We start from the raw sequence: 143,093 nt of genomic DNA, 5'->3' as shown, positions 1-143,093 counted from the left end.
AATATCAATTACATGGAAAGCTTTGTGTAGGCAATGTTCATAATGGCTGTAAATGGCAGAGGAGGAAAGAACCCTTGACTAATTAATGCATCCCTAACCAGCTTTCAATTATAACACAAATCATGCACTAACACACATCTAGGTCAGGATTCTCAGCCTTTGTTCAACAGAGACTTTCATTACTGGAAATTTGTCTTTTTCAAACTTTGACATTTATGTACAAATAGCAACAATGTACCAAAACATTAAGGACTGTATTAATACTACACGTGTATTTGTGTTACATTAAATGAGTCAGATTGTTGAGATTGCAGTGCTGCTTTAAACGTCGTCAGGTTACTCTTTGTTCCGTCCTGCTGCTTTTTCACTTCTGACAGATATCAATCAATCCAACAGATGAGGTCAGCTGTTTTAATTTGCTCATGCTGCGTCCTGGGAAATGAATATTCAGCACTTTGATGATAGAGCTTTGCTATTTATGCACACTGAAGACATTAATTTGCTGGCACCATTACTTTTTCCTCACTTGCTTTACTACAACACGCAGGGCCTAACAGGCAATTACGCACAGAATTTCTTTAAAAAGCACAACCGTTAGTGTCTGGCTGTGCCTTACAAGCCATTTTCCTTATTTATCCGGGCTAAGTTGCTTTTTTTTTTCAGCACTGATTTGCTCTAAAAAGAAGTGCTAGTGCACATTGAGAAGATAGGATTGCTTTTGACAAAGGAAAATAAAACCTATGTTAACTGGTCTGCTCAATCAGACGGATGTATGACAAGGGTGACACATGCATGGGGTCTCAAAGACCAGCCAACTGCCAGAAATAAAAATAAAAAGATGTCTGAAAATATGAACATTAGCTAAATAAGAGAAAAATATAGTTACATTTATCTAAGTACTGTCCTTTGTATTACTTTATTACACAGTATATTGTACAGTGCTGTGAAAAGTATTCAACCCCCTCCTTCAGATCAAAAATCCAACATAAAACAAAGACACCCAGAATAAACACAAAATACAAGTTTTACATGATAACTGTGACTGTAATGTATGTAAAAGTTAAACTGTTTGGAAAATCAGGGTCCTGTTACATCTTGAATTAACCAAACACAGAGCTCCACGAAAGGGAACAGTGGCAGTGTAATGCTGTGGGGATGCTTTGCTGCTTCAGGACCAGAGTGACTTGCCATAATTAAGGGACAAATGACTACTGCTCTTTACCAGAGATACAAATAACATAATAATAATGAAATAGCCAGACCTACGTCCAAAATTCCTCTTCAAATAAATGCTTTTACTTTGAAAGTAAAAGTAAAAACACATTATAAATGTGGACATTTTACTAAAGTAGAATATTTTTGTTATGTTTTATTTTACCAGGTCAAATAAAACATGCATTCAAGTTTAGTTACCATTAAGTTAACATTGCAAGTTAATGCATGCAGCCAAGCTTTGGGAGACAGCAACCTTTACTGTTCCTTAGTATTTACACAATTATACCATTCATTGAAAATCAGTAGAATTGAGAATAAGAATGGTAATTTGCTATAGTTCATGGATACAGTATATGAGCAAAAGATGGCAACATAAGTTGTTTTCCAGTAGGGGGCAATATTAACCAGGGAGGCAGGAGACACACTGTAGAAGAAGGGTTAACTGTAAATTAAGGGGATTTTTCACTACAAACCAAAACAGCAGAATTCAATTATATGGCACATGATATCAATTCAGCTCTGCTCTGAGGACATAAGTCGCCTTGTTTCCAGCATGCAAAAATAATATACTGTATGAAATGCAATAAAGTGTCCCTAAATGTTGAGGTTCCACCTTAAATGCACAACTAACACTAGTTCTGCTGAGTGAAAAGTGCTTAAAATGATCAGATCCTCTTTGTGAAATGCACAAAATAAACAAACACCTGCCTCACAGACAAGAAACACTTTGATACCGGATCAACTGATTGATGCTGCACACAGACCAGCTTCATTACACATACACACAAGTGTGTGTTCTTGAAACACACATGCACACACTGTAAGTGTAACACTACAAGCTGCATAATTTCACAGCGCTTCCTGAGGCAAAGAGGAATGGGACTACCACATGAGCAGAGGATTATTATCACTGCATAATGTTTTTTCACCTTCGTCTAGTTGAAGTGAAGGTGTCACGCAATTATTCTGAATTGTTACCAAAAGCAGAACAACAGATTTGATGCAGATGAAAGAGACAATGTGATTATTACTGTGTATCCATCTGATAATATCTGTACCTATATGTATATATACTTACTTTACTATATATATATATATGACTAGTTACATTTCAGGGATTAGTTACATTTCCTTTTAACATTTTTTTTAGTTAGCAGTATTTTACCTTAAAATAATTATATCCTATCTCATCTAAAATGTGATGCAGTGTTATAGAAGAAAATTTCCAGCACAATATTCACCAGTTAAAATTAGATGCAGGGTTAAAATGTTCCTTTCATGTTAATTCATTCATAACAATAATAAACAATAGTCCAATAACATAATATACTGTGCAATAATATTATGTCAGAATCTGAAAAGTCCTTTAAATGATGCTGATGATACTTAGAAATACTCTAAGTGAAAGTATTTATATATTGTGATACTAAGCCGCTCCATTTTAAAAAGCTATTTGAAACATTTAAATACAACAAATCAAATTGTAAAAAACAAAACAATAATAAATTGAAAGTAATATTATAATATGTTTAAAAAGAGTCAGTGAGTATATGGTGACATGTAGTAATGTGTCACAAATGAATTCATAGTATTGGTTCTTCTTCTTCTTCTTTGTTCTTTGCCTGTGATGCACCTGTGTCTCAGCCAGGCCACGACGTGTCCATCAGAGTCAAGCTGTGGAGGGAGATTGAGCTGCTATGTGTTTGTGGTACCGTGTGTGAGTGTGTGTGAGTGAAGGGTTAGGTCGGCAGCTGGCTGCGGCTTTTTTTTTTTTTTTTTCTCAGTGCACCCGCCTTGGGGAGCCCCCACTCCAGCTGTGATTGATGCGCTCCTGTTGCTGACCGTGCAGAGGCCAGAGCACAGGGACCCACTGAGGCTGATGTTTATTTGTGGTCAGAAACCGCCTCGGTCAGGGGGCCCTGGTCGTCAAACATCTTAATCCTCACAAACACTGCTCTGGGTCTGATTTTCTGCTCTGGAAGGATGCATCAGGTTCTCTTTCTGCTTTTGACTGCGTCCTAGTTCACTAAGCTAAATCTCTGCTGATTGTAGTGCTAGTTGTTTTTTTTATTATTTAAAATGTGAAACCTATAAAGTAACAACGCTCTAAACATCAGCATCATGTTCACAAGTTTTATATTTTGGAAAAAGGCTATACCCTGTGTATAATATTCTCTTCACTAGGGAAGAAAATCGTTTTGAGAAGCCTTAAGTGTTTTGCTCTGACACAGCCAAATATAGTAGTTGACAGTGGAGTCTAAACACTCAGGACTTATGTTTCTGTGGGAGAGTGGGAGAGTGCCAAATACACTCATGTCTCTTTGATCACAGCAGACGCTGGGTTCTGGGCACTGGATGAAGAATGCTTTTTGTATGTGACGTTCTGGAGCACTTCAAGGAAATGATCGGTCAAAGTGCAATCAACAGGCGAAGCCCGAGCTTCATACCTAACTCCCTGCGGGGCTGTGAAGGTAAAACCACAGAGGTCTAAACTCACTTGGGCGGGGGGGCAGGGTAGAGAGGGCAAGTGCGGTGGTTTGTTTTAGTTTGAGCACTGAGATGACAATTACTAGTGTGTTTGTTCAAAGCTGGAACTTCAAATGTTTAATTATTCACTTGATTGCATTGGCTCATAATGCTAATATATTAAATTGTTATTTCAGATGATGAGAAAACACACTTTATAGTGATGAACGCTGTGCTGCGCAGCTTGTTGGTCTTTGTGCTAATCATTAAAAATAACTACTGTATGTTTCACGTGGCAAAGAATATTACAGTACACATCAAACATAGATCAATCAAACAAAACCACAGGACAGCGCATGTTGCTGCTTTGCTTCTCTGTTTGTCAGTGAAGGGAAATTACTAAGTACATTTACTTAGTGTTTTGCCAAACTAATTAAAACATTGAGGTACCTGTACTATATTCAGTTATTTCTATTTTATTCTAATTACAGATTCATGTTATAACAATATTTATAATATTATTCACAATTCTTCTCTAGTACTTTTTAATGATAACACTTAACACTCCATTACATTTATTTCTGTTTACAGTACATCATAGAAGATCACAGTGTCTGTAATCATATTTTGTAAAGTACCTCCAATAATAACTAATAACGTCAAATAAATGTAGTGGGGTAAGACGTGCAAGAAAATACAGTATTTGTGCACTTACAGGAAGAAAAGTACTTAAGTAGATATAATTATTACTATTATATCACTCAGGAAAGCTAGTAGTTATGTTCCAGATTTCAAGAATTCATTTATTATATGCAATTTGATGATTTTACAAAATGAAATGCACTATCAGAGAAGTTTTTTTTATTGCGGTATTGCTACCAAGTGCAACTTTCAGCACTGCTGTCCAGCCTGCTAAGCGTATCTGTGTCCTGATGGCAGATCTGCACAGATGTTTTGCTTTTATAGCACCTGCCTTTCCTCTTTCATTCCGCATTACAACACAGGTTAACGGTTGACCTTAAAAATTAACAACCCTGAAAGATATTACTGTACAGTGTATAGTGTGGCTAAAGGCTCAGTGTACAATTTCATGTCATTGTTACTGTCAGACACTATTTTCCACCCAGACTCACATCTAAAGAGAAAGGTGTGTTATTGATTTTGCTCTTGCAGAGTTTGTGTTACTGCAGTACAACACAGATACAAAATGTAATGTGCATATTGTGCAGCTGAAGATGAATGGGTGTGAATTTTGCCTTGATTCCCTTAAACTGTTATCTACATTGACTAAATTCTTTAGAAGTAAGAGGTCAGTGTGATGGCTAAATAAATGCAAAGTGACTGCAGCAGTGTTTTATTGATTAAGATCACACAGGGATGCGCCATGCTGCGCGGTGACAACAGATGCTATACATCCTTCCAGGTTCAAATTAAAGTTTCCTCCATTTGGCATGCCAGAGTGTGACAGTGATGCTCTCACTGCACTGTCCAAAACATTCAATGGATTACCAGGAATAATAAAACCAACACCCAGCACTTTAAACTAGACGTGCCTATCTGATGCAAGGGGGGAGATTGATCTCCCATAATGCTTTGTCTTGATGAGACAATGAAAAATGGCCCCAGCCAGCGACATGTCAATATCAGGGCTGGAGATGCACCGACGGTCCTAGGTTCTTATTTAATCCGGTTTTCTTTAAGATGATAGCTCTTGTTACATTTTCACTGCCTGTCTGTCAGCTTGACATGGCAATATTCCCCCTCTCCTCACTTTCCTGCTTGGTTTCATTTATTTTGAAACGCCATTTCACACACGGCTGACTTTAACAAGGCATTATACAGCACTGAGGGAAGGTCTGGGAGATAGAATTGTGACAGATACAACATTTTTTATGGTGAAAATACACAATATTGTAAACAACAGAGTGTATAAATGTGGCAGAGGTAAAAGAAGAAAGCTGCTCATGTATGTATAGATGCCATTCAGTCTCCTCTTCCCCGCGGGAAAAAAATGTCCGCTGTCAAGACTCCATTCATTTAGGGTTTATAAGCAGCAGCAGCAGCCGCAGCAGCTTCATTTATTAAAAAGCAAACATACAAACTGCAAATTTTATAGTATTGATTATGTGTCAGTTAGTTACAAGATTTTATGGGAAAAAACATAAATGATGTCACCCAGGCAAATAGGCAAATATGCAATTTCACCAGCAAATATTCGAACACATGCAGTGTTTTTTTCCTGCCACACTCCACCACATTATCCTGACCACACATACTGACATACTGAGCATGTGTGTATATTAAAAATCACATATTGTTTGGTGTGTGTATGAATACACAATCCAGCATTTACGTTTTAATTTAAAAACCTGCTGACCCTGCTGTCTTACAATTAAAAAAAAATCTTTAAAATATTGTAGTAGGTCATGACAGTATGTCCAAAACATTCCCAGGAAAACCTCCCTCCAGCCTCATAACAGTTTAGCAGCCTGTGTTTTCCTGTGTGGTCTGTGTGTAACCACTATGGCATTTTACTGTGAGAGTGCAGTGACAGTAGGGGTATAGTAGCTCGCTGCACCCTCCACGATGCAGCTGTGGGTGAAACATGCCGTGGCTGACATATCAGTGATGTTTATTAAGAGACGAGTCTATCAGGTCTCATAAGCCAGTTCTCGCAGGCGGCAGATCTTTTGTTTCTTCCGGAGGGTGTCATCAATCTTGCGTGGCTGCGCTCTCCTGAGCGCTTGATGGGAGATCACGGATTCCTCCCTCCCATTGCAATGGGTTCAGTGGTGGAGGCAGGTAGACGGCACACAAACACACACACACACACACACACACACACACACACACACACACACACACACACCACACACACACACACACACACACACAAACACACTCACACACACACACACACACTCACTGAAGCCTACATGCTCAGTAGAGCAACTCCATTGTGGGTTTGAAAACACATAGGGAGGCTCCTTCATAGACATGAAACTGTAATTCCCTCTGTGTTACTAAGAAATATGCTTGCCAATAAAAATATTCACAGCAAATATTTTTTCTTTGACACACCCCGAGGACTTTAGCTCAATATCTGCTCTGATATCTAAAAGCACTTAGTATGTTTTTCATTTTCAGTGCTGTAACCTGAAGAAGTAATATTCTTATACTGAAGTTTTTTTTTTTACTAAATATGGTATTTGAGTTCTTATGCTGCCTTCTAGCTGCATGATTTAACAGTAGGTAACCATCTTACATTTATCTTAAGCCATCTTAAATCTTTACATTACATTATTCTAAACTCAGTCTTGACCTTTGAAACTACTAAAGTCTGTGGTCACTTACAAATTTTTTAAAAAGAACAGACTTTACAATAACTGATTGATCAGAAATACAGATTTGCAGATGTTTTAAATGAATACCATAACCAGAAACAGCTGTTTTTTTATGTAATATCTACATAGTTGTAGAGACTAGCATCATCAGCATACATCATCATCATCATCATCATAGGTCTCTGTCCTAATGGCACATTATGTTTTCTAAAGCAGGTTCATTCATTTAAAAGGCTAATCTTACCTAAATCTATCCTAAGTATACCTTACCCTCACAAAACCCCTTTGCATGCATGTTAGCACGTTGAAAACAAACATTTTTGTGGACAACAAGGAAATGACAGAAAGCTCCAGAAGAAATAAATACTACAAATAAATAGACAGCAATTAGCAATTGTAAATTCAGAAAAACACTGAGTAATTATGAAAAAAAAGAATAGACTTAAAATGTTAAGCTGTTGCAAACTATCCACAACAATTTACCATTTCACAGCCACTAGCACTGCAAGAGCAGTTTGAATGTCTGATTTCAGTTTGATATGTTCAGCTTAAATTTTAAGAGCAAAAACCAAAGGAGGAGGAAATGTTATTTACTGGCTTAGGTTCTGATGCAGATTTATACTCCACAGTGCTCCTGGTCCAAAACTGGATCAATCCTGGCTGTGTTAGCTACAGAAGGGCGTCAGAACCTGCCAGGATCTGCCAACAAGTGCACGTCACATGGCGTCTCACATCGTTCAGGTAAATCAGGACTTGGACCCTTATGTACCTACATGTAAGTCTAGTTATAAAATGTTAGATTTGTAATGGTTCTTGAATGCAATTATGAATAATATCATCTTTTTTGACAGCTCTCAGACAAATCAGAACAGTTTGAAACCTGAAGCAGAGGACTCTAATAAATGTCACATATAATTAAGTGAACACTGCAACGAATAAATTAACCTACAGAGCATTAACACAAAGTTGGTTTCTCAAAGAAGTAGAATTCTTAAGGACTAGTAGAATATCTGTATCCAGCCTGTAGAGGTAAAACCTATGGCAATGTTTTTATGATGAGTCTCATGCCTGTAATATGAAAATGACATACTAGGAATGTGAAGACTTGGATAAACTGCTCTGTGCGCCAGCTCAAACCAAATGAAAGTAGATAGCGGCGGCATCGACTCGGAGCCTCCTCCACTGTCATAACTTGCATGTAAATCTCTGTGGCTAGGATCGTAGACCTTCATTAAGTGCGCTTTAGTAGATTTATGAAGTGATCTGTGCAGAAGTCGTTTGTAGACGCTGTTCGCTTTAGACCTGGACATGATGAATATACTCCACTTGGCTCTGGGTGGACTGCTGAATCTGAAATTGGTGCTGTCCAGAGGAGGCTGCATGTCTCCAATCCCGAGCTGGATGGAGCACTCCTGTTTATTCCCTGACTCTACTCTAGCGTGTTGACCTTTAACAAAATATGCCACTTCTTTTGCAAAGGGCATTCATTCCTCCAAGTATTTTTTTTTTCTGCCATTATGATTCTTTTACTGTCTCTGCTGCTACAACATGGGTACCTTTGTCAGGAATATCATCAGTGTAACACCACACAGCTCTCAGCGCTTTGGTTCTCATTACAAATGATATTCAGACCACATAGAAAGGTTAGCGTGTTCGGCCCTGATTCATCAGCGCTCTCCCAGTGGTAATGAATTGAAGGGATCATTTCATACTAATTGCTTTTTCAGGATAATAATCCGGGCAATAAACTGCACAGAGGCATTGGTTGTCTACAGGGAAATACGCCCAAATGAAATAAACACCCGTTCACTTTTGATTCAAATCAGTCCGGCCTCACAACAGAAAACATGCCGGCGCCTGGACAGAGAGAAGGCCAGGAAGTTTGAATCAATATTTCCTATAAGAGAAGCTGATGCTTTAAACCAACAATGACCCGCTCTGAATGAGGTCCAAAGCATTGTGTGTTCAGGTGTGTGCAGTAATTGAATTCTCTATTGAAAAGGCTGCTTTGATTAAACTGAAGAATAAAAGGGAAACGCAATCAAAGAGACGGTTACTTGGGACAAAGAGTTACTTTCAAAGTTTGTCATGAAAGTTCTGTTGATTAATGTGGGGCTCAGCTCTCAGCTATGGCGGGGGACATACTAGGAAGATATTTTGCGAGCATGGCTGCTTTAGACTTTTCCTATATGACGTAAGTTCAGCTATTCTTGTTTAGTGTTTTTATTTTTTTCTCAAAGTTTGTTACAAAGTCTTCCTAAAGTACACTTTGCACAACAAGCGTTCTTATTCGTGTGTTTATAGCTGCCAGGTGGTGTATTGTGTCAATAGACAGATAAAAATCAGTGCGGAAATGACTCTCCCAGTGCTGACCCTTCCACCACCCCGGCTCTATCTGTCAAGCTGTCCTCCCTCTGACTTTTCACCCTCTGATCCCCATCTCCTGCTTTGGAGTAAGAGAAAACAGACCAGCACTCTGAGAGCACACTGCAAGAATGCTGCAGAAAAGCTTTGAAACGCAGGCTCACTTTGACAAACACATACTTAATATAAAGTATGCTCCGCCGAAAGGAAGTATGAACACATCTCAGGATTTGTTCTTCTTTTAAAGTCTCAACATAAATTTGAATCCTCCTTACTCTTTTTTCAAGCAACTGTAACATTTCTACATTTCCCAAGTGAGGACAAATTAATATCTGTTGGCCCAGCATCTAAGCAGCAGCCCAGGAATATCTGAACTAGTGCACTGGGAAAGTCTCAACATTATAGTGTATACAAAGCCTTGGAATTGCACATGGGATTAAATAATGACTAAGACACTTGCCGCCCAGTTGGCAATGCTGCTCCTTGCCCCTCTAGATGACTCCCAGCTCTTTAAGTGTGTTAGTCATGTGAAATTACAATAGATAAATATGTTACAAAAGCTTTTGTAGCATAATTGTGCAGAGGCCCTCCACTTTATATCAAGACACCTGACACCCAAGTGCTCCCACCACCCTCACCAGCACCTAACCCTAACCCAGCATATAGAGAGGATATATTGTCTATTTCTCTTCACAACAAAATGCATTTTAATTTCAGTTTGACTTCAAATTAGCTGCAGTCTTGATATCGTACTCTGAGGAACAGACAGTTTACTCAAGGTTGTTTCAGGGGACATAAAGTGTAGGTAGACTCTGATTTGATCTCTGTGGTATATTTTTGTCCTCAGCTCCTCGGGTATCTCTGTATCACTTGCAGATAAAATTTGCTGTGATAAAATGCTGGTGCAGGAAAAAGTAAGAATTGGTTGCAGTGCTGATTGCTTTCCTCTGCCTGCGTGTCAGATAGTGATCAGTAAGAAACTCTTGAATGTGCTTCACCTGCCCGCTGCTGTCCGTCCGTCCGTCCATCTGCGGCTTCTCATTCTGTTGACCTGGCAGAGAGGAGAGCAGAGGAGCAGGACTGAATGGATATCTTGAAGGCTGAGGGAGACTTCTCTTTTTAAACTCCCCATCTGATAGGACAGGCACAAAGGAACCAATCACAGTTGTGCTGAAGTTGGTATATTGGAAGCACACACATTACAGGGTTACCAGGCCAAAGAAAGTGAAGGTGAGAAACAGAGAAATTAGACAGACCGCTTTGTAACCCTTTCTGGTGATTTCACTTCTGCAGTCGCTGCAAAACTCAGCTTCTGCACTTGATGAGGCGATGACAGCCTGGAATTTACAAATGCATTGAATTCCCTAAAATCCCTGTAGTTGTTAGAGGATTTTACTGAAATATGAGCAAATTCAGGGGATCATTACATAGTTGATGGTTCACAATAAACTACAATGCCCAATTCATCATGTTGAAAAGTAGATGGAATAAACACAGGCATTCTCCTCACATATAAAGTACTTAATAATCAAGCTCCAGCTTATCTTAAAGACCTCTTAGTTCCATATTTTCCAAGCAGAACACTTCTCAGAAAGCATGTCTACTTGTGATTTCTAGTTTCCAAATGTACAGTAGGATGGGAGGCAGAGCCTTTAGCTATCAAGCCCCTCTCCTGTGGAACCAGCTCCCAGTTCAGGTTCAGGAGGCAGACACCGTCTCTACATTTAAAACTAGACTTAAAACTTTCCTTTTTTATAAAGCGTATAGTTAGAGATGGATCAGGTGACTCCATCTCTTAGTTATGCTGATATAGCTTAGTCTGCTGGGGGAACTCTACTGATACACTGAGCTCCTCTCCTCTCTCCTTTCTCCTCTCTCCATTCAAATGCCACCATTACATGTCATTAACTTTGTGTTTTCTTTCCCCTGTAGTTGTGTTTCCCCCTCTCTGTCTCCCGCTGTCTGTACTCCTCTGAGAGTACAGAGGTCTTTTCTCTCTATTCTTTCCACTCACCCCAACCTGTCGAGGCAGATGGCCGCCCACTCTGAGCCTGGTTCTGCTGGAGGTTTCTTCCTCTAAAGGGAGTTTTTCCTCTCCACTGTTGCCTAGTGCTGCTCAAGTGGGTTAGGTTTTTTATATAATTCTGCATACGGCAGCATTTTCCTAAACATAAAGATTACATTTGCTGTGATTTGGTGCTATAAAAATCAAAATGAATTTAATTGAATTAAAATGTATTTAGTTTTAAGAAAACAATCATAACATTTTATGTATTTTTATCACCGAGTTGAATATGAGGTTGATAACATAAATGTACTAGTCCAGATTTGTTGGACAAATTTTTAAAGGTGAAAAAGAAGATCCATTAAATCCATTATACGGTTATTAGTTGGTTGCCTTTTTTATTTGGGATCTACCTCTGCAAAAAAAAAAACAACAATTTATTGTTTCTTTCAAAATAGTAGTTTATAAATTAATAGTAGAAAAGTATCATGAAATGGAAAATTGCAGAAATAATGTGCCACTTAGTAGTTGTAATGGACACAGGTTAATATTACTTTTGTTGTTGTGATTGTACTGTGATTACTACAGATTAAATGCCATTCACCTCCTCTGTACTGGGAGTCACAGGAGCACCAGTAGAGGTGATAGTGTTAAAAACAAATCTGTACTGCACATTATCATAGTGTCAGTGTGTGTGTGTGTTTTTTATACTGCTATAACAATTTCCGGATAATAATTCAAATGTGATAAAAATGCATCATTTGCCTTTCACTGTCACGACTGAATACTTCTACAGACAGTCGGCCGGCATTAACTCCCCGCCACATTTGCGCTGCCTCCGAGGAAATATTAGGCCAAAGCATCTCAGGCGTGATGTGCCTATTAGATTATTCCAGAGACCAAACAACAGAGCGGGGAGAGGAGGCAGCGAAGAGGGTGGCAGACTGGGAGCAAAGCCTCGCTGAGCGCTGGCAATCAGGTGGTATTAGACTCTACCAGCTAGAAGCATCAGATAGGCAGACGCAGCTCGGTGTGGGGCGTACATGTGTACATACTCTCAGCCATCATTCCAGACACAATAATGGAAAAGCAGCTACCTTATCAAGCTCAACTGTCATGGTGCAGGCCGAGCTGCGGAGATTAAGTGTGGGATATGTGTGACGGTGCGATGCTTGTGGTCGGGAAATGAGTTGGGAGGAAGTGTGTGTGAATCTAAGCAGGGGATTGAGGGGTTGGTAGCAACTTCCTGAGGTTTAGTTGCAGAAGAGTCCCAACTGTATTATGTCTGCTTTGTTACGGAGACAGTACAGCGTGGTTTTGTTCTCTTTATCCTAGTGGAAGATCCTTAGAGTGTTTCTTGATTGACGCTGGAGATCCACCCACTTTGGGTTGCTAATGAGAAAAGCCCAGAGGACACAGAAATTCAGCAGACATTACTCCCTGACCTTTGTGAGGTTTGCTGGGGACGCCACAGCAAGGCGTTCATGCAGCCACGGCGTCGCACACGCGTCAGGCCCCCGGGGGCTCCGCTCGGGGACGGAGAGTAACACTAGGGAGCCTCGTTATGTGTGCAACATCAAAACGAATCAGGCTCCGTCCGCCACCCCTCATCTCAAGCCCCCACTGCGGGCTGCAGGGTGAGCGTGTGGAGGTAATGAGACCGTGGTGCTCCTCGGCCCCCACCGCCACCTCCACTACGAGACACTAACAACTACTGGTGCCCCGGGGATGTCCGTGAGACAGGCAGTGAGAAAAAGAAAGAGTGAAATGGGGGGAAAAAGAGTGTGAGAGAGAAAGAGAGAGACCAGGCAGTCCACCTAACCAGCTGAAGTGGAAGTTATCCTCATGAAGTGTGTGACTCATGCACTGCCAGGGGTTTTCAGAGGTCTTGAAGGAGCTGTGCCAAGTTGTGCGAAAGTTTCTCTCGTTGCCAACAGGCACTAAGAGTCAACCCCACAGACACACAGTCACCCAGAAAGCACGTTTGAATCTTTGTTAATAATTAATTCATGTGCCCATACAGTGTAATGACTGACTTGATTATATTTGTCTTCTGCTAAATGTTAAATGTTGCACAGAGGTGTACACATCTTCTCCAGTGTCACCAGTCTGGTTAAATGGATTAAGAGCAATGACAATCTCATGGATGTCATAAAACGTAATTGGACAAAGAAAAGACAGAGGGTTTTATTCATTGGAGCAAAGACGCGAAGTGACCATCAGCTCACACAACTCTGGCAATAAAAACCCAAACAAACAAAAGACATCAAAGGTAAAGCTGTTTCCAAGAAAACCTTGGATAACCTGCAGATCAGCCAAAATGCAGCAGCTTGGATGCCGACCGAAATCAGAAAGAGAACACTATATTACCCCATTACAAAGTATCTCCAAAGTTTGCTTGCTAGTTTTAGAATGTGGGCAATGTAAAGATACAGTATGTTCATGGGAGTATGAAGGATCGTTTGGAATGTTTATTCTAAAAGCTTCATCATCTCATTTAAGGACTATTACCTCTGGACTAACATGTTTAATTATCTTGCTTCCATTGATATCTGCACACAGCCCAATGGCCACTCCACGTCTGGGGTTACGTAATTAATATACTTAATGTTAGGAAAAGATTAGGGCTATTATAACAAATTATAACCTCAGTAGACACACGCCCATCAGAAATCATCTGCTGCTGGTGTGGAGAGCTATGTCTTAGTGCCAGCCAAAGGTGACGTGAGACACTGCAGCACCACAGTACTAAGTCACATCTATTCTTTGGAGTCCTGGTTGTGGACCAGGGCCTTAAGCGATACACTGCTTCATGGATTGACAATTACCTTTCGCACTGAATATAATTTGAGTTGAGTTGCAGCATCATCCAATATGAATATCACTCCTTGGGATACTTGCTTGGTTTGATTTGTGGGGTTACTGGGTATGTTTTGGGTTAGACAGATTAAGGTTAGGAAAAATCTACATTTAAACAACTACACATCTATGCCCACCCTGTTCGACCTACAGTAACTGTATTGACTCTGAATGTTTATATGGCGGACATAAATAGTTAATTGTATTTAGTTAGTTTAATATTTGTTCTAGTGTTTTCTTTCACCCAGAATTCAGTTGTTTTAAGAGGGTAGTGTCCTAATATCAATGTAAACACTACAATGTCAATAAAACTCCTTATGTCCTTATGAATTGAGACTTACCAAACCATTCATGGATGTAATTCTAAGGGATACTGATGTGACTTTGCCTATTCTACAACCACAGCTCAACTGCTGGTAACTATTCCATCAATGTGCAAATAACACAGGCAGTCAAAATGTCTACTTTCCCAGCGATGTGAGTCACTGGGAACTATGGGAATATTTGCAAGCACAGCCCTCCCACATCAAGTGAATGCCGCACTGGTATTCACATGATTAGGAGGTTGTTTTTAAGCTCAGTTAAAAAAACATATTTTCTGACTGCACATAGTTTTGAGATATCATCCGAACTACTTATTGTATGTCCACCCAAAGAAAAATGGAGAGAATCTAATCTTGTGTTTGGTTGAACATTTCAGCAGAGCTACTTTCTACACATGAAATGTACTTCTTATGAAAGTTGTATTCAGCATTCTTCACAGCCAGTACTTGATCTCTTTTTCATTATTGTTATTGAGAGAAAAAAGCCAATTGCACCCTTAGTGATTAAGTCTTGGCATCCTGTACAGTACAGGTACAGTTGGAGCTTTTGTTCAAGTCATAATTAGTAGGCTAGTGCGTGTGAGGCAGATATAGCACTTTGTCACTTTGCTCGTTGGCGAGGGATGGCTCACATAAGCGCATTATTCCTGTGCGGAGCAAACTCAAAAAGTTAGAGTGGTTCTTGTCAGTCGAAGTAGCTCTAGTCCACACCTCCAATCTAATTATGTTAATTTATGCTAACACATGACATGAAAGACATGAAAGATCAGAATTTTTTGTGGTATCGCTTAAGGCACTTTATATTTGTTAATACTTTTGACTTAGATGAAGATCAGATCACATTTTATGATAAATGAATGCAGAAAACCATGAAATTCCAAAAAGTTCACATACTTTTTCTTGCTCATCTGACAGGTTGTTACACATTTATACACCATTTAGGCAGCACTATTATTGTATTGACTTATATTGTACAGTAACTCATACCCTACAGATGCACTCGTCTCGTAGAAAACGTGACACTGTAAAAGAGAATAACTTATGGAATTTTTTAAGTCACTGTTACAACATTAAAGAATGCACTATGTTGACTACAAGAGCATATAAATGCCCAGCTGGAAATAATTTGGTTTGAAATATAGTACACAAGAAGGAAACAAAACACTGGAATTGTTTAGTGGGGAGACTGAACAAAACTACATTTCTGCCTGAGAGAAGGTATATTACAGTATCATGTTCAGTTAATGTCTATTTTGTTGTTTTGACTAATAACCCATACAAAAAATAAAAAAAAAAAATGATGCTGAGAAACTTTCAGTAGCAGTGATAAGTGCATGAAATGAGGCGGTGCTGTGTGACCTGTACTTGGCTTCTGAGGAACACATGTTGAGCTGTGGAACAATAACCTGCGTTCTTTAGAAGTTTATTCCAGCCCCATTGTTCAGTTTGCATTATAGCAGTTTCACCGCTTCCTCTGAATGAGGTGCTCTTCCTGCAATTAGCAGCGGGCGGCACTGACAGCTTTGAAGTGCTGTTTTACAATGGGACTCAAAGACCCTGTTTACACTTGGCTTTAAAACGTGTTTTGAGCGAATAAATAAATAGAAGTGTTAATGACCACCACCAAGACCAGTGATTGTGATCAAATCACTCAAACCACATGCAGAGGGGGTCTGGGACGCATTTGTTGACATATCTGCTTTGGTATGAACATTAATGCATCCTGATACTTTCAAAACAAGGACGTCACAGGAAAATATGCCGCACACCGTGGCTGTTTAGGTAAGTGCGCACCACACCCCACCCCATGGTCCGACAGCAGCCTAGGTGCTGCCAGCCCTCAGGCATGTCGACAGTCCAACTGCATGTTGTATGTTTGCGGAAGAGATGCAGCAGTAATGTGGTCTGCTGGACACGTTGGTGACACATGTATATGGACAGGTGTGAATGCTGATGTGTCCTGGCTGTCCACTCGTGATCTGATCTCCCAAAACACATTGTGAAGTGTAAACAGGCTCACCACAGTTAAAGATCTTACCTTTAACGTGCTTGTCTGTTCTACTTTTAAAGCAGAGTAGGGCTAACTTCTGCTGTTTTGTGTCCGGCCGCTCATTTTAAACCTGGTAGATTTAGGCTGTACTCTAATTTTTCAAAATTAAACTGGTGAACAGGAGGAAGTGTCTCCGGCAGCATGTGGCACAGCAGCTCAAGCTGTTAGCAGCTGAACAGGCGCAGCTGAGGAGCAGTCTCCCTGGGTCTCAGGGGGCTCCTGCAGTAGTCTGTCTGTCCTTACCTATTTCACTTCTTCACTGCTCTCTTTGGGGACTTCTCCTGTTAGTGCAGTGTTTTCTGTAAGAGACGCGTCTGCCTTTCCATCTGTGCCCAGTTTGAGAGTGAGCTAAACTGCAGTCAATGTCACACAAGAAGTTGCTGAATTATTAAGAGTTCCAGATTTGCTGTGCACTGCACATCTTTGATCCATCTGTTGGAGGAGCATTCATATATGGCAAAGTGTACCTGCTGCAGTTGCTGGCAATCTGTCGCGGATCAAAATTTGATGGTTCATACATTTGTTGTCACCATGAAGAAGTTCAGCTCTTGTGGTATTGCATGTTATCCTGCTAGCTCTACTCCCTTTTAGAGTGCTCCCTCATGGCGCTGTAGGTAAAACCCTCTTTAACTCTGAATATTTTAAGGTAAGTGAACTGAAAGACCATTATGCCACCTTGGCCAGCACTTATTAACAATTTGTTTCGTGAAACAAGGAGAAAGAGATAATAAGGCAGACAGAAAGAGACTGAAGTGTAAAAATAGCAGCCCACTAACACCTTCCTAATCATCTGGCCCATTTCCTCAAGGTGATATGGTGTAAAGGTTAGTGCCGTGTGTCCTCGCTGAGAACAAGGGGACATTGTATCACCTCTGGTTTAATCATTACAGCTTTAATTTTTTTTTTTTCTAAATCAAAGGAACCGCCTTTGTAGTGAAAGAGCTGAGGGCTTCATCTCATTTGCCGTAATGTCTTTTGACCTGTCTTTATTAAATGCCTCATTGTTGCCTTTTTAGTAGCACACAGTACAGTACAGTATGGTATCGTATAGTATCTAGCTGTATAATATGTAGCTGTATAGTATATAGCTGAAAACGTATTGTATCATATTTATTCTGATGCTGTACAATATGTTATTTTTGTTCAGTAAGAGCCTGGTCGCATGCCATGTCATTAAAAACTCTACTTAAAACTAAAAGAAATTAAAAAATAAATTATTAAAACAGTTAACCCAATATAACTATAAAACAACAAGCACTTATGAGACTTATTGATCTTGTAAAACGATTTGTTATAATTGTATTGAACTGATTAGATGAACTTCCTCTCTGTGGACGTTATAAACCAAATGTCATGTTTTCTTTCTTTGACCTGAAAAAATTAGGACTGAAAAAGTACTTATGTGCGGTAAAAATGAAGAACAGCATACAACACACACGTATGCATTTTAGCTATATTATTATCTGTAGCATTGTGAAATAAACAAAAAGCCCAATTAATGTTTTCACGTTGTTCACTGCAATATGTAGAAGTTCTGTGAAAACGTATTTACAGTAACTCCCTTCACCATCTACTCTTTCTCTAGTGACAACAACTAAATGATTTAAGCTTTTCATGCATGCCTTTCACAATCCCAAGAAGATCATATTCTTGTGGTGGTGTGATGTGAATAGTAACTAAAAGCACAAAACAGGATGTAACGTTTGACAAACTTTCTCATTACTTTCATTAAAGTTTTTTGTTTTTTTTTGTCTAAACCCAACCACACACACACAGAGCTCGGAAAACGTGCTTCGGTCTGTGGCCTCAGAGTTCTGCACTTTTTGTGTTCATTGGCTGTGGTGCAGACGTCTGGGCAGCAATTCTGGTTTCCATTAAAACGTAACTAGCTAAACAAATTAGTAGCACATACATGGAAATTCTATCAGACAGGGTTGTGATGATCTACAGCAGGGGTAGGCAATTACGTTTAACCTCGGGCCAGTTTTTTTTTTTTTAATTCAGCATTTCTCAGTGGGGGGGCAACACAGTTTTATTGATGCAGCTATGTGTTATATAACCACATGGCTGCAGTTTGATTATATATTTGACTGATTTAAGAATTTACACATGTTTAATGCTGATTTACTCTTGGTTTAAAGAGACCAACAGAGACATCATGTTGATTCTATGTTCACATGTCACAGATTAAATCCTTTATAAGTAATATTCATTTTAAAACCCTCCCCTTTCATGGGACTGGGACTCTAATTCCACCTCCGCTTGAAAATGATTATATTTGCTATTAAGGTGTAAAAAAATAAGTCATTGCTGTTGTAACTTCACTAATGTCTTTAGTATGTAGTGGGTTGTACCTCCCAGTACTGAGGCTCTTACTGTGCCCTGTGACAGACTTTGTACTTGACATTTTCATGATTCATGCCTGGTGTGATGGCTGGCCTGGAGGCTCGCAGAACCTTTACTGAGACAGAACCAGGCTGCACGGCCACAGAGCGTTACCAAACCACAGTGTATTGTGTGCATGCACACATACGACTACAACTGTGGTAAAAACAACAAACAAATCTGGCTTATCAGAGTTTGAGAGCTAATTATGTATGATGTGTTTCGACCCATTGTGTAAACCATATTATTTACTTTACAGCAAAGCTTTATTCTGGCATGTATCCACTGTTACAGTTGGGGCTCAGCACACACACACACATATACATACACACACACACCCTTCATAGTGAAGTTTTTCATTTTTCTTTGCAGAACTTGTGTTCAGAGTGGTACTCACTACTTTTCACAAACCCACACAGCGTATGCTCTCGTTTCATGTTTTAGAGAAATCATGCAGTCAGCTCTGCATGCATATGTTTCAGTGCTTTGGGGAAATGATAGTGGCTATGAATAACAAATAGATGTGAGTCAGTGCAGCTGAAAAGCCTTGGCTTTGTTGCCGTTATTAAAGCCATGGTAGCTGGAGAACTGGATCCAAAGTACGCTGTTGATCTTTGTGCGAACAGATATCAAAGCCTGGACAGCAAACGAGTGGTAAGTACTGGGGGACAGAGAGGATCCCTGGAGCAAACTGAGGGTGAAGATGAAGGGATATAGAAGAGATGAAAGAGGAAGAGGAGAGAGGGGCAGAGAGACCACAGAAGAAGAGAGAGGGAGAGAGAGAGAGCCTGTGTGCCTTTGTGTATGTCTGTATACAAGTGTCTGCTAGAGGAAGGACTTCAAAGAGCCAGCAGAGCAAAGGCTGTTTCTCTTTTTCACTTTTTTCTTTCTTTTTTTTTTTCACCAAAGCTCCACTCGCATTGGATTCCCCCTCCTCCCCTTTCTGATTATTCATCTGTCTCTCCTCAAAGGCAGCCAGGCCTATTGGATTCTGTAGGGCACTACTGACATGAATATTTCTGCTGCATCAGAGACATTTGCTGTTGGTGCCTCACAGTGCTTCAACCGTAATTGACCGCATGATCCCTGAAGCTTCCCACAAAGTTTATTGACTGCAATATTGGCTGCATTATAGACCACATTGCTGCTGCTGCCTGGTGTATCTAGTAAAAGTTGGCCCTCTGTGCCAAACAAGCTTGGCGGCATTGTATTTTTCAAATGTGCACAGTGTTTGCCAAACATAAATGTAAAACAAGGTATCATTTGCAAAGAAACACCTTATTAGTGAACCTCCAAATTCTGCATAAGCATTAACATTTGAACCAGAGCACGCCATTTACATCAGTGACCTTTAAAATGTCAAATGACCCCAGCATCAATGGCCTCGTTGTCTCCATAAAATAAAGGGCAGGAACAATGTTTAAAGCAGACACCTGATTTTTATATTTTATAAGTGGTATCATCATTTAACTGAAGTGAAAATGTGAGTTAGCCATACTTCAGTGGTATGAAACAGTTGGCTGTTATCGGCTTAATGCAAAATCCCAAATTGCAAGCCAGTGTCATTAGAGACATGGGGAGACACAAATATCACAGCACAGACAATTTAGATATTTAAACTTTTTTACAGTTCAGAATGATGAGTTTGCCAGTAGATATTAGCATTAGCTGCCAGATCATTTATTTCAGCTTGATACAACCAAGAGAACACTGAGCAACAATGGTGTGCAAGGAAATGCAACAACACAGCAGCCACTACAGTTTACCTAATCATATCCGTGTGTAACTACGTAGAAATTTTTACTAAATGCATTATATATTCAGTACAATAATACAACATGCAATATAAAGAGGATAATTATATTACCGTACATTTGATTTTAATAAATGCAAAAAAATATTTGAGGTGTTCCTGTAATTTACTTACTACTGTGTTTTACATTGGTCGGGTTCAAACAGTTATCCTTAATTAAAAGTGAACCAAAAAAACAAACAAACAAACAATTACAACAGGTAACATCAGCCTAAATAACAGAAGCAAATGTGTTTTAGAGGCTTGCTGCTCTGCTGTAGGTGTTGATGTGTCTTTTTCTGAGTGTGTTAGTCTTCAGATATGTGACTGACTTACTCTCCCGAGTCATAATGCTGATCATGTAGCCCTTTGAAGAAGAAGACGCTTCCCCGGAGGTACAGATGGCTATGCACCCTCTCAGATTGTGTTAGGGTAGATGATGGGCGGGGGGTTTTTTGTTGTCGGCGTCATTGTAGTACGCACTGTGGAGAAGAGGGGGCTTACTTTTTGTGGAATTTGAGGAAATCAAAGCTTTGTTTGTGCTTAGTGGCGTAGGTGAGTGGGTACAACGGGTGCTGTCTGCTGTCATATAAGGAGAGGCTGTCAGGGCTCTGACAGAGCTCATGGTTGTCTAATTTTGACTGGTTCCCCTTCAGAGCGCAATCAAGAAGTATTTGTGTCTCCACATCTCAAAGCTCAAAGCTCACATTTTCTACGTCTCCATACTCCAGAGTCAAAAGGGTCCGCAAACCAGAAACATCTCCCCGTAAGTGGGTCTTTAAAGGGTGTCGTAACAAATTAACTTGCCAAAATTGCTGAATGTATATGTGTGGGCGTTCAAAGAATATTCATCTGGCACACTGGGTGAGTTTTTAATTACATTTTTTATTTTTTTGGAATTCTAAAGAAAGAGTTTCCATTTGATGCAATTGTGAAGTATTTTCAAATAATTTCATGGCAAGGGCTTTGACAACAATGTTCCTTTGGATATTTTACGGTCACCTCAACCAAAAACAATAGTCACGCTTTCTTCTTCCGACACCTTGGCATCCTGAGATGCAAAGTTATAGAGCAGAGTAGATGATGGTATATGGGAGACCCTTGTGTGTATCTCAATATGCTCTTGTTTCCAAGAGTTTGACAAATAGTTTCTCTCCGATATATTTTTAGAGTACTCAAAGGACTAAACTGACTCTTGAGGTCAAGATATTGGCCCTATGAATTTACTTTAAGATACTGGATGTCAGGGTGAAAAACTCCTTGAAAAGGTCATTACATGGTACAGGCTCAGATTGCTATTATATTGCAAATCCATGAAGATGGTGCATCAACAAAGGGGACGGGCCATATAGCATAAGTGCACAGTTGTTAACATTTAAAAGGGGGTGAAATAGTTACGAGCATATAAAATTTGATTGCCCCCTTTAGAGAACTTAGCAGCAAGTGTAAAGTTTGCACTCTGTGGGATCAATGGCTCCTTTTTTCTATTGTACACTATATCTTAATATCTGTCTGTTACCTCTCTCTGGTGGGTTGTAGATCTCAGTTCATGTTGAAGTAATAGCTCCCACTCAGAAATACTGTCTTTGGATGGCGAATGCTTTAGTTCCACAGTATATTTATTATGGTGAGGATGCTGTAAAACACATATTCTGGGAGCAGGGAAAAACCTCTTCCCAGTTTCTAATATCAGCCTTGCTCAAAACTTTAATAACAGTGTGTGAAATACCCATAATTCCCTCTCATTGTCTGTGAGTGATATCTATTGTTTTTAACGGCATGTACATGCCCCCAGTTGTGTGTACATCATTGCAGAATTGACAAATGATGCACCAGGGCTTTTGCAGTGTATTCAACCATGCTGTGCCCTATTCCACACTGTGTGTACATGTCCCCTCTACCACGTGGGGCCTGTAAAGTTTTTATTTGGAAAGGTAGGATTGTAATTAGGAGTGAACACAAAGGCAGTTTGCGATGGGTTAATGGGTTGACGTGAGAGAGCTAATCACCACTTGGCTGTTAACCACACGCCAGCACCACTGGGCTCATTCCAGGGGTTAACTAAACTGAGCTGTGACACATGGCTGGGCTTTATGGGGTCCAGGCTGGGAGAAGAGGCCCGCGGATGACGCTAAAGAGCCCATAATAATGACAGCAATTACCCCAATCGGCTTAAACAAATGGGAGCTCACCGAAACCTCATCACACTCTGATCAGATTGGCTCTAATGAGATAAAGATGCCAATTAATCCTGTGTTAATTGCCGTGGTGCATTCTTGGAAAACACTGAAATATGCACATGCAAATGCAAGACAAGACCTGCTGTGCCGTCCAGGATCCAAACTGCAAAATGTTGAGAGCGTATTTCCATAATGATTATGATGATGATGGTCGTGTGGATAATGATGATGACGGGCGATGATGCAGATGAGCGTTCATATCTCGGCTGTATTTACTGTAGATTTTGAATGACGACCTCTTTTGACTGATCACTGGCTCTTCCTCTTAGAGCGTCACAACACAGAGACGCGCACAAAGTCAGACTGACATTTGCATTAAGGTAATGTTTAGTGACTGATGCCATCCTCTAATGATTTAGAACGCCGAGGCAGGTGACCTCTCTCAATACTGTGTCTGAACCCCAAAGTGCTGAGATGACACTGTACAGTCGGTGACCTCATTATCGCTATTACTGCAGTCAGGAAATTTATAACATACATGTCTGTGATGACAAATTCTATAAATTCACTGCATTAACTCCTGCTCACGAGTGCTTTGCTGTAACATTTTCCTCAGGGCTGATGCCACCGCGATCCATTTCCTTTCATGTTCTCTAATTGCCGCCCTCATAGTTTCGCTCTTTTTCTTGCCTGTGTTGACGTGCCCTAATAGTCAGTCCATCCAAAGTGGCTGCGTTGTCGCTTCTGCCATTATACAGGCCATTTTCATTTCATCTGCAGAGGTCCTGGCTCCTCACCACAGTGACAGCATCCCCCTAAATCATCCTCATGTGTAATTGCTTCCTACTTACACAAATGGGTATGGCCTTCTCTATTTGCCTAAGAGCATTTACTCAGGCTTCTCAGGAATTCATGCTTCGGGGTTCAGACCTCTTTGACTAGTCCTTTATGCCAAACTCATTGTCAGTTGCTTCATTACTATCCTTCATTACAATGTCAACCTAAATGTGTTGGTTTGCATATTGTTGGTGTTAAGGGAAAATCTGAAATAGGATTACACAGCCCTCTATGGATTAAGATAGTTCTAAAGTACTATGTTTATGAAATCAAAACCTATCCAAATTATAATATTTAAAAGAAAAATAATGGTTTATAACAACTCTGGGTTTTATTTTAGTAGCTGCGCCCATTATTTATAGCATTTCAAATAACACTGAGCCCAACAGAGTAATTGCTGAGATCTCAAAATGCATCCATAAAAATACATCCAACATGGCAGAACAAATTAGCCATAATGACGCTAATAATGCCTTAGCGCACAGGAAAATCACGAGGTACGCGAAAGTCGTGCTCAGCTACAGTAAGTAAATCTGTCAAGACTGAGGCAGGAAGTGGCTGTAAGCATTGGTTAATGTTTACATTGAGCAGTTGTATGTTGTAATTTTACCACTCTCTGCACTCCACATACGTTTGACAAACCTGGAAATCTCATTTCAACCTGTATGGCTGTCTAACTGCTGCTGTCTATTGGCCTGATGGCCCCATTTTCAGCAAAGTTCTTGTTTTTAATGACTACAACATCATCATAACTGATAGAATTGATGGTGATACAATAAAAAATTACTGTGCTGCAGTTTTCTTTTACATTTTCAGGGCTTCGTGCCAATGGTAACAGAACGTTCAAATACTTTTGTATCAACCTCTGGGAGCTTTGAGAGACTGCTCTGGAGTAAAAGAGAAAGTGTGTGCTTTTCACCACAGCCAAAGAACCCATCTTTCAATAAAGATGACATTCAACATGGTAATACTAAAGCCATTGAAAAACTGTTACACAATGATTTCTGATATGTCTGCTATGGTTAATACCTGGTGGCAGTTTGGTTAGATTAGAGGGATTAGAATGATATTTATGTATACAGTCTGTGAGTATTGCTGTTTTAGCATCTAATAAACAAGCCCCACCCCAGCGCCCTGCCTTGTTTAAATGTTAGATCTGTTTTAACAAAGCAAAAAGGTGTGGTGGTGGCACACCTGAAGAATAGTTAGGACTTCAAAAGACGGGACTCTTCACACTTAAAGGCTGTTTCCACCAAAAGTCACAGACTTCTAGTGTTTGATAGTCTGGAAGGAGCACGAGACTGATGGGCGAGTAGGTCTGAAAGAAAAAATGGAAAGTGTTGCACGTTCTGCCAAAACAAGCACACGCAGCAACTGACAGCATCTTTTTTTTAAAAGTGCAATTTGAGCCTAAAAAATCTAAGACATTTATAGAAATCTTAACGAGAACGTCTGGAGACTGGGCAGTAATCAGTGGTGGAACCTCTAAGTAGCACACACTTAATAATTGTCCCTGCTCAATGTCAGTACCACCCGACCCAGACTGAACAGACTCGGTCCAACTAGGTCCAACCAGTCGCCACAACCAAATCACATAAACACCTGAACAGTCGTTAAATGCGTCCGGCTGTCATTTTTAATTTGCAGGACAGTCACACAGCTAACTACAGAATGCAAATTCACTGAATGCTGTGAAAATGCCATCCACAAGTAGTGTCAAAAGTTGAATTTGATTTCATGAAAATCCTAAGGATTACAACTTTAAACGAACTGACACTTCCTGTCAAGATAACATTTCGAATATTTTCATCTGACAGCAGTGATATTTGTCTTGTTTTTATATTTATTCATTAGATACACAAAGGAAGGGACAAAAATGGTCCTAACACACACACACACACACACACACACACACACACACACACACACACACACACACACACACACACACACACACACACACACACACACACACACACACACACACAAAGTATTCACTCCCCAACACAGCAGCTGGCAAATTGCAGCTACCCTATTACAATGATAATAGCTATGTCCACTGTGATGTCCCACTTTTTAATTTTGATTTGGGAAGGTGAGTGAAGCCATTACATTGCAGTCCTCGCTTGGTTTTATGAACAGTCCAGTGCCCTAGAGACTCCTCTACCCACAGACACACACAAACAAACACACAGACAATAGCTAAAGCACACACACATTACACACACACACTCAGAGCCAGTCAGTCCCCTCCCCCCAAGTGATTTGCCCTGCCATTAGGTTTGCGAGTTCCAACGGGTTGTTGAGCGAATGGGGTGTCCCAGACCCACTCAGCGTCAGAAACACATCACTTAACCCTGACGCTCTCGCTCGCCTCTCCTCACCGTGAAAAGCCAAAAGCCTTTTCCAGTTAGGCCCTGCCTGTCTTGCCTTTATCGATTTTGTGACAATGGGAAAGTCCAGCATCAAATCAAGTAGCAAATCACTGAGAGAAAGTTTCAATTAGGTTTTTTTTTTTCTTTCTTTTCCTGAAATTAAAGGCTACAGCAGATTCTCCTCTGTCCTCCTCGGCTTCATCCTGTCACAGGTAATAGGCTGATGGCAGAGGCTACACAAGAAGAAGAAGAAGAAGCCCATGAGGCCAAAAACATGCCTGGATTGCTCTGATGTTCAAGAATTTTAACCAGCAATCAGGGTGAAGCAGGCGGCAACATTAATTTACACACAGGGTCCCAAATTAATAAAAAATTAAAAAAAATACTCCTCTCTTCTTGGATCAATATATTCAAATAAATTTGCTAAATTTTTGCTCTGTCCTCTCTGAATTTGTTAATATACTGACACATATATGATACAAAAAGACGATTTCAGGCTCTGTTTACACATGATCACAATTAAAGACCACCTCCTTAATCCTAAACTAAAAACAATAGGAATTTGTGGCATTACTGACGAAAGAAGAAGCCAAGTAAATGTAACCAGTTCAGATATGATGTGGATAAACCCATTTTGTGCACACAGTTGCATTTGATTATTTGTCATCCTCACATGTAGCTGCACATAATGAGGAGTGTGGGCTCAGAAGTGATTGGATTAGTTGAGGTTCCACATCTTTTGACTTCTGTGTACTTCTAATGGAGATGGAACTGGCTCTAAAGTGATTACTGTCTTATTTAATCATTTCAGGAAAAAAAATTGTTTTAATCAACTGTGTGAGTGTGCAGCCAGATGTTTGGAGTTTCTATAATTGAGTTATTTCAGTCAGACAAACAGAGACGTGTTTGGTCTAATTAGACTCCGTTGTCAGGGAAATCAAAAATTCTTCAAGTGGGAGCTGAACGCTTTTAATACGCTATTGAGTGATGTGTCATTTTTAGAATTAATTTCTGATGCAATAAAAACTTGTCTGATCTTTCGATGTTCCTGTTCATCAAGAGCTGTCAGTTATTTCTGTCATAATTCTCTCAGAACAAACTGTTTAGAAAGTACGTTGTTTGTCTCGGTTTGATCTTCCTAGAGCAATCAAGCGGTCACAGATATTTATAGCACTCCTCCTGAATCTTGGATGGAATTAATATTTGTGCAAATGAACGGGCTCTCTTCTGTCAGGGTATGAGGGGACGGAGATGATTGTTGCCGTGATGTTAAAGCGTATCTGAGCACATAGCGTTCCTGCAATTTATCTGTTTATACATAAAGAGTTTTGAAAGGAAAGCATCAGTATTTGGATCAGAGTAATGGGCCGATTTTCTTCCTGGCAGCTCTTAGCCTGTGTGACTTCATTACCCCCGTCAGGCCCGCCAAGCACATTGGCTAATTACTCAGTCACTCGAGCATTGGCAGGTAGTTGCACACATATTGATCAAAGTGCTTAAGGCTGGACTCTCAAGCAGTCATTAATCAGGCATTATTTTTGCTGAGAAAAAAAAAAGCTCAAGCTGTTCCATGTTTGATGCGAAGTGGATGATGTGGTCTTTACAAAACGATATATTTTTCCACTGGATTATTACCCATACAAGATGACATCTGGGACTGTGAAATATTACACAGTGACGCAGACGCATGACCAGTAAAGGAGTAGCTGTGATCACAGTTTCAGTCAAAGCAAGTCAAAAAGTCAATGATTTGTGGATATCTGATAACCAGGTCCAAAATTTTCAATCACATTTATAGAAACACTGCTCAGTCAAACTACTGCCTCTTATATTACCATGGAGATGATGTGTATTTTAGCCATGGCTTCTGTAATTGAAAACAGGTCAAATCGTATCATGATTCCTTCATTTATGTTGTTTGACAAAGAAGACGTAGCACACTGGGTCTGGCAGACAGATGCATTTTGGGTTGAAAATTTTTATTTAAAAAAAAGGAATGAAAAAGGGCACTCGGTTGACAGAGAGGTTATATTGTGACAACCCTACAAACCTAATTAAATCTCCTCCCCCCACACAAATAACTGCTGAGGCTTTTGTTATGACATGATGATGATTATGTGTAAAGAGTTTCCTGAACACTTCTCTGACACTGAACATCATAAGATTCATAATGATGGGATTTACTGCAAGGCTTTTGTATGGGATTGTACTGGATGTAGGTAGGCCTACGTAATATTAAATAGTAATAATAAACTTGTATTAATCAATTTATCAACAATTTTTCTCATAGAATACTACCATTTTATTATCTCAGCTGCATGGTACATATAGTATACAGTTATATTTTGTTCAGCCAAATAGTTTTGTTAAAACATATTATGTACAAAATAATTTACTTCCATTATGTTTTATTAGCATCATTGTAGCCTGAGATGCATATTGTGTGCAGAACTTTCCTGCCTTCCTTTGCCCAGTGGCTGTTGGCTTGACCATTTTAAACTTTTCTTTTTACTGGCCAGTCTAAGACATGACTTTTTCTTTGCAACTCTACCTAAAACTTTTAACTTTTGCTGTTCAGACCGATCTTTTAAGGGCACCATCTAATGAAGCCGGTTTGGAACCTGAGGCATCTGTTTCTCAAACTAGACACACTGTATGCATTTGTCCTCTTGCTCAGTTGTATACAAAGCCTATGACGCCTCCCACTCCTCTTTCTGTTCTGCTTAGAGCCAGTTTGCACTGCTCTGTGAAGGGAGAAGTACATACTGTAGTGTTGCATAACATATTCAGGTACTTGGCAGATTTTCACATGGGATAGTCTTAATTTCCCAGTACAAGCATAGACTAATGAGTTTCAGAATAAAGTTCAGCGTTTCTGGTCATTTTTAGTGTGTAAATAAACCCACTATTGCTGATGCTCCAGATACTGAACTGGTCTAAAGAGGTCTTGTTTTATTGCTTCTTTTAATCAACCCAGCAGTTTCTAGCTGTGCTAAAGAGTTTCCTAATAATCAGTTAGCCTTTTAAATTAATAAACCTGCATTGGCAAAGTCTATATACCATTGGAACATAAGACTAATGTTTACTGATGATGCACCTCTTTACACCTATGTAATTATTGGATAAAAAACATAAAACATCATTTATCATTTATAACATTAACCGTGTCTACACTGTATTTCTGATTAATTTGATGTTATGAAATCAGGTTTTCTTTCATAAACACTTCAACGTGATATTTCTTATGAATTCCACATTCATTCCCACATATATTCCCACTTCACATAGTTTAGTTTGTAGTCACTGTCTTGTTTAGTCTACAGTATGTGCATCCATTCTGATAAGCAGAATGAGGAGTGTGAGTGTGTAACTTTAGTTAGTGTCTGGAGTGTCTGGAGGATGAAAGTATGTACTCTGTAGCCCTGAGGATTTATTTGAGGTCATTTATGTAGCTTGGTGAGCTGCCAGGAAACCTGGATTGAAACGTTCGTCAGCAGCGTGATTAACGGATAATGACAGACCTGGGTGTCGATATGTTCTGTGCTCAGATTTGTAGTGTGAGCATTATCACAGACTCAGGACCAGTATATCATCCAAAGGGAGTCAGCAGAGAAGTGTGGTGGGAGAGCAGCATGGAGGCCAGAACTGTTCTCCAAAAGGAAAAAAATGAAGAGAGAACATTCCAGGCTCCCCTGGTGACATGTGGAACGTATTTCTCATTTTTGTGCACATAGAGTAAATACCTTGCTTTTCTGTCTGTGCTCTTGACCTGAACCTGTGACCTCCCCTTGGTCTCTGATGATACTCCAATGGTCTCCCGCTCAAGGCTGCCGGGCAGGCTGCTTGGCCGAATCCAGGCCTTGTAATTCACAGGCTTCTAGATCGCCTGCCACAGTGTATTGATTTTTGTTTCTCCAATCTCCAGGAGAGAAGCAAAGAAAAGATTAAAAACACTGTCAGTTTGAAGTTGAATAAGAATCCTGCGCAGGGGAGATACCTTGGAGAGCGTGGGGTCACAGCTGAGGTGCGAATAACTCTTTATAGGTTTAACCCTTCCATGGCCTGTAATCCAATTATCAGTGCACTGAATCAGAGAAGACCATAATTATTATGGTGATTTCTACATTTTATTGTATTAATGTAATGTTTTAATCTTAAGCCATGCTGTGAGTCGTATTTTAATTCTAATCTAATCTAACTGTAATCTAATACTTTCAGGTGTGGGATTAGTTTCTAGGATTCTCATGACAGCAGCAGTAGGGGATGAGAGCCATGTGAATTTGGCATGTGTTTACAGTATATGAACATGAAGGGAACAATATGTCTGAAAAGTATTTAATCTACTTTCTAGGCCGTTGGTATCAATTGTAGTACTTCCAGAATATTCCATACGTTGATCTGCAAATCAGCAACTCTTATGATGCTGTGTGGGCTCCTATACAGTAGCGCTGCTGTCCACTGATTTCTATGTGGAAAAATGTGAAATATGTGTTTCTAAACAAAACCGAGTTGCTGAATCAGAATCACGTTTACAACAGCTTCAATACTTAAGTAAAAATGTGATTTTGAGTCATTTTTTAGTGACGATAATATATGAATATTTTGCAATTTCAAAACTGAAGTACTCATTTTAACATGAACAACAGCTCATAGTTGAGGTTATTTGAGGTGACCAAACCCACAGAAAAATAATATGTATGTTTCCCAGTTGTGCTAACAGGGAACAGGGAACAGACATATGTCATTTCATGGAAGGAAGAGGGAGATCTGGGCACAGCACAGTTCCAGTGGTGAAGAAATGTACGCATGGCATCAGTACTCCATGACATCACAGTTGGCTGTGGTTTGAAATACAGTGAAGACAATACAATATGAAAGTTAGGCTAGCACTAGCATGAGACATGAAATCAATCCACTCTGCTCCACCCGGCCCTCCCTATCCCTGCTCTGCTATGCTCTGCTCCACCACACTCTGCTCGACTCTTCACGTAGTCATCATTATGAAATGACAATAAATGAAACTGCTCCAAAACTCACTAATTAAGCAGAAGTCTAATGTAGCTTGACTCGTTAGTCAACTTTCAGCATCACATTGTCCTGGTTACACTCTCTAACTCACTTTGAGATAATTAACGTTATTAAATAAGTGTTCTTCTTTATTACTCCCACGTGTTTTACATTCTTGGTTCTGTGTGTGTGTGTGTGTGTGTGTGTGTTCCTGTGAGTACATGTGTAGTTGGCATTTTGATCATGGCAGTCAGGCCCTATTCATCTCTGCAGTGTTGAAAAGGCTCCTTATTGGCCCTGACCTTACATGAAATATTGTCTTATCAGCTGAGCATGAGTTGCCACGAGGCATTAGGGATGGCACATTTCTCCGGCTCCCCTCCCTAACAATCCCCATCCACTGGAAAGAGATCACAAATACAGTGCTGTCACTCCCTGTCCACTCTGTTTACTTGATTTCTATCTATCTGTGGTCAAAGCAAGGATGTCAAATCAAGTCAAGCTCCAGGCTCTTTTTAATATTACTATAGTTTTTACTTTATTGGAATTTCTGTGGAGGGTGGCCTCCTTTCCAGTCTGTACAGATATAAAATAAATGTCACAAGTAATTAAATTTACCATAAACACACCCTGAGTTTTACAGGAACCACATTAACTTTACTAGGGGCATTGCAAATACAGGTGATAACTGTAATAAAAGACGACAGAAGACATAAAACAAATTACAGGGTGACAATCTCCTCAGATGCTGTCACCCAAGGTTCAAGTGGCAGACATGTGTTCTATTATTTATTGAGTTAGTTGATGACATGTCATCTTTGATGATGTGATGTTCACAGGGAACGCCGGTGTCTAAGAAGTTTAACTGACACGCATCGCCGAAGCCTTGCCAAAAACATGCACTGTTCTTTAAATATTGAAGGCCCACATGATGGAGAACATGGACTCCTTTGTGCTGCCTGTCATTATTCTACACATGTCGGTTGGTGTAAATTAATTGGCTGGATAGCACTGTTTTTGTGTGTGTGCGTGCTGATTAAAGGGAATGGGATGCAGCTTTTTCATGCACCGATTTCTAGAAATCACAAGTGTAACCACCAGAAACACACACACACTGAACTAATCGCTCTTTCTCTTATGTGCACGCTCTTCTTTATTACAGCAGTTCTATGGGATTCTGTTTGTTGTAAAGCTTAAAATCTAACTTTGGCATAATTTGCACAATATGATGCCCATTTTATTTCTAAATTATGATCATTTAACATTTCATATCAGCAAATTCTATCTACACACCATGCAGCATGCTATCATTTTATAAAAATGTTCAGGGAGTGTTCCAAAAAAGACAGCTGACACGAGACACAGCAGAAAAATATAAATAAATAAAAATTCCACAATTTACAGAGCACAATATTGTATTTTATGTTATTCATAGGAATTTGCCTTCAGGCACCTTCACGAGCTTAAAGTCTCGCACAATATGCCGAGGCCTCCTCAAAGGGCATATTAGTGTTTGCTGTTGCATATTAATTTAGCATCCAGAATGAGTGACTGGAAACAGCCCACCATGCTCCTTTATGCCTTCTCCTCACACCCTGGAGGGGTAATATTGCAGTATTACGACTCCTGTGTGTTATATTTATACATCCCCTTCTCTCTACTCCTTTTTAACTCAAGCAATTATGTCTTTCACCCCATCAATCTGTCACTCAGCGTCTGCTGGTACCCACCACACAGTTTAGCCGGGAGACTCCTCTGTTCATTCATTGCTGCACAACCGACTTTTTTTTTTTTCAATGCTATGAAAGATTCTGAGGCCGAGCATGGCACACATGATCAGCTGTGGTTTGTCAGACTGAAGGAAGGACTGTTACAAGTACGTCATTACAATTCAATCACATGTAGTACACATTTGAAATGACCCCCCAACCCCACCCAAACAAGGAGGAACGTGAAGGAGCATGTTTGGTTTCTTAGGCAAAAGCTACATTCAGCATTTACATCCTGCTCAACAGTGTCATTGAAAAGTAGCTCCTTCTTTTTTTTTTGCCATGTTGATGTGTCTCCATATGGCTGTACAGGTGTGAGGGGAGAACATGTGAGGAATCTATCACTACTGTACCGCAGCGCCGCTAGTTATTTTTGTTTGTCCCATCCTCTTTGGTGGAACAGTGGGAGGGGGAGGTGTGTGGGGGGGGCTAAGAGAGCGTGTTGAGCGGAAAATGTGCGAGAGGAGGATCAATGGAAAGACGCACGAGCCCGTGTGCATAAAAGAAGAGAACCTGCAAATAAAAGCACACACACACACACACATGCAAACAGCACAAATACACAGCGTAAACCCAGGTGGATTTGGTGCAAGCTGTTTTCACTGGCAGCAACACCCCCCCCCCAACACACACACACACACACACACACCCTCTACCCCTCCATCCCATCCCAGCTCTGTTCAGCAAAGCTGTCACAGCGGCAGCACTCATAATGAAGGGTAAAATATTTTATTCAGATTTATTAATTTGAAAATGAAGCATGCCTGTCGACAGAGGGACAGTTCTTCTCAATCTGTCAACGCGGAGCCACTCGGCGCTGACACCGGGATTCATTTGTCTTGTCGGCTCTGACAGTCGGATTCTCCCAGTGCTCTACGGAGAGGGATCGCCCAGGGATTTTTTTGAGCTGGATAAAACACATTCCGACAAGGAACAGCCTCTTTATTAATGCTAATTAGGCCAGAAAAATTCCAGCAACAGCTACTTGGCTCCAGAGTCCTGGCTCCATTCTGTGTTTTTTTTAAAGGGGGGGTGCGTTGAGGAGGGGGGGGGGGGTGTAGGGGTGGTTAATAAAAGCAGCCTCAGAGTGTTTGTGAGAATAGGGCCTGCAGGAGGACCTGTCACACCGCAGCTGTGACACTCTCCACACACACAGGGGACACAGAGCACATTTGGAGCCTTTCCTACACTTTTAGGTGTCCCTTCCTGGTCCAACACTTCATGTCACAATAATGAACACCTCCTATATTGATGCTCGACTTTGCAACAACACGCCTGATTAAAATCCTCCAACACGGTTGGAAATACATCTCAGTACATTTCAAATTAATTCGTAGCCTTTGTTAAAGGAGTCTGTATCGGCCACACACACTCAGCCCTCTGCTTTGCTTTCTTCTTTGCGTTGGGATGTATGGATTGTTTTTGTGTGTGTCTCTTTAGACCAGAGGCCAGGACGTCCACGGACTGTGGCTGACTTGTGCTTCAGTGCAGGCGAGTTGTTGTTTTATTTCGCCGAGAGTCCTTTGACATTTATCTCTCTTCACCTGCTCCGTGATGGTGATTCCAAGTGACAGGGTCTCCTCTCTCTCTTCCTCCTCTGTCTTTCTGTCTGTCCTTTCTCTCCCCCTCCCTACTCACTGTTTCCATCACTCCTCTCGCCATCCGCCCACCCACCCATCCTCCCCCTCGTAAGCTCGTCTTCCTGCCTCCCCCAGACCTCGCTGCAGCTTTGGGTATATGTGCATCCGCACCCTGGCCACTGTCTGCACTGCACAAAGTAAATTAAACTTGGTGTGCTGGGGGACCCTTAAAAGGGAAAAGCTGTCAGTCAGAGATGTTTGACGGGAGACAGCACAAGATGGGACGGCGAGGGTGAAAAGATGGGACGGCCTTTTCCGATCCTTCAATTATTTAAATGGACGGGATCGAGGAGGTGTGCACGCTGCCACTGTAGCTCTACTGTACCATTCAGATTAGTTAATTGGTTATCCCCGGGAACAAGGTAGGGGTTGTATTTCACTCCAGAAGGCAGCAGACATCACTTATTCCAAGTCCTCCCACTGTCAGTGCACAGGAACGGAGAATGGCTTCTCTCAGGCCTCCTGCAGGGTGCCTTTACTCTGGCGGGAAGATAGATGCAGTCCATGCGTAATCACCGAGCACTGTTGCCATTTCGAGGAGGCTCCCATGAGGCACACGCTACTGCAAAGAAAAAAAATTGGAGTAAAATATCAGCTTTGATGTGGCTGCTTCAATTTGTTTTCATCCTGCGGATTGGCCAGCTCTTTTGGGAAAAGTCACCTTAATTGCTAAGACTTGAATACTTGACCTCGCCATCGGTTCATTAACCTGGCAATAAAACAGGCCCTCATTCTGCCAGAACTGCACCCGATCTGCCTATTGGAAAACTATCTCCCTCCCTCTCCCCCCGGAGTAAACACCTCTTCAAGCCACCCACTTTATCAATTGCCTTCATAATTTTAAAAGCCTTTTTTATGTTGTTGTTTTTCTCTCATATAGCAAATGGAGCCATAATTTAATATTTTAATGCATGTTAATGTGTTGTTTAACCTTCTAGCAACAATCAGGCGTCTCTAAAAGGTTAACCTTGAACGTGAGCCAGTGCAGACAGCAGCACAATAACGCGTCAATCTTTGAAAAACATCTCTGTCTAATGGATTAGTGGTTGATTGCACAGCCCCATCTCGAGGTAGATGCCGTATATATTGGATAGGCATTAAAACGAGCATTTCTCAATTTTCTCGCTGCCGGCCCTCAGGGTCAATGGATCGCTGGGGCAACAAAATGCTGAGTCAACTCTCGGCTCTTAATTTATCTTGGGGTTTGATTATAGCTTCATTTAAATCTCCAGCAGCAGCAGCCCAGCAGCACACAAAATAAGCACGGTGGATGGAAAAGAAAGAGGGGGTTTCCTCACATTTCAGTGAGAGATTAGTTTTACACCGCCCTGATGGAATAAGGTGTTTGAAAACATGGCAAACCCTCACTGACACGAGAGGCAAACAAAATTGTAAGAAAAATGACAGGCACGGCAAAAAAAAAAAAAAAAAATAGACATGTCTTGAAATGAATGAGAGAAAGGGCATGCGGCCAGTGGTGTGTGAAGGGTAACTAGACTGTCAGTAACCTTTATGTGATGGGTTGACATTGTAACTATCATATTAAGGATTGGTCAGGTGGAAAAGCACTGATCAAGCACAGCTTAATGTCCTGCTTTAAGAAGAGGAGCTCTCTTAATGTAAGTCATTTCAGTTACTTTGTATGACCTGAGATAGTTCATTTTAAACGTGTGAGTCATCGCACTGGGTTTTTAATTGCACTTTTTTGAAACACTTGAAGGTCTTTGTATGCTTCAAACAAAGCGCCACGAAGCGTGTGAAACCTCCTCTCCTTAAGTTCCATAACTTTCTGAAATCCAACCTCCAAAAACCACTTTTTCATTCTTCTACGTCCTCCTCTTGTCCTGTGTAGACTCACGTGCATCACCACAGATTTCAACATTACAAAAAGAGCCCGTCTAAAATCTGTGTTTGCATATTTGCTGCATTGACCTGGTCAAACTAACAAAAGACACAAAGTTAATAGGCTATGACTAAAAACAGTTTACTTCTCTGGTGTTGTTAGTTTGCAAATTCGGATTTGATCATAGCTAAAAGCATCCCTCCTTATAATTACATTACATGACCCTATTGTTATTAACTGGGTCTGAAAAGCTGCAAAACTATTATTGGATCTTATTGTAAAACCCAAGACTTTCCCACAAGAGACTGTGTTATGTATTTGAACCACAAGCGTTCCATATAATGTCAACCATGTGTCAATGATGGTGCTGTAACATTCAAAAAAGTTATTTGAACCCAAACCCAAATAATTTCACTTACGTTTACTGTGTTGTTTTTTGTGCCAAACTAATTAATCAATGCAACGTAACCAAACCATCATGGTTGCACAATGGTAACCAGGTATATTTCACTCGACACCTGCCAGCTGCCACTAGGATGCTATTTCATCCTATTACAAGAGGCCATTTATGGGTGTTCAAGTTGGACTTGGAGTTTGTTGAACTTTACAGGGGGTTATCAGCTTGTGTTGTTTCTTTGTGACTGTAGAGTCATTGTCAGAATGTCACATTTTTCCTTTAACAAGTAGCCTACAGTTCATCAACAGGAGGCACAGCCTGGACTATGACTCCAGAAATGATGCTTTTGTAAGGAAAGATAAGAAGATTGAAACTCAAACCAGGTGTTTTCCTGAATGTAGGAAACAACTCAACGCATCAATAATATCTAAATGAATCACACTGCTGTGACACAGAGAAAGGATTCACTGCCCAGCTTTGACAAGAACATATTTTTCTCTAATTTAATATCATTTTATTACAAGTTACATAACACCGTTATATAACAAGATAACTGTTTATCTGTCTACGTGCTGCTTGTGTCCCAAGTTTCTTTTCTTTATCCACCTCCCATCTGTCTTTATCCCAGTTCTGTAACTGGAGGCTCCAGCCCTGAAATGGTGCATGTGAGATGCCTGTGATACACTACTGTGACAGTGGTTGAGCAATGAGTCTGTCTTGTTCTAGGGCCCCCGCTGAAGCACAGTTCCCCTTTTGTTCTGTGATGTATTGATCCATTCAGACTTCCTCCCGAATGTACTCCACTGGCGCTCACTCTGCTAAAACCAGCTTGTGCCATGGATCTTCGTCCAATGCTCGCTCACACTCGACAACTAGAAACAGAGCCTTCACAAAAGACCCAAAGACTCCTAGTTGTACCCAGCTGGAATTGTTGGCGCCCATGTACCGCCTGTTGTACCTTCTGCCTCTGCTACTATGATATCATCTTCTTCCTTTCAAGTACACAAAGGATCAATTAATGGTTCAACCCAGTGAATAAATGTCTGTATAGGCAGATCAACTGAAGGACTCACACACATATTATTCTAATATAGTGCAAGAAAGTGTTAGGCATTTCAACATCATCACATTCAATGAATATTGTAATATTATTGTAATATTGTTACTATATCTAGTTCACTTATATCCATGGTGACTCAGTGGAAGTGTCACACAGAGCCCAACAATATTTAATTTATTTAAAAAAATACAGATAATGCTGCAGTTAAACAGTCACCGACTTGCTGTAGTGGAATATCTTCTCTCCACCATTCGTTTCTGCACATACATTCTGTGTTATATGTCTGAACACAGAGCGGACATGGAGCTCCCATGCATTAGCTTCTCAGTCCAAACGTATTAGAATCAAAGAGAGGTTTATGTGCATGAATCTTTTCCATTAGCGCTGCCTCCACACAGGCCAAAAGCCGTGCAGGATGAAAGGGAAGGATTTATCTGCACAACCTCATCACATGGTGTGACCCGGGGCCTGGCGTAGAGAGGTCTCTCTCTCTCAGGTGCCATGGAAACCAGCCCACCTCTGGCTGCTTATCCTGTCGTCCTCCAGTCGTCCTCTGTGTCTTTTCTCGTGTGGATATGCGGCCAGCGCTCTGTGGAGGCTTTTCTCAGGCCTGTTGAACACCTGAATTAAACAGACTGTTCAAAAACTGTGAGAAGACTCTTCTCTTGAGTTTCTCACCTGTTCTTCAACGCGCAGCAGAGCTGAAATCTTAAGTAGAGTTCAGACTGTAAGTGTTTGAACAGACTGGAGTAGAGTAGAATATGACCTGGCACACCCTTTACGACTGCAGAGCAGTCAAGAACGCTCTCCAGGATGTGGATGGCTTGTGTGTGTGCCTGCCAATGTACTGGCTTACGGGCATTCGCTGATGATTTCACTGCTGACGGAAGCAACAGGATGACATATATCTTTCTAAATCAAATAAAACTTAGTGGCCAATGGACAAAAGTTGAAAATGACCCTTTTGGCTCATGCTGAAAAACTAAACATGACTCATTGTGCAAAATGAGTGAATAAATTAAAATTGAAAACATATTGATTTACATTCTTATGTATTAGTGTGAAATCGTTTTAAATATAGTTTTCAATGTTCATGTTTCATATTTATTGTCACTCATCTGTAAAACATTTTCATGAACTGCATGAAGAGAAAGGTTTGACTAAAGTTTCACCTGACTGTAGCTGTGAACATGTATTTAATACTCACGCACGGCTTCAGAGAGCTGGGTTTGGCACAGGATGCTACAGTAAATGAGCCCTGCGCGTACTTACAGTGTGAATAGAGTTTATTTCCAGTCAGGTGTTGTCCTCTATACAGTATGACTCCCCCGGAGGATACAGTGCAGAGGTGTGAAGGCCAGAGCTGCTGTTGCATCCCACGCCTCGGTGTTATATTTGCCACCGATGTGGCTTTGTTACTTTTAATAACTGTGACAGTATCACATAAGCCCACTAGCGCGGATGCAGCTCTGGCATGGGAAATCCATGCATTCAGCCCCACGCTCTATAATATAACGCTTACATTTCTGCTGCTAATTATGCATTTTACAGGATGTCTATTAGCATTTCTTTTTTTATATCACTAGTGAGACTTGAAAATACACCAACCTCACTGAATGGATGAAGATTGCTGCCAGCTCTGTGATTTGTTTGCCTCAAAGTATCAGCATACAGTATATTTAGATTTCTAAATGCCCTGCTAACGTAACTTAGCAGATGTTGGGTAGTCATATGGATGTTGGTGTAACAGAGACCCCCTCAGGTATTCTCATTATTCTACTACTGAGCAGATGGCAGGGAAACTTACCACACTTACCATTATCCATCATACATATTCTGCTCCCAATTTACATCGCCGGTGCTTTGCAGGAGTTCCTACAGGGAGAGTACGTAGCTCCAGGATTCCACGGCAGCTCCACCTGAGGCTCAGAAAGACAGTTTGAGATGTCACTGCCGCTACACCTCAAACTCAAATATGCTAATAGTGGTACAAACGAATTCCAAGGGGTGCATCCCAGTTGTGTATTTTAAATTGTGATGAAGAAAAATGTGCAGCTTAATAACCCATCAGGAAGCGTTTCTACTATGAAGTGACCATAATACCATGTTAAGACAGTAGTCGTGTTTCTATCTGATGAGAACCACATCATACCATTCACATCTGTGCGTCAGGATTTATCAACTTGTTAAAATATATAATACCTTTAGATTTATTTCCCCAAACCCAGTGGAGTTTATATGAGCGCACCTGTGTTTTGTTCGACTCAGTTCAAGCCTCCGAGGATGCACATTGATGATGTCATACACACTCACGACACTGGTTTCACGTGGGTCTACAGGTGGTGGTAACACGAAGCCAGGGTAGGTGAAGACAGCTAATGATTCAGAATGAGCATACATTTGGCTTTAAGACCACGAGACCATGAGAATATGCAGTAAAAATGAATGTAAACAAAAAAAATAGCTTATTATTATTATTATTACTGTTCAGATGGACATAGAGGGGTTAGTGACATTTCACAAACTAATTCCATGTAGTAAAACAGTGTTACGTATACATCGAGGAGCACAATTTGCACAGCACTGCTCATCCTTCAGCTCCACACTGGAGCCTTTATTTCATTTCTTTATTTTCTTTTCTTTTCTTTTATTCAGCCCATCCTCCTCTTCCTCTCTTCCCTCTGAATGGCTCTCTGAAGTGGATGGGAGCAGCAGCAGCAGCAGCAGTGAGGCAGCAGCAGTGAGGCAGCACTGGGCCTGAAGGGCACTTTTCAGCCTGGCCAGACACACTCGGGCCTTGCTGCTTGGCTGCGCAACATGGGTCACCGCCTTACATTAGGAGGACCCTGCCAAAGCCAGCCAAGCGGAGCCCTGCGACATACCTGAAAATGAATGAGCGGAGTCAATGTAGCACTGCCCACTGATACAAACAAGCATGTGGGATTGTAATACCCTATTTACAACACTGTGTCACATCCAAATGAAATATTAATATCCCGGAGGAGTTCTTCATGACGGCTCTCATCAGTGGATGGATATTTCCTGATATAAATTCTTAACCTTATCAAACTAATTAGCAGGCTGGCAGGTCGTTGTGATTGGTGTACCTTATATCTTGGCACAACGTGGAAATGCTCTCCAGTGGAGCCAGAAGGAGCTCTAGCAGAGGTCAGGGGGGGGGAAACTAAAGCAGACCTCTTGTGTCAGCCACTATTATTTATTTGGAGTTCAGGCTCTATCCATCACTGTTGCCACCCTGCGCCGTCTCCCTGCTTGTAAGGACTGCACATCTCCCAGCTTCTCCTCTGCATCCCACCTTTACAGTCCAATGATCGACGTTTCATGAGAGGCACCTCAAGGTGGGGCTAAATGGTCTTATATTCCCAATGATGCCGCGTAGGCGGAGTCTGACTCTTCGCTGTGCTGCCGCCTGCCCAGCCTGTACTGTACATGACAAAAGCGAGAGGATGGAGTGAGTGAAATAAATCCACACTACTTGTTTCTCACAGACACTTTTCTGTGCTTTAATTTTGGCACAAAGAGGGGGTTTTTGGATCACTGCGCCACAGTACAACAAAACGTGTCCTAGTTCATAGTAGAAACCGGCAGTGGCTTTTTTACGCACAGCCTACTCCAGTGAAGGCAGCAGCAGCAGTTCAGATCAGATTTCACATTCAGCTCCGACCAGCTGAGAGAGAGACACAGCCACAGAGCGGGAGGGCTCGTTTCTCCGCTTTACCCACCGATACCACTTCTCTGCCCGGCGAGCTCCAGAAAAAGCCTGCGAGGAAAAAGAAAAACGGGTGCGCAACGCAAAAATTAAAGCAACTGGGATTTTTCCCCCCTGCGTCCTTTTTTTTTTTTTTTTTCTTCCTTGTATGTATTTTTGCAGGATTTCAGCAGCAGCGAGAGCGCCACTGAGAATTAGATAGAGGGAATAAGAGATGGACGAGCAGCCGAGGTTGATGCACTCTCACACGGGGGTAGGCATGGCAGGGCACCCCGGCCTGCCGCAGCATATGCAGGAAGGCACCGGAGGAACGGACGGCGACGGGAGGAAACAGGACATTGGAGACATTTTACAGCAAATTATGACCATCACGGATCAAAGTCTGGACGAAGCCCAAGCCAGGTAAATATGAGCTGCAAGTGAGACAGTTCTTCCCGAGGAGGAGGAGGCGGCGGCAAACTGGACCAAACACCCCCCCTCAGAAAAAAAAAGAAAGGAATAAAAAATATTTCAAATTTAAAAAAAAATCGCTATGTAGCTGGAATTACAAATAATTAGTTGGTTCTGCGATGCGCACAGGCTGCTAAAGTGGAAACGGATGGAAAACAACGGTGGCACGTTTTGATATCACTAGTTTCACATTCAAATAACTCGACAGCCGCTGCTTTAAGGACAGAAAGTGGATGAATATGGTGTTTATGAGTGTGCGCAGCCACAGTGTCGCCCGCTGAGGGCATTCTTACATCGCTTTATATATTAACACAGTCAGGGCGCATTTACTGCTTAACCCAAATGTTATATTATATATATATATATATATATATATATATATATATATATATATATATATATATATATATATATATATATATATATATATATATATATATAATTATCTTTTTTAAGCGCCTTAATTAATAAAAAAGAACATGCAACTTTATTAGAGTATTCCGTGTAATCTGTAATCTATACCATCAGTGAATAGAATTTTGTTTGAAATTTATCATACTTTAAATTTGATATGTAAATTACAGACTGAATAGTGGATAAAGTTACATAAAATCAGTAAGTAATTGAATGTGTGTGTTCATGGTGAAGCTGGAGCATGTGTCCATACACAGGTGTCATTTTCCTGGTTGTATTAGTGCTCATCTGTTCATCCCGGTGTTCCTCTAAAGTCCAACAAAAGGCCTCATTCAGAGGAAGTTTTCGATGTGTTTGTGTGCTGTGCTCAAGTCTCCTCTCTCTCTCTCTCTCTGTCTGTCTGTTTCAGGAAACACGCTCTGAACTGTCACAGAATGAAACCAGCCCTTTTCAACGTCTTGTGTGAAATCAAAGAAAAAACAGGTGAGTTCACTGAGAAACACTCCACGTCTCCGTGTCCAGGTGAAAAGAGTCCAGCGCTGCGCGGACTAGTTTTCACTAATGGAACATGTAGCTAAAAAAGAAAGAAAGAAAGAAAGTCCACAGAAGCACAGCAGCGGCTCTGTGTGGCCTCTGCTATCATGTAAGGCCAATTTGCCATTCACTCTGGAGAAACCTGGTGCTGGATATTCAGGCGCCACACGGCCACATTACGCACGGAGGTGTCGGGCGGTGCGTCTGCTGCTGTGGCTGTAGACTCAGCTCTCGGCGGGGGGCTGAGGACAGTCACCTCGAGCAGTCACTCATCAACCACCGTGTGGAAATACGAACGAGCCCTTTTCTTTGATGCTATTGTGGAATAATGGGGGGCGTTGAGCAAAGAATTGTCACAAGCTCGCTGAGTCCCGACGTGTTCCCCTTGTGAGTTAACTGTCAAGTGTGGCGAACGCGTCTCTGTCTCCTCTGTGTTGTGTGTCTCTCCATTAACGCTGTGAGAGCGCGTGGCAGCAGAATAATTGCTAGGAGAGAAATAATGTAACATAGGAGGCGTGAGTCATGTTTCCAAGTCATTTTCCTTGTGACATTTTTGAAATTGGCACAGACGGAATTCAGTGCACTTCAGGCTGATAGCGTTGCATCCCGCCTTTTATTCCTCCCCCCTCCACGACGAGCTGCAGGACCCCCTCACAACTTAGTGCGAGGTTGACACACGCGGGGCTGCTGATGCAGCCCACTAATGCCACTCATTAGTGCGTGAGGAGATGAGGAGAGGACTGTGCGTTCATTGTCTCCAAAGTTGCACTTGCTCACACACACTTGACCTTTGTGGTGATGGTGACTGGCCTTGTTTACATTGTTAGTGTGTGTGTGTGTGTGTGTGTACTGTCATGGATGTTTTCTTTGAAGTTCACCTCTCTGTCTACCCCCCACGCCCGGCAGTTTATCTTGAATCGGCCACTGCCTCAGGAGAGAGCTGGGAGGGGGCTTTTGAAGCCTGCTGCCTCACTCTCTCTTTTTCTGTTTGTTTGTTTTATTTTGTTGTTGTTGCCTTAGTAAAAAATTTTTCTTTTTCTTTTTCTTTTTTTTTTTTTTTGGAGAGGGAGTGACACAGTTATGCATAGTGCTTTACTCCCTGGTGCTTGTCAGAGTTCATCCAGAGTTCGGCTCTGCTGAGAGTACAAAGTAACTTGGACCTCTTCCTGCCTGTTCACCCATTCTCCTCTCTCTCAGCTTGGCAGCCTGTAAATGCAAGGTGCAGCTCGTGGAGCTTTACACTAGAGATCTGCTGCTTTGTCTTGTTTTTGCACACTTGCGCACACAGTTTATCCAGTCAGCTTTGTTGCAAGTTTTACAAGGAAACTTTTTCACATTCAGTGTAATTCAACACGGTTTGTGGAATTCAAGGGAAAGTGCGAGGACGAATACGGAGAGCGAACCACGCAGACGTCTTGATATTTACATTCTGATTAACTCTATGTATATATTAATGTTCTTTGTTTGGTGCCATAGCTAACAATTCATCATGATCACTAGCAGTTAAGAGTAATTACGCGTCAAACATTATTTCACCTTCATTCATCAGTCTCGGCGTTTCAGCAGCGCTGTCAGATTTAGTGTAAATAAAACACAGAGCGTTAAAACCATTCATTTCCACATGGGGAGCGTGTCCAGGGAAACCTGATTTTACTCCCATGTGAGAACGAGAACGTCATGACTCGAGCGTGAACTCTGAGAGCAACACTTTGCTCGTGCCTCAGCAGAAGATGGCAGAACATCAATTTTAACTGAGTGAGATTGGGAGGGAAACACTGCAGCTTGTTGCTCCTGCTGCTGACACACACGCTGCTTGACTAGGACTGCTTTTTCACGACATTGTCACTTTTCCCACAATTGTGCGTTTTCTTAGTTTGTAGAAATTAAATTACAGCTGTGACGGTTGGTGCGAAGCAAAGCGGCTGTGTTGACACTGTATTGATGAAGGGCCGGCTCTCTCTGGACTTAGATTACATTAGAATGAAATGACGTACAGCCACTACATTTACATTGTTACAGCTCTTTTTTTATCACAGCTTTACTTCTGTGCTATCGCCATCATTTCACTTTATCAGACGTGAAACCTGCCTCTTCCTTTGGTTGCCAGCAGCCAAACTCTCCCAGTTCCACCTTTAAATATTTCACAGTGTGTAGATGGGCCGAGTCCAGGAGCTTTAATGACTCCTCAAAGCTGTTGTCGTGCCGCTGTAACTTTCACCTCGCGCCGTGCGAGCGCAGAGACAGTGTGTATCCACAGAGCTGCTGTTTGCTTGTGTATATTTTCCACTGCTGGCTGTCAGGCCGGCTGACAGCACCTGCAGGACACAATGCCAGTGTTGATGTAGGGCCTGAACTTGTGACCTACTCTGTGTATTTTTACTGGGATGAAGTGAGGGATGGCCAACAGAAATATTCTGCAGCATAAACAAGCACAATAGAGCAGCAACACCCGGGAGGAAAGGAGAAGGAAGGAACACTTGATTTAAACCTTTTTTTTTTTTTTTTTGACAGCTTTGTCTTTAGCCGGTTTCATTCCAGGCATTTGTGGGTTGTCTTTTTATTTCAAAGGAATGCGGTTTTTCACACACTGTGTGTGTGTGTGTGTGTGTGTGTGTGTGCATTAATACATTCCGAAGTCGAGACAAATCATGAAATTTATGAAACATATTAGCTGTGTTAACGTGTGTGTGTGTGTGTGTGTGTGTGTGTGTCCAAAATGTGGAGCAAAGGTAACAGCAGCAGCTTCTCACTCTGTTAGTGTTGGTCCTGGCAACGCCGGTGTCCCGAGCTTCTCACAGACACTTATACAAAAATATACCCAAACAATATGACTCCTCTGCTATTGGGGCGGTGATGATGCATGGACCGTTTGATAAGTGTACTGGAATATTAACCGGCTCCACAGGTAAAGAGAGAGTCACAATAACACGAAGCAGATATGAAGTTTTTCTGTGGGTCTTTCTGTTTTCTCTGGCTCTTCACCGTCACCACGAGTGTTTTCGATGATTGATGAAAGGCCTCTTTAGATAAGCAAATGCTTGACAAACTGATTTGGAAAATGAGGTGCCTTGACCTCTGTAAACACTTCACTAACATCATAAATCTGGAGCAGTGTCAAACAGAACCACTACTCGACTGAGCTGCTCGCTAAATGTGCTGCTCTTGATGTTTCTTTTTTTTTTCTTCCCCCACTCGACCTCAACAAAAGCGCAGCTTTCTTGTGGCCCGTGTTTGTATAGTGTAAGGTTTCAAGCCTAGGGGATCCTCTATTTATAAAAATGACGGGCAGAGTGATGTAATGTTTTTTTTTTGTTTTTGTTTTTTTTTTTTTCTTAAGGGTGAAAATAGGGTGTTTTACAGAGGGCAGCCGAGCTGTTTGACAGGATGAAATGAACCAGAGGTCTGATTATGGAAGGTGCATGGAAGCCTACACTACACTGACTTGTCAGCCCATTCAGATGCTTGGCATCTGCCTGTTTGCATTACAGGAGCTGATCTCAGCTCAGCGCTGCACGTCACCGTCGACACACCGCCGTTCAAACATCACACAGTGCGGTGTGGCGCTGAAAACATTTAGCCAGTAAGACGCTAAGGCCGCTGATGGATGACCTGGAAACTGTTTCCAGAAGTGACGTATCGTTTTTAAGTCGTTTATGAAGCACAGATGCCAAAGATTCTCTGGTTTCAGACGAAAGTTTCTCCTGGAGCTGCAGCTGAAAATCTTTTTTTAATATGTGTGACTATTTTCTCATTTACTAAGTTTACTCATGTTATTCCACCAACAACTCAAAATCCACTAATAATACTAGTGAATAATTTCTCAGTAATTTGCTTAAAATACAACTTCAACAATTAGATTTTTGAAAATATCTGCTCCTTCATTTTGTGTCAACAGACTAGTGAGTAATTGAACAAAAATAATCAAATGATTGAGATGTGGAAAACATTATAAACAGCTCCAACAGACAAAACACCGTTAAACCAGAGGTGGCATCTGGAAATTGCCAAACCAGAACTGAAAAAAAGTTGAGTTTACTAAAGAAAATGACATTTGAGAAGCTGCAACATGGGAACTTTTGCCATTTTGGAAAGTGACTTATTAGCTCGTGAGTCCTGACATAATCTTCAGCTGCAGTGATGCAGAACAAAGGGAGAAAATCACAAATCCATTCTGAAAGCGTATGTGTGGTAACATTTGAAAGTGTGAACCAAGGGGTGGTAACCTCGACTAGATTACACAGGGATGTAGATGTCTGCTGTGATAGCGAGCGGCGTGTCACTGTGGTGGTGGTGGTGGTGGGGGGGGGGTTGCTGTGCCTTCCCTTCCCTCGCACACGTCTCTCTCTCAGCGGACACGGAGACGACTCTTGATACGTGCGCAGCTTTTGTCTCCCTCTCATCCTTCCCTCCTCGATGCTGATACAGCAGCATTCAGGGTTGGAGGTGGGGGTGGGTGGGGTGGGGGGAGAGTGAAATGCCAGAGCTCGCCGCCACAGCTGTTTCCCCAATCTCTCTCTCTCTCTCTCTCTCTCTCCCTTTCTCGCTGCTTAATAACCCACTGAGAGAGAGGGGAAGAGCTCTAGTCTGCTCCCGAGGATGTAGACAACTGAGGAAAAATGTGTTTTGATTAAGCAGTAGAAGGCGCGATGCCGGTGTGGTGAATTCACTGTAATGTGCTACATTTGATGCAGAATCCTAATCACAGAATCATCAGCGAGTGACAGCATTGCAAATGGTGTCTTAATACCATTACAGTAAAGAACAATGTGGTTACATTATACATTATGCAAATTGTCAGTCGCCTAATTGATATATGTTAATCATATTAAGGAGCTTAATTATAAGAATCTTACTGTGCTCGTAATTAACACTGACATCACGTGTACAAGGAAAGTGATCAATTTTTTTTCTCTCTTGTCTTTGGCACAATACTCTGCAGCGAGCGCCACCATATTGTTTTTATATTTTTAACTGATACGTTTTCCCGAATTTCCCCAACTGATGAATGTTTTTTTCGACTCCGCCGAAGGCCACTGGAATGCAGTTTGTCGAAAAATCACATTTAGCTGGAAGCAGCCCTGCCAGCGTGGAGATTACAGAGCGGAGACAAAATCCGAGCAGACCCGGTAAAACAAGCATCAGTCTTTTACCTGAACGTCCACTGGCGCCCCCCCCCCCCAACGCCGAGAAACGATAGCTTAAACATCACTGTTCCGCCATTTACCCCCTCTTTGCAGTCTCAGTCCCTGCAGACCTGCCCTGCCTTTCTTTCTTTTCTTTTCCTTAAAAACAGGCCCTCCTTAATATGTTATGAATTTAATCAAGTCTGCAAATTTGTTACGCACGTTAAATTGAACATGCAATGGCACGTTTGAATGTGGTTGCCATACCAACCCAACCAGGAGTTCATTTTCCATAATGTAGTGTTTGGAATCTCATTTCCTCCACTCTCCCCTGCTGCTACTTGCAGACGCCACCTCCAGGCTTCCACTGTATGTTCACTGTGAAAGCGGCTCGGCTGCCACAGCTTTCAAACACTGGAGGGAGGGGAGAAAAGGAAAGAGAGAGGGAGAGAGGCTTTCTCCACGTAGTGGAAATGACACAAATTAATATACACTACTTAAACCAGACCAAGATTAATGGTTCCCTTTCGCTGCAGCTTAGTCCCACTGTCAGTTGCCGGGTGCTCGTTGGACAAAATCAACACTAATCAACATTTATTCCACTTTTGCCCTGGGCTCTCATGAGTCTGGCAGGACTGCACACACCACCCCCCCCTCCACCTCCTTTCCCTTCCAGCAATCCAACCCTCCCTTCGTCCGTCTCGCTACGCTTTTCACCTCTCATCCAGCTCCTCCATACATCACCCTCCTCACGCCGCTCGGCTCCTCAGAGGAGAGTGCGCCCCCTCCTATCAGACCACATTAGAGTCATGATAGATTTTCTCTTTTCATTTGCATCTGATATTTAACACAGCAAAGCAGTTGCTCTGTCACTTTACTGTACGTGTGTGTGTGTGTGTGTGTGTGTGTGTGTGTGTGAACAGGTTTTTCTTGTGGTTTTGAAGCGCTTATTCCAGTCAGTAATCGTATCTGCACTCAGTCCCTGCATTATGAGAAACAGGATATGCATTCACTGTTCAGTCCTGAGTGAGTGAGTGTGTATCAGGTAGTGGATTTACACAACACTTCATTTTCTGGAAAGTCACTTTTAGATTTCTCCTCCGTGGGAACCTGATCTTCAAGGTCCTGCTGTAAGTAATCACACGAACGTCTTCCGACCAGCTACAGGTTTGATGTTTGCATCCTAACCCAAATCAGGTCTCTGGGTTACAAACTCTCTTTTGATTTCAGTGACGTCCACAGACACTGCTGTCTCCCCCCTCAGCTTCACCAACATCACAAAGCAACACAGAGCATCCTGCAAAGGCTCCTAATTGGCCGGGCTGGCAGTTGCACTGCTGCCACCCATCCTTTTGTCGTTCCACAGATATTTAGAAACAGCAGTATAAACTGTCTATATACAGTGATGTTCATGTTTATTATTTGTTTTAAGATTATGTGCTGATATTCTGTGTGTGTGTATGAATGTAAGAGACCTCTGCTTTTTATTTCTACATACCTTCAGGCTTTCATTCATCCAGCTATTGTCTCACCCTCTTACTCCTATGTAGGGAGCTGGATGTGCTGGATCTGTTCCCAGCATGCATTGAGCGAAAGCCAGGGAAACACCCTGGACTGGCAAAGAGTCCATCACAGCGGTTCAGATTTTATTAATGTCCAGTAATCTTAGGTGGAATCCTTCCTACAGCAGTCTCTGATATAAAGTGTGCGTATTGCTTTAGTCCCTTCTGAAGATGAAATTGTGCAAGCAGCTGATGCCCCTTTTCCGACAGCGCTTTGCCAAGATAGTGAGTGCTGTGTTGTCCATCTTGCAGGATTGCATGGCCAGGGGCATTGTCATGGAACCAACTGGCCTCATTGAAGTGACACAGAGTGCTTTGTCAGCTTTGTGTCTCAGGTGCCAACCTGCGCTTCCCAAAATAAACTGTCATGCAATGTGGCTAGACAGAAAAAATGTAGAAGGAACATGATGGGGGCCCTGCCTTGCCCCCCCCCCCCCCCGAAAGGAAACAAATGTTCCATAGCAGAAATGCATTGTGGTTTTGGATACCTTCCCAGCCGCGACACTAGCAACATGGTGGGGAACTTAAAGCGTGCAGTGCGATCATCTGCAGCATCAGCAGGGGTCACAGCAGGTGGGATCACAGACGCAAAACTTGGAGTTTCTGTGCATTGACGATTCCTTTTATTTATTTTTTAAGTGATTTTATTTCACTGTGGGCCTCTTAGATGTTGACAGCTCTTTGTTTTTTGCAGACATCCTCCTCCAGAAATAGCTTATGCTTACTGTAGTTAGCTCCTCTTCCTGTTTTATAAATGGTCTGTCATTTTCTCTCTGCGGTGCAACATAACACCAGAAGAGCAAGCGGAGGATGTGCTCTTGGTTGAAGTCACTTTCAGGCCGATGTCAAGGAGGCTGGAGAGAGTGAACGTGTGTAAAGTCGTGTGCAGAGATTCCGCTGGCCGTATCTGCCTTGTTGGATTTGGCCCTAAGCGTGCGATTCCTGTTAGATCTCAGCGTGGCCTGTGAGCTCTATAGCTGCCGTGACATTTTTATGACTAGTGGACTGAAGTAAAGGTGGGAGTCATGAAGGCTTGAAATGGAATTTCAGAGCTCACCTCTATAATGAGGAACCAGTAGCTAAATCATGCAGACAAAGGGAAGAGTTCTGTAGCCTGACAGGAGGAGTGGTATAATGATGTTTCACTAAACATTGAACTGCAGAGTTGGGGTTGTTATTTGAAAGTGTTTAAGTCACGATAGTTGAAGAGGCGGTAAAATGGGCCCAGTCATGTTTTCCTCGGGCGTTACTGCTCCATCCAGATGGAAAATACACAATGCACTTAAAACTAATCTTAATTAATATGAGAACCGTCCTAAATGTCCAGATGTTATTACACTATGGATGTGATGGGTCTTGAATATCTGATATGGGATTACTACCCACTAGCATTCATTGTTAACCAGAATTTACCCCCTAACTAAACTACTGTACATGCAACAAGCTGATTTTAAACTGTGCCAACAACTGGTGAAGGCCATTTAAACTTGTAATTCCAAGTCACAGACTGGACATTTGACATTTCTTAATATTTCCTGCTAGATGAAACATTGGTAGAATGGCTTCAGTTGTATTAGTGGTAATTATGGGTAAGTGAGCGTAAAATCCAATATCAAGACTAATACAATTAATTCTTCTAATTATGTAGGATCTATTCATAGATTCTATATAATTAGATCCAAATATTTTGAATCTGCTTTCACTTAGTGACTTTCAGCGCTTCAAATATGTAACAACAAAAGCCAACCAATTTAGGCTATTTATCTGGTATGAGGAACGAGGTTAGCACAACACGGCTGGAAGAATACGTCAACATTCACAAGTCTGAATAGCGGCTGTTGTTATTTTGCTTATATTGTGTGAAGCATACCTCACAATATGTTGATACAGCTTTTATTTTCTAAAAATGAAATTCAATAAGTTCTGGCATTTATCAGGCAAAATTAACTCAAGGAAAAGAAAAACACTTGACTGGTTTCCAGTTTTCTAGTGTGAGGACATTCGACTGTTCACACCCTTCAGTGTAGTTCTGATGAACAGATCCTTGTAATATAATGGTTGTGCCATCATTCTAATGTACCATAGCTGTATTATGTTGTTTGATGTTTGTCTGTAATTGTAATATCCTTTGTTGTTAATGTACTGTATTTGTCTGACAATTGCAGCAGATACAAAAAGAATTTCCGAAAGGATAATAAACCAAACTAAGTAAAATTATCGTTAGTCGACGCTCTAAAAGCCTGTCACCGAGATCCCTGCTGATAAATTCACATTGCTTCTGCCTCTGCTGTAAAGAGATTGTGTTGATAAGTTAATATTCCGACAACAGAGATGAGATAAAGAGGCTTTAGGAGTTTGGAGGATAGCGTAACCTTGATAAAACGCTCATCTCAGTGACATTGATTTTTACCATCCATCTTCATCTGATATGAAGTATGCAAATGGTGGCATCGGCTGGGAGTGGAGTACAGTGCTGTTAAATGGGCCATTTCAAATGTTCTTTGTACCATGCTGACTTCCAAAAAAATTCACTGACAGCTAGCTCGGCACACGCTGAAGTCTCTTTTGGAGACGCTTTTCCACCTTTATCTTTATATCTTCCTTTATTTCTTCTACTTCTATCCATCCTCTCTTCCCCCTTTTTTGCTTCCCATCTCCAGCTTTCCCCTTCCCCTCTCCTCGCATGTCATACAAATTAGGTATATACTGACAGTGTCAGAATGACTACTCATGAAATATTAACAGCTTGTGGAGATTTTTACATCGCTACATTTCTCTTCATTTTTAACTATGTCAGCACAGGCTGTGGGACATTTATTTGTGTGAGTTCAGGAAGGCTATTACCCTACCAGCTTTTTTCATGTGCTAGATGATATCCATCAGCCCTCTTTCTACATGCATGTCGTCTATATCGCCTCAAATCTTTTCCTTGCAAATTGAAGCAATCTGGTATTTCACTATGTGTATTACTACCTACCACATCCTGGGTGCTTGGTGTCAAGACACTAGATCCTGGCTGCAACAAGGTGTTTATTACCTTATGAAGCTGGTAATTATCCCTTTCAGAGCGACGCCAAACAATGTAAACGTTAACCAAACTGTCCGTGATAAACAAGACGTCCAAGTAGAAGTTGGCTACAATCAGTATTTGTCTACACAAAGGAGAATCTGTGAGCTGTGTTTGTCTTTTAAGACGTTATGATTTTGCTTTTATTTATTTTTTTATCTGTTCGTTTCACGGCTGGACTCCAAGCGCGTTCAGCTCGGTGGGCGGGGATGGCCTCTCTCTTTCTGCCTTTTTGTTAGCCGGCCCCCGTAAAGATGGAGCTGTCAATCACGCCCAGGCTTCCCGAGTCCTGAGAGGCAGCATCAGTTCTCAGTGAGGGAGAGGAACAATGACTTTTGTTGTCACACATGGGCATTTCTATGAAGCATTCTGCGGACTGTGTATTACCCTTTAATTAAATTCATTCTTTCTGGATGAGCGAAGGGAGACAAAGGGAGGATAGTACAAATAACTGATTTGGGTTAAATGCTTTTTAAAGGATCACTTTAGTTTATTACAACTTGGATATTATTCTCACATTTCTACACATCATTTCCATCAGCTGCAGCTTTCTGCTTGATCTGAGACATTACCACCAGACAGGTGTAATAAAGGAGCAGTCAGATGTAGACAGTCTATCAATTTAGACAGATTATCAAAACCAGATTAACTGGAGATCAAATGGACCTAAAATACTACTACTACTACTAATAATAATAATAGTACTGCATTGCACATGAAATCTGTGCAGGAACACAACAGCTATAACGTTTTGTTTAATTTCATGTAACATATAAGTACTATTTATGCCGAAACTACAACATACGTTTTATGTCGTGGTTTCGGCCTCGGTTTTAGAACCATTACACCTCAAACACTCTACAAAACCTGCATTTACATATAAATGCGTTTTACCGTTTACTCTATCAGGAGTAAATATTCTCCAAGGTCAGTTGAGAAAATGTTAAAAGACAGAAATGTCTCATTTCTGGATGATCTAAAGCACCTGGCAAATGTAGGTACTTCATCTCATTGCTGTAGAGCTAATATAAAAATTCAATATTGCCATAAAACAGCGCTGCTCATTTACTTTCAACATTGCCCCAAGTGATCTAATATACTGGCTCCAAACTTGGGGGTCAAGTCACAAGATAAATCAGCTGAAATCGACCACCGGTATAAATAGTGCGTAGCCGAGTCAGTGACGGTTGATAAAGACAATTGTGCACAACAAGGTAAATCACTTACACTTACAGAGATCCTTCAGTGATTGCTTTGTTGATGTAAAAAATAAATGGAGGAAAATTAGTTAATGAGCTGTGTCCTCCTCTCTTATCATATGTGGCTGGGGCTTCCTCTCCTCCTGACTAATGATGATGTGTGGCACAGGTAGCTGTCAGCGAAGCATGATTAATTAAAAGGAAAACTAGGCCAATTTGTCATATTGTTCTAACTGTGGTCAGAGAGCAAGCCGAGTTGCACTGCTGATGCCTGCACACCCTCCACTGTACCTACACATGCAGCTATTTGTGAGAAGTCTCATCAGCTCGGGGGAGTCTCTCTGCTCAGACTGTCTCGACACAGACCCGATAACAATTAGGAGGCTTTGGGATAGGGCTCAGAAATATGAGCATGCCTAGCGAGGTTGACATAATGAACAGATTCAGCACAGAGGAGAGCACTCTTGTGTCTGCCGAGTTTGAAGTCTTGGAGAAGCGTGGAGCCTTTTGCCACTAACATACAGTTAAAGCTACATTTGATTTTTTGTGTTTGTGTTTTGGAGGCCCATCCATGCAACAGTCATTAGTATTGTGGAGAGGCCAATGACTCACAGTGCTGCTTTCAGTCCATGCTGACTGAGGCATCTCAGCTGCCAGCTGTGGTTCTCACTGAAGGCCCAGTGAGGAGAGAACAAGTCTTGTTTGTGTTGGACTGCAGGGTTGCTCCCAGCGTGCAGCCTGGCCCTTGTCAGCGGCCCTGTCATATCTGTCTTGGGCCTGTCCCGACAGCCAGCCCAGACTCCCACGTCACAAAGGCGGGCTCGTCCTAGGAGAGACAGGTGTCAGCAACCCGCTGCCCCCACCCCCTCTCTCGTGCCAGGCAGATGCCGGCTGCAACTGAGCCACATATTTGAAGCTGAGCAACTTGGAAAGAAGGGTCATCTCTGCCACCCATTCACAGTTGCCATATCACAAGAGACTCGAGCTCCATCACTGTGTGACAGAGATATGGAGCATCCACCAGAGGAGACTGTCCCAGTCCAAGAGCATTACAGACGAGGGCTGCGTCCTAACTGAGTGACACACTGACTGACAGCTTTATTGTGTCCTTTGATGAACGGGGATGAAATGCTCTTGTGAGGAGGCCTTGCAAACACACACCACACTCAGACATGCTCAGGCACAATTACTTGTTCCTTTGTATGCAATGTTGTTTCTTTGTATAGAGTCTGCATCTTTTAGCTGACAGCACTGTTTTTCTAATTGTGCAAAAGCAGCCATGTAGGAATCTGACTCGTTAAATTCTGGCTGCAAAGCTTTGGCCCCAAGGACACAGGCATCAGGAATTTGAGGATGTTCTTTCCGCTCTGCTTTTTTTTTTTCTGAGTAATTCTTCTGAAAATTGGTATTCCAGACATATGCAGCATAATGGAAGTACAGTTGCTTCAGCTGTTGGCTTTTTTCATTTGACTGGGGATACGGCTGAAACATGTACAACCATGACCGTACAAGCCATGCTGTTTGTTCACAAGCACAAAACCAAGGCTTTAAAACTAGAACTAAAATAGTGCTAATGTGAACACCCAATTTTATAGAGTGATAGCATAACAAGGAACCGTTAATCTCATTTACAAAGACATTGCATTTCATTTAAGTTAATGCTCTGCTCTCTGTGTGTGTGTCCGCTACATGACATCAATTTCATTGCTTTTCAAGTCCGTCTGAGCAGGAGTTTGCCTTCGTTTGGGTGCAGTATAGTAAGCGACCAGAAAGTACAAATTAACCTTTATAGATTTATATATGGAACATAGTAGTGGAACAAAACTTCTACACTACATCACACCTTTATGCAAAGAAACCACATGAAGCAGTGAAAGCTAAATGCAGTCTTGTTCCTCCTCTGCAGTACTGTACACAGTGGCTTGAATCCCTAGTTTTTCTCTCCTGTGTTATTTTTGTAGCCATCTGAATTGATCCACGCTGAAGCCAGACAAAGATTGCTGTATATTTAATGTCTTTCAGCAGCCACATTAAGAGTGCAGTTTGTATAGAGGGGCATTAATAATTTAATTGCAGTCGTGTATCTGAATGCTGCAGGAGCGCCAAGTGATGGATATTTTTAATGATATGAAGAGTGAAGCCCAGAAAGATCAATGCCAGCACACACACAGACAGCCACACACACACAAATAGTGTCTGTCAGCGTGAATCTAAAGGCGTGGTGAGGAGGATTGTGCTCCCACACTAATATTGTTTTGGTCCATAAGCCGTCTGGTCTGATCTTATGGGCTGAAGGTCTTCGGTCCAAATGACTCTGTCCCCTTTGCTGGTGCTGTCAGAACTGACAGTCCTCATGTTTATTTCATTTTGCGTCTGGGCTGTCTCGTTTCCCTATCCTCCAATGTCATTAACGCTGCGAGCCAGGACCCTGCAGTGGCGCGCCTAATGAATTCCTCTGCGGCTCCTCGCTCCCCACCTAGTTACCCCAGCTCAAGGTGTCAAATTAAAACAGCCTGGGAAAAAAAACAGAGAGGAACTGCTCTTATATGGAAGCTGTGTACATACTATATGTATGTCCCCTGTTGTTATTTGTTACGTTTAGGACAATTTGCAGTTTGTTTTCAAACAGTTGGGCTCGAGAGAGTGCTGATTTCCTGAACGCTGAGAACAAATGAACAAAATGAACTTTGAGTCTAACAATTAAAACATTTGTCAACAACAAACACCTCTCTGCTGTACAAATGAGTTTGATCGTGTAGCACAGGAGCCGTCTCTGATGTCGACGAGCTGCCTTTAACCTTCCTTTTGGTTTATGACCACTGCTGATTATCCTGCATTATTTGATGGCGAATTTTGAACACTCGGGATCTCCGGGATAAATTGGGGAATGAAATCAACAGCGGTGAGGATGCCTGGGTGACTGCTAATTGTGCTTATTTAGTTGTCATCGTGATGAGCGTAACGAGGCCAGACGTGTTATTGAGCTGTGAGGCTGCAGTGGGAAAGCACATTTCTTGGGTTGATCTTTACGAGGGGCGTTCGTGTTTGTGGGAAATGATCAGTGAGAGATTTTGGTGTTAAATCATGTATAGCAAGATGGATAGTCAGTGGGGATTTATTCTGCTCTGTGTTTTTATACAAGGTGTGTATTAAGGTTAAGCAAAGCCAGCATCGTGTTACACAGTGTGTGTTCATTTCCCAATGAAGACTCTTCAGAAGTGACCACAGTGCTGCTGCCACAGCATCAGAGGAGCAGGCCTCCCTGTGTGGTTCTCTCTCTCTCTCTCTCTCTCTCTCTCTTTCTCTGACAGCACCGGAAGATGGAAAATGGTGTCAATCAATTCATCAGAGCAACACGGGTGGCTGTGCAGAGAGGAGAGCTGGGGGCGTGGTAATGGCGGCATGCAGGAGAGGCGCAGCACATGATTATGGCTCCCTGCTGCAACTATTTCCCCTCACCATTGTAGCTGATGCTGCAGCGTCTTAATGGACTGACTGACTGACTGTACGCCCGTCAGCCCCCAGCTACAAAGGATTCCTGCAGAGGGTCCTTAGTGGACCACAATGACACTCAGTTGCGTTGTGGGAGCACCTCTAGAGTCTCCTTCCCTACATCCCTGTGTTCTCAACAGTCACTGCTGATGTTTTTGGACCACCACGGCACTTCAAGTCCACGGCTGGTTAAGCTAAAAGAATGTGCGGTGTTAATTAAAGATGTGTAAATATGCTTGGATGGGCCGCATCTTCACATTAGGAGAGATTTGCGGAATCTGTGCTGTAATATATTTTAATTAAGGATTAATTTAAAAATAATGGGGATTTTATTTTGCCTGGCAGACTGGTTCATGACATGATTCTGGCGTCTGCTGTGAGCTCATCAGTGGAATATTGAGCACCTCGCCTGCTTCTCGGGAGCACAGGGAGACTCTCAAGGTCTCCTGAAAACAAAAGCTTTGCCCTCTCCTCTTTGGAAAAAAAAAACAGGCATTTACTGAGGGAGGGAGTGGCCAGTGTGTTGGCTTAATTAAATTTTTTTTTACACCCCCTCTTCCTCACCCTCACCCATCCTCTTCTCTCTTTTTCGGCTGGCAGAGCAGCAGAGTGGCTCTGAGACACGGAACACTAGTTGTGCTGGCAATTATGTTAATGGGATGCTATTAGGCCATGATTCCGTATGAGCGATCGGGGAGAAGACGAACCCCGGCGGCAGAAAATGATAACGGAGCGTGCGCCTCGTTGATACCGCTCCAGCAGGATCATTTGCATAATGAACCCTCCCAACTAACGAGGGGTGTGGCCTCGACACTGAGCTACTTAGAAAGCTCAGGAGTCGCAGCATGAGGCAAGCCGACAGTGAAAGCACAATGTGACAACAAGATTCATGGACTTCACTAGTCGTTGCGAAAGCCATTTTGGCACCAGTGTAACTGTAGCATGCAAATTTCTCTGTCGGTTCCTTTGCAAACTCAGTTTACAGACTCTGCCCCGTGTTTCCTTCTGCACACAGACATGACAATGCAATTTCTTTGTAGTGCACTCTTATCTTGAAAAATGAATGAGGAAATCTCCATATTGTTGGCTCTTGGGTGTAATTTAGTCATGAAGTTTGTATGTTTGCTGCTCGTGTGTAGGCCTACTGTTGGCACACACCATACAGTGGAATCCAAAATGTCTTTAGCTGCTATAAATAGCCGCAAATCCCATATTCATTATGCTGTCGTTGTCAGTTTATTCTTTTTTTATTTGAAAACTTACCACTTTTGTGTTCACAGTCAACATTTTGCATTGAGTGACCAGCGCAAACACATGCACATGTGCGCACATATACACATACAGTGTAGTAATTTTTGGGGGCAGCAAAGCCCTGTTGATTCCCTCAGCAGCTAAAATAAAACAAGCTCCACTACATTTGCTAAACATACTGCATCTGTGGTAATCTTTGTTTTTTTATGATTATTCCTCCAGCTGAGGTTATACACTGATGCTATTGAACCCGAACCTGACAATTTATTATTAATCTGTTTGCACAGAGCAGCATCTTCATTTATGCATCGCTCCCTTCTCTGTGTCTTGATGTATTATTTGTGTTGTCCACACAGCGTGTGTACTTTCTTACGGCCCAACCTGTCTTCTTTAGACACGGCCCCAGGATTTGATCAGAATGATCTCGAGGCCCAAGGGAAGACATTAAACACCCAGAATGCCCCACGGGCTGCTCTCCCCTCCTCGCTTTCTCAACCTTTCATTCTCCCTTAATGAGAACTCCTCCTAATTATTTCAGTGGCTGGAGCGTGGGGACGCAGCCGGAGTTAGATCCCCTGCGCTCGGACGTGACTGCTATGCTGATGAAGGCAGGGGGATCAATAATTTAGGCCCTAGCCTTAATGGCGGGGTGAGGAGAAAGCGATACATCTGAGTCAGAGATTACATTTTAAAGGCACAGCTCGAGCTCCAGCCAGGCTGCCGGAGTTAAGTAGAAACCCGCTGAATATGTTTGCTGTAAACAGTTGACACATTTATGTTTACTGGAATCCTTATCTCTCTTCCTCTCAAACTAAGTCTGTGTCTAAGTGGTTGTTTACCTAGCTTTTTTGTATATCCTGCATTCAATTATTGCAGTCTGCAGAGTCGCTCCGAAAATGTCTCGCTTGCCAAGTGATTTGCATTTGAAGTACATGGGGATATAATTGATTTAGAGGCATGAATATTGATAGTATCTTATCAGCTCGGTGTGCATCCCTCAAACCACTCTGTGGAGAATAATGGTCCTCTGAGCATTTTTCTGGTCATCTTGCTTTAGTGGATGCACACATAATCTTTAAGTGTACAGAGCCTCGGCTCCACAAAGCCCCCTTCCGTCTCCCTCTGGGGAGGCATCCATGCATCTTTTAAGGACTCTTCACATCAAGAAGGCCTGTGCAGAGTACCCTGCAGTCTCTCGCTCAATTATTAAAGCCGGGATTTTGATGCTCTGTTTTAACTTAGCCTTGGAAGAGGAGAGAAGAGAGCCACATGCAGAGCATAGCAGCCTAGCCAAGCTTCACGTCCCTCCACTGCAGGAAGATGGTGACAATTTTCTATGGCAGTTTATTAGAAGATTCTTTTATATAATGGAAACTTGGAAGGGGTTTTGAAACATTCATATGGATTTCATATTGCAGACATTCTCCCTTCAAACAGAATGATTCACTGTGGGTTGCATTACAGTTTTCCAGCGCTGCATACACTGTCACTGTGTGATAAAAAAGGGATAAAAAGGGCTGCATCCAATTATAACAGGGGACACATTTGCTCACAATGTTCGCTTTGATTGATGTGTGAGGGCTGCGGTCGGAGCTCTAACGAAGTCCAAATGGCTCGAATTGAAACGTTAGTTATTGACTCAGCCTGACAAACAATAACATCAGCAACAGACATCAGTGTCCTCTGCGCTGGTTGCCATAGAAGTGGGAGAAATGAGAAATGAATCAACTAAACACAGGACGGGATCTTACATTATTCTTATCATCACTTGTAAAGTAAGATTTAGATATTGCGTACAGGCTCAGGATGCAGATTCCCACTTGGCCTTGATTGGATGTCACTGTTTATTTTTTCCTTTAAGGGCCAAGGAAGTCACGCAGACTCCACCAGTTGTTTGGCTCTCTATATAAACTTCATCTGTTGTCTCTGTGAATTGCAGCTGCCTTTAACTCTGATTAAATATTGATATACATGTAAACACTCGCGCCATATTGGGCACTTTATTCAGAGTCACAGTCCCCCTTACACAGTCGTGGAATGAGCTGCTGCTCGCCTGAGAAATAGGCCCATTGTTTCTGAGCTCATTGTTGATTTATGGTGACAAAATAAAGTGTTCTGACACCGAGCTGAAATTAAGGCCCAACCGATTTCCAACCAAGGTGTCAGTGAATTTGAATAAATCCTTCTGCGGGTGCGTGCTAACGTGCACGTCCTCGGTTTGCGGCATGTGAAGCTGCTGTGAACAGCGGCTGCTGTTGCCGTAATTTAATATCGTCTTCCACAAGCATAAATATTCTCTGGGTAGGAAAAGACAGAGGATTAGTACGGTCTAATTGATAATTGACAAGATTTATTCAGCATCCACCGTCAATCAACACAACACTGTCTAGTAATTTGCTACATGAAAGCCAGTCATGTCTTTGATTGTTTGATTTGCACACGTGCAGGCCAGCGTGCTGCCCGTGCTTCTGAACTGAACTTACATTAAAGATCTAGATTATCTCTAGTATACAAAATAAAAAAATATATATATATTTTTTTTTTAAATATTTATATCAATTAAAGATCATTTATTTTCTTTAACACCATTGCACATCAAAATAGCTTCCAATGTAAAACGGGAAGGGCAGAACATGTTGACTTTTTTTTATTTTGAAGCTTCTGTCAAGGCAAAACAAAACCTCCTGCTCAGATGCTCCACATTAAAAGTCCAGTTGCTTCTACTTTGCTTTTTTTTTTCACAGTTAAACTACTGTGAATGACTTTCAGACACTTCACATTAAAATACTCCCAACAGCTCAAGAAACTTTCCCTGGTAACGTTTAATGTGAAACATCTGTAGGAAGGGTTTCTTTGATGGTAGTGGAAGGGTTACAAAACATTAGTGAATGAAGAGTTTAAGGAATACAGGCTATTTTGCTGGCACATAATTTTGAATTTACTATGTGAGCCTTAAACTTTGGTATTTTTACCTTATATATATGTAATTGTATTTTTACCTAATATATATTAGGTAAAAATACATCTATATTAGCAAATTACCTTTATTTGTTCTTGCTATCTATGATGACTTGGTCAGTATTTGGATCCCTACATTCATTTGAGAATAAATAAATGTCTGTACTCAGACATCAGACAAAAGAAACCAGGGACACCATCTTCTTGGATTGCATCCGCAAATTAGCTTGAGGCACAGTGGATCTCACTACCACCTGCGTCTTTCATCCTACACTGCAAGAGTTGCCACATACTGCGATAATACTACTGCGAGGGAAGACATTTTCTTTCCTTCTCTCTTTCTGTTTTTCTCTCTTTGTCTTCTCCCTGAATAATAGATCTCCTGCCAGTAGAGATTCTTTGTTTTCCTGATATCTCAGGGTCAACTCAATGACTATGTGAAACAGAAACATTATAGACTCATACTGTGAGACTATACATGTGCTTGTGTGCCTACAGTATACCATGATCCGTGTCTGAAATGCCATGCTCTTGGGAGAGGGAAGCTATCCACATATAAGAAATGAATGAGGTAATGTGCTGGGAGGTAATGGGTTTATGCAACATACTGGAACAGAGAAGCTCATTAGGAGACTGGAGCCATAACCCCAGTGCTCCTTGCCTTTAGTCCCTTTTGTCATAGCAGACTGGTGGAAGCCAGAGAATTTAATGCTGGAGGGTTGGAATCCATTTTGAAGGTGGAATTCAATACTAGGAGTCTTTGCACAGAGGCACAGGTGAGTTACTTAATGTATGAAATGGCCTGTCTCCAAGCAGCAGATCAGCCATGTTGCTTCCACTGGCACAGGAAGCACAATCAATATGAAAGCACTCAGTATTAATACTATATAAGTGACCTATATGTCATGTTAAATGTGTAGAAAAGTCAAAGTCATAGTGGTTCAAATCTAAATCCTAAAAACAAATGCTCATGAGAGCTCAATACAGTTTTGGAAGCGCCAACAGCTATACAACACAGCCTGAAATATTGTATTTTATTTTTTATTTTATTTTTTATTTTTCAGTTCGTATTTTGATGTTATTACTATTTGAACTACGTGGCTTTCGAAGCATAGGCAGAGCATTGAAATCACGCTTGTGTTAGCCGGTCATTTACGCTTTATAATCACTCGCTTATTCAAGGCTGTGCTGCTATCAGCTGGTAAGTGACATCCGGCATTATTTGTGCATGTGTACAGTGCAGCCATTATAACTTGCATCTTCTCACTGTTATTGTTTTTTGCTCTACCGGCTGTTCAGAAATCAGATAGCAAACAACTGATTAGCAGATAAAGCCTTTATTTTTCAGTCTAATCAGCAATCATATATTTCAGCCTATGTATTTTTGGAATTGTTGAATTCTAATATTTCATGTTTCTTAAAGAGGAAGTCATTGTTGATGACTTGTTGATGGTTACTTTAATGAACAGTGCCTTCTGCAGTGTTTATCCATTCATGAACGTTAAATTATTTCAAGTTTCTTCATTTATTTTTCAAGGTTTCATATAAAAACCTACTTACACAATTGCTTTCTGGGTTGTGTGAGTAGCCGTAGCTGTAAACTTTGCATCCCGTTTAGGATTTTGTGAGGCAAAGAGTTCACCCACGACTCAAATGTCCTCAGGGTTTTGATGGGGATTGTGTTGTACAGCGAGTGTAGTGTTTTGTTGGTAGCTGCTCACAACACGGACAGAATATCTGACGGAGGGCTTTGTGCCATCTACAGCGTTATCACACATCACTGGACAGCACTTCAGCTGACCGGAGTGCACTGCACACTCCACTCAGTGATGGTGTCGGCATTATAGCTCAGTGAATAACATGCTTCGATCATGTCTGGTTTGTATGATTGAGACGTTTGTGTGTGCGTGTGCGTGGTGTGCGTGCTGTCCCTCTCTTTCTCTCTGCTGTAGTAGGATTTGTTTGTCAGGCAGGCAAGCAGGCAAGCATCACCAGATTTCTGGCCGGCGTGGAGGCAGAGTTTCCGGTCTATTTCCAGCGCTGCGTGTTCATTCTAGGTGACTGGGGGGACTGTGTGTCATTAAAGGCCCGTCCTCTGCCTCTACCCATGTGTGAAATGCTGCGCCTTGGAGATGCTGGTCTGCTTTTGTTTGTTTGACCAGTTAGTCGGCAACTTGGAAATCCTGGCCAGAGGGTCAGTGGTGCTTGGGAGGTCAAGACCACACAGCGAGAGACAGGATTTGAATCAATCATTATAGATCATGGTGGATTTCTGCTTGTTTGCAGTGTAGAAACATGCCAAACTAAGGACATATTTATACAATATAATGTGGTTAATTCCGAGTGCACAGGCTTATTGACTATATTGTATATCACACACTGTTCTCATTTACTGTCAGGAAAGACAAATTAGCCCACTGGGACATATCACCATAACTATAAAGTTGGTCAATTATCCCCTTGTTGACAGTTTCCAAAGCATTGTGTAGTTGATTCAAAGATATTAAACTTTATTGGATAAAAAGATAAGGGACACAGCATGTATGGTTTTTCGAGCTCTGGTTTATATTACCTATATTATAGGTCCTTCATGACATTTAAAACTTTATTGGACAGGACTTAGAAATCTGGGGGCAGTATATAAAATGAGGAATTTATTAGACTTTGTGCCCTTTTGTGTAGGTTGTGTTTGAAATATTGTATGCAGAGACAGATGAGCTCAGCCTGTGTGGTTTTAATGCTGCAGTCAGTCGGTAATGATGTGCAGTAAAAGAGCAGGTAACAGATGCTGAAATAAAAGGAACATGAAATATCAATATTTAGCATAACAGATGTGATATGGCATTTTATAATGCCAATAATCCCCAACTGACCCTGTAAGTTGGCAACATCTGAGTGATTAGTACATTTAACAGTGCAGAACTGGCTCAATGGTGTTTATTCTTTCAGTTAATCAGATGCACAGGATTTTATTTTTATTTTTAGGGTCATTTTCTAATAATACACTGAGCTGAGATGTACATTTCCTACACAGAAAGTATTATGCTCTAGATGTGGCTCGGGAAAGGCTATAAAAGCTGGAGTTTTTTTTTTTTTTTTTTTTTTTCATGCAGGTGCGCATCCTCAGCCACAAGAGCAGAATTTAAAAGGAGCAGGGGAGGTAGGCTCTGCGGGGAAACCAAAGTAGGAAGTCAATAAGGCCTGAATCTTTTATGAAGGCAGAGGTATTCAGATCACAGCTCTGCCGACAGAAAGAGCAGCCTGCTGCTTATGTGAGAAGACAGAGAGAAGTAGAGGGTCTAAATCTCTCCCAGTTTTACCTCAGTCCTCGTTAACGAAGGAGCTGCTGCTCCTGTCTCACAGTGGAAGAGGTGAACGTGCAGTGTTTTTTTTTTTCTTTTACACTGATGTCAAAACTGTGCAACAATGTTAGAACACAAGACCTTGTGCCATAATAATAATAATCAGCAAGTGCATTTTATTGGTTGTATTTTGGTTAGATGGATGTCATGAACATGCTGGATTGTGGAATGCTACTTTATCTCCATTAATCACAGTAACTTTATGATCTGTAACATCAGAAACGTTCACAGTCCAAAACCACAACAATACTTAGAAGACAATCAAGACTAAGACAAAGAAATGTAGCAAGTCATCACAGCTGATGTGCTGGAACAAGAGAAGGTTTGGCATTTATCTGGTAATATGATTTGACAGATAATCTATCATCAAAATACTGATTCTGTCGAACAACTGACTGATCAACCGACTAAAGGTTGCAGATCCAGACAGCCTGGTATTAATAAAAGTAATTGCTGAGATCTGGGATCAGTTGTCTTTAAGTACTACACCTAAGCCACTTCACTGTGTGGTAATACTGCCACAGCAGAATGACAGCAATATCTGGAAAAAAATAAGAAACAAAATAAAATGATATTTGATAGTTATTTAGAACACACATTTAAAGGAAATGACAACACATCAAAATAATGAAAATGATGCAGTGTTTGCAGAATTTGAATAAATCAAAGAAAACTCTATACTAAGAAATCTATTCACTTCACTAATAAAATCACTATTTGATGGAACAGCCCCAATTTGCAATCACTGCTTTTATGCGTTTTAGCATGCGCTCATGCCCTCTAGCAGCTTTTCACACTTCACATCTGCAAAACATCAAACAGGATTCAGGTGATCACCAAATCAGAATAAAGCAGAATTCGATGTGCTGGTGTAGGATTTTAACACACACTGGCATGAAATGAATTCAGCGGTGTCCTATTTTTTTTTCAGGGCTGTATGTAACGAACTGCATACTGACATAATTGACATAATTATTACCTAACTCTCCAGTTCCCCTCAACAGTATATGTGGTTTAGTGTCCTTTAGCTCATTGCTATTGTTTAACTTCTAGTTGAAACATTCCTCCAGATAGGTGACATCACCTGGAGAGGTTTGTCAATTCAAATGATCTCATCTGAGTTCAGGAGGAGTTGGTTGATCAAGGTTACAACCTCCACAGTATGAGCAACCGGATGACATCATCTGAACTCCCCCAGATGATGTCATAGGGAGGAGTTTTTCAACTAGCAACAGAGAGATATTTTAATAAAGAGTAGGGAGGGGGACGTTTAAGAGCATCCATATGTATGTACTCCCCAAAATACAACCACAGGAAGCATGGTTTTCAATCTGGTGAAACTGCCCTTTAAAGTGAATCAGCAAAACAATATTCAGCCAAAGGATGAGGTATTCCTTGGCTGAAGCTGTAGAACTGAAATATAAATATATAAAAACTGTTCATATTTGCGGCAGTCTTTTCAACACACACTTCCGGTAGAGCTGAAACACAGCTCACTCATCTCGGTCTGCTGTCCTCACTTCACTCAGAGTTTTACTGAATGTGTTTGAGTGTGTGTTTGGTGCAGAAAGACAGAGCGTCTGAGCGCCTCTTGTTTACCAAGACCACATCTGGGAAAGTTTAAGTTTGTTATTGATCAGCGAGACAAGAACGCATCAGAGAAGCGATGTTTTGCGAGACAGCCGCTGAAAAATAGCCTGTGTTGTGCTGAGAACTCAAAATAGCCCACCACCGCCTAATCAAATTAATGCGTGCTTACTGTTGCCAAGATTTAATTTAGCATGCCGACGAAATGCATAAAGACACAGAGTGACATCGGATGAAAAGGGAAAATATTAATTTGAGTGGGAAACAAATATCCAGCGGAGCTTTAATAGATTCTTGGAAATGTAACATTGATGGTGCTGTCCTGCTCGTTCATGATATGAGCTGTGCGCACAGGAAGGAGCAGGTGCAGCATTGCAGAAAGGTCGAGGTTGGTCTTTGTGGATGTTGGCCAGCTACACCGGGGCTGGGAGATGTCCACAATAACAAACCTTTTTTATGTCCTTTTTCTCTCCCACTGATGCTCCGCTGACTCTCATTGCAATTAAAACCAAGTGTCCATCAGAGGCTATCTCTGCTCTGTGTGGCCCATATGTTTGGGTGCTGATAGAGCATGGATTACTCTGTTTGGGACACAGATAACAGGCTGTTTATAACCTTGGCAGAGTCTGGGGCCTAATCTGGCAGGAGCATATTTCCCCTTGCTCCCCGATAAAGGCCTGTTAGCAGCTTTATCACACGGACAGATAGAAGTCGAGCCAGAGCGAGACGAGCACAGCACTGAGCCCATTCTGGCACCACACACACGGTTCTGACGCTTTATTTTTAGAAAGCCTTGTCACCCCCACCCCCACCACCCCCGCCGCCTCTGCCGCCACCACCAAACACACAAACACCAGTCCCACTACTTGTCAGAAAGAGCAATTAATTTCTACATCTGCCTTCTCGGGCTACACAAGGACCAACAAACAAATTAAAAGGACAATGTCCCCATTCATCATTGTAGCGTTTGGAGTTACGTGATGCCTGTGCATGAGAAAGAAACAAGAGAAGGGAGATGGGGGCCCTGTTTGGTTGTAGTTTGTTACTGTATATACAACGTGGAACCTAAAGGTAATTAGCCTGAGCTGGAAAACACAAGCAGCCAGGGTTTATGAGAGCTGTTCTGTGTGAATGGGCACCTCGGTTTATTCTCAGAAATAATATTCCAGACTAAATAAAAGGGAGGTTGTAAAGCCGTTTCCCTGCTTATACCTCTGAGTTGCTCTGGGATGCACACAAGCCTGCTCGGCTATTTTCTGTATCCCCATCTTGATGGCTCTGCGTAGGCACAATTAGAGAGAGTGCTCCTTTCACAGCCAGAGAAAATTGTCGTCCTCGGTAAATTGCTTTTGCCGCAGCTTAAAGAAGATCTCTTGTTACCCTCTCATTCAGTCTTTCTCACGGCCCCGCTCTCTCCCCCTCTTTCAGGAAAATTGCTTTCTCGCAATCAACAGATTGCTTGCTGCACTTAGGGGTAAATACAGGTAGACTAGAGCATTAGCATAACATTATTCAGACAAGTGTCAACCTCTAGGCAGTTAGCGCTGCATCTAAGCTCAGTGTGAGGTGAAATGAAGTGCTACAGAGTTGGAGGAGCTGCTGCCGCCGCTGCCGTCGTGAGAGATTTTCAGAGAGAGGAGCTGGAATTGGCCAAAAGTGCAAGAGTAAGAAAAGATGATGTACTTCATCATTTCAGCACTTAAAATAAAAAAGTCATCTTAAGGAAATTCTTAAAGAAAGTCATCGTAAAGAAATTCAAGCATGGAAATGTGACAGCAGATCTCGCTTCAAGGTGACTTAACATATTCAGTTTACTCCCTCTCAGGCTGGCGGAGGGAGTGAGATTCTGGACTCTCTGGAGGTTGTGCAGCATGTAGGTCAGGCCGGCCTCATCATCCAGCTGCACACCGTGCAGGATCAGCTAGATGGGAAACGGCTTTATTGGTGCGGCGGTGATATATGGTCCAGTGGTATGAGACTGAAAACAGAGCTTGATGTTGGATCAGTCCTGCTCCAGAAACATTTTAATGCTTTTTCACTCGCGCCAGTTAGCTCAAATTAACCTCACAAGCATGAGTCTAATTAAGTTTCCTCATTGAAGCTTAGCACCGCTCCTCTCCTCTGCGGATGATTTGATACCCTCTGTCCTTGGGGACGGGCTGTGAAGAGCAGCAGGCGCGATCTTTCACCCTCTCCATCCTCTTCTATTACACCTCCCTTTTCCCTGCTCTTCCTTGATTGACAACAGGGGTTCCTTTTGACCTACATTTGCATCTGCTCCCTGACCCAAATAGGACCAACATAATGAGCTGCTTGGCCATTTTTTTATTGAACCGTGAGCAGGAACTTGTGTGGTTTTCATCATGACCATGGGGGGGTAGGTGGGTGGAGGGGTGTTTAGCTGTGCTGCAGTAGCTGTGTCCCTAGGGCTTTGTGTCTGGAGCTGCGGGGCTGCACAAAGACACTGTCCCATCCAGACGCCTGCCTGCACGGCCACCCGGGTCATTCTAGGTCATCTGATTACTCTTCATGGTGACTACTAATCAGGGACTTGTGCTAATGTGCCGTATCACCGAGACGCAGACACAGTGTCATCAGTCAGATTTCAATCTTATTTGTCAGGCGCTGTGTCATCAGTTTCCCTGAAGTGTCTTTCCAAATATGGCAATAAAGCCAAAATCCATTCAGAGTCCAAGCCGTGCAGAGCGTCAGGCCGTAATATAATCTGACTGTACAATGAGCCTGTTATTGTTTCCTCCCAAACACCAGGAACAGTCAGCACTGGCAGCAGCTTGTACACAAATAGAGAGAGTGAGAGTGATCCCCTGGGATCCCACAGTGCGATTCCACGAGCGAGCGTGAAAGCCGTTTGGTGCTCCCAAGACATGTAGCTCGCGTTAGTGCGGCAGCCATCACAGCAGAACCTGTCTGGTAAACACCATCATCACGCTGGAAATATGAGCAGCTACTTGATAAAGATGCTTTGTCAAAAAGTAGAAGAAAAGAACAAATCGCCTTTTTCTGTTCTTTTACGACGCTGTCAGATCGCATCTGCGAGCTCTAAAAAGGCTTCACACAGTCGGACATGTTGTAACATTCTTACTGAATACATAACAGACATGGCATGTACACATCATACACAGACATGGGGAGGAGACTGAATTTCGCTGCAGCAGAAATATAAATTTAGACATGCAGGAACAACTCTGGAACTTGTTTCCTGCTTTCATTTCCTGTCTCTTCAGTGTGGGATTTCCTATTATCAGCTAGTTTAATATACCGTGTGAATAATGTTGTTTTCCTGCAGCTTTTCGCAGCTTTCATTATAACTGTTTCCCATACTGCTGATTTTGATGAACATCCTTGTTCCTTGTTACGCTTGTGTGAGATAAAATCGTCCCTTTTTTAGGAAGAAAGGAATGAGACATATTCACCTAGAAATTGCCTCTCTTTTCATTCATTTCACTCCAGCTTTGGTCCTGCTCATTTCAGATAATATTACTCCCATCTGTGCTGAACAATCAGAAAGGAAACCCTTTCTAGTGGCTGCATTAGATGGCCTTTCATTTTCCTTGGGCCTGCAATCATAATGACATAATGTTGTGCATGAGCCTCTGCAAGCCTCTTCTCTCTGCCTCTCGCTGTGGATTCACACTCGAGCAGCTCCACTGTTCCTGATATGTAAAGTACCAAATCCTATTATTTCTCCGGCTAAATAACAGCGGTCCCAAAGGCGTTGTGTGATGTTTTAATGAGAGCCCTGATTCCCGATGCTTAACGCTGTCTTCTCCTCTGCATTTCCTTAAACTGCCAAGTAAGAGCACCATTAATAATTCAGCTCATTAAAGTGTGTAATTAATCTGGAGCTGTGTAACAGGGAGAGACTGTGGCGCAGGGAGAAAACTCTCCAGGGGGGCACAAGAGAAACATTGGGCTAAGAGACACCGTACACCCGCTGTGATGGAACCAGTTCCCCGGCACACAACCAGTCCTCCTGCATCATTTATCTGGCAGGAAAAAGCCACAAAGAGGCGGCGCCGCTGCTGCTGCTGCTACGCTCCGAGACATCTTCAGGCAACTCAGCCAATCAACAATGAAGTGCGGGTACACACAGGGCGCAGGGGCACTGTGCGTGTGTGTGTGTCTTGTGTGTGTGTCTGTGAATGTAAGGAATCTGCTGTACTTATACATGAAAAAAAAAGTGGTCATAAATCACCAATGTATTTGTGAGGCTCGTCTGCAGTAGTCAAAGTGCTTACTTTGTATAGTGAAGTTATCATACATTGATACATCATATCAGATCATACAGCCATGTATTATTATTATTATTATTGCTACTTTTATTATTATTATTATTATTATTATTATTATTATCGATACTAGCGCTCATTATTTACCAAGCAACTTAAATAATTACCTTAATCTGTTACAGTGTTATCTTGTTAGATTATGTTAACATGTTCATCACTTGTATTCCTGAGGATCTCACCAGCACATGCCTGTCAGACTATCAGCCCCAAGCACATATGCAGCAGGGGAAATTATCAAGCTTAACAAAACTCCATCCACTTAAAAAGAAATCCAAATCAGCAGCATGGGATTACTTTGGCTGTCCCAAAAACGGACTGGGGTTTCAGACGTGTTTTCCTGGTAGACAGATATCGAGTTCGCAAAAAAATGCAGGACGAAATAGGAGTTAATGCGTCAGACTGGAGAACGTCACCCTTATCGCTAACAAAAAAATAATAATCATCAAGTGCGCTGTTGAAATAATATTCCACAACTGACGTAGGTGTGTGTGTGTGTGTGTGTGTGTGAAACAGAACAGAGAATGAGTCTGGCTGCGCTGTTGCGAATAATTGGTTTGATATTCAGTTTTGATATTTGTTCTGAGCCCTATTTTTAGCATTTTTATAAGCCAAAAAATCTAATTGAGAAAATAATCCTATTAATACTTTAACAAAACACTTTGACTTAATGCTGTAAGACGCAGCTTTTGAGAATCAAGCTAGTTGTATCATGAGACTTGAATCTCTTGAATCTAAGATGTTATCATACTGTAGACATCTCATAGTGCAGCCCTAGTTCAGGGTTGTCTTTGTTCCTGTAACAGTTTGAGTTTGAGTTTGAGTGTTTGTATCGTACACAGTCTACTTGCTGTTTTAGTACACAACAAGTGCACAAACACATTCAGATGTATGAATGTTACTTGATTTTAAGCAGCTATGAGCGGATATTTGCCTGCCAGAGGGGCTCTGTCTAAAATGACTTAACAACACACAGCCCAATCATAGCAGTTGTAATGATCCCTGTGCTGTTTGCTTTCCGATGGTTCAGGTAGCAAACAGTGGCATTCACACACTCAGCATGCCTGCTGCCACTCACAAGCCCTCAGCTGCTCCAGATGTGGCTTAATTTACTGCGACTTGGCTAATCATGGTGATTAAGGATTAATTACTGTTAATCACTTTTACATAAACTGGTTGGCAGTAGGAGAGCTGCTGCTGCTGCTCTGTGAAAAATGCCACACTAGTGTGTGTAGTCAGAGAGATGGAATTGGCCAGAGCTGGAAGGCACCAGGCTTTTCAATCGGGCATTTCTGTTGGTTTATATCGAAGCTTTTTTACTCATGAGCATGAGTCAAAGGAAGCTATCCTCTGATGATTCTCTGCATCACTTAATACTCTTCATGTAGTACAAGGCCAATCACTGTACTGAATGTACGTGTAGGTAGGTTAAATTCAGAATTCCTAAAAGGGAGTTATTCTGAACACATTTTCTGGCTAACAGGAAAAACACTGTCAATATTGAACACAGCAGTCGTCTCCTGGTCAGTCGAGGCTAAACAGACACTGCTGTGCCGTGTGACTGTCCTGCTACAGGAGATAAGAATGTGAAGGAGCATAACCACTGTGAGTTCTATTAACACAGGCTGACAAGGGAATCACAGGGACATCAGGGGGTCCGGGATGAGGCTGACAACAAAGCCGCTGCACTGTTCTTGTACCCCCACCCCACCACCCCACACCCCCCTGCACAAGCTGAGGGTGGCAGTGTGGTCACCTTCCCTCCTTGGCCTGGTTTCACACTGTGACATGCTCGTCTGCTCTCCTGAAGGAATGGCTTTAATAAGGTAGAGCAGATCAAGGCGACTGTTGATGACATGGCAGGCCCAGTCAACATGCCGCCCAAGGCCATGGATGGCCTCAGTCTGGTACACGCTCCCTCTCTCATGTGGGACACACAGGACACTGTAAGCTGATGCTCTTTAACTGCTACCCATCCTTTATGTGGGATGGGTTGGTGGAACGAAACAAAACCCAACTTTAATAACATAGGTAGGGCAGGTTTTTACCTCATAGTTCTGCATTTAATCACATGCCATTTTAGACATAATTTCTGATATTTGCTATTTTTAGAATTGTACATATGGTAAAAAGGCTAACACATGAAGCATGTATAAAGTCAGCTGTTGGCAGTCCATGACTGGGTTGGTGGGTCAGTGCTCTGTTCCTTCTGACAACATGTCAGTGACTTAAATGCAGTAGTCTGCCCATAACATAACAAAGTATAGTGAGTACATTGTTTTTAGACTAGAGTCTAATTACCTTCATTGGTTGGTTACTGTGTGTATGTTCAGGATTTCATAACAAAGGCTTTACTGATTCTTTCTCTTCTGAAGCTGTGGTTACAAAGCGCAGGGGCCACATAGAGGATGAGATGCCAGCAAAGCACTTTAATGTGAAGGCTGTCAGTTCCACTCCCCTTGGTTTTCACCTTCTGAAGAGCACGAGGCCTTATCGGTTTAATTGACTCTTTATCTTTTTGTTAATTTCCCCTTTAGTGCCAGTGCTCCCATCCCACCTTTTGATATGTCACTTTACATTGGCTTGTGCATGACTTACAGGAAGTGTCTCTGTAGATTGTCATATTTAAAAAAAAAAAAAAAGGCAGGTTTCTTTTTAACAACACTGTTAAGGAGCTCGGTTGCTTTTTAATTATCTTCATTGTCCAGTGACCGCTTTGAAATGTTCTGTTAACCTTTTTCCACTTATGAGTTACGTGACTCATGTCTACACTTGAATGTAAATGCAGCAACTAACTAATTTTATTCTTTACACACCCCAGGTCTCTGTTTGTGCATATCTAAAAGGTGAGGTATCATTTTATATTGCTGGGCTGACGTCAAAGATTACAATCCTTACAAAGACGAACAGAGGGGACTTAAGGAGAGCAGGATTTAACAGTTTGATGCCTGTCGTCTCCCTCCTGGTGTATGTTGGTTCTCTTTCCATTCCAGTACACTTGCGACTGTATAATGAATTATGCCGATGTTGAATTAGCATGTAGCTGTCGCTTCAGCTCTGGTGCCTGCCTCATGACGAGACCACCGTAGCACAGGCTGCCGTCGAGAGAAGGGGCTTCTACCATGATTTATTAACTGCTGAAGCCACAATGAAGTGTGCCCACTGAAGCACCAATGCAAACAAATAGGGCCAGCGCTGTCACTGTAGATTTAAGCAGACAAGGCGACCACAGCCTGACCAGAAAGGGTTAATTATGCAAAAGCATTTGGCTCTCACCAGACACACTGTTTTTTAAGGATGGACTGATTATTCGAGGCAACATTGCATCACAACTCTCCTTTATTAAAGGCCTGATTAAATGTTGAATGTCTTTGTTTAATACTTCAGATACATTTCTGTAAATTCTTTTGGCATTTTATTTTAAGCCTTTATGATTTAAATATGCTTTACAATGTCTTCCATACACAGGAGGTCACAGAAAAGTTAGGTAGGCTTACTTCTCAGTGTGAATTAGTTAGGATATGCACTTGACCTAAGTCAGTAAGACAATTGCAACATAGTATGGTAAATATAAAATGTTAATAGCTGAAGTGGCTTATACCTAATGAATACTAATATTTTTATATAGACATTTCCAGTCAGTTTGTCAGGATCCTTTTTTTTTTTTTTTTTTTTTTTTTTGCACTTTGCATTTTAAAGAGAATAACAGACTAGGTCACTTTACACTGTGAGGTTTGAATTGCATAATTAAAATTTCAGCAGTAATTTCATTTTTGAATAAAAAATGTTAGCACGTCTGGTTTTTAGCCACAGTGGTTGTTGCCAACAACTTCCTTATGCTTAAGTAGCGCTTAAGGTTTCATATCTGATTGTTCAGCACTGATGGGAGTAATATTATCTGAAATGAGCAGGACCAATGAGCTAACACTGGATGATGTTCAATTACCAAACAGAAAACTGATACGAAAACATCATGAGTTGTCACTTTAAAGTCTGGTGCCCTTCACCTTTCTAATCAAAGTGGTTTTACAAATGTCAAGCCTGGCGGTGGTTGATCTGTCTGGACATGCTGTCAGCTGACCTGCATCGCGTGTCACATTTGGCCGACTCTCCCTGCGCTGCTATACCCGTGACTTAACACTGCAGATCACATTTCAGCATCTGGGTGCAGAACGGAGGGCCTCCTAAGGTGTCCACCAGTTTGAACCAAGGCACCCAATCTCTGTCAGAGGCCTTTATATTTGACTGTCCATCTCTCTAACTATGACAGAACAGCCCAACATCATTAATTAAACATCAGGTTCTCCCCCAGTCACCCGATCGCAATGACAGGCTGCCATGCCAACAGTCCCTGTCGACATGCCTTCGAAATCTAGAAGGGGATTACACATGGTAATGGTTTTTGACAGCCTGCCATTTGCCTCTGTTAATCTGATAGGATAACATAGCTGGACTGCAGAGCATGGTGAGCTGTGACTCTTTGAGTGTGATATTGTTGCACTATGAAAGAACAGTCATTTTGAAGATGCAAGCAGTGTCATGGAAGAATTCTTAATCCCCTGACAAGCTTTTGATACAATCCCAAATATTGTCACAGATTCAAAGATGTATTTTTACATCTTTGACTTTTCTTGCATTTGCTCAGTTTTAATATTTGTCACATGCATAAACTCCTGTCATGTATAGTGAGGTGAAATGACAGTCTATACTAGACCTGTGTCCATCCCCAGTTTGTAACATTTCTCCCAAGTAGCTGGTTCTGATGCAAGCCCCAGGCTGTCAACCTACTTTTGTTTAGCCACAGCTCCTTCCCGTTTAGAGAGAAAGAGAGAGTTTATTCTCCAATCGTTGTTCAATTATGACTCACCCCCAAAGTCAAGAGCCGCTCTGAAATGATGAATCTCTATTCCTAGTAGTTCAATTAATATTTTAATATACACACCCATCTTCATATGAGGCTACAAGCCAATCTTCTCAAATGACTAATGTATGGGGAACACAGAATGTTACATGTACTTGCTGAAAACAAGCAATGCAGGGGGAGAAGAAGGGGGTTTAGGCAAGCTGCTCTCCTCCAAATAGGGATGTAAATCATCTCCGAGCATGATATTCTGAGCTTATCCTCAAAGAGCAAACGCTTTTTCCCTTAGCTGTGTGGAAATGAAATAAATATTCCCAGATAAACGACCAGACAGCTAAACATCCACCTCTCCAAAAGCCAATTGCCCCCGGCTTTTATTAAATATCGATTTGATTTGTAAAAGGCCAGATGTTGCAGGGTTAAATAAATGTCATGTTCTCCCATTCCAGTTTACTTTTCTTGTCTTCTCAGTCGGTGACATTTTGTCTCGCTGTGTGTACACCGAGCAGTAAAACCAGCGACCGTGCACCCCCGATTCTGACCCAATCCATCCTTGCAGATCCTTGCAAAACACATGTAAGGTTGCCTTACAGTCCCCAGTTATCAGTGAATTCATCAGCAACCAGAATCAATGTAAGAATTATGAGTTTTTATTCATATTGACTCACAAAATAAAGCAGAACAGCAAAGCCTGGTGCTTTCCTCCTTGTGAGAATTGCCTGTCAACAACAGGAAGAAGGAATAAGGCATCGTCTGACAACAAGCCATCTTTGAAACGCCTCCAAGAGGGAAATGGCATCCATTAGAGACATACAGAAAATGTGTGTTCACTGAGGGGGAGGGGGAATGGGGGTCTGAATTGCTCGCATACGCAGATAATTGTTTATCCTGGGGAGAACCTTGAGTGTTTTTCTGTGGGTGGCTAAGTAAGTTCACCAGCACTATTGGACAGGGAGTGCCCAGCAGACCCAAGGCTCAAAAAACATTAGGATGAATCAATTAGTCTGCCATTAGCCAATAAAGTGGCCCTCACTGAGTCGTGTAATTATGACCCACAGCAAAGCTGATTTTATAGAGGCACATTATCTCTTTCTTTTCTTTATTAATTTTATTTGTTTGAGATAATCCCTCCATGGTTTTAATTAGGTGCTTTAGGTTCGTGCTGGAATAAATAAATCATTTGCTTCGGTCATATGAAAACACTGCAGGTCTGCGGTTTCTGATGCGAGGGAACTATACCCATCACAAGACAAGACATCATCATGTCTGTCATCATTACAAGGATCACGCTGATTAGTCACCTAAATTAAAAATGAGCATCCTTCCTTCGCAGAATCCATGTTAACCCCACTCGGCGTGAGTTCCCGTCAGATTGTAGGATAAGAGGCACCAGGAAAAGCTGGTATTTATAGGGAGCAGCTACTTAGCTTGTTCCCAGCTCAGAGGACACTGTGTAAGTGTGACAACGTGCTGTCAATGAGGGATGACAGTACACAGCCAACATGGCGTAATGCATTGTTCCTTCCTGGGTCCCTCCTGACAGATGCTCTCCAAGACAGCTGGATCAGCAGCAAGAATGGAGCTGGAATCTGAGCTTGCGTACGAGGAGAGAGTGTGATATGTGGCTGATTAGTGAGGCTGTACACGTGTCAACAAGTAAGGCCTGGGGATCATGTCATGAGTTGTGTTAATTGTCAGTTTAAGACATGACCACCTATTTATTTTAAGCATAATTCTCCACATAGAACGCCATGCTCTGCCGAATGTAGTCGTTGGCTTTCGATTTGTCCATGACCTTTCTTTTTTCACCTAAAAAAATATCAGCCTACTAGTGTTTTTTCTCCTTCCCCTCTAAAAGATCTCCTAAGAAATGACCTTCTCTGCAACAGCCACCCTTATAAGACTGATGTTGGGGGTGCTTCAAGCCAAGTAAAATAAACACTTTGTGAATGTTAAGCTGGAACTTGGCAGACGTGAACCAAATCGTTTTTGTGGACATGGGGAATTTTTATGTTCCATTTTCATTTGACAGTCGAGATGTTTTATGAGTTCGGGAAGAAATCCGGGCCTTGTTTTTTTTTTTGTTTTGTTTTTTTTTTTTTTTTTTGTTTTCGGTAGAAATATCTGAGAAGAGCTTCCTCCTTTATATTTGTGTGCTGGTGCTTGTTGAATTTGAATTGTGACTTTTTTCCTCCTGCTCTAGTATTTAAGGAGCTGTCCAGAACAATAGGCCAAATTTAGACATCAACATTTGAAGAGACATTTTCTGAATTTCCTGAGCCTCGTAACTCATTTTCAGTCCACACTAGAATACCTAATGTAGCTTCTTATATTGCACTTAAGTCAAAATTGTCAGTTTTCTTTCTCCGTCTTTAAGCATGTTCCGCTACGAGTTGATTTCCTGCTGAAAATTACTTCCAGAAAGTGCTGCTCATTTCCCTCCATGGGATATTGTGGTGTGCTCTCATTTTAACACCCACTTTAGTCTGGTGTTTATGAGGTGGTAACTATAAAAAAAACTGCCTCCCTGCACTGGTGAGAGTTCAGGAGCCAGCAGAGCAGCGGGGGCCTCTGCTGATGTATGTTAACAAAAACGGACAGCCAGGTTTAGAGGTTCTGATGGAGCAGGTTTGATTGGGACAGCGCAGGGGTAAGAGGAGATTTTCCTGTCCAAGCCTGGCCATACATTACAGGAGTGATGAAGGAGTCTGGGTAATAAGACAGGATGTTTGTACAGTCCTGCCATCCCAAGAGACCTTTCTCCACCCTCCTCCTTCTCCTCCTCCAACACTCCTCCCTTACTCAATCTACCTCCCGCTGAGCCTGTGGCCTGAACCCCTGACCCCGTCCACTTGCCAACAGTTGCCATATTTGCATTTCCAGTCCACTTATAGGCAGGGGGTGACTGAGTGATCCCCCTCCTCTTCCTATGTTAGTACAGCAGGCCTCATTCTCATCCCAGTGACCCCCTGCCCAGGCCCATAGACCCAGACAGCAGTCTGGGGTCAATGCACCAAGCACTCCTATTGTCTCTGAATTAATGAAGTGCTCCCTGCCTGTCCCTTCTCATTTAGTGACAATGAGACAAATGACAAGTGGTAACGTTTTAAATGGCTATCGACACATGCGGGGCGTAGAGTCACAGAGTCATAGCTCCTGTTAGCGCCATGGTCGAAGCCCTGCAACGATAATGCCGGCTGTCGTCGATGCACTTTCAATGTCCACACTGGGATCAATTTAGATCCTAGAAGCACCACACGCCACACAGGAGAAGGTGTTTTATATTGAAATGGATGGTTTTCAGATGGAGGAGGACGAGTCAGAGGCTGAGAGTGTTTTCAACTGAGAAAATGGAAGGTGGGACATGAATCTCCTATAGAAATGCAAGTGAGACCTCTAGTGGAAATGACAGGTATCGTCCATCCAGATAACTGTTGTTGATCCTACTTCATGATTACCATTTGTAGTCTCTTACAATCCTTGCAAACAGATCAATTGGAATTTTATGGAAGTGAAATTTTATGAGATAGTAATCTGGTCTTTTTCATCAGGTCACATTGTTCAATGTCAACATTAGTCACACATAATTTATAACAACCCAAAAAGAGGAACAGTTACAACTCCAGCCCACATTGACTAGTATAAATAATAAAAATAGTTGTGTTAACATGTGCTATCAATTACAAAACAGCTCTGTGTGGTAGAAAAGAAAAATCACAACTTTTAAAGTTGTGATTTTTCTGTCAATCTTCTAATTGATTAATTGACAAACTGTTTTAGTTTTAGGCATTCAGTTAATATGGGAGGATGGAAGACTGGTTCCCAGTTTACAGGAATTAACTGTTTGGCTGTTGGGGAATGGGGAAGCATTCAGACTGAAGAATTTTGTATTGATCACTGAGCCCAGTGCTACTAATAGGTAGTTAAAGATAGATTTGGAAAAAAGGTAAAACATATTAAATAATAAGGCTGGGTTCTTTATTGACTGCACTCATCTCGTCCTTTCTTACATGTCACTCTTTGCTACAATATACTGCATCACTCACACTGAGCTTTTGGATGTTTCGGTGCAGCTCATCCGTGCAGTCAGCCTCTGCAGCTGACAGCTCGTTACAGTGCATCACACCAGGTGTAGGTGTGACCTTTCTGACTGCTTATGACTGACCTCTGACCTTCTCCTGTCGTTGTAGTGCTAAGTATTCGCGGTGCCCAGGAGGAGGAGCCCCCAGATCCCCAGCTCATGCGGCTGGACAACATGCTGCTGGCAGAGGGGGTAGCCGGTCCGGAGAAAGGTGGGGGATCGGCGGCAGCGGCTGCAGCGGCAGCCTCAGGAGGAGCCGGAGCGGACAATTCTGCCGAGCACTCTGACTACAGAGCCAAGCTGTCCCAGATCAGACAGATCTACCACACAGAGCTGGAGAAGTATGAACAGGTGAGGGCAGCGGAGCTGAGAGGATATAGAGTATGAGAACCAGACTTTTTTTTAGAGCATTTTTATTGACCCATCTGCAGATCAGTCAGTCAATTCATCTGGATAGTTCAAAGTGCTTTACAGATTAATCAAAATGTAATAAACATCAAGTGATTGAAAACCTATGAACTAGAATATTTTTTCTGATGAATGATATTTAGTTTAACTCCAGTATGTGAGCATTTGTCACTTAGGTTCCTTGAAGATCTGAAACAGCTATACTTTTGAACTTTTTTTCAATAAAATTCAGGCTTTGCAATTAAAGCATTCAGAAAAAAAAAGGTGGTTTCACTTCCCTGGGGGATAAAGTCCACTTCACCATAAACCTAAGAATAGAAACACAGGATAGACCCCCTTAATCAAGAATGACTGGTCACTCTAACCAACCCAGTAATGGAAGCAGTCACAGAATTTGTCCAGAAATTACATCTGGCCCCACACTGCACGGGCAGGAAGAGGTTTTACCGTGTGATGAAACCATCACCACCTGCAGACAAACTGATGTCCAAGGTTGTCATAAACCTTACAGACAAAAAAAAAAAAACACACCAACAGTTATAAAAAGAAGATGTTGGACTGCTTAAAACACTTGAAAATGGATAACACCATTGACAGGGTGACAAAATCCATTGTTTTCATCCTGGAGAGCCTTCCCCTGCCTTTAAGAACATCCCAGGAAAGATAAGAAAGGGGCCTTTCTCAGACCCATCATCAGGTGCACTAACTCGGTAACTTATTTCATTGCCAAATACCTGGCCGCTATCTCAGCACCATTAGTTTGACACAGAAATCACCACATTCAGAGGAATATACTTCCAGAGTCAGGGAGGTGAAATTGGATACTGATAAAACTATGGTATGCTTTGATATATCACATCTTTCTTTACCATCACCCACAACATCAGAAGCAGCCTTAGCCCAGACCAGATATACTTGTATATATGATTATACTTTTGGCAATATATACATAGAAGAAGCACAGTAAAAAGCACTCAACTATTTTCTGGGGACGGCAAGGACCCACTGGTTCAGATGTATGGACATTGGTGAAGATCAAGATAGAGCAATTGTAGTCCACAAACCATATAAATCTATGTTCAAATAAGACAACTGACTTGCCTTCCTGGGTTGTGCAGTCATCACAGGGGCTAATTGGATCAGCCAAAAAGGACACACATTACGCCACACTTCAGATCACTGCGCTGGCTTCCTGTAGCTGCCCGCATCAGCTTTAAAGCTCTGACCCTTGCCTACAAAGTGGTCAACTCTACAGCACCTGCTTACCAGAACACCCTCATCCAGGTCTACAATCCCTTATGTCCACTGCGCTCTGCCAGCTAACTTCAAAAAGATCCAGATAGATACGGTTAAACTGTTTAGCTCAGTGGTTCCACAATGGTAGAATGAGCTACCAACCTCTGCACACTCAGCAGCCTCACTACCAATTTTTACCAATTGCATCTAAGAACAGGATTTTTGCTCAACACCACATACCTGTCCACCAGGCAGAGACTTATCAATACTAAACCATTACACTATACTCCACTAGTTTTTTTATACAGAATTTGATGCTGCTAATAACATAAATGTACAAATTTAGTCCTTTTGTTCTTCACTCATTCTGGATCAATCCTAAATTTGGGGGCAGCACTTAACTCAAAATGTTTCCTCATTATAAATCACTATGAGTATGAATTCACTTAGGGTTGTGTTTTCGCCCCAGAATAGTCCATCGTATGCAGTATGCTTTGTGTCTCTCTGTGTATTCCAAGTATAGTCTTGAAAGTCTGTTCGAGGGAAGGATGATTTCCTCTCATTGCCTTGATAACCGTTGCATTCATGACAATAGCATCCCTTTCAGATGAATTTGGAGTAGGACAGATGAACACGCAGATAGACAGACACAGACAAAGCCTGACACGACTAAACCCAGAGAGAGATCGACGGGAGGAGAAGAAATAAAGAAGAGGAGACAGTAAGAGACACGGAGTCGGAGTGTAATATCGTAGCAGATTCACGCCTGGTGTCACACAGGAGGGATGAATGAAACGTCGTGGCATGTTCGTCTCTCAGGGTGGCTATGCTGTGAAAGTGTGTGCCTGAGAAGGGAACAGCTGTCATTGGTTCTTCTCAACACACTGCCATCACCACTTCTGTTAAATATGAAATATTTCAGCACTTATATTCCCCCTTGGCTCCGTGAGAACGTTTGCCCCAGAACTAAATTGAGCAAAGAGCTGGATTTTTGTTGTTTTAAGCTTCTTTCATCTGTGAATTTTAAATACTGCGCTTACCCTGTGAGTGTATGTGTTGCTGTAATGGTGCATTTGATATGCCCACATTGACAAGTTAAGGTCCTATTCAGTGGTTTAATTGAGCTTTTGGATTTATTGCTGTGTTTGCATCCTCCTCACAGGCATGTAACGAGTTCACCACTCACGTGATGAACCTGTTGCGGGAGCAGTCACGCACGCGGCCCATTTCGCCCAAAGAGATCGAGCGCATGGTGAGCATCATCCACCGCAAGTTCAGCTCCATCCAGATGCAGCTTAAACAGAGCACCTGCGAGGCCGTCATGATCCTGCGCTCCCGCTTCCTCGATGCCAGGTGTGTGTCCCTGTGTTTGTTCAGACCGTGCACGCTGTACCACACTTTGTGCAATAAATAACCCTCCAATTTAACAACGCTGCAAATAACCTCATCATGTGCTTTCCTCTCAGCCTGATATCCATATGAATGGCTGATGTAGGAGGCCTATCATGCTATAAACATGCCGCAACACATGCTGTTTTGCTTCTTAACACACACACACACACACACACTGCGTTGGTTTGTATCTATGGATGACATTTGGACCAGCATACCCAGCTACACTGGCCAAAAAGAGTTCCCTCTGTGCTCCATAACGGTAGCTGCTTCCCTTTTTTAATGTAATCGCTTGTTTCTTTTGATGCGTGCTTCGGATTTGCATACATTTCTCCAAGGATAAATCTCACTCAAAGTCTGAGTTGGAGGCATAACATTTAAATGAGGCATGCACTCCCTTACAAAGCTCCCTATCTATTCTCTTGCAAATGATTGTGGTGGTGCAGCAGAGAGGAGAAGGAAAAGGGAGAGGAAGAGGAAAGCTTTTACTGGTTGAGAGGCACTGGCACACTCAGCCCCGCTGATTAATCTACTGGCTTCTGGAGCCCATGCTGTGTGCATTTACATATTTTCAAGCAAAGCGTTTGGAGTGAGATTTTGGCACAAATCTCCTCACCGGTGGATAAATGCAAAGAGATTTTAGAGGGTTCCCCTCCAGCTTATGTAAAGCCCTCTTTAAATGTGCTACATGCAAACATGACCCAGTAGTGCAGGAGATAGAGGGTCAGCCAGCTCATTTAGGTGTTCTGCTTAGGGGGAGGTGCGGGGGTTCATTTGCACATACAACCTTGAAAAATGTGTTTGTGTTTTATGTTTGTTTCGGTGTTGCCACATGCTCTTCTCTAAGAACTTTTCTGCATCTTTTAGCTTGTTTCCAAACCTACTACTGTGTTTAACCCTGTGTGGTTCAGGTTATTCTTGGTTTTCACTACTTTTTAATTGGCATTTATAATTCAACTAAAAAATTGTTTGTCATGTCAGTGTTTGGTATAATGTTTTAAGCACAATCTCTCCTGTGTGATTTTACAGTTATTTCTTCACTGACATGCTGTATTAAACATTGATCATAAAAAGCACACAAGAAACATAAAATCCAAAAAGAAAAAGTATTCAGTATATTATTCAAAACCACAAACATGACAACAAACATTTTTTTACCATCTCTTCCGACAACAACAAAGCAGAGCTATACGGAGAAATGCATTACCAATGAAATATAGGTACTATTTATCGCTATTTATTAGTTCTGTGGAACATTTATCACAACTCCAGTTTTAGTCGGCTTATCAACACCATTTTTTACATATAGAAAGTTTGAAGTCCAAACTTTCAACACAAATTGAAGTCAAGGTGATACTTGCTGTTGTCTTGCTGCTACGTTGTCTTAAATTGGTTGCGTAACTTGGATGCGCCGGCACGTCTGTCGACCGCAGGTGTTGCCGTCAACTTCATGGGCAGTTGTTTTAAAATCAATTCTGATAAATTAACTGAACACACAATATCAAATAGTCATTTAATCAATTTAAAATGTCCCACTGGTTTTGGGACAAGGGAAACGAGTGTGAACTTTACTTTAGTTTTAGGACTATGGCTCTCTTTGCAAACCACTATCCACTCTGCTGTTAAGATTATCTGGGCTCTAATCCATTCATAACTCTATTTGCAGACGGAAAAGACGAAACTTCAACAAGCAGGCCACAGAGATCCTGAATGAGTATTTCTACTCACATCTCAGTAACCCTTACCCCAGTGAGGAGGCTAAAGAAGAGCTGGCAAAGAAGTGTGCCATCACAGTGGCCCAGGTACACCACAGATCAGTAATAACCTGCACCCTACACCACCTGTAGGAAAATAACAGCGAACATTTTTTAATCTGAAGCAGCTGTGAGTGTCTTGGCAAGTAACCTAATTAGTCTTCTGACTGTCATGAGTACAGACAGCTCCTCTAATCTTGCAGTAGTACCTTTCATTGAGACAACAAAAGACTCACAGTATAAATATACCATGTCATAAGTTTTTAGTCTTGTGAATCAATCCAGACAATGCTATTTTTGACCAGTGTCTTTGTGTTTCTATTGAAGTAAGGCAAGCTAAAGACAGCACTGCTGTCATAGTTGTTATTTAATCATATGAGTGATTCTTCCAACAATAAACAGAGTACACAAAATCCAGAGCCGTAAAACGACATACAGCGCTGATTGTGACACAAGAATGGACATAGTAAATATCAATGTGATGAGTTGTTTTAGTAACTACTTATTTTTATTTGATAACATCACAAAATGTGTTTTGTATTACTGTTCAACCTATTATAGAATCAAAAAGTGAAACTTTTGAACTTTGAGCTAAAGTTAAACTATTCCTTGATTAATAAAGAATTATCAATAGGTTGTTTTCAGCTGTGAAAATTATTGTTTTAGCTGTATGTGGAAGCAATTAGCAAAGCAATCAGCCTCTGAAGATGAGCACTGCAGTCATTTGAGGCATGTGCAGTGCTGTGATGACTTCCTATAAATCTTACAGTAACTTAACGAACATTTGAAGACACTGAGATATCTGTGTCAATGATGCTGACAGGCACAAAGAGTAAAATATTTAGGCACCTTGTTTTTTGTTTTCATCTTTGCATTCTCAACTTGTTTCAGACCTGTGAGAATTGATAATAAGGAAAGCAATGACAACATCAAGGTAAACAGCAGTTTGTGTTTTGAATCCATCATTTGGGAATGGATTGTTTTCCCAATTGGTTTCATTAATTTATACCAAATGATTTGAGGATGCATCTGGGCCTGATTGTGGAAGCTGCTCAGAGGCTGAATGATTTGTAGAGTTTTCGCTTCTTGGCCATAATAAAGGATACTGTTTACCTTCTCTGTGTATTGGAAACTTTGCAGGATTGATTTGGTTTTCATTTTAATGTTGTTTATCATTAGCGCCGGGATTACCCCCCTGGCTTCATCTGGGAGTCCATTAGCCGTAATGGGCGTTAGCGGATGTTGACTGATTGGTGCTTGCGTGAGTTCTGATGATAGCTGCAGTCATGGTGACAAAATGAGACTGTTATTGGCAATCATTCCATTCTGGCACTAATGCAGATTCACAGCACCAGGCTATGTAGCCCTTACCTCTGACAGAGGCTCTCTGCAGTGTTACATATGCCATTAAGGCCATGCAAACGACACACTACCATGATTTCTTTGAAAGGATCTGTATGTTAAGATTTCATAAGAATTAAACTACATTCTCTTGTTTGTCTGCTCAGGTTTCCAACTGGTTTGGGAATAAAAGAATCAGATACAAGAAAAACATTGGTAAGTTCCAAGAGGAAGCCAACATGTACGCTGCGAGAACTGCCGTGAATGCGGCTAATGCATCCTCACATGGGAGCCAAGCAAATTCACCCTCAACTCCAAACTCTGCAGGTGAGACAGGAAGTCCCTGGCTCTGCTCAGCTAATAGACATGTACCTCGTCTCTGTGCATTACTACAACTAAGCAAATACTGCAGTATTTTATGTCAGTTTGAGGCTAATTTACTACTAACACTGGTGATCTGAAAGAATTAGGAGTAATAAAACGGCCGTTCTTGTACAAGGAACATGCCTATCACCTGGTAATGCACCATTATTATACTGAACACATTAGAATATTCCCCTTAACAAGTATAATATGCCTTCAGAGCAAAGCTGTGTCAGAGATTAGCCAACCTGAGCCCCATGCCAAGTCTCCATATCCTTACTGTCCTTTTGTCTTCATCTCAATTAATGAAATATCTTTTGTTCAACTCTGTGTGATCATGATGTTCTCTTGCACTTAAATTCAAAGCCTGGTGTTGTTCTATATTTTTCACATTGTCACAAAAGACAATAAGTCTAACAATTAATTGATCTTATTAGAAGTATGGCCTTGATACTAAATGACAGGAAAGGGAAGTCAGAAATCATTGAAGAACAAACAAACATGCAGTTATTTTTTAATTAGTAACATACCTAAAAATTAAGTAATAAGGCAGTGAAAATATAGAATAACACCAGACTTTTCTTTTAAAGCTACAGCCCAATATTTGAGAAATGTTTGTTTTTTGCTATCCTACTTTGTGTCTACGCTAACAGTCTCAAGCTGTCTTTGTACATTCTGTATGCAGTTTAACAAATTTAGAAAATGGAATTTATTCAATTTTTACAACATTTAGAAAGAGTGTTTTTCTTAGACAATGTTTTTTTTTTACATTTGAAGGAGGCTAGGCAACAAGCAGCTACATTTCTCACAATGGTGAACTGCCTTTTCAAATCTTTAGAAGCTGGTTTTACATGTAGCCATTACGATCACTATAATGCCTCGCCTGTGTCTGTGTTAGCTATTAAAAACCTCTCGACACCTCTTTGTCAGCTTATAGCCGCAGCTTTTCTGTCCTCGTGTGCTCTGGTTTCCTCTCGGCTCCGTTCCTCTGACCTAACAAAGCCCGCGTGGCTGCTAGCTAACCTTTGCATTGTGCTCCTCTGGGCTGCTTACCTTTGCTTGCTTTCTGTCTCTCTGTGATTCGATTGCTCCCTCTTTCCTTTCAGGTTCTGCTGGCTCTTTTAACATGTCAAACTCCGGAGATTTGTTCATGAGCGTGCAGTCTCTTAATGGGGACTCGTACCAGGGGGCTCAGGTGGGAGCCAACGTGCAGTCGCAGGTAGGGCATTGAGCGGTGGAGCGGATTCAGTGCATCAAGGAAGTAGTCACTTAACTTTTTCCACATTATGTTACAGCCTTATTTCAAAATGGATTTGAAGTTTGAAGTGCAATTTTATTTTAAATTAAAGAAACTAAATCACATGTAAATAACTATCCACAGCTTCAAGCTTGGCACATCGATTTTGGGCAGTTTCTCCCATTCTTCTTTGTAGTACCTCTCAGGTTCCATGAGGTTGGATAGGGAGCGTTGGTAAACATCTATTTTCAGATCTCTCTGGTTCAAGTCTTGGCTAGAGCCAGGAATATTCACAGAGTAGTCCTGTAGCCACTCCTTGGTTATCTTGGCTGTGTGTTTAGGCTTATTGAAAGATGAACCGTCGCCCCCGTCTGAGGTCCACAGTGCTCTGGAACAGGTTTTCATCAAGGATTTCTCTGTACATTGCTGCATCCATCTTTCCCTCAATCCCATCTAATCTCCCAATTCCTGAAAAATATCCCCACAGCATGATGCTGCCCCCACCACGCTTAACTGTTGGTATTGTATCTGTCAAAGTGACCATCCGGTTCTTGGTCACATCCCTGACTGAGTCCCTTCTCTTTTTACCGGGTGGTCTGCTCTAGGAAGAGTCCCAATGGTTCAAAACATCTTCCATTAACAGATGATGAGGGCACTGTCAATGCTGCAGATATTTTTCAGTACCCTTCCCCACATCTGTGCCTCGATACAATCCTGTCTCAGAGGTCTACAGATAATTCCTTGGATCTTATGGCTTGGTTTGTGCTCTGACATGCATTGTTAACTGACAGATAGACAGGTGTATGCATGCATGCACTCCAATCAAGAATCTAGAAACAGCTCAAGGGTGATCAGTGAAAAAAAAACAGGATGCACCAGAGTTCAGTTTAGAGTATCATGGTAAAGGCTATGAATACTTACTGTATGTACATGTGATTTTTGATTTTTTATAAATTGGCAAAGATTTCAAACAAACCTATTTCAAATTGTCATTAAGAGGTATTGTTTATAAATTTTTTTAAAGAAAATAATGAATTTATTCCACTTTGAAATAAGGCTGTAACAAACATAACAAAATGTGGAAAAAGTTCAACACTGTAGATACTTTCTGGATGCACTATAACAGGGGGTCAGGCACACCACCTTTCCAACAGATTTTTTTCCTTGCCCAATTTTGTGACTTGCCATATACAGGTATAACAAATATAGTTTAACAATCCTTTAAATCCTTTTAAAATAGGTATGAGATACTAGCAATAGCTTGATGGAAAGAATTTTGATTAAAAAAAGTCAACACAAGTAATTCAGTTAAAAAAAGTAGATGTATAAGTAGAACTTGATTTTTTGTCAGGATCTGGTTTAACAAACTGCCACAAATGTAGCACATTATTCAAGCAACTTCAGTCTATTTATTAGATGTGACAGCAACATTAACACGGGCGGTGTCCATCTTGGAAAAGTGTGTGAGTGCTCCCAAGCTGGAATACAACATTTAGACGTTGTTCCCCTGTGAAACAGATTGAACTTCCTTTTCAATCAATGCAAACACAAACACCATAAACATCACCATTTCATCCCAATGGGGATGAAATTAACCAACTTAATTAGACCTAAATACAACACAGCACCTGTGCTTTCTCTGCTATAGCAAATCAAAATGACTACACATGCTTGTAGTGGCACCACTGTGTAGAGCTTCTTCTAGTCTCTAGGGAGGTATATTTCTCATGTGTTCAACATGTGAACTGTTTCAATACAACCAGCAAAACGCAAAAGTTTCTTTTTGTTTGATTGGACCTTGATGTCTCCAAGGATATGCTACGTGCAGAAGTATACTCTTGTTCTCTCTTGTTGTCTTGTCATCCCTCTGTTTTTTTCTTGTGCATCGCTCGTGTTGACTCTGACCTTGCTATGTTTGTTGTTTCCGAATGTTTCAGGTGGATACCCTTCGCCATGTTATCAGTCAGACAGGCGGATACAGTGAAGGACTCACAGCCAACCAGATGTACAGTCCGCAGGGCATCAATGTAAGGATTCTTTTTTTTCCCACTCTTCCCAATTATTTCAAACCCATAGGGCTCAGAATGCCACTTAGTAGGACTTGTCTCTGCTCCATGGTCACCTAGTTGATTGCTTCAGTATCGCTTGCGCCATGGGCAGCATGCTGCCCAGAATACGTGGGCATGGGGCCGGCCACGCACATGCAGAGCTGCCGTCTGAACCTGTCATGTTAGATCAGGTCTGGCGTAGCACCTGCAGCCACGTATGGTCAGCCGTGAGCCAACACACAGGTGACACCTCGTGCACTGGACTTTAAATTCCTCTGCCCATCTGACCCATGATTAGCAACCCGGGAGCTAGAAGCACCCATTAATGCCTTCAAGGAGGCGCTTCTGTCCTGCTAAAAATAAAAAGCCATGCCCCCGGAAACAACTCCTCGTGTGCTATAGGGGTGTGTTACCCTCATGTTTGTATTGGATTGCGGCAGAGTTTGGGTATAGAAGTGGGGGTTGCAGAGGAGGGCACGAGGGAGGCGGGGGGTGGGGGGTTGCTAGCTGGCGGCTGCAAACAGTAGGGAAATTCACAGCGACAACCCGTGTCGTAAAGGGGAAAATTGATAAGACAGACACAAGGAGAGCAGAGTGTGGACTTGGGACAGCAATCCAAGTGCATTGCTCAGATCATGTTCCTGCCACACTAATGGCCCTGACAGCGAGCCACGCTCAGAGGACGAGGATGGTCACAGCCGCGGCTGGGTTCCTCCACTGTCATTGTTGTGCCTCAGTGGCCATATGATAATCAGATGAAACATCTCCCGCATAAAAACATGTATGTGTATTCAAATAAGCTTCCTGGCTGCTCTGAGCGCATCCCACAGCCAGCTGTGCTAACCCTGAGAGGCTGCTAACGTATTCAGGCCCTGTTCTTTCTCAGTCCTTTGACCTCACAGATACGGTTCTCCTTGGACGCCTGCTTGCTCTACCACATCTTACACTGCCACAATATGCTGTGTTATTCACTTTTATACCCTGTAAAGAAGCCTTGCAATGCATAATGTAAGAGCAGGATATCTGTCTGCCAGGTTGTTTGCCTGTGATTTATGTAGCTGAGGCTAGTAGGTTTCATATTTTGGCTCTTCACCTGAATTTTTTACTGAAGTATGTGCACTTCAGACTTGTTTGATCAAATATTTTTGCAACCGGTTATTTTTTGTCAGAGCTGTTAATCTTGAATTGTTCATAATAAATATCTAAGGGTTGTCAGCTTTTCTGGTCCCAAAATTCAGAGCATACGTAGTTCTAAATAGATTATACATTTAATGTTTTTTTTTTTAATCATACATCGAAAATGTCAATACCGTACATCAGACGCAGGAGTCCCTTGCAACTGCGGTGAACCAGAGAAATTCTGTCTTACTTTTGCTGTTAATTAAATATATGCACAGTCTGTATCCAGGAAACAGTTTTCAGACATCTAAGGACTGATTTTTTGAATGAAGAGTGGAACAAATGAGAGTTAAAGGAAAATGGGTTTTCTGAAATAAAAAAAATAAAAAAGACTGGATAATGAGTGAGCAGATACATAATGCATGCTGTGGATGATTACAGCCGTAATTACAGTTTTGAAACAGGCAGAGTGTCACTAAAGTCAGACATTTTACAGTCTGACCCCTCCACTTCTGATTACACACCACTGTCTGCTGCCTTAAATAACAGGCTCTGAAATGAAAGGCTGTCGAGGACCATTTCCAGTTTTTCTGATGGTTTGAAATTTACTATTAATATCCTAAATGCTCTTTAACAGGCCTGTCTCTGGGAGTGTCAGCATCATAATTAGTGTATATGGTGTTGATTGGACTTTTGTTTCAAAGGCCTTTTTATACAATTTCCATATTATTCATGTTAGTTAAAATGTTTATTTCAAATCACAATCTTGTTAAACTTGCCTTTTCTTCTACGAATGTTAGTGTGCAGCCTATGATCATGTTAAGGACAGTAACTCTTCATATCTGTTTGGTTGAAAAAAATGTTTTTGTCAGGTATATTCTGAAATATTTGAGCTATGTAAGCATTTCCTCCAGTCCAGGAGGCAATTTGGCTTAAGGCTGTGCGCCCAGCCTTCCATCCCATCCCACATTCATGCACTACCTTAGCCTCAGGACGTGCATTTTGTGTACCTCAGTGTGTTGACAACGCTGCACTGAGTAATGAATATGAACATAATAAACTTACTCCACTTCTCTAAATGTTTCTTTGTTTTGTTTTCTTTCTTCAGGCAAATGGCGGCTGGCAGGATGCCCCGACCCCCTCATCAGTGACTTCACCCACAGAAGGACCCGGAAGTGTTCATTCTGACACCTCCAACTGATCCTCTGCCCCATTCTTCAAACACTGCACCCCCAGACACATCTCCCAAAACTTGACCTTTAACCTCATCAGGACTGGGCGTGACATACTCATATGTCGTCACACAGCGGGACAGTTTTGTGGTCCGGGATGATGTTTTCACCATTACTGACTTTTCCTATCTGGACCACCTCTACGCCGTTATCAGCCTGCATATGGGACTCATATCCACACTTCACAGTTTGTACAGTTTCCACTTCATGTCCATATTGCCTCTTTCTATTTCTCTTACATTATATATTCACACAATAGGCACAGTTAGCACTATATTGCCCCACGTCTTGTAAATTCAAACGCTTTCACACTACCTCTATTCGAAATAATAAAACAATTCAAATGCTTCAGTTTTACAATTTTTTATAATTATAATTAGAATTGTATTGTTCACTCTACCATGCCCTGTCATTACACCTCTTGTTTTTATTATGACATTCACAAATTTGTTGTTTATCTATAGTGCCAAAGTTCAACCCTGGAGGTGAATTTTGCTAATGTTATATTGCATACTTTTCCATGTTGTTTCCTTACATTTGACATGTAATTCTTTAGTCCAGTCCAATCATCTTTATCAGGCAACATAAAATACGGCATTCTGCCTCAATTCATATAGTTTGTATTCTACAACAGACAGTGACATACAGTATATGGTATTTTAGTGCCATGTTGTATGACAATAATGCAATGAATTCACTCATTCAGCTTTTTCACACGCAAATAACAAATTTACTGCGACTTATAAGATGAATTGCTGTGGTTATAACACACAGGTTAGCTGCAAAAAACTTTTTTTTTTTAATTGGCCTGAAAAACTAAATCAGTAGCAATTATAACATGCAGATACAGATTAAAGCACAATAATTTGTAATGATTGAATGAACGCAATGGGTAAAAGAGAAAACTACGCAAATAAAAAGTTTTAACCATGGTAGTGATGTGTAGAAACAAAGAGTGTACATATAGTACATTACCAGAAATGGTCAGTATGTATCAGTGAGATCAGTATAGCCAAATACTGCTGGTAACCAAATCCAAAACTGTATTTCTTATATTAGGTATCATGTCATTGAAACTTATTTTATGTCATTGCTCATACTCTACACTTTATGGAAAATGAAATATTGGCCTCTTAAACCCGGCAATGCAATGGGCTATTTTGAGCACAGGATTGATTTTTGTGTTTGCAATTGAAATTAAATTATTTGCAGCAAGAATTTCTCTGCATAATATACTTCATGCGCATGCAAAAAAGAACAAAAAATCACTTTCTGAGCCCCAAATCTGCCATTGTGAGCTCAGGATCGAGGCACAAATATATCACCATGTACAAACAGTGCTGAACAACTGTTATTTATTCTGTAACCCCTGTTCTCTGAAAACTTTAGAGAGAAACTGGTTATATTTCCATTACTCCGGAGTCTCTTCACTGATTTTAATTTTTAACGCAATATCCATCAACACAAACCAATCCAAAATGTGAACTTAACCTGGATTTGTGACCTTTGTTGTCTGTACTGTAGTATGTGATCAAACATATATACACAATTCCAATAGTCCCCAATGAGATAGCAGCATTTACATACTTTGATACCAAAAAAGTGGCAGAACTTTTATCTTCGACATAGGGATCAGCTTTATCTACATTTAGTTTTTCCTCTTTTTGTAGGTTTTATTATCTATGGTACTAGTGAGCACAACATGATGCTCCAGTACTTCAGTAATTGTATTCAAAGCCAAAAAAAATACAGTTGGAATACAGTAGTGTTTATATAAATGAAATGGAAACAAATACCCTGATGGCACACAAATCCAGATGATGTTTGGATACATTATTATGTCTCCATTTTGTGAATAAGTCATCATTTGTTTTTGTTTTCATATTATTTTGCTTTGCAACAGGACTATGTTTCTTTTTTTTATGCTATCATATGTGAATTAGCCCAAGAATGCTCTATATACAGTATGTAGATATGCACCTTTACTCTTCTTTTGCATCTTTGAATTTGGACAGTAGCCATTTTAACGCAGCTCGATGGCGTTCCTGACAGATTTACGCTGGAATCCTTTTTATTATTTTGTACTCAGAGCACCAATGTAAGCCGGCCTCCAAGATGCCTACTGTCCGAATGAAGGTGACGTGAAAAGTTAGCGTTAACATTGCCCTCTGGTGTTTTTTTTTTTTTGTTGTTTTTTTTTTAGCTTAACCGAACCCTCAGAGAAAACACAAATCAATCCGGAGATCCCAGTCAGTCACGAAATAGCCTGGAAGCCACATGTATTTTTTCAACAGTTGTGTGTGTTTTGTATTTATTACACATGTATGAAGTCATGGATGTTTCAGAGCTACAGTGTGAAGGTCAGTCACAGCGTGATTACACCAAACCAACTCATTTAGACCATTCGGAGCAGCTCCTCCTCGACTCATCTGCTCAGTATTACAGTTGAGGGGCCGAGCACCATTCAAGTGATACACAGACCCTGCCTCAGTCGTATCTTCTGAAGTCATTGGAGTGAATTGACAGCACTGGCCATGCAAGGCAAACACAAGGATTGTTTTTTGCACCCTTCAATAAAAAAAAAAGGCTTAACTCTACTTTTCACATTGCCTGTCAGATATTATCGAAGCTTCATGTAATGATGCTTTTTAGTTTTTGAATATAAAAGGAAAAGAGACATGAAAAGAAAAATGAACAATTTGTAAAACATAAAATGTTTTATTTGTTGCATGTCTTTTTGTTCTTCAATAAAATAACGTACTGCAGTGTTTTGAATGTTAACTTCTTTTTTATAAGGATTTCAGAGTGAAATCGTGGAGCCTTTTTTTGACAGGTTTTAACTTTTAAGATCTCTGCGTATGTAAAAAGGTATCAAATGGGAATAAACTATTGTCTTTTTAATTCCAATTCAAAACCTGTTTTCTGTGGAGAAAAATAGCCGAAAGGTGTAGGTTTTATGGTCTCTTAATTTGTACTGGCAATGCGTATCCCAAATAAATAGTTTCTTTTGTTGCATAAATTGCCGTTTTTTGTCATTTCTCATCATCAACACTCCCGTTCTGATTGGATGTTTTTTTCCACCGTACATTTGTGTGTTGTTTCTCCTCCAGACTTTTGTAACAGGGTCAGGGTCAGGAGTCACTGTAGGATACAAGTTTACACATTGTAAACCTGTCAGTCCAACACCTCTGGATAACATGCACGTCTCACTTCCAACTATGCTACGGCACGCAGGCCTTTTTTATCACCAACATAGTGCTGGAGCTCGGCTGAGCTGCCCAGGGTGTGAAGGGGATATTTTTGCAGTTTTCGAAGTGAGTGAAAGCTGTGCGCTCCTGGCAGACAGACGCCTCCTCCACCAAGGCTCCTCAACCTCCCCACCCCCCTCCTCACCCTTCCCCACACCCAGCGCTTCCTCCAAGGCATGGTTAATGTGCATTCCCCGAAAGAGGCGGAATCCACACTTATCTCTCTCCTCCAGATAAACCAGACAGGATGTCTGATTCTGCTCCTCCAATTCATCTGGAAGAGAAAAAAAGAGAAGGAAGAGGTTGAAACATTAACTTGTAGATTAGGAAAAAGGTTCCCAGGAGCATCCAAAATCAGAGAGCGTGACAGAGACTGTGGGAGTGACATATGCAAACATGATCAAATGTAATTACATGGAGAAGCCTCCTTGTTTCTATCAAAGGGCTCCTTTTAGCCACTGTTTGAGGAATGAAAGGCAAGAAGTGCTGGACGTGTATAATTTATTCATGCGCTCCTACAAACCAAAAGCCATTGTGAGGGTGATTTAGTCATTACATGGTGAAAAGGTGTAAATCCCATTCTGAGTAAAATCAGCGTAGGCTCCATTGAATTTCTGATTCCTGTGACAAATAGACTGGACAACGTGCCACACCGTGACGAATGCTGTGCCGGTTTTTAAGGAGACTACGCTGATCATTAGCTTTTTTTATATGGGGTAAGGATGCAAATCCAATCAGCAACAGAATCAGGAGATTCTCGAGTCACCATAAAAAAAAAAATCACAATATTTTCTTTTCCTGATATTTTATTAAAAAAAAACATGTTTAAAAAACCATTCAGTTAGCAGATGCTAATATTTTGATCTACTCTTTGATTTGATGACTTGCAAGTGAAAAGGTGCCAGTCAAATGTAGTTATTTAAATGTTGTTAAAGCTACTTTAACTATTACTTTAAAGCTAATTCTTCCCATAGGTCACAGCAGGACAGATTTAACTGCAATTAGTGATGGCTGAATTTCATTTAGGCGCTTCACCGTCAGGGTCCTGGCATTGTGTGCTGCCACAGTTATAGTTTACTGGAAAGCATGAAGAGAACTGCTTTGTTACTGGTAACACCTGTGTTTTATCTACTGTAGCAAAGAGGATCTGTATCTGCATGTTCAGACTGAATCTGATGTACTGTACTGTGCTGTATGGACTATCTGAGAATTTGTCTGTTGTAGTGTTTCAGTGTTTTAGTGTTATTCAGTATTATGGAGCTTAGTATTTTGCAGATCCTGTCCTACGCCCTTCTATTAAATTTTCATTTCCAAAACAACCTCTTCCTCTTGGTGCTGTTGGGTCTAAACGTCTTTTTCTTGATTTTCAACACCGTACACCAGTGATGACCAACTGACAGCTCATGGGTCTAAAAGAAACAATCCACACAACCACCAGTAAAGTAAAGTAAGTTACATCAGCCCACACAACATGTCCTAGCACCACCATCTTGGGGGATGACATTTTTCTTTTTAGTGCCATTCCAAAGGTATTTGGTACAAATATTCATGTACCCCAGAGGATGAATCTTAAATGTTTCAGAGATGTATCGAGCACTCACATCATGTATTGTAATTATTTTTGGTGAATCCCTGAGTAGTGCCATCATGAGATGGACATTTGTGCTTATAAGTGAAACGTCTCAACAACTATTGAATTTATTACCCTGACATTTGATCCAGACGTTCATGTTCTACTCATGATGAATAATGACGTCTTTGTTCATAATTTAATTTTTATGGCTCGACACCTACTAAAATCCAAGATAGGGGCTGAGGTGCACAGCTAATTTTTTTCCTGGGCCACTTAGTGAGTTAATCTGCCCCTGGTTGCCCATCAAAGTAGCCACAAGAGGCTGCGCAGGTATTGGTGCTCGGATTGCATCACAGTCACGACAGAAGAGAACCAGAACAGAAAAATATTTTGTCACATTACATTTTCGTCCATTCCAAAAGTGGAAAAGTAGCCGTCACATCTGCCACTCTTACGTTTAAAGACGAGGACAGTAATACATGTAAAACAAAAGCACGTTCGTGTTTTGTTTGGCCTGATCCTCATTAGTCCATCTCAGTCTCCTTATCGTTGGAGCTTCATATCAATCATCTTCAACCTGTTCACACTGCATGTGGCGCGTACAGGCACATTCATGCTCAGGGCTCCTGTTTAAATCAATGACAATAACGAGGCTCATAAAAAGGCCGGCTTTATTAACAACGCATAATGTGCATCAGTTACATCGATGCCTGGCCGCATTATGCACACACACACACACACACACACACACACACACACACAGCAAGGCTACACACATGTGCCTGAGGGAAGGGCTACTGAAGCAGACGATGCAAGGTCTGAGGTCTGAGGGCACGACATAATGGAGAGGCTTTGTCTCAAGGAAATCCTCTGCATTAATAAGATGAAACAAGTCTTCTTCCCCGCTGATAGATCTCATATAAACCACGCTGATGACATGAATAAGTGCAACTCCACAGACTAAAATGTTCTGCAGGAATAGGGTCAAGTTATTAGTGACTGTGGGTGTGTTCCAGTCAGTGTTGCAGATTTCAGATTTGGAAACCGTTCAGTTTGGCAAAGACTTTGCTGCTGGAAAGCCTCAGTCTCGTATTGCCTTTACCACCCACAGATCTTTAATGAATTCCTCTGATCCCAACTTTCATAAAGAAGACATTTGGAAAAAATTTCACAGATCAGTGTGCGTCATCTCAGCCTTTCAAGTTATTTCAACCGTGGAACATTTGAATAAGAAGCTGCCGTGTATTTGAGCATTTGGGGTGTGGGAGTTTATGTCTGTAAAGTGTTTCTTTATATTTGCCTAAAGCTTCCATAATGAGAGAGATATGGACCTTATCATGTTCTTCAATTATAGAGAAAAAAAAAAACCTTTAAAACTCTGCCAGGAGATGCTCTTATTAAAGTGGCAAGAAAGTTATCTCTCCAAAACACGGATCAAAAATGAAACAAAAACATTTTTTCCACTGTTGATCCAGGACATTTGGGTACAGTGCTGCTGCAGTAATTATCACTCCTCACATCCAGCTACAAAAAGTGGGATCATTCATGTCAATTCTCGTGCAGCTCATTTGTTTTTGGGTTTGGCTTGTCTGTGTTTTCATCTTCTTAAATGTTTTCAGTGCATTTCGGTGTATGTATGAAGTAACTCGGCATATTTGGTCACTGCCGTGTGTGATTTAGAGGGAAATCCTGTCTTTTCAATAGATAGCAATGCTGATTAAGTTGTCACGATGGATTTATGTCTGGCAAAAAGTGGCCAGCTACTCCTGCTCTGTGCACCCTTCTATATAGTGCATATTGTAATTTAGGAGGCAGCTGTCATATTGATTCTTCCCATTATCCCCTGTGTACAGTGAGTCTCAGAGTCAGCCCGAATGCCCTGGAATGTGGCTGTAACACCTCTCTCTGTCTCACACATACAAGCTTGAATTATAATTCTAAATTAGCATTCAGAAGTGTGGTCAAAACAGACGGTGGATTGAGAAAGATTTCTTTAACAGCCCTTGTCAGGTCTAGTGCTTCCCATCTGTGAAACACTGCTGACCCCTCATGGTCTACTGATTTGAGGTGTCTTAGAAAAGCTGAGAGGCCTGAGTGACACTCAGTGACAGACAAATCAGTTGTAAGGTTATAAGTCATAATGGTTTTAATGCTAATTACTTGACACCTCACATGAAAACTCTATGACACAGAATACTTGTACACACGTTTTCTGTGGTTTAGTAATTTCTGAGATGAGGTGAGGATATGGAAAAAGTAATATTCTGATCCTGCTTCACACACGTCTACTGTTTGACGTTTTTGGTTTACTAGGGCAGCATGAACATGCACGTTTTACGATGAGAAGGAAATTAATATTGTAGCTGCCAATCCAAAGGAGACAACAACTGTCAGGAGGAAACGGTGCTGCTGCGACAGCGGGGTCGGGCCAGTGTTAGTGTGACATCACTGCAGGTGCTTCACAGTTACTGCAATTCAAATCACTTCCTGCATCTACTGATCTCAAGTCCATATGTCCAGAAAACCAGTGTCGAACATGTCATGGAAGATGTATTACGGATGAGAGAAAGCTCCGCAGAACACAAAAAGAACGTACACAGTACAATCATTTCCCTTTTTTAGAAGCATTCATAGCATATCAGTATTAATATGCAACATAGAGAATGAACATATGTTCACTTACACAACCAAACTACAAAACTGAAACTTTGAAGAATTGTCTATAAAAAGATATAAACTGTAACGTTGGGCCACAGTTTAGTGGAAACCTCTCATCAACCTTCCTGAGAGTTGCAGGATGTCGCCCGTTAGGTCTTTGTTTATAATTTTGACTTCATCTGTGAACGCAACTGTGACCTTGTGCAGCTTTGAGCTGTCTCAGCAGAGCGTCGGACCACGGCGGCTGACGCAGCGAGACGTCTGCCTGTTTGGGGACAGAGGGTGTATGTAGGTCAGCCACGGGCCTGCATGCTGTGACAGCAGTGCGGCCACTGTGCTGTGCAACGGACAGGGATTGGAGTGGACAGAGAGAGCCAGTGTGGAGAGAGGGCCCCCCTCACACGTCAGCACCGATACTTCCTCATTTCCCCCCTTAAACACTTTGACATTATCAGGCCACACAGAGCAATGTCCACCCTCATTATTCTCACCTTTGGTACTGTAGCAAAATGGGCAGAGCAGGAGAAGAAACGGGCACAGATACTGAACAGACCTCAGATCATAGAGCATGTCTGAAATGTTGGGATGGTCACTTCATGGTTACAGGCTCATTCATGTGGGGACTGTTGAGGAGGATGTTCAAACCCAACAAGGTTAAAGTTTCTACAGAGCTGTGCAAACAGCTAACAAACCACTGCTACAGTTCACCTGTTTAATATGTAGATCATTTTGAACATGTCTACAACCATCACTTTACACAGCACAGTACACAGAGAAGCCAAGTCTTCATTGAGGTAGTTCTTTTAATCCATCTTTATTGAAAAAGTGTCAAGAGTACAGTCTCCAATACAAGATATTGTGATTCTTTACATGGTGATTTATTGCCATCTAGTGGCTGCCGTCTTGTACCAAAACAAAAAAATCAAAACAGACTCCAAGGTGTTCACAAACAGCAACACTATGCCTGACATAATGTTCATAGTTTCAGAGTGAACAAAGTAACAACTTCTTAGAAGCTGTTCCACTGCATGGACTGTGAATGTTCCTTCAATAAGTACTGAGTTCATCGGTTGTAAGGATGCATTGACCCAGATGCTGATTTGATGTTTGTCTTGATGCTGCTTGGCATTTTTCCTGATAAAAAAAAGCGGGGAGAGAAAAAAAAAAGAGCCACTAAATACAGTCATACATACATATAAAGGCTGTTAATGTTAACAGAAAAGTCAATTTGGTCTTTCCAGCAGAAAGCTCACTTTACAACAAGTTAGGAACATGTGAGTTAAAGTGCTGTGTAGTTCAAAGCGGTGCCATTTTAACTAATGAAAACATTATTTTATATGTCTCCTCAGGGATCTACAGAGCTCAGCACATATCAACAACCATTAGTCATTACAACCCATTAAATATGAGGCTAGTTTGAGATAGATGTCTGCCGTCCTGGAAATGGACAGTTAAGATCAAGTTTATTCTCACCCTCACTGTATAAAACATTTATTTTGTATGATTTGATGTTATGTGTGTACATGCGTGTGTGTGTGTGTGTGTGTGTATATATACATATTTATTTTTTATTTATTTGTTTTTTGCCTTCGCTTTAAATTAAAGCATATTCTGCTTACTGTCAGCATTAAAGAGTTCAGAATAAGTCATCTGGAGGAGTTCTGTAGGAGCAGGTTGACCAAGACCAGAAAGTGAAAACTCAATTTCAATTTTTTGAATTTCAATTCAGAGTCTCATCGGGTTACTCAGACTATGTGATTAAAATTCTTGGTCACCCAGCTCCTCCAGGTAAACTCCTGATGATGAAGAATTTTACCTAGAAACAGAGTAATGTGTATTTCTTGTTCAAACATTAGGTTACTGTCTTTGTCCTTGTTGCTTCACCCTCATATTTGTTAACGCTACTAAGGACATTGTTTTCTTTGCTTTAGCTGCACACACACCGGTCAAATACTAACCTAGCTCTCCAGGTCTCCTACCTGGCTGTCCTTGCTGCTGTTGAGCCACAGGTCCTCCCATACCCGCTTGCTGGTTTGAACCACCCCCAATGGTGACCTGCTGTAAGGTTGGACCACTACTCATCATGGGCCCTTGTCCTGGGTGTCCAGGTGCCACTGGCCCCGGAGGTCTACATTTGGAAAGCCCTTTCCCAAATGCAACAGCTCCAACCAGTGCGTTAGTGTCAGCGGGGTTGAAAGACGGTTTGTTCTGTCTCACTGCTGGAAACATTAAAAAAATATATAAAAGTAAACACATTTACTTTTATACAGCAGCTGACAAAACCCTGTTCCATGAAAGTTCGAGCTACCTGCACTTTCTGCATCTCTGTCCTCACGAGGATTGTTCAGCTTCTCCAGCAGATTGGAACACAGCTTATTTAACGTCTGGATCTGCTTCTGTTGAGACAAATATAACCAGAAGAGTTTAAATTACGTGAAATACTCTTGAGATTGTCATAATATTAACATCATCAATCCACTCCCCCCTTACAATCATTAACTGACCTGTGCCACTTCTGGGCCTATTCGTGCTGCCTCTGCACTCAGCTGTTTCTCCTGCTCCTCCACCTCTGGATCAGGCTTGGTCCTCAGGTAGTCTGGTACAATCTCATGGCTGAACACAGGGACACGCTGCTCTGTTAGTTTCTGTGGGGGGCAAGCAGAACTGAAGCTTTAAAATAAATAATTAAAAAGAAAAAAAAAAGATGTCAGCAGACTGTCATCAGGTGGCTCCTGATACTTACGGCCAAATCCTCATCTCGGTCTGGGGACAGAAGCAGAGGTATTATAACCTGGTTGCGAAAGGATGGTGTTTTCTCGTTCTTCAGCAGCTTATTGATAGTGTTGAGCTGACCAGACAGAAGAGCAAAGTTGTCCAAAACAGACGGCCTGAAAGAGATATATAGGCATAACCAGAAAAAATAAAACATTACAGACGCACAATTAGATATTGAATTGATAAGTGTAGAATTTTCCTTGTGGACAAAATGAATTATAATATTATATTATATCACTTTTCCTGGTACAGCTATGCCAAGCATGAATTCAACTTAAGGTTGAAAAAAAGGAAAGACAATACAATACTTCTGTTATATTTATGTACTAATCTAGTTAAATGTCTCTTTGACACTGTGGCTGAGGTATGGGGACTTTTTGGAAGCCGTCGACTTAGTTCAATAAAATGTCCAAAGGCTCAACACAATGAAATGTCAATAAGATTATAACAGTGTAGTTTAAAGTACTGATGTAGCGTTAGCTAGCTAACTAGACCTAAAGAACACTGTTAGTTCATATAAACCGATAGAGACTTGCAACACAAATCTACTGCCCTGTAATCAAACACTTTACTTGCCACGTTAATCGTTCGTATTCATTTTCCAGCTTGCAGATGAAACTGTGAAGAGCGTTTTTGACGTGAGCCACCCGAGAAATGAGAGACTCCACCGACGCCTCCAGCTGCTTCTCTTCTCGCTGCTAAAACAGAGATAAAAACACAACGTTAAACCACACACTTCACACACACACACACCAGGCCACGATAATAACTACAGCAAAAAATGTTGCTTTTGTTGTTGATGTTGAACAATCAACGCTTATCCACAATAGTATTAGCTAATTTAACTTCACCCTACAATAACGTTGGCTTCTTTGTTATGCTAAGCTAGCTACCTTATGGCTACCTTATGGGCAAACGGTAAGGTTGGCTAACGTTGTCTAGTTACTGCCAAATATCTTTACATAGGTGTACCAAACCGTGAGAATGGAAGAAGAAGAAGAATATATATTAAAGTTAAAAAATTACCTGCATTGTTGAACTACAAGCTAACTTGGCAACAAAAATTAATCCATCGAAATTAGTCAATAGACGAATGCTTCCGGTGCACCGCTGTCAAAATAAAAGCACGCGTAAACTGACGAAGTTTACTTTTCACTACACAGGAAACGACACACAGGGAAACCCGGAAATACTGGACATCGACAAAAAGTAGATCTCTGTAAAACAACAAGCCACGATTCACATACTGTAGTTAAATAGAAAGAAATTAGTATTTTGGCCACGTCAATAATAAAGTTTACAGTAATAATAATGATGTACCATATTTATAGCTTTTATAAAAGCAATTTGTGTTTATCTTGCATGTACACATAAGGGCTGTTATTCACACAGTAGTAAATCAGTACAAGTACAATAAAGTGTACTTAAAAAAAGAACCATGATATAATCAAATATTTCCCCCCCCCAATACTGAGAAGTGACTGATCTGTGAACAGAGGTGGACATGTGGTGGTACTGCATTGAATCATCACATACTATTACTGTAAAACTGAATATGGAGATGATCAGCTACTAGATATCTCTAACAACTACTTAGCTGAGTAGTAATAAGTAATCTAGTCTGCCGTGTTCATCACTTGGTTTTGTTCAAAACATGCAAAGAACCAGGAACATTAGACTTGGAATGTAATGCATTTTATTTGTGATACAAAGGTGTTAGTCGTCAAATACTGTTACAGCAAAGCATGTAGTATAAAATGCTGTCTGAGGCAGTTTTCTTTAAATGCTAATTCACAGATGTCTAATCACAGAACATCTCATTTAAGGCACTAAGTAAGGCTTTTGGTGCTGCTCACATAAACACCATCATGTTTTATTAAACTATTCTTCACATTTCTATAGGAAGCTGACAACTGTGAACTAATAAGTGCAACTGATCCATTTCTTCACCTCTCACATGTTTCATACAGACAGACTCTACCTTTCCAAGTATGCAGCTGTGATACAATCACAGGAAGTGTTAAGAAGAATACTACATGCAACTGGTCGTATCTGTTACACAAGTGAGAGGGTACTTCAGAGATTTGGTGAAGGGGTGCAAACTTGGTAGGAGGTGTTTAGAAGACGCTCTCGACATCTCCCATTTCCACAATCACAGTCTTGAGCTGGGAGAAGTACTCGAGTGTCACCTGGCCGTTCTCTCTGCCAAAGCCTGGTAAAGCAGAGGAGAGATAAGAATGTGTGACCGTTCTCTCATAATGATTCACTCTTACTGTTGATCAGTAAAGATCAACCAGGTCATTCACTGTGATAAAATGTAACACAGAACGTACTGTAGTTCCTTTGTGTTCATTCTAACCATTTTATACTTGCAACATCGTACCTGACATCTTGTATCCTCCAAATGGTACTTCCACAGGGCTGATGTTGTAGTTGTTGATAAAACAGGTTCCTGCCTCCAGGTTCTCAGCCACACGGTGAGCTCGAGAAATGTCCCTGCAGACAGAGACAAAAGACAGACGTTAGATTTTAACAACAAGAAAATATTCAATGGCCTTTGTGCAGCCTGGCCAAGCAGTTTAAATGCAACTACATCTGCTCTCTAACCACGGACAGTGTTATTGTGCAATGAGCTGCTCTTGGTAACTCAGTAACTTTTACGGGCCGTTTTTGGAAACCCTGAACCGCAGCCAGTGGAATATAATAAACCCCAGTAAACTGTCAGGACTATATCAGAGGTTGAAACAAACGCTGAGTAATGACAAACTCTGTGTGTTCTGCCTTTCCCCTGCTGACCTGGTGAAGACTCCAGAGGCTAAGCCAAAGGTGGTGTTGTTGGCCCTGCGGATCACTTCTTCCTCGGTGTCAAAAGGCAGGATGGACATGACTGGGCCGAAAATCTCCTCCTTCACGCAGGTCATGTCATCTCTGCAGTTATCTGTGAGGAGGGGAAGAGAGTACAGGACATACAGGGTGCTGCATACTGACAATTAAAATAACGTGGACACAAATTGAGGGGAATACGCCAAGAGACATGACATACCAAGTATACAGGGGGTCATGAAGTAGCCTCCCTTTAGTTTGGGGTCACTGGGGACATAAGGTTCACCTCCACAAAGCACTTTGGCACCCTGGGAAATCAGACACACCAGTAAGATAATCAGAACAAATATCGATCCAAAGAGCAAACAACTAACTTAACACAGTTGCTTTGTAGTCCTGTGAAACAATTGACAGTGCAATGACCATTATGGCTTACAATGTCAATCATTAATAGTAATCTAGTCTAATCCCGAGATAACCACGGCGCCTGGGCAGCATGCAGCCTGCAGAGTCTGTACAACTGTCTCTTTTTAATATGTTGGCCTTTGATTAGCGGGCACTTCAAAGGCCACTTTCTGACCCTGGGTTTCATCCCATTAAGAGGTGGCATTTTGTCTTTATACATTTCTATTGTGTCAAGAGGTCAGAAGGTTAAACAACCACCTGAGAACTGGGTCATGTCAAATTGTGGATCATTTTAAAAGAATAACCCAGAAAGTGGGGGGTGGCATGAAATTACATGTTAGCAAAACCTACATTATTGTTTGAATAGCCCCATCTTTAGTTCTATAAAGAGTTCTCTGATATCAGTATGTTGCAGCCCTGTGCATTTTACCCACCATAAAAAAATGTAATGACACCTGTTCTAGTCCAATGATCAAAGGGATTATTAACACACCTCCTTCTTGGCCTGACTGACATATCCCAGCACTTTTTCCAGCTGAGGCTTGCTGATCAGTGCTCCCATTCGGGTGCTCTCCAGCAGGGGGTCACCAATAGGGATGGCTTTGGTCCTCTTCACCACTTCTTCCACAAACTGGGGCATGATCTCCCTTTGTACAAACACTCTGGTCCCGTTGCAGCACACCTGTTTCCGACGACAAAGAAAAAAGCAACTTCTACATGTCTATTTGATCAAGACTGACAGCCACACAGCACACGAATGTCACGACAGTCTCACCTGCCCCTGTGTGAGGAAGTTCGCCATGAGCGCTCCTTTGACAGCATTCTCAAAGTCACAGTCCTTGAAAATGATGAGGGGAGACTTCCCTCCGAGCTCCAGAGTCACCTGCTTAACCCCCTTTGCAGACATCTCCATGACCTGAGTATGAGAAGGATATTATTCATTTCACCAACTAACACAAATATTGTATCTGCACGTCATCGACCCCAGTCAACACTTTTGGTCTTTGGATTCAACATTAAGTAAAAAAATTTGAGCACTCATCCTGCACCTTCTTCCCTGTGGGGACGCTGCCGGTGAAGGTGACTTTGGCGACCATCGGGTGGTGGCAGAGCAAGCTGCCGGTTTCTGCTCCGCCTTGCACCACGTTGAAGAGCCCATCAGGCACCCCCGCCTCTTTGTAGATTTCAGCCAGAATCACAGCCGTCACAGGGGTCATTGGAGAGGGCTTGAAGACCATGGCATTACCTAAGAACCAAGCCCAAATTTAAACCCCTGCTTGTTGCAGCTGGTTAAGGACATACTGCAAGACCTCAAACTGGACAGAAATGTGTGACACACTGTCCAGAAATCTCACCGCAAGCCAGTGCAGGAGCAGATTTCCACGTGGCGATCTGGAATGGGTAGTTCCACGCACCAATCCCCACACATACACCAAGGGGCTCTCTCCTGGTATATGCAAACGCTCCCCCAGGAAGCTGGACGTGCTGACCTGCACAGAACGCAGACCTAAAATTAACACAAGTCCTGGAACATTTACAGAAAAAAAAAAGCCACTATCAAAGAGAAAGAAAAATAAAAGTGCTGGTGCACCCACCTGCAAGTCCACCAGCCAGGCCTGCATAGTATTCAATGGACTGCCAGGCAACATCGATATCCACCAGAGCTTCAGAGATGGACTTGCCATTGTTGATCACTTCCAGCTTTGCAATATTATCCCTTCTTTCCTGTTTGATTGGAATAAAAGGAATGTTTCAAAGCAGAACTTTAACTATTTCAAGTGATAATGTGGTAATTCAGGTCAACAGTGCACGGAGGTGTGCGTGTTTTCAATGAATAACTTGTCTTATTGCATGCGTGCAAAAGCCAACTTCTGTTGCGTAAGCCAACATAAAAACAGCTCCACCGCCTCACCCTGATAATGCGGGCGGCCTCCAGCATCACCCGGGCCCTCTCCATGCCGGACAGCTTGCTCCATTTCAGATAGGCTGAATGGGCGCTCTTGATGGCCTCGTCCACCTCTTCGGCCCCGCAGGGAATCATCTGACACAAGACACGGCCTGAGGCAAAAACAAAAAAAAAAAAAAAACAACAACCCATGGTCATCAGCAGGTCACAGGCTGCCTGAGCTCTGAGAATGAAAGCATTCTGCTGATGCAGCAGTTAGTAGCATTCATTTTTAATAGCACTGTATAATCTAATGTATGATTTCCATACATATTCACTCATAGATCACAAACATACATTTGATAGATGCACTCTTGTTGGATTTCCCCTTTAAATGACATTTCATGAACTAAGTGTGGAAGAGAAGAGGGCGGGGTTTGAGTTGCATAACAGTAACAGCTCGTACTGAGTGACCCCGGCCAGCAGACGCGTCAGCTCTTCTCCTGCACCCAGCTGCACAGCAGCGTCCCACCCTGTTCCACCACGTTAACATGCACCACCTTCAACACTGAACTCTTTACCAGTAGCAGGCTCAAACACGGGCTCCGCGTTTCTCTCCTGTCTGGGTTTCACCCGTTTTCCACCCCAGTAGTTGAGGTGGTCCGTGACGAGCAGGGTTCCTGTGGATGCTGTGCGCATGCTGTCGACGATAGACTGGGCCATGTTCAGACGGAGGAAACCTGCAGACACACACACACACACACACACACAAACAAACACACACAGTTATGGTGAAATCAGAACGATGCCAACACACGAATTAACACGCATGCTCACTGCTGCATCCGATCACAGCCACAGATCCGATTCTGTAAGAAAAAGCTCTTAGGAACAGACCCTAACCACGTTACCTCTGTGTGCGCCGCTGCCTCTGTGTGTGTGCCCCTCTAGCGTGTGTGTGCATATAAGTGACGCGGCCACTCCTGCAGGAGAGCATCCAATCACATGCTTACTGCTAGAGACGCAGCTCCCGAGAAAAACTCTACCCCGGGACAGAAACATGTCAGAAAGCAGCAGCAGCCGTGCACAGCACAGATCTTACCGTGTGTGCTTCTGCAGATGGACACCGAGCGGACGCGGCTACCGACGGCTGCAGGACACTTATACGGGTTTCAGGCGGACAGGACACGCCTCCTTCACGCTGCGTGGACTCCTGCGTTTGGGAGCATTTATTGTTTCATTCAGTGTTGAAAAGTGTTTGTCACTATTGTAAGATTGATAAATCAGCGTGATGCACGATCAGTAATTCCTAAATGTCCTACATACACTGGGATTTGGACCAAACCTCTGCGTTTTCATTTGATTTGGAGTCAGTCTGATTGTTCGTAATGCGCGACAGTATCAAGGAAATCTGACCCTGGAACAGCCATTAAAGAGCCAATCAAACGTGTGCATGATCTTACTCAACTCTTTGTCAGTGGATTGGATAAGAGCCTGGCTGTGGTCAGGCCTCTGTGTAGGTGTCCTCAAGTTGGATCTGGTTTGCATTTATTTATATCTATTCACTGCACACTAAGATGCAAACAGTATGTTCTGTCATCCGAGGGCTCCTTTGTATCTGAGGTTACTCCTTAGTCCCAGACCTGTAAAGGTTCACCTTCTTCACAGTGAAGTGGACCAGGACCAAACGATTTTAGCAGCAGCCACATACAGTCAAGTCTGCATATACTGTATTTGGCCAGTGACACAGTTTTCGTAATTTTGTCAGTGCACACAACCACAGTGGATGTGACATGGAACAATCCAGATGTGCTGGTGCAGACTTGATAGCTTTACGATTTTAAATGAAATGTGTAGGAATTGATAGCTTTAACACTTGCTTGCAAATTTTTCGGAGTCAGTGACTTCGAGACATCTGGAGCCCACATCGAGAGGTGCTCATCTGGATTCACCTTCTGCTTGTTTCTGGGGCATTTTGCCTTCAGCAAGTGAAGAGCAGCTCAGTTGGATTTAAGTCAGGTGACTGACTTGTTCATTTAAAAAAAAAAAAGTCCTGGGTTGTTTTTGCTGTGTTCCCTGAATTTGAAGCTCAACCTAAACAGATAATACAGCTCCAAACATTTCATTTCCTTTAACAGCCACACTAGTACGTGTCCACACCATAACACTACCCCCATCATGCTTCACAGATGAGATGGAAGCTTCAGATCATGAGCAGTTCTTTTCTCTTCTCCATACACCTTCCTTTCAATCATTCTGGTGATTCTCAATCATTTTTCTCACCTGTCAATGGGATATAAATGGCAGAGCTGCCATGACCCACCAGGGTGTCATAATTAACACAACTTAAATGCCATCATAAAACTTTATTAATATGTAAGAAATGAGGATACAGACAATGACAATAATACTGACAAATGGATTGGATGTTACTGTACCAATTATCAATTAAATCCCAAAACAATGCAACAAGGCCTGTGCTGGATACAAGGTAGATGTTTGTATCCTTTGGTAATCAATATTATTAAGAACTTTTCTTTCTCTAATTTCTAAGTAAGACAGTCTGTAATTTAAATAAACAACAAATGAAAGTAGTGATACAGTAGCTGCAACAGATAATACATGTGCTCCAGCACGAGCAGTTCTCTCTGTGCAGACTCCTCACAGCAGCACTGTGGGAGCAACGCTGGTGAAGCTGTCAGAGTTAGGAGAACTTAGCTGCCTGGGGAGGAGGTCCCAGGAAGCCTCCAGCCTGTTTAGTTGCAGCTCTGGAGGGCGCGAGACCCAGCATCTTCTGGATGTTCTGCAGAAAGAGATCACTTGTTAAGAAAGGCCACAAACAGAGACGCTTTTCTGGCCACAGTTCATATGATAAAGATTTGCAAGGTGTGAGTAGCTGAGCGTTTTCAGATTTCACATGAAATGAATACCAAATGCAGTATGAAGCAAATGGTGGTTTAGTGAGTGATGGTTATTGAGTCATACAAGGGGGATGAAACCGTTTCACAGCAAATCATGTTAAAGCTTGTTAGCTTGTGGATAGTTCACCTCTGTGACTCCTGCTGCCTGTGGACTTTGGAGAGACTCAGCCGCTGCTGCTGCTGCTATTGCTTAAGATAGTTACACAACTTTTACTGCCTGTTAGTGTTAATGTTTGCTTACTTATTTAAATACTTTTACTTTCTCTTCGATTCAGCTACCATCAGCACAATATACATACGAGTTGGTAGATTGTTTATAATAATAATGTATAATAATTCACACCAAGTGTCTGATAAAGTTAGTTATACTCATTGACTTAATTATTAGCTTTGTGCAGCTGGAATCTTCATTTTAAAGGAGGATAATTATAACCAGATGGTCTAATTTCCACTTGATACACTCATATCATGTTTTCTGTCACCTGCACTCTTGTTGCACCCAGTCTTTAAAAACTCTAAATACTTGTACATTTTAGGTGTGTTTGTATTATAACTTTCATTAATACTACTACTACTAATAATGATTATAACCACAGCTGAATGTATTACAGTACTTTTTTAGAAGCTTTTAACAATATCTTGATAACTGTGATACTTATGGTCACTATAAATGTGATGTTAAGTTTTCATACAGTTTCACCAGTCACTTGCTAATCACTGATTTCCATTATTGGCATGATCAAAATTTATTTTAAATCTGATTTTATTTTTTTAATAACTTTAAAATAAGAAGAAATCTATAGCCACAGCACTGACCCATGACGCTGTTAATCAGAAGACAATATCGTCAGCTCTGTTAATTGTTTGCATTAACATGGTTCTGAACATAAACCAGATGGCACATCCCTGGGGTCTTACTTAACGTATTAACGGTGAGCTTGTTTAGTATGCTAACTCTTAGCATGTTAACATGCCCATGAGCTTTTTCAGACGGTATGTAGAAACTGCATTAAAGTGCCCAATACAACCAGTGCTATAAAATTCACAACTATCCAGTGACAAACATAAAGAAGAATCAACACCACTCAGGTAAGTAGTTGAGAATATATAGGAGAGTTTACCTGTCTGATGGACATGGTACAGAGGATGTAGAGGAAAATGAACGAGCAGTCAGTGTAATCCTCTCCCAGGAGGTTGCGATGCGACAGTCCCTGGATGTAGGACAGTGGTACAAAGGGCAGTTTGGCCACGACTCTTCCATCAAAGCTGTAAAATTAAAAATAGAGGGCTTAATGTGTAATGTAGTGGACTGGAGAAGTTACGAGAGAAAGTATTTCCTATAAACATATTCACAATTTCCATTTTTGGAAAAAATGTTCCATTTATGTCTCATTGACCAACACAGACGTACATTCACTCCATCCATCAGCCACACCTGCTTATCTGAGACAGTGAGTGGAGCTGACACAGGGCAGCCATGCACAGTTCAATCTATCACAGAGCTGACACATCCAGACAGACTGCTCACAACCACATTCACACCTACAGACAATTTAGATTTAGCCACTGTGAGTCTTATGTCGTATGCTGTCTGTGTATCATCATCTGATATGGTTATGTAATGGCTTTAATACTTCATCTTATTATGCAGCTTAAGGGCAATTTTCTGTCTTCCTTACTCACACACAATATCATTATAAAAAGTAACATATTAATTGTTTGAGAAAAACCACCATAATGTGTTCTTACACATTACACTTACATGGAGTTGAACATGCCCATCAAAGCTGTGAAGCAGAAGCCAATGGCAAACATGGACTTCATGCGCACCTGCAAGCAGATTACAAACAGAAATGTGAAACTGATGCGTTATCACATATTAATACTGACAATGCTGACATGTGGTTCATTATGTGTGTAAACTCCAGACCGCTAGGTGGCAGTGTTGTTTTTCTTTTCCTTACTCATATGGCAGTGTGTTCTTTATACTAGCACAATTTTCCTAAAGTTACATAAAAATTATCAATATATCCACTTTTTTACAGTATCGCAATACATTGATTTGGCACCTGTATAGTAAGATATATATATAATATTGACATATTATCATATTATTTACAAATACACAGGCCTAATCTCATGTGATCCTACTGAGATTACACTGAAGCTTCTTACTGTAGTCTAAACGCTACATGTTCATTGTAGGCACATTAATACTCACCATAGAAAGGTCTCTGTTGTTGTTCTTCAGTTTCTCCTCTTGTCTTTCTGTAACATTGAAAAAACTACAGTTACTCACTTATCAGAAAAAAAACTATCTGTTCATAAAGGCTGTACGTTTACATCTTCCTGTTCGGCTTATCAATGTTTTCTAGAACAAAGTTTGTTACAACTTATTCTCAAGGTTCTTACCAATCTTCTTTTTTTGTTGACGTCCTGCAGATTCTGTGATTGTCTCCTTTTTCTTCTCAACTGGCATCAAACAAGCAACAGTGAATGTTTTCATCAATCCGTAGGAAAACATTTAATGCAAAAATGAAAGCAGAGTGAGGTTAATGTATGAGACACTTACGCTTTTTACTTTGTTTTTCCACTTCAGCCTTTAACCTCTTGTACTTTTCAGTCCGATAGACTAAAACCCAGGTAATCCCTGCAGAGAAATTAGAAATAAAAGTTTTTTTTTATTAGCAATAATAATGACAGCACATGTGGTCAGGTTACATACAGTATTTAGTGACAACAGAAATTCGTCAACAGTCACATATATAAGTCTTATGTATTAAATTGAATATTTTTATTTAGATTTCTAGTGCATATTGGAATGTCTTAATGGGAAGTTCCCAAAAAGGAACTAAAAACAGCACATTTGACATTATCCACGGATATTAGGTGTCAACCAACTTCTCTCAAGTCTTTTATTGTGAAACATTTAGCGGAAGTCGCATTGCTTGCCCAGTCTACCTTGATGCCAATGCTATACATTAGCTTGGTTGGCTAAATTCGCTACCTTGCTATCAAACTGTCATCAGAAACACCCAAACTGGAAATAAACTAGTGTAAATAAAGTCGACACGTTTCCCCGTTTTATAACTCTGAATAATATTAAAACTGTAATGTATCAAGGTGTTTGTTGGAGGACAGTAAAATGCCTGTCTGCTGAAACAGCCTGTCGGTCTGTCAGGAGGATTTCACTCACCTTCGGCTAACAACGCTGTACAAACCGAGATGAACACAATCAGAATGGTGTCTGCAAACATGGTACTCATGGTGGAAGTGTCGCGTTTATCCGACGTAGAGAGAATTTGTATATATATGTGTATTATAAGTTAAATCCTGAACACATTACACTGATCTGAGTATCAGTGGGATAGAGCTACATCAGCGTTAATGCGGAGGTCACACATCTGAGAATTATTTCCGGTTCATGAGTGACTAGAAAAAGCCAGTGAACGCGTCTTCTTCTTCTTCTTCTTCTTCTTCTCTGGGTCTGTAGAATTAAACAATAAATAAATAAAAATAAATAATGATCATAATTTTAACAAATATAGTGATTTGGCTAATCCTTTGATTTTTAAAATAAGAGCTTGCTTCAATCTTTTACAATAAAAGAGACGCAAAGGTTAAAGAGCAGGCTCCAATTTTGATGAGTAAAGAGCCAGTATTTCTTATAAAAATTTCCATACCATATATATTGATACAACTTCCCCAACTCTGATTCAGCATCGTAACATTAACCTCATATAAGTTCATATTGATCATCAACGCTTCCCCGGTGCCTATTCACGTCAGCATCATCATCATCAGCAGCATCAGCAGCAGCAGCATCATCAAACGGGGAGGAGCGCGCAGGGCCCGGTGAGTCGGAGGGCCGCATCGCGCTGCAGATGAAGCATGGCAGGCGACAGCGAGACAAAGCCAGGTGACCAAGCCGAACATGAGAACAATAATCGGCAGCCATTCCTCATTGGTGTGGCCGGAGGGACAGCCAGCGGCAAGGTTGGCATTCAAATCCCTGATTTCTATTGTTAATTTATCACCTATCACCTTAACACCCTCTACGTCGGGGTTCGTTGTGTCAGCCGATTGAAAGGATTGATTGGGTTTTTTAAGGAAATTTAATTTTTTATTTATTTATCGTGATTCTGATGGATTAATTAGACGTGTTGCTTAATCAGTAATAATATAGGCCACAGGGGATGTCACAGCAGGATTAACCTACATTTGTCAAATGTGCCTGGATATCAGGCTTTAACATTCTCGTATATTATGTATTTAATAAGCTATATTTAAACAATCAGAGTGGCAGTTTTCTGCTAATTAGGAATCAGTAAAAGATGAGGCAGATGTTGAGATTTGAGTTAACTGCATGAGCTTTGCAGGCTCTGCTGAAGAGAGACCACTAACACAACACACTGAGAGCTCAGCAAACTTCATAACCGGCTGGAATCTGGCTGTCAGACATCGTGCTTTGTGCAAAACATAGACTTGAGATGATGGCAGCCAGATGAGATCAGTTTTATTATCCTGATCTGCTGGATCGCAGTTTCTGTTTTTTGTTTGTTTAGTTTTGTTGTTTTTGACACACTCTGCGTGTGTCAGGCTTTTTATCTCGCCTCATTTCACTGGCATCCTCACTGGCATGACAGTGGTGTCTTCAGTGCCAGTTGAGACTAAATATCTGCATTATCATCCCCCAGTCAGTGTCAAGTATTGCGCAGTGTTTCAGATGTTATGTTAGTTTAGTAGCTGACGGCTGGTCGATTTCACAGGTGATTTAATGAACTAAACCTAAAGTTGTGGTGCAGCAGACGGTTGTTTGTGGGTTTGACTTCCTGGTATTATGCCCCTCTTCTCCCACAAGAGTAACTGCTCAGGGAGCCACCTGCTCTCCCACACGTTATCTGAATGGGGGAGCAATCTGCAGCATTTGTTTTGTGTATGTGTCTGTGAACGTGTCTGTCTGCCAGGTTCAGATACGGTATCAAGAATCCAAATGCTGCTGCAGCTTTTAAAGGCCACAATGAGTAAAGTTAACATGCTGTCTAGACAACCACTTGATTTTAAGACAGCAAGGACATTTTATCTTATTATTTATTTATTTATTTTGCGTGTGTGTGTGTGTGTGTGTGTATTGCTAGTCGTCAGTGTGCAGCAAGATCATGGAGCTGCTGGGGCAAAATGAAATCGACCACCACCAGAGGCAAGTGGCTATCCTCAGCCAGGACAGCTTCTACAGGGTCCTGACCCCGGAGCAGAAGGCCAAAGCACTCAAGGGCCAGTTCAACTTCGACCACCCAGGTAAATCCTGCAAGACAGGAAGTTTGCTTGTCCGTAAACAACTGTCTGCGTCCTTCTGGGAGCACTGTTTATTCACACATGATCCGGGTATGTGTCAGGCTCTTGGGGTCACCGTGTGGTGATATTTCACAGATTTCTAACTGCTGCTCTTTCATTCTTTATAGATGCATTTGACAACGACCTCATAAGCACGACTCTGTGGGACATCAAGGAGGGAAAAACAGTACACATCCCTGTCTATGACTTTGTCTCCCACTCCAGGTGAATGAGTCTTGACTGAATGAGTGTGCATGTTTGAGCACACATCTGATGTTAACTCTAAAAGCCTAAAGACATGATGTCCACTGTGGTTGATCAAATACATCTTAATTTAAGATTTATTTTATCTTTTTTGTCTGTTATTTATTTCTTTGTAACAGTGTAAAATTCACAGGTTTTCAGTGTCAGGTCAGATGATGTCATCCGGAGGATCAGCTTGACTTAGAGTATGAGCAACCAGATGACATCACCTGGAGGAGTTTTTCAGTTAAGATGAGGTCGTTGTCTATAAATAGAGAGATATTTCAATCTAGGGAAGGCAGAGGGACGTTTCATTTCAGCCATACATGAACTCTCAAAAAGTGGAACCACAGCAGACAAGTTACAAATCTGTGGAGTCACCTTAAAGCAACACTGTCAAATTTGAAACGACACACACTAGTTTAATGAGTCTTCAATTGCATAGTATGAGCAGTAGCGGTTAATGTTAGTTAGGGGAGCAAACATTGTTAAGTCAGTTAGACCAACTAGGTCTACATTGTATAATGTTGTGTTGACACGCTGAGGGTTTTAATACTCGCTGTCCATTGTATGGCAGGAAGGAAGAGACGGTGGTGTTGTACCCAGCTGACGTGGTGCTGTTTGAGGGGATCTTGATGTTCTATTCTCAGGAGATTCGAGACCTTTTCCAAATGAAGCTGTTTGTGGACACTGATGCAGACACGCGGCTGTCTCGCCGGGGTGAGACCTGCAAACATGGCTACTCAGTCTGCTTCAACGTTAACATGCAAGACAAGTGTAAAAGTTTACAAAGAGGTGCTAAACAAAATGAATAGTTTGACATTTTGGAAAATATGCTTCCTTGATAATTTGCTGAACAACACTATAATATCACTCATGTCTGTTTGCTAACTGTAAGCTACCAGCTTTTGGACAGAGCCAGTCTTTATGCTAAGCTAAGCTAGCTGTCGCTTCATGTCTACCATGAACACAAGATGGTATCAATTTCTGTTATCTGACTCTCTGAAAATGTCAAATGATTCCTTTTTTAAGATGACCTGCTTTTGCTTTTAGTGCTGCGGGACATTAGCGAACGTGGCCGGGACTTGGAAAGCGTCCTAGCACAGTACATCACCTTTGTCAAGCCTGCGTTTGAGGAGTTTTGTCTGCCAGTTAGTGCATTAGTACATCTACAAGAAATATCTACTCAACTCTGTCCCTGAACACAGACTGACGCTCAAACCTTATTTTTTCCCTTCTTATCGACTCTATTTAGACAAAGAAATATGCTGATGTTATAATACCGAGAGGAGCTGATAACATTGGTGAGTATTTGTGTTTCTCCTCTCCTGTCCTTATCACGAAGGACACAGCTGTGTCTGTTGATTTGAGAACGAAACCTAAAACCATCCAAAACAAAGTGCAACACAAAACTGAAGATACCCTAGATATTGTGAAACAGTTTGTTGCTTCTCATGGTTTAATCATTACAGCAGAGTACTTGTGTGGAGAGTTTATGAAATATCTGCGATGATGATTTTGGTTCCTCACATATAATGGTAGTACTTAGGAGACGTAAACTGGGGTTAACCGTGTCGACACTATCTCTCTGTCTCCCTGTACAGTTGCTATAAACCTCATAGTTCAGCACATCCAGGATATTCTGAATGGTGGTTTGACCAAACGGCTGAACGGGTGGTTCAACAGTTACGGGACAACGAAGAAGCAACCGAACATGGAGCCCAGCAGTCGGCCCCACTGAGCGCAGCGTTTCCCCCCCCGGAGGATAGAAGATTGACCCGCACGTGCCAAACGCACTCCACAGCATGGCTGACAAGGCTGGAGTAACTGCCTTGTTAGGAAGTCAAAAGGCCTCCTGCTTGGACCGAGGAAATTGCTTAGAAAAATGGAAATGTTCCTCTGTGGAGCTGCTTTGAAGCAGATCTGTATTAAGCTATATGTTTCTCAGCAGACAAACACAAAGGGGCTCACTTGTCATTTCCTTTAGAACTGCTGCTTTGCCTTTATCACAGTACTGATACAGAGAAACTAAGTAAAGGAGTGGTTATGGTGTCTGAAACAGCCTTTAACCAACCAGTAACTGCAGTGTAGCCTTACTCCGTCTCACTACCTTTAAAGGTTCACTATGTGACCTGATTCCATTTATCAATGCAACTTCACATTTCAAGCTCACTCTCTCTCTATATATACATAAATAAAGCATATTTTGACCTGCACAAATAGATTTTCAAGTAGTGTGCTGAGATTTCTGATGTGGCCCTGAGCTGTACTTGCTTTTTTGTGTACATCAAAGTTAGTCATTCGACAAATTAAACAACTAGTTGTCAACTCAAAGCATCTGATGTATGATGTCATCAAAGATCATTTTCCGTCATGTTTATGGACTACTTCTGTAATAATTGTCATCTATCTTAAGGTGGTATTGACGTTAATGTGACTTGTTTACTATGACCGAATGATTATGTTGTTATGGATTTACCACAAAGTATTTCTGTTCGATCCCATTACACTTGAACCCTCAGACACGTGTATGCAAATTTTCATTTCAAAGCTGCATTCAGTTGTAAAATGTCAGATTAAGTGTGAGACATTTAATGTCAATGCATTCTGTAAATGTTTGCCATCTTCATGTATACATATTTCTTATGATAAACTTCTCAGGTACTCTTTGTTTGCTTGAGTTCACGCGTCTATAACCAACAAAATCATGTATTGTCTTTTTTTTCCACTTTGACTATAAGTTACAAATACTATAAGGTCACGTATATGTACTCAGGGTCCATGGGTACCACTGAGGACACTGGGGTCATGTCATTTTCCAGGGAACTGGCAGTTTACACACAGTGGGAATTTTTACAGGCCTTAATAACTGTAGACATTTCCTGAAATATCACCACTTGGAAAAGCAGATTTTGGACAGTTGACACACACACACACACAACATTGTATATAAAGAATGCACTTCATGTTTTATGTACTGTTGACACATTACAATGTGTAAAACTAAACAGAGCACCCTGAGCTGGAAGAACATTCTGGATGAAGGGAAAACGTATCAACAGGATCATCTCACACAACAGAAACACTGTTCGAAAAGAATTTTCTTGTATACAAAAGAGGCAGTATACCACACATATCATTTAGTGTGTTGTATGGAATCAGACTCAGCAGTTTCAGTTCAAAATGTTTTGAATTAAACTCTTTGAATTAGATCAATTAAATCATTAAACCAAAAATTGGCCATTAGGCAGCCTGAAAACTGGGATTGTTACTCGTACACAAGGCCGTTATAAAAGATTGTATATGCCCTCTGAGTCAGTTTTATTCCCGCTTCAACTGGGAGAATCACAACTGTCCAACCAGCTTAAAGAGCGTCTCCTGATGAAGAGCAGGCGCCGCAAACTGCTGCTTGGCATCATTCCTGGGTATGTGAAGAAGGCACTGCTTTGTTTATATCAAGGCATTTGGGATGTGTTTCAAATGGTCCCTCACGTCACTCTCTAAATGTGGAGTTTTGGCCAAAGAGGCCACGGTAGAGTTCACTGCGTGCCTCGTCACTCATCGAGCTGTGGTCAATAGGTGCCATAAAATTTACCAGCTTACTGTGGATTTGAAATCTCACTTTGCGTCCCTTGCTGGCTTTGGTATCCACCTTCTTCTTGATCTTGCTGCGCAGCTTCTGGATGGCCAGCCACTGCCTGCCCATAGCCACCTGGTCGTTGGGATCCGTCGCGCTCGTCTTGCGCTCAATCAGCTCCCTTAGTAGCTGGTGGTAGAAGTCATCGTCATCAAAAATGTCCTCATCCAGATCTTTGAGATGCGAGTTTGCTTTCAGCTGCTGCTGCTCTGCCTCCTCCCCCTCGTTGGTGAAAAGCTCAGACAGAGCAGAGGTCTCTTTCTTGCCCAGGACTCTGTATTCAGAGCGGCGAGTCTGGGTGCGTCGCACCAGCCTCTCCTTGTCCATCAGCACCTGCTCCACTTGAGTCAGTATGTTCCTATCAAACGCCCCAAAACCCTTGCTGCTCTTGCCCATCGTCAGCCTGGTTTTGTCGTGCCACTTCTGCAGCGTAGCGTTGCAGTGAGGCTGAAAGGCTGCAAAGCGTTTGGCCATGAAGTCTGGGTACTCTGCCATCTCCAGTTTTCGTTTAGGTGCCCCACTTCCCTGTGCTGACAACTCATCATTGCTGCCCATCTCCTCATCGTCACTTTGAGCTCCCTTCTCCCCCAGGGCGATGGGCCTTGTGTCTGCGTTCTGGTACAGCAGCTGATCGTGCAGCTCCAGCAGGGACCTCTGAAGAGCTTTTAAAGCCTTGTGAGCATTCTTCAGCGCCCCTGCAAACTCGACCCCTCCGCTCCTCTTGAACTCCGGGAATGTTGGCGGCTGTGGGAGCTGGTTAGCCGTCATCAGAGCCTTCTGGATTTTGATTCTGCCCTCGAGCAGCTGGTCCCACAGAGCCAGCTGGTTCTTCACAGCTTTCCCCTTCTCGACCTCCTCGTCTACTTTCTCTTGAGAAAACGTGCGGACAGCTCCATCATCCTCATCACCTGCATCTTCCATCTCGTCATCGTCACCTGAGCTTTCATCTTCGTCGCTGCCCTCAGCATCCTCACCACTTTCTTCATCATCATCTTCGCTCACTCCCAGGTCATCCATGCCCTCTGTCAACTTGTGGAAGTCCACTCTCTGAGGGAAGGTGATGTCAGCACCCTTTGTCTTAGATTCCACTTTTGCATCTACTTGTGAATCACTGTCCACCAACTCCTCCTCCTCCTCGTCATCATCACCATCTAAATCACTTTCAGCCTCATCATCGTCATCACTCTGTTCATCATCCTCTTCCTCATCTTTTTCATCTTCTTCTATGCTGGCCTCCTCCTCCTCATCTTCTTCTTCCTTATCCTCATCAGATCCCTCAATATCCATCATCAGCTGTTTACGAGAGACTGCCTTCCCCACGTACCGTCTGTCTGTGTCTGCTAGCAGGGATGTGTTGTGCTTTCGCAGGGCACTGAGACCGACCCCGTCTTCGTCGTCGTCCTCATTGAATGTTTCGATGACTCTCGCTTTGGTCGCCTCGTCATCATCATCCTCTGGATCCGCAAATTTGGGCAAAGGATTCAATAAATCCTCAAGCTGCTGAGAAAATGAGCCTGCCATGGCCAAACGTTTATAACAACCACACGTGTGCTATAGTCAGAAGTCAGTTTGTCGGCGGCGGACAGTGATGACGTTAATGATAAGCGACTCTGCTTAGATTTAAAGAATATTGTGTCCCCGAGTCACTTCCTTCAGGCAAAACCTCTTACGCTATTCTTTCTTTATGCAGAAATAGGCATAGATCAGAAAACGAAAATATTGTGATAGAATTACAGAAAGACTATAGTTAAAAATCTTTCTTTGTAAATGTGATGTTTGCACTGTATTTATTGTATTATTGAATTGCACATTTAAAAGTAAAACCATACTTCCACTAAGGAGAATAGAGCACTTAGCTCTAAATGTTTAACCTTTACTAACCTAATGTTACTTTACCCTTAACTCGTGTTATTTTTGCAAAAGGAACCTGAATGGGAGTGTGGATTCTTACTTTGTGTGGCATGTTACTGAAAGAATATCAGGTCCATAGTGAGCCCTCCCTGAAAGACAAAGATCGGGGAAGTAAACTATGAACCACCAAGTGACGCTTTACGCATGCGTACATGAGTAGCGAGGTTCCGAGCTGTTCTCGCTAGCTTAGTGTTGCTGTGTTAACTGTACCAGAAATAGTACTTTCTGGGGAGTAAAATGTCAACGAGTGACTTCTATTTGAGATATTATGTTGGGCACAAGGGAAAGTTTGGACACGAGTTCCTGGAATTTGAATTCAGACCTGACGGTAGGTTCAAGAGGCGGTATTAGCTGACCTGCGTTTAAGCTAGTCGGCAGCGGGTAGGCCTCAGCCGACTCGAAGCCAGTTCCTAGCGCCAAATTCTCTCTGTGGTTTCCATCGTACAATTTTAATGGAATTGTTCATAATTAGATTGTATTAATGTGTTAGATTGTATTAGCATAATGTCTAATACATATATCACAAGAAACATTCTGTGCTGGTGAGAGCCATGTGACCTGTAGGGACGAATGCTTACGAAGTCGCAGTTTCTGTTAGAAGTGATGCATTGTTACTAAAGTCTGCTTCAACTAATTATGTTGTTGCAGGTAAACTGAGGTATGCAAACAACAGCAACTACAAGAACGACGTGATGATCAGAAAAGAGGTAATTTAAAGTAAAAAGTGTTACAACTGACTCACTTAGCAGTCCACGCTTTCCAAGTTTTTAGCAGTTTAATACCGCATAAATGTTATGTAATGTGTAATGTTAACATAGTTTTAAGTTATTGTTTGTGTTGAATGTTAACATAATTAAGTTCTGTTATATAAATAATATGAGGAGGTTTTGGGTTTAAATGGTGCTGCTTCACCCTAGTATTGTATGTAAATTAGGGATGGTAGTTGTGGTTCTGTATAATGGGAGGGTCGGTCATGATGGGCAGCCATTTAGAAAAAGTTTGTTTCTCAGTTATGACTTAGGTTATAACAGTAAATTCATATACTTATGGTTGGGTAACATGAAGTTAAATTAAGCTACCTACTCTTATCTGTCTATCTAAATGTCTGACATATGTTTTAAGGGTGTAGGTCTAACCTGGTTGATCTGTCTTCTGTGTACCAACTCAGGCATATGTTCACAAAAGTGTGATGGAGGAGCTGAAGAGGATCATCGATGACAGTGAGATCACTAAAGAGGATGATGCACTGTGGCCGCCTCCTGACAGAGTTGGCAGACAGGTTTGTGACTCCATTTACTCTCAGTGACAGTATAGTTTGCAGGTTTACTTGTTTTTTCTCTATGATTTTGTACTTGTATATAGTTATGATTTTGTGACCTTATTGGAAAACATATTTGCCGTGGTCACATGATATATTTTGTTATTTTAAAACTTATACGTGACCACCTTATGAGCTAATGTTGTTTAAATGGGGTCAAATTGTAGAATTTTTATTGAGCTTTCACTATTGGGTAAGACTTTTTTTCGATTGTTGATCACAGATTTCTTTGTCAACAACGTCAATTGCTTAATTGAGGGATTTAACCAAAAACTTTTTTGAAGCCCAAAGGTTAACTTGATTGGTTTTGTCTTAATTTTCACAGGAACTGGAAATCGTCATTGGGGATGAGCACATTTCATTCACAACTTCCAAAATTGGCTCATTGATTGATGTCAACCAGTCAAAGTGAGTACCGTATTCATGAGCTGATACAATAGACTGTGGTTGTCGCAGAATAAATGGCCTGACTTTAAAAATCACTGTGTTTCAGGGACCCTGAAGGTCTGCGTGTGTTCTACTACCTGGTGCAGGATCTGAAATGTCTCGTCTTCAGTCTCATTGGTCTACACTTCAAGATCAAGCCCATCTAAATTGCGGATTTTGCTCATTTTAATTGGTTTAGCTAATGTTTCTGTTGTTGAACTACCGCATTTGTACATTTGCTTTTGGTCGAGCTGTTTTTTATTTTAAATAAAGGGTGGGAAACCTTACTGCTTTGACTAAGCTATGTGTCTTTAGTCCATTGAAGTTATCAACACTAAAATTCACGAGGTAAATTACTGGCGTGGTGTTGCCCAAAACAGGAAGAGACAATAGTACATGAACTGTGGATTGTAAACAAAACAGAATGGTTAGCAGGTCTTGATGTTGCAAATCAGTATTTTATTAATCCTCAATCATATAACTTCCTACTCACTGCTTCATATTGAAATCTTAAACTTATTGATTAGTGTGATGGCCAAGTAATAAATCGTGTCAGGAAAAGGTAAACTACATCAGCAAAATCTACATATGTGACAACAGCAGTGACTAATCTCATGTCATGAGGTGGTTTATTTCACTGAGCAGGAACAAAGTAGCTACCACAAATGCTCGGTGCTGATTTCTGAAAGAATTGCAGATCTGAGATTGTTCTGATCTGTCAGCAAAAAGACGATAACAGTAATCCAGCCTGCTAGAGGTTAGAGCTGAATGCATGGACCTGTTTTACAGTTTGCTACGAAGCTGCCGCAGCTATGTTTTTGACACGTTTTTAACTTTCAGCTTTAAGACTCGCTCAAAGATTTGTGACCAGTTGACTGTATGTCAGAGATACTGAATTTAAATGTGGACATATCCTCAGCTTCTAAGGGCTGGTGTAATGACTGTCCATCTAACAAAGGTCCGTATGTACAGCAAGATGTTCTTGCTGCAAAACACTCATAACAGAGCAAAGGGAATTCAATAATTAAATTGTTTTATTTTAAAATACATTCAAGCACATGAATAAGGCTGTAAACAAAAATTTAAATAGAATGTATATTACAGTGACAGTAAATGCTCTGGTAGAAGGTCACATCATGTTGGTTTAACAGCATATGGTGAAGTTCTACAGTACATTCAGAAAGTCTAACTGCATGTATTTTGTGACCAGTACTCTCAATCCCTGCTGAAACTGTTTTACTTTAACTAAACTAAAACGCAGCTAAAATGTCACACTGAGCTACAATACACAGATAAGTCAGGAAGTGTAGGTATTAAATTGTATTAATGTATTTAAAGGTGACAGCAGATTAACCATTAGTTGAAAGCTTTGATGTGGTTCTTCATCTGAGTCCATGTATGGTACAGTACAGTGATGTAAAATACTGTATCTTTTTGTTACATAAGAATTTCTGCTTCATTTCACATAATTTATAATTTCATGAAAAGATGGCTAGTTTATACTTAAAGTAAAATCCAAACCACAACCTATTCCTGTCCCTCACAATTTATTTCCTGAAAGTCACAAAACACATACTCTGTGATTCTGTTATTCTCCTCATCTCCCTTTCTGCATCTTTGTGCAGAAATATTAATCAACTAACCAGGAGCTGAGGGTGATGACTGGACTTTAATGATCTCTTGTCTTAGCTGAGTGGCTTTCCCTCCACAACAGTGAAAATGTCCTCTAAAGACTTGTGGATACACTGCAGGAATTCATGGACGTTGCGAGCCGGGTAGCTCGATATATTGCAGCCAATCCAGTCGTCGTGGACACCGTAGCCAACGCCAAACCCGTCGGGCACCACTGGGGCAAAGCCGCCGAGGCTGACAGCTGGACTGGTGAGAGTGCTGGTGGAGAGGATGTTGTGGTTGATAGCGGCGTACGCAGGGTCCATGTACAGACTGTGCAGAGGCTGGCCCTTTGAGTTAGCCAGGTATCGCAGGGCGAACAGGTGACGGTCAAAACCTTGGCCTGGTGAGAGAAATAAAGCTAGTGATTAGTGCTGCTGGTCAAAGAGCGAGTCAAACGGGATTGGGTTTTTACTGAAAGAGTGAGAACCATTTTGGATCTCGCATTAGCAGTTTCTGGCTGTTCTCTTTCTAGAACGTGTAACTTTGGTGCTTATTTAGTCGTGATCAGTCAGTTAATTAACTTTTCTTTCTCCCCTCTTGTCCAAAAGAAGTTGCAAGTGAATACAATAGGGAAGCAATACTTCATACCATTGTAACTGTAATTATGAAAATACACATTGAATTGTCTCATACACACCCATAGCTGCTTCCTTGGTCAGCTGCCCATGATATTTAGAACATTCGTTCAGCATGGCCCGTAGTTGCTCCACGCTGTGTTGTCCACGCTCGAAAACAAAGGCATGGGAACATTTTTTGGTGTGTACGGTGGCTGGTCGGATAGTCTCTGTGCGGCCATGCTTGAAAGCTGCAGTGCTACAGGACTCGTACGTGGCTACTGTCTGTCCGTACTGCCTCAGGAAGCCCATCTGAAAAGCCAGCTGGGCGATTGCATCTGGACTCAACTTGCTCTTCTTTAACTGTTCCTTCCCACCCTTCTTAAACTCCATGGCATCGATGGTGAGTTTTGACACAGCTGCATCAAAGTTCACTTTGGCTTTTTTGATGCCGTTCTCCAGCTCGCTGTTCAGGTTGAACTGCAGCCTGCGCACAGCAGAGGCTGAATCCACATTGGCGGCGGCTGAGCCTGGATGTACTAGTGGCCTTTCTGTTGTGTCTTTGAAGATCTCATTCTGGAAACGGAGGACAGCCACGCCGTCCCCCCAGGAGTGCTCAAAATTGATTGCTGCCTGGCCATCTTTGGTGAGAATGATGCTGAAGGACTTGTCGTACCACCGGTTGCAGCCGTCGCCATGCAACATGTTGTGGGAGATCTGAATATGATCCCGCATGCTCTCATCGTCGAGGCAGAGACAGAAAAGGGCACTGTCGACAAGCTGTAAATGCTCTGCGTTTCCAGCTGCTATCAGCTTTTCCCTCAGCCCAGTCCACACGTCCCTGTTCTCACTGGTCAGCACCCCGAGGGGAAAGGCAGGAGCTGGGGTCGAGTCAGACAAAATGTACTTCAAGTGGGACTGAATCTCTGCAGGCTTCACCAAGTTCCCATCCCTGTCTACGATGTCAAACACATACATGTTGCCTTTACTCATGACTAGGAGATGCCGGCCTTTCTCGTCAGTGAAGAGCTCATCTCGCCCATGCTTGGGAATCCGAGTGGAGTTGAAAAGGCGAAAGTACTGAGACATGTCCAGGGGGTAAGCATTCACCATGTAGGCTCCATACCATGACAGAGAGGACGGGATCCAACGGATGAACTTCTTGAAGCCGTCCGTGTCACTCTTAGCTGGGTTTAGATGGAAAACCTCTGGCTCTAGTAAACCAGCACGCAGGGTTTTCATGAAGCGCACTGCTGAACACACCATGTTGGTCGCTCGGATCAGCTGGTCATTGTACTCTGTGTTTGGGTCAGGATTGAAGGACATGAAGGGGTTGAAGTTCAGCACCACCGACTCGCGTGCAGACAGGTACATGTCAAACCATGGTCCTGAAAGAAAGCTCATTTATTAGTGTCGGTTTGCATTTCAGATGCTACATTTCATCTAAATAAATCAGCAGAATTGCACATATACCTGAGATGTAGCTTGTGTGCTTGTTGTTTTTATCCTGAGCCACCAGTTCCTCATGCAACTGTTTTCCTACACCGCTCTGGAAATCTTGTGCAATTTTCTCTGTTGATCTGTGGACACACACAAAGTTTTTGCAGGATTTGAACTGATCTAGTGGTCACTGTCCATCACATATTGACACGAAATGTTGTTTGAATCGTTATGACATACCTAAACTGGTCATCATCCAACAGAGGCCTCTGAGCAGCTAAATATCTTCTGATACTGTCTTCCAGTTTTGGCACGGGTAGCCTAAAAAAACAAAGAGACTGAATGGATGACTTAAATAAAAAGGAAATACAAGTCATTTCGATGTATTTGCGGGCATCTGACTATTGTTTCAGGACACACTGACTTTCTGTTTTTAACATGACAGTACAGTGCATGTTAGCTGCCTCCTAGTGGTCACTGAGCTTAGATCGTTCTTCAACTTTCACCCACATTCATTCATTGAGCTCTTGATGTGTCACCTTTATAACATCTTCATCAATGTAAAACAATATGATTGTGATGCATTTTAAACCAACTGTATTAGAGAAATCTGTGCATAAGTGTTAAAGGAAAAAAGGGAGGCTCTCATTTCGCCTCTTACCTGGGTAAGCTCTTCTGGTAGTGCATCGATGGGACCACACTTTGGTGCAAATATTCGCTTGAAGACGCGTTTTTGCTGCTGTAGCTTCGCTTATCGAGGCCCAGAGCAGCCGTCCTCAAATGAATTAGACTTCCACATTTCCTCACAGAGGCGACGCACTGCGTTGACAGCAGACTGGCCATGGTGCGACTAGCAGGCAAAGTGAATACCAGTCACACGGCTCAAGCTAACAGACAAATGTGAAAACTAAAGACACGTCTGAGCTGTCAACATAGCTTAGCTGCAGGACGTACGCTAGCGAGCATTAGCCACCAGCATTAGCAGCAGGCCGATTTCTTTAGTTGACCTGTTAGCTAGTTTCCGAATTAAGCCTTAAACGCCTTTAGTCAGCGAAAATATGTGTCTCACATATAAAGTGCACACCCAACTTGTTGCAAAACGTTAGAGCAAATACAAATAAATAAACTAGCTGAATTGACAACAGGAAGTTCAAGCAGCAGTGCTAGTCACGTGACTGCACTGCGAGGTGCGTTCAAATGTCAAACTGTACGAGCACAGCTCACACTGAAGGAAATACAGTGATCTGTGATGTGAAATAAAAAAAAAGATGTTTAAATAATAAGCAAGCTTCCAGTTTGTCTGGCAAAAGCTAGACATGTTGGTTGAGCCGTTGCAATAATATTTTTAGTTATTATTTATTTCACACAATTTACACATTGTATACAATTGTAAAATGTAGTGTTTTCATTCTCAGTTAAAAATGTTCATACACATACACACAGATGACACATTAAAGGGAAAACAGGGGCACAACATGCTTCAACTGACCAGTCGTACCATGTAGCATGTATAAACTACAACTGTCTCTGCTTCCCTTTCCTCTTAAAAATGACTTTTTTTACTTTTTGGCATGATATAATTACTTCTGAACAAGAACTGAAGAGTAGTCCCTCTCAGTCAAGTCTTGTCCTGTATTATTATTATTGTTAGTAGTAGTAGTAGTAGTAGTATTGCTATTAGTATTATTATTAGAAGTATTATTATGTACGCTGAACATGACAGTTGAAGTCTTTCTGCAGCGTGTCTACATTCGTTTGATGCATTTCTTGAAGATCCTGTTCCTGGACATTGGACACAGAACCAAAATGCTCTGACAGGTGCTGCTTAAACCTCTGTCTTCTCCGCCTGATCAGGGTTTCTGATGAACTGGAGTCTCACACTCTGCAGCCACTGCAGGAGCTTGAAAGATTTTGATGTTGCTGTTTTTTCAGAGAATTAAAAAACACCAAGACTGATATTTACAACAGGGGGAAACAAAGAAGAGACATACCAACCTGATGCCTGTTTTTCCAGTTGGGGCGGGGGTGGGGGGGGGCGGTAGTCTTGTGCAGGTCGAGTTGCTTTGTTGATTCAGCGTTTTGTTGAGGTTTCTGGTAGTAGTGACACCAGATATGAGAACTCATTAAAGATCACAGTGATGGACTTATCAATGGGTTCCTTCAATTTTTTTCATATGTTCCAGGATTTAATCACAATTCAGTGTGTCAGTGTCCAACAACTGGAAATGATTCATCTACTATATAACAAGTTTAAAAGTGACTTGATTAGTATTTCAGTCCAGTAAAGTTGACAAAGTTGTGACAGTTTTTTAACAGCATGTAACACATCAGTTTGTGCAGTCCACCTTTATACCCCTAGACATCTCGTCTCTCTGTGGCCTTCTGGCCAGCAGAGGGCAGTGTTCCCCCTCTGGTTCACCAAGCTGTGTGATTTAAGCTGAAAAGACCTTCACATCCACAACAGAAAGAAAAGACAATGCTGGATCGTATCCTGTGGCTTGGCAAACACTCAGTCTGTCATTCGTGATATGACAGTCATAAAGCCAGCGTCAGTTGCGTGCTTGACCTTGAGCAGCACACAAGCCTCTCCCTCTATATGAAGTATCCTCATCACTCAGCAACCCTACTCGACTAAAGCACTGAGTGGGACCATTCTTTGCATAGCCTACAATATAAAGAGTATGTACTGTAATGTTCTGCTTCAAAGATTTTCTGCCATCTGACATCTGGCAGCTGACAATACATCTTCAAGTTGTGTCTCTGCATGACATGAGTGTGTGGAGTGGCTGTTGATGTTGACAAGAAGTCTACGCTTGTCTCTCTGTATAACATCATTACCAAATTCAATACTGGGGTAAAGTGGTGTTTCATGGTTTGGCTTCACAAAAGTGTTACCTCAGGTTCACCTTTTTTGGCTCTGATATCAACACAGACATTAAATGAGTATCCAAAATGTATACCCGCAGGAAAACGTCTACAAACACCTATGCAGTTATGAATTCTTATTATTTGTTGGTTTTATTTAATCAAATGGTTGTAAATGAATCACATAACACAGAAAATAAAGAACAATTAATTTAACCATATCTGAGCACAGAATAACAAACATCAAACAAACAAAACTCCCTTTGCAGCATCAGTTTCAGTCAGTTTCTTCTGATATTCAAGTGTGATTTCCTCACAGGCTTCTGCTGCATTTCTCAGATGTCTGCTGTTTTGGTTGGGTAGTGTTCCAAAGCTCTTTGGCTGTGCTTCTCCAACATTAGCTTGATGGGGTTCAGATATGGTGATTGAACTGATCCAGTCATCGCTTAGAATAATCCAGCAGCCACTACTCTTCTCCAGATTATTCTTGCACAACCTTGCTGCACAATGAATTTGCCCCCATCAGTTGTTGCCCTGAGAGAATGGTAGGCTTCTAGAGTATGGAGTGGCGTCCATGTTGATTCAGGAGGCCTTGCACATGATGTAGATCACCAACTCTTCCTTTAGCAGAGCATCTCCAGATCATCACATTTCTTCCTCCATGCATCACTGATAGTGTTAGGAAGGCATCTATTATATTTCCATTAGCTCTGCATTTTTTTTTTTCCTGTCTTTGCAAACTGGTTTCTCTCATGTTTTATTCAACAATGCATCCAATTCAGGAGCAGTGAAGCGTCTGTTTCTCAAGGACAAGTACTTGTCTTCTTGGACAGATGTGCACTTAGGCCTTCCATTGTGTATTCAGTCCTGATTGGATTCAGCTGCAGCATGTCTCTGGACACTATAGTGTAAAATGTATAAACTGATGGGTTTTAAACAGATTATTGCAAATTATCAAACTGTTTGTTTGTTTTTTTTGTTTTTGTTTTGTTTTTGTTTTTGTAATTTTGTAATTTTGTAGTGTAATTCTTGAAGTTATTTTTGATGGTATACCTGCTAAATTAACAGTGACGATTGAGTAGTTTCCTTTGTTTTGGTATTCGTGTTTTTACATTTCAGCATAAAAATCTTTTAAAGAATTCTTGCCAGTGTACATTGCAACCCCTAAGGTATCTTTAAAGACCAGTGTGTTTGTCGGCTTTAGCATCTTCAGATCAACTCTTGTATTCTTGACCAGTTTTTGTTGCATGTTATATAGTCTAGATTTTTTTCCCATTTCCTTTTTTTTCGAGTTTCCTTTCAGTATTGCAGAGCGTGAGAAGTAGTGGGCTGTCTCCTAAAACCTATTTGAATTGTGTAATCCATTACAGTATACACAGTCTTCTTGATGTTATAAATTAGTATTACATTAGGCTATAATTGGGTGGTAAAGGGGGCTTAGCAGAGTTTTCATGTTTAATGTTATAGGTTACAATAATGTGCAGCTTCCACAAGGTCTGTCATAAATGTTGGTGCTTGTGATTAATGTAATATGTGTGGTGATGGTTAATTCAATGTTGGCTTTGTAATACTTAATAATAAAATCAAATCAAATTAAAAGTTTGCATGCTGATTCAAAGATGCCTAGAAATCAGTGGCTGTATGTAATAAAATAACTTGCATGCAAACCACCGCAGCCTTATGAACGCAGACGTTATTTATATGTGGACAACACAATATAGTAACAATACAAGACAACCATGAGACAAACAGCCTAATGTAATGTAATGTAAACTTAGTGACAGTGACGCTCAGTTAATCTGGGTGATCTGACATCGACATATCGAGTCTGAAGATCAGGGAAAGTAGGAGGAAACGCGGAAGTGTAGTCAAACACCGGGCTGTGTTGTCACCAGCAAGCTAACCTTCATTGTAATTGAAGTGGTGTTTCACCTGAGGTCCTGTTTGTTCACCCAACATCAGAGCAAAATGCCTGAAGTACAAACACCAAGGTAAGAATACCAGCTCTGAAACGTTGCACTTTAACTGTGACAGGCCCGGTTACGTGTTTTGAATGAATTAATTACTTGAGGTCACTCTCTTTTTTACATACGCGAGGTTAAAGTTAGCTACTAGCTGAGTGATCTAGTTATCTACGACATAAGCTCTAAAAAAAGCCGCTAGTGCTTCGTGAACCTATTGTCTGTTCACACACTGAGACCATAGCTCGTGTGGTTAGCGTGCTATGCACAGAAGCTAAAGAAGTTATGTAACATAAACGTTAGTTAGTCTAAACAGTTTGACGAAAAAAGCTCAACACGTTACAATTTTAAGTAGTAATTTTTAATAAACAGTGTATTAAATATCATAACATAATATAATTTAACGTTAATGCCTAAGTAAAGGAATTTGACTCATGTCACCAAGTTGTACTACAGGACTGGGTGCACACAGGGGGAGTACATGTTCCCAAATACATTCAGAGTAATGCATTGAAATGTTCACTTAATAATCACGAATGCTTATCAGAGAGATTTACAAAAACTATAAACAGCTCATTAAGCTTTTTTGCCACTGTGTGGTCTACAGATGACAGGTTGGTGAAGATGGTGACAGTCTGGATTTAGCTGTTGTTACTGTTCACCCAGAGTGGAGGCTACAGATTTTATACACTCCTGTCCAGGTTGTGATGACCAAATGAGCTTTGTGTCTTGTGTCACCTCAGAATTGGTGACTTGTGTGTGGTATTTGCATGGTTTAATGTAAGATTGTGTGAACGTGCACTGAGCTCCAGTGATAAGATCCATATCATACATAGACTGTTATTATGTTCCTACAAATACAAATGAGTAATTAATCTAGTGTGTGGGTCATGGGTTGTTTGGTTTTTGGCAATCACATACCTTCCTCTGCCATGTTTCTAACTTAAAATTTTAATTTCCTCTACTGTATTAAGGATTCAAGCCATTACTACCAGTGCTAATGCCGGACTGGAGGGTTTCAAGGCACATGCTGTGTTCCAGGAAATCAACAAGAAGCTCCAGGAGGTGATGATATGACTAGGGGTTGAAGTTGAAGGTCCAAGTAGCTCTATTCCACACCTCTAACTAATTTCCTTAACTTATGCTAACATCTGACTCCAATTCACTTTTTCGAGGTCATTAATTCAAAGGGTTAGGGTTAGGTTTCTACTAGCACTATGAGGTTTTCATGGTTGTTCTCAATAAAAACATAAAAGACCAGAATTCTTTCTTCTGTCTTATTTTTTTTAGACGCATTATATTTGTTAATACTCTTGACTTAGATGAAGATCAGATCACATTTTATCACAAATTAATGCAGAAAACCATGAAGTTCCAAAAGGTTCACATCATTTTCTTGCTACTGTATGACTGATCTGGGCTTTAGTCTCACATTGGCACATGTGGGTCAGTTCCAAAACTGTCATTTCATAGCACAAAAATAATTTCAAGCTTATGTTAACTCAATCAGACACTTTCCAAATGACAGATTCTAAAGCACTTACCTTTGTGTGACCACAGCCATACCAGCTCTATTTTAAGCATGTCGGCAGTGTTGTCTATGTAATGAATGGGATTTGTCATCAATAAGAAAATGGCAACAATGTGTAATATCTCAGGCAACTGGTCAGACAAACAGACTTTTGCTGTAGCGCTTATGTGTAATGAGAGTTTATTATTTAGTAATAGTTAATATAATAGTTAAATGTTGATACTGAAGTGGATTTTCCTACTTCTTATTTTAAAACCCAATTTACTGCAGATTCTAAACCATCTATGTTCTCCCTTTTGGTATTTGAAAAATATTCAGCTGAGCATTGTCCTCCATAAACACTTGACATTAAAAAGTAGGTGGGTAGGTAGGTAGTGATGTCCTGCCCTGTCTGTGGCACTGGGGTATTGTTCTAGGCTAGGCAGGAAGGGTCACCAAATTCCAAAGACAACTACACCTCATGACAGAAGGGATCTAGAAATGGGGGAGCCCTCACCTGTTGGGCTTGATAGCGACTCAGGGCTAGAGAACAGCCACAACAAAAACAATATAATTAGCAGACTATACCTCCCCTGATGGAGCCCTTCTGGTGGTCCTTTTCAGACACACTGAGGGCACCACCCTCTATGTTTAATAAATTTATTGTGATAATGCAAGGGTAGTATTAGGTATATTACATGTGTCTGTTTGGCAATTTATTTATTCATTTAGTGATATTGATTTATATTTTCTTCTTTTTTTTCTTTCCCAAGACCTGCCTCTAGATGATTATTTTCCTCTTCATACATTTGTGAAGGTTTTAAAACATAATGTGAAACATTAACAGTGATAACATCCATGTTTACTTACTCCATAAGATACATTTAATTAAATATCTCTCTATTCAGTGCTTTAAAAGTATAGTTTTAGATACTTACAAATCTAATGTAACTTACAGATAGTTACAGATAGTGCAGTAGTTAAGGGGTTTCTAATGAACTAATCCTTCAGTTAGAAAGTCAGAACCTAGTAATCAGAGAAGATTCCTAAATCTGTTTTGAGATCAAATAAAAAGTCACTCTTTAAATTTAATTTAATAATCATGCAGATTGTCATAGTTTTGACATGTTTGCAAAGGTTGCAAAACAGGGCCGACATCTAGCGTAAACTATGAGAACAACATGCAAAATTTTGTTGAAAACAATATTTAAAATTTTGAACAAAATGAAACAATTAGAATTTAAAATTTTAAATGTAATAGAGCTACTTTACAGTTTGCTGTATGTAAAATCTCTGTATACTTTAAACAGGAAGGGGAGCAGTTTGTGAAAAAGATCGGAGGGGTGTTTGCCTTCAAAGTGAAGGACGGCCCAAATGGACAAGAAGCAACTTGGTTTGTGGATGTGAAGAATGGCAAAGGCTGTGTTCACAATGATGTTGGTAAGAAAAATGTATTAGGCCTTTCTTGTGACAGTGAAAAGCTATTGTGACGTGTTGTGTTAATTTTCAACTATGGGTGGAAATGAAGTTTAAAGTTCAAGGCCTGTTTTTCTGCTTTATCTGTACACTAATCTATGATATTTGAATGTTAGTTTTTGTGTTAATACCTTTAAACACCTGCAAGTCATTGGCTAAATATCCCTAAGATGTATGTTTGTCATTTGAATTAAGTTTGGCTCTGGTATTTCTGCCCTGCAGCTAAGAAAGCAGACTGCACCATTGCCATGTCGGACACAGATTTGTTGGCTTTGATGACAGGCAAGATGAACCCACAGACTGTGAGTATTCAGCCTCAGTGAGGTTGACACGTGTACAGTATGTAGTGTACATAATTGGGATTCAAGAACGTTATTTACAATGTGTCTTCTCATGTCTGCAGTTAAAGGACTTCAGCAGCGGACTCTAGATAAACCGAAAATATATCTTTAAATTTCCTTTTAATCTAAAATGACCTCTTTGTCTTTTTATGGTCATTAGATTCTTGCTGAGTTGCTATGGAAGAACATAGTAACAAAAAAGAGAGAATTTTATACAAAAGATACTGTAATTTTGGTAGATAACCACTTAACAATTTGTCTGACTCACTGCACTTTTTCACTGCACTTGACACTGCTGCATCACTGTTCTCAGAGCAGGATGTAATCATTTAAGAACTGACCCTTGTCTATAACTACATAACTCTTATGGAGAGGCAGATGGAGTTGTGGAAATGGATGGCAGAGCAGCGTATCTTTAATTAAAATGTGAATTGACAGGTAAAACGTGACATATAGTGTGTGGGAGGCTGCTTTTCACTGGCACTGGACTGAAGTGTAATCAGGTGGAGCAGTGAATAATATATATATTTTGTTTCTCATTGGTGTTAAAAATGTATTGAATAGAAAAACAGTGATGAATAATAATGTTGAGTATTACAGAAGATCTAGAAGATTTATCCTGCTGGATTCATTATTAGAATTATTCATATTAAAAGTTTACCTCTTTGAAAGTATTGGAACAGTAAATGCACATTGTTTTGTTTTTGGTTTACACTGAAGACATTTGGATTTAGGGTCAAATGAATGGACGTGAGACGAACGTTTCAAATTTTAGCTGTACACCACGGCAAGTTAAAACCGAACATAGCACCTAATGTATCCGATGAAGTTTTAGGGGAGGAAATATAAGTAACGTGACAGTTTTGTGATGATGAATCCTGTAAGATTGATTTTTAAATAATAGCCCTTATGGACTAGTCTTTTAGGTTTGGGTTTTACCTGTGAAGACTCCATTTATCTATAGCACAGATCAAAGTCTTGTGGATATACAACCATTTGGAATATACTGACAAAGAAAGGAAACCACTGGTGTACTGGGCATAGAACAGTCATAGAACCTGTTAGCCAAAGAAAACGGAAACAGCAGCATTGTCAGAGCTGTTAGGAAAAAACCCCAAACAGCAGTCAGCAACATCACCACAGTACTCAGTTGGTGTTAGGAGGCTTAATAAATACTAAGAAAATATTTCCCCCCAGTATTGCACCTCCAGCCAGAACCACTGACCCAATGCAGGAGGGGTTAGATTACTGTTGGAAGCACCAATTTCTGACCCTACCATCTGCAGGAACTGAGGGAGTTAGTCCAACCAGGAGACCTCTTTCTAATCTCTTATTGTTCAGTCATCAGTAGTGAGCCTGTGCCCAACAGGAAATGGAGGCTCCATTTTTAGATGACAGGAGTGCAACCCTGTGTGGTCCTGTGCAGCTGTGGCCCATCCACTTCAAAGTTCAATACAGTCGTGGATGCTCTTCTGCACAGCATATGTGCTTATTTGAGTTACTGCGGCCTTCCTGTCAGCTTGAATCAGTCTGGCAGTTTTCCTCTGTCCCCTCTCACTAACAAGGCTTCTTTGCTGGTCACTGAATGTATTTTGTTAACCTCTAGAGACAGTTGTAGTGAAGAGCCTAGAAGATCAGCAGTTTCTGAGATACTCAAACCAACCATCTGGTACTAACAATCCAACAATTCCATGTTTGAGGTCACTTACAGCAGATGACGTTTCTCTCCCATTCTCATGTTCGGTCAGAGCAACTCAACTTCTCAACCCCTTCACCCGGTCTGTGTACAGATTAAATATTTGTTACCTCTTTGCAAGGTTGAACAGGTCTATCTAGAGAGATGTGATTAAAACAATATAAAAAAAATATAAACTTAATTTACTGACTTTAAAGACATTAACATTTCAAGTACTGTTCAGTGTCTCGTAACTAACATAACTGCTTTAATACTGAACCCCACAGGTGGCATTGTGGCATTTTTGCTTATGACCCCCACCTCAGTCGATGTCCTGCCCTGTTTTCCAGTTGGAAGTGGCACGGACAGGATATTGTGCTAGTGTCTTGGTGACACAGAGAGGAAACACTGTGCTGCGTCTTTATTGGCTGATTGGGCCAAATTACTGGCCTCAAACCAGAGGCCGTAAAGCTGTTGAATGGAACACAGGTTTCCTGCATAAAGCATAAAAAGAGAGAGAGACGAAAGTATTTAATAAGGAGAGTTCCCATCTGACAGAGAAACATAAGGTGTGAAGATAATAAAATGAAATAATAAAAGAAGAAAAAAAAACTAAACAAAAAAGCCATAGGATTCTAAAACCACTGATGCTTATACATATATACATGTATGTATGTATATATGATGACATGTTGAGAGCCACTGTAGGTTGTTTTGACTCTTCAGTCAAACACTCAATAGATTAGCAAATGTGTGTGTGCACTGCTTCAAATAGTCCTTATCATATGCTTGGTGAAATTTACTTCTGTTTGAGAAAATAAACGTATTGGTAAAAAATGTAGAGTAAAACTGAACCTAACACACACACTGGCTTCATGAAATGCGTATTTCATATATAACAGCATATGAAGGTCATAATTCCCCCTTTTTCAGTATTTTCACATACTACAGACACATCTTTCAATGTGTGTAAACTTGTCAGATTCACCTTGATTTTCAATCTGTGTGTGGAAATGTTTTCCAACTCAAAAGCATTAAACCATCATTCCAGGCCATGAAGAGTGATATGATGACACACTTCTCCGCCATTAGTCCACTGCATTAAACGTACCAAGAGAAAATCTGTCACTGCGCTGTGCTTGTGTTGTGAACGTGCACATTTAAGAGCTTTTCCACTGCCTTATTCCCGGTCATTCAGTTATTTGGACAGCTTGACTTTTTACATGATGTTTTTCATACAGCGTCACACTGAATCATTTCTGTTCCTTCTTTCATTCTTGTCATAAACTCACATGAAAAACACCCATATTAATTTCCCTAACTCTGCCCGCTCTGTGCCTGTACGTTCAATGCAGTTTCCTGACCTTTTCATAAGCTGCTGTTGACGTTGCCCCACTTTATCTGGGTTGAGTTAATCTCTCACGGTAACTCTTAAAACCAGCAGCATGTAGTTCTCTCTCCAACGACCGTGCTTGTTCTCCTTTGATTCAGAGCTGTGCGGATGACGTTTTCACCCCCCCCCCCCCCCCTCTCTGATTCACAGGCGTTTTTCCAGGGCAAGCTGAAGATCACAGGGAACATGGGGCTGGCCATGAAGCTTCAAAGCCTGCAGCTGCAGCCTGCCAAGGCCAAGCTGTAGACGAGATGTCGGAGCGAGATGCGACTACACCTGTGAACGCTGACTAAACATAACCACGAAGAATTTTAACAGCAAGCGTGGTTTCTGATAATTGTTACGGTTCTGTGTACACCTTCTCATCACTGGAGTGAACCACTTTCCCTGCTAGTGACCTCGCAGATCGCCCCGGGGATTAGTCAGCAGCCCTGCCAATCTAACTGGAGAATAAGATAGACGGAGATACACTGTAACTAATTCTCTAATCTAGTCCCTTTCTGCAAACCCTCTTATGATAATACTGTCAGTACACTACAGTACAGACAGGAGCTCCTACTTTGTGATACTAATTCAGCTTATGGACTCTCCAATATCTATTGCTAATAACAATTTTCCTTGAGCGTGTTGTATGGGGGAAGGTTTTGAGTGTCATTCTCCACAATCATGGCTACAACTGTGTAAGTGCCTCCTTATGTCAGATTTGCAGTTTATACACAGCAACACAGAAATGTCTTTCACTGTAGACGCCCAACGTTTTCATACAGGGGCCTGTAATTTTCTGCCATCATATCATTGTTCTATGAAACTTAAAAGATTTCTACTTAATAAATGTATCTTTGCTGAAAGGTCCATTTGGCAGTCTTCACTTGTTTCTGTTTTACTTAGTAACATTAATTAGCAAACATGCATGACTAGTTGCCAGCGACTTTATGTTTTTAAAAATTTAGCAGGCATAAACAAAAAGACCAGAACAGTTTATGTGTGAAATGGCAAATAAAAGTGAATTTAACAACATGCCTGGCCTTTTTTTATAACGGAAGACTTTTTATGATCAAATGGTGATGTTGGCTTTGTGGCAGTTAAAATGAAAACACTGGCCAGATGTCCCAACATAAGTTTTAATGTTTAATCAGTGTGAAGGGCAGACATTAATTTTCGCATGATCACACTACTCTTGGCCGACACACACAAGGTATTAACACACCCAGATGATTCCTGTCTCACAATTGAAGCATTCTGTTTAATGTTTAGCATGCCCTTCCACAATAATAGCCCTCTCTGTTCAGATGCAGTAGTATTTGGATGTTGCTGTCATGTAGGCTGGGCCATGCACACGTTCCCCCTTTTTGGAGGACTTTGCACTTTTTCCAACACTGCAGCGACCTGGTTCCAGACTGCCACGCTGTAGTTTTTCCTTTTTAAATAGAAGAACATGGCTAAAAGACAAATCTGTTAACTAGCTCTGACCCAGATTCCACTTCAGCTTTGGCTTGGCTCTCATGGTTTTTCTGGGTCTTACTATGCAGCCACGTTGGGGTTATTACAGTCACTTGTGGCTGCAGCTTCATAATTGTAATGCCTTATTTCTCTATCTTCATTTTGCAATTGAACATTCAGATGTAAGAGAAAGCTTGCACTGTTAACATGAAACTTGTAAAAAGGTAGAACGACCTCTTAAATACTCTACATGTGTCAAAATGATGATCAGGTTTTTGTTGGCTTATGAAGACAAGTACAACCCAAAACTGTGTTACAAGCTGGTTGAGGTGTCAATAAGATGTGTTACACTCAGAAATGAAGAAGCGTAAAGGGATTTTTTTTTTTGAGAATGGCCCACACTAAAAGCTGCAGTAAAAGGTGTGTCCATTTTGACAATAAAAAAACTCTTTTAGTTTTGTGGAAGTGCAGTACTATATAAGTGGAGAGCTCTTTGAGGCTGTCGTGTTAAATATGCTGCGATGCTCATTACTCACTGCTCTTACGTAAGGTCTTAATTATCTTCCATGCTGTCTCTGCTTGATCTGTTGTCACCATGACCCTGACCTGAATAAAATGTTTGCTACTTTCTGCTAGTACACAGCAGTGATCCAGCTTCTATACAAGCCATTAGTACTCTTTGTTGTACCGTTTGTTGCAAGATGTTCTTATTGAAACAATGCTACTACAAATGCATGCTAAATATTAGTGTGAGGTTTGGCCAGGCAGTGTGAATGTCACACTTGAGGAATAAGCAGGGTTTGTTTAATGGTGGTGACAGAGTGAGCGGCAGCTGAGAAGCTGTACTCTTTCTCTACATTACAATCACACACACACGCACACAAACTGGGTGGGACTCTAATCCACTTTTAAACAAAACCAGGAGAGCTGCTGGTAAAAAAGAGCTGAGAAGAGTTGACCATAGTTTCTAAAAGATGAAAAGGATTATTTTTAAAACAGGACCTCAGCTGTGAGCATTAGGAACAGGCAGTATCCCAGCAGTAATAGAAAGCATGATGGGGAAAAATGATCATGCTGAGATCGTGTGCACTGTGCCAGTGACTCAACACAGCATGACTGTAGTAGGCATTTTCTCCTAAAAGGAGCTCCTAAGATTCCCTACTGATATTTATTATAGCATGATCTTTACTGTTCTGTGCAGTAGAGTGTGGGGTAATGGCAGGAAAAGAACCTGCAACATGTCCAAAGGAGCTGTAAAACAAAACTGCCATCACTTTGAGAAGCTTGTTTGAATGCCTTCCACTGAAACAGTGGAAACTTATTAAAACATGTAACAGTGACCAGATTCCCTCTCAGGAGACAACAACCTGCCAAATAATATGATGAGTAATAGCAAGAGCATGGATCAATTTGTTTTCTCCAAGTTCAGGGATTCAAACTGAGGTCTCTGCCTTTCAGCCTGAAAATCAGCAGCTCAGCAAAGTGAGACTCCCAAAACCCCATCACACTTACTACCACCACGAGGGCCGGGAGAGCTTCCATCCCAGTGCAAGCATCCATCACTTTCTTCATTCTTGTATCCAGTTGGTGGCTGCAGTTCCAGCACAAATAGCTTAAGGAGATTTATATTAAGGAAAAAAAATGTTAGCTGCCACATCTAGAAGATTCACTGAAATTGCATAGTTTTCAGTAAGTCAGATGCACTTGATAAAAAAATAATTTAGTTTCAAGTTCAAAATTTCAAACCTAAAAAATAAATGTCTGTCTGCCTCATTACTGACATAACCAACATAACTATGCAAAAAAAAAAAAAACATAACAGTAGGTATCCTTGTTGGACGAGTGAATTAAGTAGATGTCCCTCAAACAATTGTTGTAGTTTTGGAATATTTGTTAGCAACAATTCAGCATTCTTTGGTTGGTAACATTTCAATTCAGGGTAAAGTGCTTAACTGGTTCCTGCAGTCCCCAAAATGTGCCAGTGCATCTTCACGCTAAAAACCATGTAGAGCAGATCACGGTGAGCTGCACGTTTGAAAATGTGTAAACAGACCCTCTCAAAAACTACTAGTTTTGAGATGATCCACCTCCCTACCTCTCTGCAGACACTTCTGTGATATTTGTGAACCATAAATGGAGTTTGAAAAAAAAAACAAACAAACAAAACGTACGCGCTACGAGTTACAAAGACACATCATGGAGATTCTGTGGTGGTAGCAGCAGACACAGCTTCAATAAGTTATAATGGTGTCAGATAAACATGTTAATTTACCACCATCCAATCACACAGATGGTCTGGATCAGTCCATCTCTGAACTTTAGTCTTGAAGTGAATCCAGCAGCCACGAACCGGTTGGAGCTTTGCACATACACATACACACAATGGTTTGACAGCTCAAAAACAAATAAATCTACAATATGTTCAGATTCTGAGAGGATGAAGAGAGACGTCTGTGTTCATCTGTAAATTCAGTAATTGAGGACCGTTTCTTGCTGTTTCAGTCTGCTGTAGCGAGGACTGTGAGTTTTCGGCCAGGGTTGTGGTAAAAATGTAAAACAGAGGGGAATATACTTCTAACATACATGTTGTGCATCTATGTGCACCAGAGAGTTGTATATGTGTACACAAATGACCAAGAAGTGGATTTTGCGTAACATGGGCCCTTTAATAAATGTCATGTTAGCACCATGAAACTGTTTAGGACACGCTTTAAAGTAACAGAGGATGACATCCTTTACTTATTTTGATACAGCTACTAAATCGATCTCGCCTGTGATATATTATTCCCGGTTCGGTTCTGGTATTTCCTTCACTAGAGCATCCAAAAGTCAGATGAAAAGTGCTGTTTTCTACTTTTTGAATTGATCAGAACAGGGCAGGGTCCTTATATGTTGGTGCACCGGAGGCGTTTCACAAGCCCTGGGTGTGGCATCCGTAGCAGCTTGTTAGCTTAGCATTAGGACGAATTGAGGTCAGTTGAGCTGCTGTCACCGTTAAGCAATCAGGAGAGATTGCACAAAGTTTCTGCTTGGCTAGAATGTACCCATAAAAGTAAAAACGTGCTCCTTTTCATTCTTTGATTTTGATTAAACAAATGATATGTTAAAGTGAAACTTGGAGCGTCTGGCAGGGGAATTGTGTTAGTTTTGGACATATCCAAGCTAGCTGTTTCCACATTTCCACTCTTAATGCTAAGGTAATTATGTCCTGATTGTAGCCTAACATTTTAGTCCAGACATGTGGTATTGATCTTTTCATTGAGCTCTTAACAAAAATGCAAATCGGCATATTTCCCAAAATTCAGCATAAAAATCTGTTTTATTTTTTAAACCTAATTTTGACCATGTAAATAATATTTGTCTTTGTAAGAAAGAGAAATGTGGATTTACCTTTTCTCTTTGCATTTTTAACTGATTGACTTGTACCCTGCAAACAAAAATCAACTATATTATTGAAATCTTTTTAATGGGAAGCAAAAAGATAGGAAGTGAGGTTGTAAAAATAAAAGAAATAAAGACAGACAAAAACTGTGACAAATCAGCCAGTGTAAATTTAAAGTTAAATGAACTGCGGTAATGCGTCTTCAT

The 143,093-nt window shown here is 41.4% G+C and overlaps 9 protein-coding genes across 14 annotated transcripts; 4 read left to right on the top strand and 5 right to left on the bottom strand.

Moving 5' to 3' along the window:
• Positions 1 to 41,376: 41,376 nt before the first annotated feature.
• On the top strand, positions 41,377 to 95,038 carry LOC113152800 (pre-B-cell leukemia transcription factor 1). Of its 3 annotated transcripts, none has more exons than XM_026346247.2 (9): positions 41,377 to 42,043; positions 42,915 to 42,988; positions 79,999 to 80,240; positions 82,696 to 82,886; positions 84,592 to 84,727; positions 86,188 to 86,236; positions 87,490 to 87,602; positions 89,558 to 89,647; positions 91,896 to 95,038. In XM_026346247.2, the coding sequence occupies exons 1-9, from the start codon at positions 41,856 to 41,858 to the stop codon at positions 91,986 to 91,988; spliced, it is 1,176 nt and encodes a 391-aa protein (XP_026202032.1). In that variant the 5' UTR covers positions 41,377 to 41,855; the 3' UTR covers positions 91,989 to 95,038. The 3 variants fall into 3 exon arrangements, with proteins under 3 accessions (XP_026202032.1, XP_026202031.1, XP_026202033.1); XM_026346246.2 differs by having other exon boundaries at positions 86,188 to 86,347; XM_026346248.2 differs by lacking the exon at positions 87,490 to 87,602 and having other exon boundaries at positions 86,188 to 86,347.
• A 5,256-nt stretch (positions 95,039 to 100,294) lies between these two features.
• On the bottom strand, positions 100,295 to 103,441 carry med8 (mediator complex subunit 8). 3 transcript variants are annotated; one of them, XM_026343717.1, is made up of 7 exons: positions 103,300 to 103,441; positions 102,850 to 102,971; positions 102,242 to 102,386; positions 102,003 to 102,143; positions 101,807 to 101,894; positions 101,457 to 101,717; positions 100,295 to 100,632 (listed from the first exon to the last, which is right to left on the bottom strand). In XM_026343717.1, the coding sequence occupies exons 1-7, from the start codon at positions 103,303 to 103,305 to the stop codon at positions 100,562 to 100,564; spliced, it is 834 nt and encodes a 277-aa protein (XP_026199502.1). In that variant the 5' UTR covers positions 103,306 to 103,441; the 3' UTR covers positions 100,295 to 100,561. The 3 variants fall into 3 exon arrangements, with proteins under 3 accessions (XP_026199502.1, XP_026199519.1, XP_026199510.1); XM_026343734.1 differs by having other exon boundaries at positions 101,478 to 101,717; XM_026343725.1 differs by having other exon boundaries at positions 101,457 to 101,714.
• A 505-nt stretch (positions 103,442 to 103,946) lies between these two features.
• Positions 103,947 to 108,579, bottom strand: aldh9a1a.1 (aldehyde dehydrogenase 9 family, member A1a, tandem duplicate 1). 2 transcript variants are annotated; one of them, XM_026345206.1, is made up of 12 exons: positions 108,489 to 108,579; positions 107,968 to 108,126; positions 107,414 to 107,559; positions 107,097 to 107,226; positions 106,857 to 106,991; positions 106,551 to 106,747; positions 106,277 to 106,417; positions 105,995 to 106,183; positions 105,317 to 105,404; positions 105,070 to 105,211; positions 104,657 to 104,769; positions 103,947 to 104,485 (listed from the first exon to the last, which is right to left on the bottom strand). In XM_026345206.1, exons 2-12 carry the CDS (start codon positions 108,107 to 108,109, stop codon positions 104,391 to 104,393), a joined length of 1,518 nt encoding a protein of 505 aa, XP_026200991.1. In that variant the 5' UTR covers positions 108,110 to 108,126; positions 108,489 to 108,579; the 3' UTR covers positions 103,947 to 104,390. The 2 variants fall into 2 exon arrangements, with proteins under 2 accessions (XP_026200991.1, XP_026200990.1); XM_026345205.2 differs by lacking the exon at positions 108,489 to 108,579 and adding an exon at positions 108,298 to 108,470.
• A 1,158-nt stretch (positions 108,580 to 109,737) lies between these two features.
• On the bottom strand, positions 109,738 to 113,716 carry tmco1 (transmembrane and coiled-coil domains 1). The gene is made up of 7 exons (XM_026345210.1): positions 113,504 to 113,716; positions 112,880 to 112,957; positions 112,720 to 112,779; positions 112,529 to 112,575; positions 112,070 to 112,137; positions 111,429 to 111,573; positions 109,738 to 110,189 (listed from the first exon to the last, which is right to left on the bottom strand). Exons 1-7 carry the CDS (start codon positions 113,571 to 113,573, stop codon positions 110,091 to 110,093), a joined length of 567 nt encoding a protein of 188 aa, XP_026200995.1. The 5' UTR covers positions 113,574 to 113,716; the 3' UTR covers positions 109,738 to 110,090.
• A 260-nt stretch (positions 113,717 to 113,976) lies between these two features.
• On the top strand, positions 113,977 to 118,623 carry uck2a (uridine-cytidine kinase 2a). The gene is made up of 7 exons (XM_026345208.1): positions 113,977 to 114,303; positions 115,446 to 115,605; positions 115,770 to 115,866; positions 116,462 to 116,604; positions 116,938 to 117,035; positions 117,140 to 117,188; positions 117,489 to 118,623. Exons 1-7 carry the CDS (start codon positions 114,199 to 114,201, stop codon positions 117,623 to 117,625), a joined length of 789 nt encoding a protein of 262 aa, XP_026200993.1. The 5' UTR covers positions 113,977 to 114,198; the 3' UTR covers positions 117,626 to 118,623.
• A 246-nt stretch (positions 118,624 to 118,869) lies between these two features.
• aatf (apoptosis antagonizing transcription factor) lies at positions 118,870 to 121,097 on the bottom strand. Its single transcript, XM_026345207.1, has one exon. The coding sequence runs from the start codon at positions 121,040 to 121,042 to the stop codon at positions 119,378 to 119,380; it is 1,665 nt and encodes a 554-aa protein (XP_026200992.1). The 5' UTR covers positions 121,043 to 121,097; the 3' UTR covers positions 118,870 to 119,377.
• Positions 121,098 to 121,565: 468 nt separating this feature from the next.
• On the top strand, positions 121,566 to 123,463 carry magoh (mago homolog, exon junction complex subunit). The gene is made up of 5 exons (XM_026346010.1): positions 121,566 to 121,760; positions 122,081 to 122,139; positions 122,601 to 122,711; positions 123,076 to 123,158; positions 123,244 to 123,463. Exons 1-5 carry the CDS (start codon positions 121,670 to 121,672, stop codon positions 123,341 to 123,343), a joined length of 444 nt encoding a protein of 147 aa, XP_026201795.1. The 5' UTR covers positions 121,566 to 121,669; the 3' UTR covers positions 123,344 to 123,463.
• A 729-nt stretch (positions 123,464 to 124,192) lies between these two features.
• cpt2 (carnitine palmitoyltransferase 2) lies at positions 124,193 to 128,023 on the bottom strand. Its single transcript, XM_026346009.1, has 5 exons — positions 127,506 to 128,023; positions 127,085 to 127,165; positions 126,878 to 126,984; positions 125,488 to 126,792; positions 124,193 to 125,190 (listed from the first exon to the last, which is right to left on the bottom strand). Exons 1-5 carry the CDS (start codon positions 127,685 to 127,687, stop codon positions 124,862 to 124,864), a joined length of 2,004 nt encoding a protein of 667 aa, XP_026201794.1. The 5' UTR covers positions 127,688 to 128,023; the 3' UTR covers positions 124,193 to 124,861.
• A 3,530-nt stretch (positions 128,024 to 131,553) lies between these two features.
• scp2b (sterol carrier protein 2b) lies at positions 131,554 to 139,082 on the top strand. Its single transcript, XM_026346404.1, has 5 exons — positions 131,554 to 131,700; positions 132,645 to 132,735; positions 134,491 to 134,620; positions 134,879 to 134,958; positions 138,216 to 139,082. Exons 1-5 carry the CDS (start codon positions 131,678 to 131,680, stop codon positions 138,309 to 138,311), a joined length of 420 nt encoding a protein of 139 aa, XP_026202189.1. The 5' UTR covers positions 131,554 to 131,677; the 3' UTR covers positions 138,312 to 139,082.
• The last annotated feature ends 4,011 nt before the right edge of the window (positions 139,083 to 143,093 follow it).

The sequence above is a fragment of the Anabas testudineus genome, chromosome 4 (assembly GCF_900324465.2).
Source record: "Anabas testudineus chromosome 4, fAnaTes1.2, whole genome shotgun sequence".
NCBI lineage: Eukaryota > Metazoa > Chordata > Actinopteri > Anabantiformes > Anabantidae > Anabas > Anabas testudineus.
Note: the sequence above shows the minus strand (reverse complement) of the source record. Positions and strands in the feature narration are given on the sequence as shown.

Coding starts and splice junctions, on each gene's coding strand:
- LOC113152800 (XM_026346246.2), top strand. CDS start 41,856: ATGGACGAGCAGCCGAGGTTGATGCACTCTCACACGGGGGTAGGCATG. Junction 42,044..42,914: donor CTGGACGAAGCCCAAGCCAG/GTAAATATGAGC, acceptor TGTCTGTTTCAG/GAAACACGCTCTGAACTGTC. Junction 87,603..89,557: donor GAGCCAACGTGCAGTCGCAG/GTAGGGCATTGA, acceptor CGAATGTTTCAG/GTGGATACCCTTCGCCATGT.
- med8 (XM_026343717.1), bottom strand. Junction 102,387..102,849: donor GAATACGAACGATTAACGTG/GCAAGTAAAGTG, acceptor TATCTCTTTCAG/GCCGTCTGTTTTGGACAACT. Junction 101,718..101,806: donor CAGAGATGCAGAAAGTGCAG/GTAGCTCGAACT, acceptor TAATGTTTCCAG/CAGTGAGACAGAACAAACCG.
- aldh9a1a.1 (XM_026345205.2), bottom strand. CDS start 108,448: ATGTTTCTGTCCCGGGGTAGAGTTTTTCTCGGGAGCTGCGTCTCTAGC. Junction 105,405..105,994: donor TCAGTCAGGCCAAGAAGGAG/GTGTGTTAATAA, acceptor CTGATTTCCCAG/GGTGCCAAAGTGCTTTGTGG. Junction 105,212..105,316: donor CATGACCCCCTGTATACTTG/GTATGTCATGTC, acceptor CCCTCCTCACAG/ATAACTGCAGAGATGACATG.
- tmco1 (XM_026345210.1), bottom strand. CDS start 113,573: ATGAGTACCATGTTTGCAGACACCATTCTGATTGTGTTCATCTCGGTT. Junction 112,780..112,879: donor GGAAAAACAAAGTAAAAAGC/GTAAGTGTCTCA, acceptor GTTTGATGCCAG/TTGAGAAGAAAAAGGAGACA. Junction 110,190..111,428: donor GTACCATGTCCATCAGACAG/GTAAACTCTCCT, acceptor CTCTTTCTGCAG/AACATCCAGAAGATGCTGGG.
- uck2a (XM_026345208.1), top strand. CDS start 114,199: ATGGCAGGCGACAGCGAGACAAAGCCAGGTGACCAAGCCGAACATGAG. Junction 116,605..116,937: donor CACGCGGCTGTCTCGCCGGG/GTGAGACCTGCA, acceptor TTTTGCTTTTAG/TGCTGCGGGACATTAGCGAA. Junction 117,036..117,139: donor TTGAGGAGTTTTGTCTGCCA/GTTAGTGCATTA, acceptor GACTCTATTTAG/ACAAAGAAATATGCTGATGT.
- aatf (XM_026345207.1), bottom strand. CDS start 121,042: ATGGCAGGCTCATTTTCTCAGCAGCTTGAGGATTTATTGAATCCTTTG.
- magoh (XM_026346010.1), top strand. CDS start 121,670: ATGTCAACGAGTGACTTCTATTTGAGATATTATGTTGGGCACAAGGGA. Junction 121,761..122,080: donor ATTTGAATTCAGACCTGACG/GTAGGTTCAAGA, acceptor ATGTTGTTGCAG/GTAAACTGAGGTATGCAAAC. Junction 122,140..122,600: donor ACGTGATGATCAGAAAAGAG/GTAATTTAAAGT, acceptor GTACCAACTCAG/GCATATGTTCACAAAAGTGT.
- cpt2 (XM_026346009.1), bottom strand. CDS start 127,687: ATGGCCAGTCTGCTGTCAACGCAGTGCGTCGCCTCTGTGAGGAAATGT. Junction 126,793..126,877: donor GCACACAAGCTACATCTCAG/GTATATGTGCAA, acceptor GCTTTCTTTCAG/GACCATGGTTTGACATGTAC. Junction 125,191..125,487: donor GACCAAGGAAGCAGCTATGG/GTGTGTATGAGA, acceptor TTCTCTCACCAG/GCCAAGGTTTTGACCGTCAC.
- scp2b (XM_026346404.1), top strand. CDS start 131,678: ATGCCTGAAGTACAAACACCAAG. Junction 132,736..134,490: donor TCAACAAGAAGCTCCAGGAG/GTGATGATATGA, acceptor TACTTTAAACAG/GAAGGGGAGCAGTTTGTGAA. Junction 134,621..134,878: donor CTGTGTTCACAATGATGTTG/GTAAGAAAAATG, acceptor TCTGCCCTGCAG/CTAAGAAAGCAGACTGCACC.